The sequence below is a fragment of the Schistocerca piceifrons genome, chromosome 4 (assembly GCF_021461385.2).
Source record: "Schistocerca piceifrons isolate TAMUIC-IGC-003096 chromosome 4, iqSchPice1.1, whole genome shotgun sequence".
NCBI lineage: Eukaryota > Metazoa > Arthropoda > Insecta > Orthoptera > Acrididae > Schistocerca > Schistocerca piceifrons.
The window spans coordinates 617,825,378-617,969,556 of record NC_060141.1 but is presented as its reverse complement, the minus strand read 5'-3'; the positions used below and the strand labels follow the sequence as shown (position 1 = coordinate 617,969,556).

The following is a 144,179-nucleotide window of genomic DNA, read 5'->3' as shown; positions in this document are numbered from 1 at the left end:
GAATGAGCCGCTGGATAAAATGAAGTGCTTCACGCGCCGTAGCGTGTCCTACGTGCGGGAGATAGAAGGAAAAAATGTTGTGCCTGTCAGTATTGATAATTTTGGCCTTGAAGCGGTGCAGTTAGCACGAGGTACCGTAATAGCGAATCTGGAGATAATAGTTGAAGATGAACTGGATAAGGATTTCGCAGCAGATTACACAATGCTGGGAGTCTGTCAGCTGGTCCACACTGAGGGGTAAAGTAGCACATTTAGAAGGGCAAGACAGAGAAGTCATGGAGAACCTTTTGATGGAATATAAAGAGTTATTTAATTCTCATGGTCCACTGCCCGCCACACTGTTAGTTCAGCATTACATCCCCACTGAGATTGAAGCACCAGTATATAAACGTCCATATCGTGTTCCACAAAGTTTAAGCCTGTCATGGAAGAATTTATTAATCAACAGCTCAGGGATGGGATAATAGAAACCAGTAGTCCCTGGTCCGCACCTGTCGTAATAGTGGGTAAAAAATCTCCTGACGGGGGCAAGGCATATCGATTTTGTTGTGATTATCATTAAAAAATATAATTATAACATTGACATTTAGTGTAGCCTAGCAACAGTTTATTATTCTGTAACCTACCAATAATAATGTGACTAATCTCTCAATAAAATTGTGGCTCACTTATAACCTTTCAATAATTGACTGTCAATTTAAACTGGTAAATTTTAGACGTCAGCAGTGCTGCGTCATGGCCTTGAAAATTCATTCTGAATAAATAGAAAATTCTTATGTCAATAAGGTCGCCAGATAACGCGTATATATCTGCTCCTATAAGAAATTTTTCTAGCACAGCTCAGTGCAATGCTGGCCGATGGGTTGGTCATGTATAAAAAGAAATAACTGACTTTTCTTTACGATAATCGGGATGACCATGGATTGGAGAAATTAGTAAAATCTTTAAATTGAGATGAATGATTGTCAAAAGTTAATTTTTAAAAGAAAGACTATTATTAAGAAATTTATTTAAAACATTTACATGGGACTTGATATAACAATAGTATATATGCGCAAGGCAGCTTTTACCTCACACTAAAACGCTCAGGCTCCGCCATCGCTCCCCACGACCGGCCCAGCCTTCTCCACACACAAGACTGCTCGCTACTACTACTCCTACTGACACACAGTTCCTACTGCTGACAACACTGCTCTCTGCTCTGAGATTCTCTTATAGCTTACATATTGCAGGCAGCACATGAGCAATCCATCGAAATTACATCTGCTCGAGTGTGGTAGCAACAAATTCCTTAATCATGGACCTCTTACATAACTCTCCACTGGGGGGGCTAAAATTTGGCAGCGATGGTGAGTCAATTGGACTTGCCATGAGCAACAAATTTTTCTATAATCCATTTAGTTTACTAAGTCTACAGTCACAGAGTATATACATATATATATAAAATTATTGATAAATAATGTAAGTACAGAACATATTAAGAAATGAAATAGAGTGCACATACACTGAGTACAGAATATATTAAGAAATGAAATAGAGTGCACACGCACTGCGTACAGAACATATATTGAGAAATGACAAAGTGTATACCCAATGAGTACAAAATATACTAACAAGTGACATAAAGTGCACATGCACTGTATAAATCTTTACTATTTTACAAGAACTTTAACATATTGAAAAATGAAATAAAGTGCACATGCACTGTATAAGCCTTTACCATTTTATAAGAATTTAAATATATTAAGAAATGAAATAAAGTGCACACGCACTGTATAAGTCTTTAGCATATCTAGGAGAACTGATCATATTAACAAATGAAATGAAGTGCAGACGCACTGTATAAGTCTTTAGCATTTTTTTTACAAGAACTGAATACATTAAGAAATAAAGTGCACACACACTGTATCAGTCTTTTGCATATTTAGGAGAACTGATCATATTAACAAATGAAATGAAGTGCACACACACAGTAGAAGTCTTCAGCGTTTTTCAAGAACTAGGAAAGGAATGGGAAGGATAGCATCATGGTTGTAGCACAGTGGGTTGCACATAGCTGCACTGAAAGTCCATATCTTTCTACAGAAGCACAACACCAAATGAGACAATCTGAAGTTCTCTTCCCTGAAGTATTTATCAGTGTAGCCAGGACACTGAAATGTTGTATTAATATTGTATGTTATCATTTTGGTAGTACATTAGGTACACCAAACAGTAGGACCATAATAACATTTCCATCGTTCAAGGTGGTGGACAGCTTGATACGTCAACACCACATTCCAGTAGAATCCACACCCTTACATTAACGTAGAATTAGTGCAAAAACCAAATATAGTGCTCCATGATCATGAGGATGGACAGGACATATTGCAGTAATTGGTGGTAATTAGGTCAGAAGGTGAAGGACATTAAGTCTTGTGCTAGTCATCATTCAGAATTACATTAGTGTATCAACCGACTTGAATAATTATTGGTACTCATTGGCTACTTACTAAACATTTCCGTACTATGTATGGAGTATTACAGAACATTAATCATAAGTCATCTCGTTACAGTAATTATTGGCATAGCATTTATGCATAAGTCATCTCATTAAAGTAATTATTGGCATAGCATCTATGGAATGTAACAGAACATCATTAATAAGTCATCTCATTACAGTAATTATTGGCATAGCATTTATGCATAAGTCACCTCATTACAGTAACCATTGGCATAACATTTATGCATAAGTCATCTCATTACAGTAATCATTGGCATAATTACAAAACATCATTCAGTATTACTCACAAGTCATCATTCAAAACAAGAGTTATTGAATGTAGCATCAAGCTGTTAGTGTTTATATATGGTATCATGCAAGTGACATAAGACTTATTTAAAATGTAACATATTGTAACTATTACTCCAAGGTCTGTAGTCCAATAATACATAGACATAAGGGAATCAAAACATCAGAAAAATTTGCGTTATATTTCGGACTAGAAATATATCTTAAACTGGTAGCATTATTTAGTGTGTACTGGTAATAGTTGGGACTGGTAATGATTTTTTTTGTGCTAGCAGTGCATTGCGTTAGGATCAATAGTCAATTGCTGGGGCATGAAAATATTTGCTTTTGACTTATTGCTGGAAATAAGGATTAATAACGTCATTCGTCATGAGTCAGCTGTAGCAAGGTTATGAAACAAGGACAGTATATGTGATCACATTCATAAATGATAGACACAACTGGTAAAAAAATGCAAGTACTAGAAAAGGTTTAATACCTAACTGATGATAGCATATTAATTTCATGAAAAGCTTCTCCTGGATAAAATACAAAATGGATTATTGGCCTGAAAGAAAAATGTATATTATGCTGAAAAGTAGTAAACTTCAAATTAACAGGTAATGAAACGTGTACTTAATATGTATGTATTCTAGCTGTCTTTCCCAAAACATTCAGTCATTATACTATGTGACATAAGACATACTATCAAAAGGAACTGCAACAAATACTTAAATAACTACATAGCATCTCTTAACTAATAGAAAATATATAAACTTCATCATTATCCTCATCTGCAAAGAAAAACTCCATTATTCATATCACCATATACTTAATATAACTATTCATCATCATTTATTATCATCTGCAAAAAATAGACACTTCATTATTCATATTACCATTTACTTCATACAACTATTCATAGTATAGAGTTTCTTACTTCTAGCATATTTCATCACTAAAATTAACATGTGTAGTTGTCTGACAGCTTGCATCAATCGCCTCGTATTCTGAAAGAAAAATAATTAGTTAAGGCTGCTATTATACAGTGTGTATAGTATATGCTTGTTAATTCTGACCCATTATCTCTTCATGACAAGGTATTGCATTTTCTTCCTTTCATTCTGATGGTAAAATCTCTATTTCATAGTAAACCACCGTGGATTATTTAATTCACTTCTTTTGCACGCTATTTCTGTCTGAAAATGATGAATGTGGATTAATATCTTGCATTTAAATAATATACCCATTAAATGAAAACTTGTTTCTAGTGATATGACTAAGCATACAGCATAGCATGACAGAAAACGTATTAGGTCAAAAACATAGACAATTTTCAAGTGCAAAAAATGTACACACGGTACCATAACGTAGTAGCAAAAAATGTAGAATACTCAAGATGTTGAGACATCATAAGGCAGAATGTCAATGTCAACTGGTGTTACATCTGAAAGATTTCATAGTGCATACAGAGAAAAATTTTACTTTCGATAGGAAAACAATCATACATACACAAAAAATAGAAAATGTGCACGGTCTGATGTCTAACGACAAGAAAAGCGACCTGCTAACCTTACCTTGCCGGGCACTTGCCAAGAAAAAAATACGATCATTATCAGTAAGTAGTCACATAAATATAATAGCATAGGTGGTCATATAAGTATCACGAAATGGCATTACAGTGTGATAAATCATAAAGTATGTTCATTTAATAAAGGGTTTAATATTGGAGACATAGTGATTGCCTTTGCTTTTTCTGGTTCTCAAAGTTTCGACATGTACTACATTGGGGTGAGGAATGCTGCGAATTCTCTATGGACCTGCGTATAGAAGCTCAAATTTGCTGCACCTACTCTTTCCTCTGTTGGATAATTAGTGTGTGCGTACTAATATCTTCTGTCCAATGTGAAAGTCACTGCGTGTACTAACCTGCTTTTGCTGTCTTCTCTGACGCTCTGCGGCACGTTTGATGTTGTTCAGCGCAATGTCAATTATTTCATGGTGGCGTAGTGAACGAGATGTAGGAAAAGATACTAATTCTTTAATTTTGTTAGGTGGTTCAACATTTTTGAATACAACAGTCTGAGATAGCATAGGAGATTCATTTGGTATGGAGTTAATTACATCCTGGAATGAGAGTATGTGTGTATCCCAATCAATATGTTTTTTTTTTTTTTTAATGGCAGTATATTCTACATAGTTTACTAATTTCTTTCATTGGTCGTTCAGAAGGGTTCGAAGAAGCGTGATACCTGGATATATAGATCGGAGAAATGTTTATAGCTCGTAACATACGTGTCCATATCGCAGATCGAAATTGTGGTTCATTGTCGCAAATTACTTTCAATACATGCCCTACATGAAATTAAAAAAAATGTTTTATAAATGCATTCGAAATAGATTTAGCAGTAGCTTTGCGTAACGGAGTGAAGGTAACAAATTTCGAAGTGAGTTCAACAGCGACAAAGATGTAACAAAAACCTCTATTAGATCTGGGAATCGGACCAAAAATTTCTACAGCGGCCATGTGTCTCAATTTAACGGGTACAATATATGTAACGGGGGAATATGTGAAGACGTGTCTGATTTAGTTTTCTGGCAGATTTTACATGACGCTAAAACTCGTCGAATACGTTTCTCCATGTTGGCAAAATAACAGTTCTGTCTCAGTATAAGAAAACATTTTCTGGCTCCATAATGTGCGTAACTTAAATGAGTATACCAAATTAATTTGTTAACAAGTTCGTATTGCATACAGAGTAATGGTTTCTAATGGTAACATTATTCCTATCTTGCCAAAGGTGTTTAATTTCTTTCCATACATTGTCTTTGCTGTGCTCCTGTGATATGTCTCGTAATGATGAAATGAAATTTTCAAATGCAACTTGTTGAATATACATGACGCAAAAATTTGCTTGGCAGAAGTTGGTTGCAATGTATTGCTGATTGTTGCTGAGAGAACGGGATAGTGCGTCTGCTACAATATTTTGTGTGCCGGGAATGTGAACAACTGTAAAATTAAATTTCTGTACATAAAGTTTCCATCTGTTTAACCTGTCATATGTAAATTTAGCGGAAAGTAAAAACTGGATAGCTCTATGATCTGTGTAAACGGTAGTATGTCTTCCATAAAGATAATGCCTAAATATGGTAAATGATCATACAACACATAATGTTTCAAGTTCTGTGACAGAATAATTACGTTCAGCAGGTGACAGAATACGACTTGCAAAGGCGATGTTTCTAAGTACTGTAGTACCGTCATCTTCAATTTCCTGCAAAATGTGTACGCCTAAAGCGGTGTTAGAACTGTCGGTGGCAATGGAAAAATTTCTGGTAGGATCTGGGTGTGATAAAAGTGGTGCGTTCAACAAAGCTTGTTTCAGATCGACAAATTCAGACTGTGCTTGGCTATCCCAGGACCGTCAACTGGCATAATCTAGGGATGTCTAAGGCACAGTAATGAAAATATTTACGGAAAAAGTTAATTAATCCCAAAAAGCTGCATCGTTGTTTCTTCGACGTTGCAACAGTAGTGTCACGTAAAGCTTGAAGTTTTTCCGGGTCAGGGGCAATGCCTTCTGCTGAAATTACATGTCCAAGAAATTTTATGGAAGTTTTGCCAAAGTGCGATTTGCTAAGATGAACTGTGAGTCCTTGTGCACGAAATGTTTGCAACAGTTGTTCAAGAATCAGATTGTGTTCAGACCAGTTAGCTTCTGCGATAAGGATGTCCTCTATATGTGTTGTGATTCTGTCTTTCAGTTCTGTCGGAAGTATAGTATTCAATTCGTGAATAAATGCTGCTGAAGAAATTGTTAAACCGAACGGCAATTTGCAAAGTTGATAACAATCACCAAAACAGAGAAATTCTGTATACTTTCTGCAGTTCAGATGGAGCTGAATTTGCCAAAATCCCGATTTCAAATCTAATGTGGAATAAACAGCAGTACCATGAAATTTCTGTAGAAGTTCTTCTAGTGTCTGTGGGCGATCTGTTTCATTAATAATAATGTCGTTGACGTGACACGAATCAAGTACGAGGCGAAGTGGGCCATCCTTTTTCTTTACAATATGGAGCGGGTTTATGCACGGTCCTTGGTCAAGCATAGCTTGCAATTCTTTCTTAACTTGTTCTCTGTGAATATATGGGATGGGATAATGTTGGCTTTAATTGTGTCGTGCAGTTTAACTGGAAATTCATACATGAAACCGGACATAGTACCAGGGATGCTGTCAAAAACTGGAGCTTGCTGTAAAAGAATTTTGCTTAGTTGCGTACGTTCGTCGTCTGTATTTGCACTGATTTGTTTTACTTTCTCAGAAATCATTTGCATAATGTCATAGTCGGCTTCGTCTGGTGTATTGTAGTTGTGTACGTACGTATCTGTGAACAATGTGAATGACAGTCTATGTTACGCGATGTAGAAATGACTTCTGTCCCATTAATTGTTTGTTCTTCTGCAGATAAAGAGTGCTGAAATTCTAAAGCCAGTTGTACATTTTCATCCTTTAACATTAAATAGCAATTTTGAAAGTCAATAACTGCGTTGTGTTGTACCAAAAAACTCGTACCTAAAATAACGTCTGTTGTCAATAAGGGAACAATCCAAAAATTTGAGTGGAACGTATGACCTGCAATACAAAATTATAAGTACGTCTGTAATTTTACATCTACTCCTTTACCAGATACTACTCCTTTTACTTTAATTTTGCCTAATGGTAACGTAGGACAAGTGTTCTCTTTGTTACATCCGTTGAAAGTTTCGTCATTTATAACTGTCATAGGTGATCCATAATCCATTACTGCTGAAAATGTGGATGATCCAATCGTTACTTAAATGACACGGTGGGAAATGGTTTTTTGTATAACTGGTTTTTCTAATAAAAATGTGTCTGGGATGTCGTCAAAAGTAATGACATTATCGTGAACAAGATTCGGTGTGTCAAATGTATTGCTTACGTTGCTGGAAGATGCAACCTGTACTGTATCTAGTCAAATTCTTTCTGACGTGCTGTTATTTGCGTGAGGATGCTGTGGCATTTCGACTATTTGTACTGTTCTGTTACTTCGTCCTGACGTATTAGGTTCGGGATGATACCGACTGTCTGGTTCATTCACAATAATCTGTTGTTGTGGTTGACTCTGCTGCTGATAAGACCTACTGTTATTAAATGTACGCTCAAAACTGTGCTCATTAGTTTTACGTCTGTCATGATAGTGATTCCCATACGGCGAGTTGTGATAAGAGTTGAAATGATTAAAATGTGTTTCCTGTTGCTGCTAATTTTGACGATACTGACAATTAAAATTTTGTCTGTTATTAAAGTTCTGGTGGTTGTCATTCCTGGAGCGTCTATCACCTTCGCTATTAAAATAGCGTGGATGGTCGTAATTACTGTATGCTTGTTGGCCTTGGTTATGATGTGAAAAATTTTTGTTTATGAAAGAATAGTCTGATTGCTGAACTTCCAAAAGCTGTAGCAGAGCTCTAAAGGCCGAAATATTTTCTTTCTGCTGTCCTGTTAAAAGTGATAGTCTTAACGATCGTGGTAATTTAGAAATACATAACTGGATAAGTTCTGATTTACTGTATGGCTCGCATAAGTATTGGTTTTGTTGTACCATGTGTTCAAAAAATTGCGTGAGAATGGGAAAATTTGAGTTGTCATAATTCGGTAAGGTAATTAATTGATTCTTGATTCCGCGCAGTGTCGTCTTCGAGCAATACGCTTACAGAAAATCATTCTGAAATTCTTCTATGGAGTAGCATTGTCTCGCGATCGGTCTCATACGAGTTGCCGGTTCGTCTTCTAAAAACTGCAAATAAATTCAAGTTTATGTGTTACGGCCAAGTTGGTGGAAACGCAAAACTAAATTGTTGTGTCCAATCCAAAGGGTGAACCTGTGTTCTGCCATTTTTAAATACCTTAAATTTCCTAACGGATACAAAGTGCTTATAATTAAAATTATTGTCTCTGTATGTCTGAGCAGGTTCAGGATTGTATGATAATCTGTTTGTCTGTGACTGTTCGGAATCGAAGTCACGTACTCTCTGTAAATTACCTAAGTTACACTGGCTGTGTGAGTGTGACAAATGTTCGGAAAGTGGCGTATGCTGTGATGTGTTAAAAGATGAAATATTTTTCATCTCCGTCACTTCGTGCTGTAAAGATGACAATTTTCTACGTAATTTATTATTGGACGAACCTATCTCACTGATTGTCTGCTGTAAATTTTGGAATTCGGGTGTTTGATTAAACGAAACTGGTGACGTATCGTCTGATTTGGTGTCATTGTTATTTTCGATAACATCAATACGACTGGCCAATTCATCAAATTCTCCATTCAGTGCTTTTACCTGATCATCATTTTTAGTGTCACAAGCATTAATTTTTTTTTTGCACTTTACGTGTGGTTTTGTTCAATTTCTTAACGTCTGCTTTAATGGCATCAGGATCTTGTATTAATTCCAACTTTTCAAGTCTACTGGTCATTGTCTGAAAATCTACTGCCTGTGTGTTTTTGTTTAAGATCGGAGATTTCATCATGCATTTCAGTGTTCAACTGTTTGATTTCGCCTGATACTGTAGCAATGTTGTTGTCTACGTATATTTTTGCTTTCGTAAACAACTTTCTTTTATCTTCCTGTCTCTGTGCAGTAATTCTGTCCATGACTAATTTCGTTGTGGCTGCATGTGTATTACTTAATTCTTGTGCAACAGATCTAATTTCTTCACTACTGTTCCTAGCACATACCTTAATTTCCTCACGTAATTGTTCTTTAGTATCATGACATTACATGGCAACGGCTGTAATCTGTTCACTAAGGTGTTTGTATCTGGTGTCTTGTTTTTCATTAAGTTGTTTGAAATTGTTGTCCTGTTTTTCATTCGACTGTTTGAGAGTTTCATTAAGTTGTTTGTTCGATTCATTAAGTTGTTGTTTGAGATTTTCATTAAGTTGTAGCAATAATGCCATAACTTGATCCATGCCAAAATTAGCTGCTGTATTCTCTGTGCTGTGTGATGGTGTATCTGCATGTCACGTTTTGTGTAACCATTTGGTCATTCTCTGATTCTTGAAAAGTTTTGCCAATTGGATGTGCAATGTTGATCACTACACCGGAATCAAATAAATCTGACGTACTTTGAGTACATTGTTCACCTTCGTTAGAAACAATTATCTGTCCGCTACATAAATTTTGCAAATCAGGCATGTCAAACTGGACAGCGTTCATTTAACGGAAAGTGCCGCGTCATCAATTGTTACATTTACTGTGGACATAATTGAATTTGTTTGCTCATCATAAGGATTAAAATCATTACTACTGATCGGCTCGCACTGATTATCTGTGGTTAGAGGATTATCACTATTACACTGAGTGTCACTAGTATTATCGGTCATATTATTCGAGTCGGCTTTTTCACTCATTGCACATCGCGATGTACTGTTAGCAGTTTTTCGCGGCATTTTCACAAATCAAAGTTAAGCACAAAATCAAACAAAGACAAAGCAAAAATGGAACAAATACAATTACAACAAAGAGCAATAAATTGCCGATGATCTGTGAAAGAAAGAGTGGCAAGTTAGTAAAAGCGTCGCGCCACATGCAAACTACATTTAACATTAACTAAATAAGAGCAGAAATTCACAAAATACGATCCTCGCCGGATGTCGACAAGTGTAACCTTCCTACAAAAAGTGTAACTTCCCAACAGATAAAAATTCCGAAACCTCCCGACAGTAAAAATAATATTAATTATATATCATTCAGATGTAGTGTAACCTCCCAACATTAAAAAATATAACATTGACATTTAGTGTAACCTAGCAACAGTTTATTAATCCGTGACCTACCAATAATAACGTGACTAATCTCTCAATAAAATTGTGGCTCACTTATAACCTTTCAATAATTGACTGTCAATTTAAACTGGTAAATTTTAGACGTCAGCAGTGCTGCGTCATGGCCTTGAAAATTCATTCTGAATAAATAGAAAATTCTTACGTCAATAAGGACGCCGGATAACGCGTATATATCTGCTCCTATAAGAAATTTTTTATAGCACAGCTCAGTGCAGTGCTGGCCGATAGGTTGGTCATGTATAAAAAGAAATAACTGACTTTTCTTTACGATAATCGGGATGACCATGGATTGGAGAAATTAGTAAAATCTTTAAATTGAGATGAACGATTGTCAAATGTTAATTTTTAAAAGAAAGACTATTATTAAGAAATTTATTTAAAACATTTACATGGGACTTGATATAACAATAGTATATATGCGCGAGGCAGCTTTTACCTCATACTACAACGCTGAGGCTCTGCCATCGCTCCCCACGACCGGCCCAGCCTACTCCACACACAAGACTGCTCGCTACTACTACTCCTACTGACACACAGTTCCTACTGCTGACAACACTGCTCTCTGCTCTGAGATTCTCTTATAGCTTACATATTGCAGGCAGCGTATGAGCAATCCATCGAAATTACATCTGCTCGAGTGCGCTAGCAACAAATTCCTTAATCATGGACCTCTTACAGGATGCATACCGAATGCCTAATATCACTGAAACTCTGGATAATTTGGGTCAGAGTCGGTACTTCACGACCTTGGATCTTCAAAGCCTCGGAAGACCGACCGAAGACAGCTTTTTTAACACCTACATGTCATTTTCAGTATCGGCAAATGCCTTTCGGACTCAAAAATGCTCCAGCAACCTTCCAACGGTTACTGGATAGCGTGTTACGAGGGCTGAAACCTAATCAGTGTATCGTGTATTTCGACGATATAATTGTTTTCTCAAAGGACGTGCAAGAACATGGGCGCCGTTTGCGCGAAGTTTTCGATCGTCTGAAAGCAGCGTGGTTAACTCTTCATATGGGAAAATGTCATTTTTTATTGCAAGAAGTCCGTTATTTAGGTCATATTGTAGGGCAGGAGGGTGTCCGCACAGATCCAAAACTTGTAGAGGCGGTAATGAATTTTCCGTCACCTACAAAAGTAAAAGAGTTGCAGTCTTATTTAGGTCTCACCAATTTTTACAGGAGGTATATTCCAAAATTTGCGGAAATTGCAAGGCCCCTCACGCAGTTGTTGAAGGAGGGAGCGAAATTTCACTGGTTAGCAGAATGTGAAGAGGCTTTTCAAGAGTTACAAAATTTGTTGACATCTAGTCCGGTTTTAGCTTTTCCAGATTTTAGTAAACAGTTTATATTATTTTGCGACTCTAGCAATTTTGCTTTGGGTATTGTATTATCTCGGGAAATAGATGGGCAGGAACACCCAATAGCGTATGCTTCCAGACAGCTAAACATTGCAGAAAAAAAATTACTCAACAATCGAAAAGCAGTTATTGGCATTAATTTTCGGAATAACCTATTCCCAGTGTTATTTGTATGGACGACGTTTCCGGGTGATTACTGACCATGCAGCACTTAAGTGGTTGTTAGGGCTTAAAGACCCAACGAGTAGATAAACTAAGTGGGCTTTGTGTCTTAGTGAGTACGATTTTGAAGTGATTCATCGACCGGGTAAATTGCACGGAAACGCGGATAGTCTGAGTCGTACAGTATGCACCATGGAATGCACAGGAATAAATGAGAACGAATGGGAGGCACAAACCGCCGACACAGATTGTCAACGATTTACCTCACAGAGACAGTTCGTCGTGGAAGACGGGATATTGTACCGTAAAACTAGGAACGGTCCACGCATAGTCGTACCAGAAAAATTGCGAAGCGAAATTTTAAGGCAAGCACGTGATTCAATGTTTTCTGGTCATTCGGGTCGAAGAGCAACGGAAAGGAGGGTAGCACAGAGTTATTGGTGGCCAATGCGTAGGCAAGATGTCGATCAGTACGTAAAGAATTGCATTCTGTGTGCTCAACTGGCGGAATTGAGTCATCAGAAAATTGTGTTGCAATGACTACCGGAAGCAGATAGACCTCTCCATTTACTGGGCATAGACGTCTTGGGACCGTTTGTGCAAACACCAGCGGGTAATCGCTATGTTTTAACAATAATATATCATTTTTCGCGCTGTGTGTCTATGACAGCTATTCTGGACCAGCGAGCCAAAACAGTGGCTCACGCCATGGAATACCAATGGACACTGAAATTCGGAACACCTGAAACTATAATTACAGATCAAAGGTCAAATTTTATGTCTGATTTGATGAAACAGTTATGCAAGTTGTTGCATGTAAAGAAATTGAGAACGAGCGCGTTACACCCGCAGGCTAATGGTCAGACCAAGAGAGTTCATCGTACAGTAGCTAAGATGTTAAATTATTACGTAAATTCGCAACACAACAATTGGGATACCCTATTGGCGTTTGTAACCACCGCGTATAACTCAAAAGTGCATGAAAGTACAGGATTGTCTCCGTAAGAAGTATTGTTCGGTCGGAAGATGCCATCTCCGTTTGAATTGCTCAAGACCCCACCAGGAACCGATATTTCGGCTGTTAAGGATTTATCCACAAAGTTGAAAACAATCTGGCGGCAGGTGAAAAAAAAAGAACACCAAAGCGTTAGAGAGACAGGACAAAGTTCACAATAGAAAGGCGGCTTTACCCAAATATTATGTAGGACAATGAGTGACGATGACTAATCCGTATGTGCCGAAAGGCAACACGAAAAAATTTGTTTCCCGTTATCAAGGTCCTTTCCAGGTGATCGAGCTGACATCGCCGGTGAATGTCAAATTACAGCTTCCAACTCGCCCTACTATTGTGCATGTGAGCCGAATTAGGCCTTTCAAGCGGAATTTTGAGGAACTTCCTTCACTGTCTGCAGTAACTTCTAGTGGAGAGAAAGATGAATCTAAGAAAAAGAATAAGAAAGGGGTAGATAAACTAGAGAACCAAGTTAATTTTGGAAATGATCAGACATGCTATTATGCTCTTAGGCCACGTGTAAAAAGGAAGAGCTAATGTGAGTTGTTTTTCTTTTGTTTCTGAGAAAGCATGACGTTCTGGTAAGACCAGCAGTTCCAGCGTCATGGGTTGCGCTGAAGAGGGAAGGTGTGCACTATCTCTCAGCATAGTTATTCTGTTTGCCGTTGCAACTTAGCTGAAGCCTTGAAGGTAAATCCTATATCAAGTGGTGCTTTGTTTTCGCGACAAGCGGACGTAATTATGTCCGGACATCAATGGACCTTAAGGGTGGACTGTAATATTTGGGCGGTTGAAGACAAAATCCGTAAATTAGAGGATACATTTAATGAACTTCATTCCATGGTGGCTAATCAGTCAAGGTTTAATGACACACAGGGGAAATATCAGCTACTACGATCAGCTTTTGCACGCTTACAAGCTCAGTTGCGGCAAACTGCAGGGTTAATCCCGCACGACCGTAGGAAAAGAGGATGGTTAGACACATGTGGCCGTATCCTAAAAACTGTTTTTGGGACTGCTGACGCAGAAGATATTAAAAGTATTAATGAAACGCTACAGCAGGTACAGGATAATGTGAATAGCAACCAGGGAATGCTAGATCTTCACACGACCCAATTAGAGAATTTGGAGAAAGATATAGTTAATAATACGTGCCAATTGCGAGCTTTGGCCGCGACCTTGATGTCCCACATTAAGGCCACAGCTGAGACAACCAATCACGACTTGGGTATAATCAAGTACCAGTTGGATAACATCGATTCACAGCTGATAATCGATAAGTTGCTCCGTTTTCTTGCTGATAGTATTACGGAAGCACGCATAGAAGCCACGGAACTACAGGAGGCTTTGTTGCACGCAATGTGCGGGCACATAACCCCGGTACTGTTACCTTCGGAACAACTTCGGGAAGGATTACAGAAAGTTCAATCAAAACTGCCTGCATCCCTGGAGCTACTGACGACATTAACAGACGAACACTGATCTCTGAACTACAAAATGACCACTGTTACCAATATGAGGATGGGTATTGTGCTGAGATTTCATATCATAATACCATCAACATGTAACGATTGTAAATTTGAGTGTTACGCCTTGCATACGTATCCAGTGAAGTGGAAAATTTTGCAGAAATTCGTACAGGAAATACTGTTAGTGGCACGTAACAGACAAGCTCATGCGTTCCTTACTGCACAAGACTTGCTGTGTTGTCGAACAAGTCCAGTTACCATCTGCGCCGCGAAATTGTTACACAACGTTCCCAAATCTTGTGAGTATTCTCTATTCCGCTCTCAAGAAACAGTCGCAGAGTGCCCTAAGGAAATTTTAGCAGGCACGGTGCAGTTCTTTCAGCAAGTGGGTCCACATTGGGTATTTTCAGTAATGCAAAACATAGTCGTTATTTGCGTTTGTTACAAGCAGGCTAAGCAAGGGAGTATGCAAAGAATAGAACTGCAAGGGCAGGGACTGTTAATTAATGGCACACAATGTGACATTTCAGGGCCAACTTTCCGTTTACCAGCCGTGATTACTTGAGCTACAATCATGAACATAACACGTACATTGATCTATGTACCCGACCAACCGGTGCAATTCATCATGAAAGAAAATCTCACTCTTTTGAATAGCACATTAGATCCAACTTTGCTCGCCTGTTTGGACCGGATGCTAGCAGCTCAGAATGGAGGTATAACTATGGAATATCTTTTTCAACGAGTGCATGAGTACCATAATGAGCATAAGCAACACGTACTAGTTATTGGATCATCAACCACCGCCACCTGTATTTTTGTCTTTGTCATAGGGTTAATGTACTGTCGGCTCAAGAGGAAGGTAGCCCAAATCCCACCCCTTCCAACCTTTAACCTAAGGGTCTAGACAAAATCACTGAACAGTTGTGAGGCATGGCAGCAGAACACTGAGTAATGTTTATGAACAAAGATTAGACTGAGGATAGAAGTGAATGAACACAGTGTAAATAGCGAATCAATCGCATTTTATGGTGTTTGTGAAGTGAACTGTAGTTGTTTTGACTTTTGGTTGAATTCGGGGACGAATTCTTCTCGTACAAGGGAGGAATTGTAAAGGACAAGGGGTTATTTTTAGGAAATATGGTGCGAAATTGTGATTTAGTGTGTTTCAGTGCGCGATGCACCAGCCTCACGGCAGACGGCGGATGAAGGCTGGCCAGTGCGTTATGCAGGAGACACAATTTTGCAACGAGCGTTGGTATATGTGTGCATGCGCGGCAGCTATCAACAGCCAGAATGCAGCATTAGCAGAATAACGCAGATAAATATCGGCGCCGTGTAACCGGCGGATTCAGCAGCGGTCTGCAATATTTAAGGGCATCAGAGGTGGGCATCGGCATTCGGTTCGACCAATTGGGCATTCGGTCGCTGTTACGTCTTTGTCATCAGTGACGCTGTACCCGAGGACCGGCCAGAGGAGGGCATTGCCCGCTGCTGCACCGGCGACTCCCGGTGTCGTCACGAGCGACAGCGTCTGCAGGAGGCGTGCTGGGCCAGGCCTCATGCCGCTAACCCCCACCACGACACGAGCGGTGGGGCTGAGCTACCCGAAAATTTATTGGAAGAACCAACAACAAAGAGGAAGACTGCTAAAAACAGCCACCTTCTACCCAGCCACGCCCTACAACCCCGACCACGTCACCCGCTCCTGTCATCCTATTACAGTGCACTTTTCTTCATTAATCATTAACATCGACGACACTGGCCACGATCGAAAAGTGGATCTAGATGTACATTATAACACAAGATGTTTTCTACTTCATATGATCGCAGTCATGGACATTTGGCTTGGAATGTAATCTTGATAATGTTTTTTCTATAGGAGTGGCCGTGTGGTTCTAGGCGCTTCAGTCTGGAACTGCGTGACCGCTACAGTCGCAGGTTCGAATCCTGCCTCGGGCATGGATGTGTGTGATGTCCTTAGGTTAGTTAGGTTTAAGTAGTTCTAAGTTCTAGGGGACTGATGACCACAGATGTTAAGTCCCATAGTGCTCAGAGCCATTTGAACCATTTGAATCAAACTGCTGAAGTCATCGGTCCCTAAACTTACACACAACTTAATCTAACTTATGCTATGAACAACACGCACACCCATGCCCGAGGGAGGACTCGAACATCCGTCTGGAGCGGTCGCGCAATCCGTGACATGGCGCCTCAAACCTAGCGGCCACTCTGATCGGCTTGTAATTTGTAAAGTAGGTTTAATAAAAGTGAAGCATTTTTAAAGAATATTATTCAAATGAGATATATTAGGCGAAACATATTGCACCAAACATATTAAATGTATCAGTATAGAAAAATAAATTACAATTTGTCTGAACTTTCTAAAAGAATTGAAAGGAAAATAAAATCTACGTCTTATTGTACGTGCCAGCTCTTATTAAATTATTAGTGATGTTTGAATCATTAATAGGAAATAAAGGGAAAGGGGCTACAAAAATGTGTTGAAAAACCCATTACTTTTCAAGAATTGTGTTCTTAATATAATTTTTCTTTCCATTTCCTTGCTTTGAGCGCAGCAAACGCATTGATAATGTCATTGAAGTCAAAGTTAGCAGCTAATCATATTCCATAGAGAAGATAGCTGAATTTCACAGTCTGCTTCACCTACATGCGACCACAAGTAGTCTTTTTATCATCTTTAACTTGCTGAAAGGGCGTTATAATTGTCACAAATATCCTCAATGTTATTTCGATATTTGCATAAGCATCTCGTAACCCATGCACTGAAAACAAAAAATTCAAAATACCTGAATGGCATTCTGTGTTACAGCTCTTCATCAGCTTTCTTTCCTGGAATTTGAAAATAGCTGTTTCCTTAACCAGCTCTGCTGTATCGATTTTTCTGTTATATTTTGCAACAAAATCTGTTGTGTATGTCTCAAAAGAAGATACAAAGCTATCATTTAGCTGCTGGTCATATTCCTTAGAGAAGATTGATGAATTTCACGGCCTGCTTCACCTACATCCGGCCATAAGTAGTTTTTTTATCATCTTTAATTTGCTGAAAGTGCGTTGTAATTGTCATAAATATCCTCAATGTTATTTCGATATTTGCATAAGCATCTCGGAACCCATACACTGAAAACAAAAAATTCAAAATATTTAATATATGTTGGGTGCAATATGTTTCGCCTAATATACTGTAGTCATTTAAATAATATTCTTCAATAATGCTTCATTTTTATTAAAACTACTTTACAAATTGTAAAATGTCTTACATCTGTCTTGAAAATATTTGTAGAAATTTCCTGGCCGGAAATCAAATTGAGCTGAAATGATGTGTTATATATCAGATCCGTTTCCCATTTCACTTATTATTCTATCAAATATTTTGAAGCAGTGTAGCTTAAACAGTTTCACTCCACTCATTACTTGGCTGAAATCGGCAAAAATAGGAAACTTCTCGTTAAACAGCATGTTATTTGTCAGCCCCTTATGTTCTACAATACTGTAGTGAAGTACCAGCTGGCTGTTATAGGCAGCAGCTGTTGACCCAACGGAAGTGAGGCATGTTCGGTCCTGTACTCCAGTCCCTTCCTGCCTTTCATCAACGGGAATGTTGCAGACAGCAGACACGCCGATCTCTCAGTTGTGCTCCGTATCCTGGCACAGTGTCGCTGAAACTCGAATATTCTTACAGTACTTTTAAAATGGATAAAGTACGGGTAATTTGATTGCTAAAAATGCCCATTCATTTCTTAAGTAAGGAAAGGAAGCTAGAAATCAAGAGGTTAGGCTCACGTCAGCCAACTACAATATTACGCACAAAAAAAAGCCCATTTCCATATTCCCTTTTTATTAGCTACAGTATTTCTTGGATTAGGCGTATATTTACAAGTGTGTAGTTACCATATATACTAGTTTCCTAGAGTTTTTTTTTAACAGTAGGACATAAATGAAGGTCATATAACATAATTCGGAGCATTTCGACAGAATGTGGCACGATATTGCTCAGGAGGACATCCAACAACTCTATTAATCAATGCCAAGCGTAATACTGCTTTCGTAATGAACAGAGGTGGGCCAGTGCATTATTGACTTGCTCAATTTCTGAAGCTCTTCCTCTTGAATAAATCATCCAATTTTTTTCTGAAATTCTAATCTTTGTCTGTACACGTACATCACGTCTACCAATGACAATCCCATTTGGATAATAATTCCTTTGTGGTGCATGGGTTTTTTTCGTTTTAGATTTTATACATAAGCGTGGAGGGTAAAAATCGTAGAGGGAGACCAAGAGATGAATACACTAAACAGATTCAGAAGGATGTAGGTTGTAGTAGGTACTGGGAGATGAAGAAGCTTGCACAGGATAGAGTAGCATGGGGAGCTGCATCAAACCAGTCTCAGGACTGAACACAACAACAACAACATAAAGAAAATCGAACAGTGCCAATCCGTAACTTCCCCTTGTCAGATAAAAGCTGGTAGGGACTCCACTCAGAAAGTGCTCTGAATTATGTTGTGGTATTCCGTTCATTGATAAACCTTTTTATTGATCACTTAAGTACATTCTAATTACACTACAATTACACCAGTGTAGCAAACATGGAAGTCACTAGACAACAGAAAAAAAAAAAGATTCAAATAGATCTAAGCATTATGGGACTTAACATCTGAGGTCATCAGTCTCCTGGACTTACAACTGCTTAAACCTAACTAACCTAAGGACATCACACACATCCATGTCCGAGGCAGGATTCGAAGCTGCGATCGTAGCAGCAGTGTGGTTCCGGGTTGAAGTGCCTAGAACCAGTCGGTCACAAGGCTGGTACAGAACAAAAGACAAATATAAAATATAGCACACTTCACTAACCAACAAGGGTATTATTAGTTCAAGAACTGTAATCTCTTATGGGAAGAGTTTCCACACAACCTCCACCGCGTATACGGAGCACAAATGTGGATCTGCAGTTAGTTGAAGATGTAGTCGTTGATGTGAGTTGGTAATCAGTGGTGCACCCTAAATGGGATTGTAGGGCGTTTTCCTGTGGAGGGGATAGCGCAGCCGTTACAAGAGAAGAAGTATGGGGCGGCAGCAGTGGTGGTGTCGCCAGATGCCATGATGTGTTGGAATGTTGGTGTGCATTCGCAGGTGCGAGAGTGATGTGTGGGTCCTCGGAGTCGGTGGTGTCAGGTAGGATCCTGGCAGGTTTGAGGCATTGAGTAGCAGGTTTGTTGCAGAGCAATAAATCAGATGTGTTTGTACCTATCTGTAGGACTTTGTGGGGGCTGGAATATAGTGGCTGGAGAGCCCCCTGTACAGTGCTGTCACACAGCATTACTAACTTGCTGGTTGCAAGGGCCTTGTGAATGAAGATCTTGGGACTTTTGTGCAGCTGAGAAGACGCCATTCTAATACATAGGATGTGATGGTTCACACGGCTGATTGGGATTGGCAACTGATTAGTGTTTGGACGTACTTTAGGCTCGAGGAACTTCGCCAGTAGATTCAGAGGCTCTCCGTACAGACTCTCTTTCAATAATGCCTGCAGGTCCTCCTTCAAAGTTGAAGATATTCCCAGCAGTAGCCAATGTAGTTATTTCATCCACTTGCCCCCCATGGAATATCAATGCTGCCTTTAAGGCACCACTGCACCAAGCCATTGTTCTGCAGGTGGTACATGGTGTTGTGGTTGCATTTCACTTTACACATTTTGCACATTTCTGAGAGCAGGGCTGACTCAAACTGGCAGCCTTGGTTCTTGGTCATTGTGGCCAGACATCTGAAGCTTGAGATCGAAAGTTGAAAGAATGCCTTTGCTGTGGTCTCTGCTGTAATATCTCATACTGGTGCTGTTTCTACCCACCGTGTAATGCAGTCAATTGCAGAAAGCATGTATCTGTATCCTCCGGACTCCAGCAGCTTGCCAGTTAAGTGTAGGTACACATGTTGCAGTCTTCCTGTTGAATATCATATCATCATAGGTCTGGATTTGCATTGCTTGCCGTGTTTGCAAACATGTGTCCACATTTTACAGTGAAGTTTCATATGTGGCTGGACAAAACGGTCTGTGACTTGTTTGGTTGAAGGTTGAATTCCAGTGTGCAACAAAGATGGAGACTGTGGTGGAAGATGTGTGTCACATTGAAAGGAGAACCATTGGGTGAACTGTCTTTTGTAATGTATCACACTAGATTTGTTTATCAGACCTGAGAGGATAGCAACATTCAACTCTCAAGCCAGGGATTGGTCCTGCAGTAGTGTGCGGATTTGTGGGTCTTGTTCATCTACATCCATACTCTGTGAATCACTGTGAAGTGCATGGCAGAGGGTACATCCACTGTACCAGTCCTGAGTAAAACATAATTTCCTACTTCATAACTTTGTTTATTTTTGAGGTCTCTGTAATGTTGCAATTTTCTAAGATGCGCTTGACAAGTGAGAGCAGACACCATGAATCTTATGTTTTCCTTGTAAGATTCTGTTTGTCCTCGAAATTTCCTAAAGGAACAACCAATTCGTTGTTTTCTTTGAAGTTCAACCTCGAATCTGCAGGAGTATATTGTGTGTCGTAAATAGAAATATAGCTCACTACCTGCTCAAACAAATCAAGATATTGCACACAGAAAGTGTGTTGATTGTGTGTATAATTTTGTATGAGCCTGTTTAACTCATGGAACACCCATTCGCAGGTATTTGCTTGTGGGTTGAAATGTAGGATTAAAATTACCTGTATGTAATTTTTTCGCAAAACTCTCTCCATTTATAGCCATTGAAGTAAGATGCATTGTCCTTTGCAAGATCTTGGGTTTTCCTGCTGTGGGGATTTAACCACTCGAAATGTTTTCGATAATTACTGCATTTATAGCAGACTTAGCAGCATGTCGCTTCACAAACTTAGAAAAAATGCCATATAATACAGTGACATGTTTGAAACCGCCATAGATGATCGGTGTGGATCGGCAGCATCAACAGCTATGATTATATGTGGTTTTCTAGACAAAATAGAGTGCATGTTGATGGATGTTGCTTTCTGACAGATGAAATGAGGGCTTCATAATCAATGTACTTTTCATCGCATATAGGGAAAGTAGCAAAATAGGTTAAGCATTCTTACATATTTTGTGGTACTGTTGAGCCCCCAGGCATGACTTGTGTAACAAATCAGTTTAACTATGTTTTCAAACGGTATGAGTAATATACAACTGTCTTTTCCTTGTTCTAGTGATTCTGCATTTTCGGTCAGACCTTGTGGCAGTCTAGACAGTGCATCAGCTATGATGTTTTCTTTTCCTCTTACGTGAATTATTCCCAAATGAATATTCTTGTAAGAATAATGCTGATTGCACTAGGTGCAGATGTTATAATTTGCAGAAGATCAAAAAGATCAAAGCTTGGCGATCAGTATATACTAATGTTTCTACTACAGGGTGTCCCACTCAAACCTTCCTGATTTCAAAGATCCAGGAGAAATCCCACAACAGAAACAACGATGAAAGATGCACCACATTGTAGAGAATCTCAAACAATTTATTTATTTATCATCAATACACCTCTACTTATGAACCATTTGTAGCATGAAGAATATCGAGTCCATATTCAGTTTCTTGCCAATATCTTTGAAACAATTCCTCTGTTATTGTTGCAATCACATTAGTGATATGATGTCGCAACATAGGAATATCGTCCACTTTGGTCGCATACACGCGGTCCTTCACGAATCCTCACATGAAGAAATCAAGTGGCGTAATGTCGGGTGAACATGATGGACAGGCAATGGGTCCTCTGCGTCCGATCCAACGATTGGGAAATTTCCAACCCAGGAACTTGCAAACAGCCGTTGACCAATGCGGCGGAGCTCCATCTTATTGAAAAATGATGTTGGGTTGCAAGTCTCGTATCTGAGGGTACACAAACTGCTCCAACATGTCCAGATACACTGACCCACTGTTTGTTCAGCAAAGAAGAATGGTCCAACAATCCTGTGGTGCATTAGCCCACAGACGGGCTATCACAGACATGTCCAATGACAACATGCGGATTTTGCGAACCCCAGATCCGAACATTATGCCTATTAACCCTTCCTGATATATGAAATGTTGCATCATCTGAGAATAAACATCTTTCCAGGAAACTGGCATCATTATCAATACGCTGCAGCATATCCACAGCAAATTGTTGTCAGCGTGGTTTGTCATTTGGCGTCAGATGTTGCAGAATTTGGACTTTGTAAGCACATATACGAAGACGCTGGTGAACTGCACGATGCAATGTTGATCGAGGTACATCAGGTTGCCTAGACACTTGACGAATTTGACTTACGTGGGCTTCTGAGAAACGTTTGTCTGCTGTCCTCCACTCTATCTTCTGACACTCCGCAAAGTGCACCGCCAGAATGTTTCAGAGCACTTCCTGCTGCCAGAAACTTCCTATACATTTCCTTAATCATTTTCAAATCAGGTGGATCATATTCATACATACGATAATAATTTCTTTGCACAGTAATCGGCAATTTTGTATATGGAAACCACACTACTGCTTGCGCGTGCTGTTATGGAGTCTCCATTTCACTTCATGCGACCATACTTGGCACCTCTGTCGCAGGAATATCAATTCTTTGAGATGCTCTACAATGTGGTGCATTTTTCATTGTCGTATCCACTGTAGTTTTTCTCTCCTGGGTCCTTCAAATCAGGGAGGTTTGAGTGGAACACCCTGTATAATTAAGCTTTTTTAATGCCCACACAGTTGCTATTGTTTCTAATTCTGTCACTGAATAAGAACCTCACATTCATGAACTGTTCTACTTGCAAAACTAATAGTTTCTGCTTCATATTTACCTTGTTCTTGATCAATCTGAAACAGACAAGAGCGCAATCCTGTGTATGAGGCATCTGTAGCGACACAAAAATCTTTGCACGTATCAGGGTGACATAACGGATCGGTACCACTTCTAAATGTTGCGCCCCTCTCACAAAAGGTCTGTAAGGTGGAACTGGGAGTACAGTAATCACTGACATAAATATGTGGTATGGCATTATAATAAAATATTTGACCACATTTTCAATGAGAATTAGTTTAATATATCGGAAATTGTTCAGAGCTACAGAGAATGATGCTTAAATGACAAGATTGTGATGGTAAAAGACAAAAGTGATGAGCCAGGTGTCTCCTAGCAACCCTCAAAAAAACTGAAGACTGCACTCTCATTTCTTTGTACAGATAGTATAAATGTTGTCATATTGGCCTGAATGGTTACAAAAAAATATTTTTAGTAAAAGAGGTCTTATGAGATGTATATGTAAAAGTCCCACCACAGTTACATGATTCACAAACGTTTAGAAAACTCTAATACACTTTCACATTCAGACAGCTGGAGTACACACGATCTGTCCCGGGATGGCGGTAGAGAGAGCATGTGGTCACCATTTAAATTAACCATGCCAAATCCATAAAATAATCATGTTGATCCTGCGCACATGCAGGATAAAGGCACAATAAAAGAAGAAGACAGGAAACTTTAATCCCCGAGACCAGAAATTGAAACTAGGCACAAGACTATCTGGGCAAGACTCAGTATGATGGGTGAGCATGAACTTGTAATCAGCTGCTTCGATTGGTCACATGACTCATTTTGATGTATTACTGAAAACTTTAGAGGAAACATAAGTTCACTAGTAAGTTTCCCAATCATACTGTCATCACTGGAGGAGGCTTTAATCATCCAAAGAGTACAGTTTTATAGGTGGTGGACAGACAAGACACCCTGGGAATAATTATTAAATGCCTTCTCTGAGGATGACATACAACATCATGTTTGGAATCTCACTCACAATGGAAACATATTGGACCTAATAGCAACAAATAGACCTGATCTCTTTGTCCACATAGAAACTGGTGTCAGTTTCCATGATTGTTGTTGCATTGATTACCAAAGTACAAAGGGCAAGTAAAAGAAGTAGAAGGATTCAAATTTGCAGTAAACTAAATGAAGAAGCAGTAGTATTGTATCTCAATAAGGTGCTCAAAACATTTGGCTCAGGAGAGGAGCAAGTAGAACAACTGTGGCTCAGGTTTAGAATGATAGTTGACCATGCACTTGATAGGTACGTATCTAGCAGAACAGTTCATAATGGCAGGGATCCTCTATGGTCTACAGTCACGCATCTTTGCAGTGGTGTTAGAATTAAATTGGAGCAACAAATTTTATATGTAAAGCAAAATTTGAAAACAAGAGGTACATGTTTCTACCACTTTGCTACCCCCAGTTTCAGTCCATCTTGTCCATGTACAGCTGCTTGAATGTTCAGGCAGAACTTGATAATATTTCATGGTGCAAAGATTAGCAACTGGCTTTAAATGTTCAAAAACATAAAGTTGTTCATTTTACAAAAAATGTAGTATCCTGTGACTACAGTATCAACAAGTCACAGTTGGAATCAGTCAACCCACACAAACGTGTGGGTGTAAAATTTTGTACGTATATAAACAGGAATCATAACATAAGACTCAGCCATACGTACAGTAGGTGGCAGATTTCATTTTATTGGTAGAATAATAGTGAAATGATATCAATCGACAAAAGACATTGCTTACAAATCGTGTATGTGATCCATTCTAGAATATGGCACAAGTATGTGGTATCAGTCTCAAACAGGACTAGAAGGGAATACCGAATGTACACAGAGAAGAAAAGCACAAATGGTCATATGTTTGTTTGACCCTTGACAGAATGTCACAAAGAGGTTGAAGAAACTGCACTGGCAGACACTTGAACAATGCACTTCAACCCCCTACAAATTAAACACAGAAAGTTAGTGTGTTGGTGTATTCTGTGATCTTGCCAAACTCTTGGGTGTGACTGCATGCATCATAAAATTCTGCTTGGCTATCTTAAGTGTTATGACATTAATAGCATCCCTCTTACATGGATGGAATCTTATCTTCATAACAGAAAGCAAAGGGTCTCACTGACAGGCTGTATCTCAGACATGTAAATAACCTCAGAATAGGGGGACGTAAATTGCACAGTGCCATTAGGATAATCCTGGGCCCACTCTTGTCTCTAAGCTACATAAATGTTTTTCAAATGGCTTTCAAGGACAGTTCAAAAACGACAATATTTGCAGCTCACCCAAGCATGCTATTCAAGGAACTGACTCAACCCTAGCAGACACAGCTCAGATGATAGCTGAACTCACCTGCAACTGGTTCACAGCTAACAATTGTCAATCTCACGGAGACTCCTATTATACAGGGTGCATCAAAAAGAATCATCTGATTTGGCACATCTATATTTCTGAAAGTAATAAACATTACAATGAATTTTGTCTATTGATGACAGAGAAACTAAAACGGTTTTTTTCATACTGCTTCACAGGTGTTCAATATGCCCCCCCCCCTCCCCACCCTTGGGATGAACAGGATATGTCAATGCGGTATTCAAATTGTTCTCACACTGCAGCGAGCATGTCTTGAGTTACAACTTCCGGTGCTGCTGTTATGTGATGTCTCAGTTCATTCATTGTTGTTGATAATGGAGGCACATAAACATAAATCCCCACAAGAAATAATCACACATAGTCAGGTCTGGTGGCCTTGGAGGGCAGTAATGTAAGGCTGAATCATTTGATCGAGTGCAACCAATCCATTGTTCAATAACTCTCTGATTTAAAAATTCCTGCACTTCCAGATGCCAAAGTGACAGTGCCCCATTCTGTTGATAAATGAAGTCATTCAAATCAGTCTACAACTGTGGGTAACGAAAGTGCTCAAGCGTATCGAGATAGATGCTTCATGTAACAGTGTTCTTGGCAAAGAAAAATGGACCACACACCTTTTCCCATGAAACTGTACAAAATACATTAAATTTTGGAGAGTCACTCTCATGTTTACAACTTCATGTGGTTGTTCCATTCTCAAATTATGATGCTTCACCTTTCCATTTAAATGGAATGTTGCCTCGTCACTAAACACTTAGTGTAGAAGAAAACTGTATCCTCCATCTTACCAAGAATGAAATTACAGAACTCTACGCATTGTTGTTTGTTACCTTCACAAAGAGCTTGCAACAGCTGAATTCTGTATGGTTTCATGTCTAACATCGATGCAACACATGCCAGAGAGACACTGGGGGAATATTGTGCATCCAAGCTGCACAGAAAACGGATTTCTGTGGATTCCTTGTGAAACTATGGCCGATTTGTTTGACATCTGTGTCAGACACTCGGGGCCGACCCAGCGACTTGCCTTTACACAGACAACCTGTTTCTCAGAATTGTTCATGTCATCATCTAATGTTCTGTACTGTACGAGGATATACACCGTATCTAGTAAGAAAGTCACGCTGAACAGTTATTATAGATCTGCACTGCACAAAATCTAGAACAAAAGATGCTTTCTGCTGTCCCGACACCATTTTTACTAGAATTGAAGTGAACACACGCTGTTGCCACCTAGCAGGAACCATGTAAAACTCGAGAGTTTGCTCTTTCCAACACTATGTTGTCCAAGCAAATATCTCAAATAACATAACAGTTAATGATTTTTTAAATCAGATGATTCTTTTTGATACACCCTGTACAATTTCAAACCAGCAATAATGGCTTGTTAGCATCAGAAGTAGACATTAACAGTAGTACTCTAAATGAAATGTAAAAGTCCTTGGGGTCCAGCTGGATAAAAAGTAAAATTGGAGTCAGCATATGTGTAAACTAATTAAGAAACTCAGTTCATTAGAATCATCTCTCGTTGTGTTGACCTAAAGACAACAGTGACAGCTTATTTTAATTCCCTATGTATTTATATTTAGGGACAGTGTATCTAAAGTAAATAAAGAGTTTATTTAGCAGAAGTGAGCATTAAGAATGTTGTGTAAATACCATACATATTGCACAATTTAAAGATCATTGATGTCATACACTCACTTTCCAATACAATTACTCTTCAATGGCTTACATAGCTGATCAGTCTACAAGTACTTGGCAACAGTGTCACCAATGAAATATTCCAGTATTTCTTATTTATTTATTTAGCAATGATCGTATCACATTTATGATTCAGGGTTTGTCAGGATACGAGACCATATTAAATTTTACATACAAGTATCTACAAAATATAGGTACACTTAAGTTGTAATATTACAATTAGACATGTGGCCCTCTTAAAAAGTCAACATGTCTTGACTGATAACAATAAAATAAACACTATTCTACTTAATTAAGTGTAAGAAAATAGAGTTTTATGTACACACATGTAGGCATAAAAGACACACAGTTGAAAGTTATTGACACATCTTGATTGACTGTAATAAAGTAAGCAACATTCTAGTTAAATATGTATAAGAAAATAAGATTTCAATATAATAGAGGGAAACATTCCACGTGGGAAAAATATATCTAAAAACAAAGATGATGTAACTTACCAAATGAAAGCGTTGGTATGTTGATAGACACACTAACAAACACACACACAAAATTCAAGCTTTCGTATCCCACGGTTGCTTCATCAGGAAAGAAGGAAGGACAGGGAAAGACAAAAGGATGTGGGTTTTAAGGGAGAGGGTAAGGAGTCATTCCAATCCCGGGAGCGGAAAAAGGGACAGGTACAGGTACAGGTACACACACACACACACACACACACACACACACACACACACACACACACACACACACACAGTTAGTGTCTCTATCAACATACCAACGCTTTTATTTGGTAAGTTACATCATCTTTGTTTTTAGATATAAAATAAGATTTCATGTCCACATCTATAGCCACAAAAGAGATATGACTACACACTTTAATTAACAGAAGTACAATAGTAAAAGGTATTCAGTTTTATCTAGAAACACGTTGATAATTATAAAGTGCTGATTAGACATAATATGAGGTAGCACACACAGATTTTAACTACTTCCAAATATTTATTATTTCTTTTGATATTATCAGGCAAAGCACTGAAGAGAATTTTTGGTTTATATAATACACAGTTCTATGAAAATCATATAAGTGCAGCAAATACTGCAATAATAGAATTCAACATAAAGAAACAAACAGAAGCAATTTGAAACTGATTTTACTCTTGATAAGACTCCAGTGTATGTATGTTCCGATGTTAAATATTTTACAGAATATATATGTGAACAAAGGATTTGTAAATATTATTGAACTACATGGGATTAAAAAAAAAAAAAAAAAAAACCACACACACTCACATGCATTTTCATCGTATAATTTATTTACCTTTAAGTTCCATGGATCCTTGATGCAAATAAATTGCTAGGCTGTAGAACATGTCACATTATTACAGTAACTGTCTCTACTACATTCAAACAGGTAGGTGAAAAGCAGGGTCAAAGTGCTCAGATAATAACTCAGCACTGTCACGAATTTCTTGTACAGAACAGAAACACCTATCCAACAGATAATATTTTAGCTGCTTTTTGAATATAGTCAGATCCCCAATGACTGGATTGACATGAGCTGCAAGTTCACTGTATACATTTATATTTCATTAATGTCTTCCTTTTTATATTATGCTGAGATCTTTGTGAACATAATGTTTATTTCTTCTATCGTGATCATGATATGCACTGTGTATTTGGTAAATTGTACTATTCTTGTTGATGAAGCACACAAGGGAAAACACAGTGGTGATGATCTTCTGTGTTTGAACACATTTCTGCTAGAGCTTTTAGCCTGGACTCTACTCATACTTCTGATGATCTTCTTCTGTGCCATATAAACTTTATTTGCTTATGACTGGTTTCCAGAGAATATGATGCCTTGTGTCAAAAGTGAATGAAAATATCCAGCGAATGCAGTTTTGATTGGCTTCACGTCACAACAAATGCAATTGACTGAATGAAAAATGCTGCCAAATTTAGTCTTTTATAAAGGTTGAAATGTGAACTGACCAGTTTAGTCTGTTGTTAGGCTGTAATATGAGGAATTTTCAGGATTCATCTCATAATATTTACTTTGTCACCACAAATTATTTCAACATCTTCCCGTTTTTTTATGTTTTGTGGGAAACAGAATGAACTAAGTCATGGATAGAAATGTTTGGAGACTTTGTTGTGTATTTCCACAAATAACACTTGAGTGGATGTGTGTATAGTATTTAATTGGCACTGGCTGTTACACAATGATGATAAGACTCTGTGCGGAAGATATTCTGTTTGCAAGTATCTTTGTGTGTTCTAAACTCATCACCATCATCTTCTTCTTCTACACAAAAGGGTGAAGTAAGAGATAAAATATGCAGTTTTGAATCTAGAACTATGAAAATTTGTATTTGTTTTCTTGTTTTTATATATATATAAAAACAAAGATGAGGTGACTTACCGAACAAAAGCGCTGGCAGGTCGATAGACACACAAACAAACACACAAAATTCAAGATTTCGCAACAAACTGTTGCCTCATCAGGAAAGAGGGAAGGAGAGGGGAAGACGAAAGGAAGTGGGTTTTAAGGGAGAGGGTAAGGAGTCATTCCAATCCCGGGAGCGGAAACACTTACCTTAGGGGGAAAAAAGGACAGGTATACACTCGCACACACGCACATATCCATCCACACATACAGACACAAGCAGACATATTTAAAGACAAAGAGTTTGGGCAGAGATGTCAGTCGAGGCAGAAGTGTAGAGGCAAAGAAGTTGTTGAAAGACAGGTGAGGTATGAGTGGCGGCAACTTGAAATTAGCGGAGATTGAGGCCTGGCGGATGACGAGAAGAGAGGATATACTGAAGGGCAAGTTCCCATCTCTGGAGTTCGGATAGGTTGGTGTTGGTGGGAAGTATCCAGATAACCCGGACGGTGTGACACTGTGCCAAGATGGGCTGGCTGTGCACCAAGGCATGTTTAGCCACAGGGTGATCCTCATTACCAACAAACACTATCTGCCTGTGTCCATTCATGCGAATGGACAGTTTGTTGCTGGTCATTCCCACACAGAATGCATCACAGTGTAGGTAGGTCAGTTGGTAAATCACGTGGGTGCTTTCACACGTGGCTCTGCCTTTGATCGTGTACACCTTCCGGGTTACAGGACTGGAGTAGGTGGTGGTGGGAGGGTGCATGGGACAGGTTTTGCATCGGGGGCGGTTACAAGGATAGGAGCCAGAAGGTAGGGAAGGTGGTTTGGGGATTTCATAGGGATGAACTAACAGGTTACAAAGGTTAGGTGGACGGCAGAAAGACACTCTTGGCGGAGTGGGGAGGATTTCATGAAGGATGGATCTCATTTCAGGGCAGGATTTGAGGAAGTCGTATCCCTGCTGGAGAGCCACATTCAGAGTCTGGTCCAGTCCGGGAAACTATCCTGTCACAAGTGGGGCACTTTTGTGGTTCTTCTGTGGGGGATTCTGGGTTTGAGGGGATGAGGAAATGGCTCTGGTTATTTGCTTCTGTACCAGGTCGGGAGGGTAGTTGCGGGATGCGAAAGCTGTTGTCAGGTTGTTGGTGTAATGATTCAGGGATTCCGGGCTGGAGCAGATTCGTTTGCCACGAAGACCTAGGCTGTAGGGAAGGGACCGTTTGATGTGGAATGGGTGGCAGCTGTCATAATGGAGGTACTGTTGCTTGTTGGTGGGTTTGATGTGGACGGACGTGTGAAGTTGGCCATTGGACAGGTGGAGGTCAACGTCAAGGAAAGTGGCATGGGATTTGGAGTAGGACCAGGTGAATCTGATGGAACCAAAGGAGTTGAGGTTGGAGAGGAAATTCTGGAGTTCTTCTTCACTGTGAGTCCAGATCATGAAGATGTCATCAATAAATCTGTACCAAACTTTGGGTTGGCAGACTTGGGTAAACAAGAAGGCTTCCTCTAAGCGACCCATGAATAGGTTGGCGTACGAGGGGGCCATCCTGGTACCCATGGCTGTTCCCTTTATTTGTTGGTATGTCTGGCCTTCAAAAGTGAAGAAGTTGTGGGTCAGGATGAAGCTGGCTAAGGTAATGAGGAAAGAGGTTTTAGGTAGGGTGGCAGGTGATCGGCGTGAAAGGAAATGCTCCATCGCAGCGAGGCCCAGGTCGTGCGGAATATTTGTGTACAAGGACGTGGCATCAATGGTTACAAGGATGGTTTCCAGGGGTAACAGATTGGGTAAGGATTCCAAGCGTTCAAGGAAGTGGTTGGTGTCTTTGATGAAGGATGGGAGACTGCATGTAATGGGTTGAAGGTGTTGATCTACGTAGGCAGAGATACGTTCTGTGGGGGCTTGGTAACCAGCTACAATGGGGCGGCCGGGATGATTGGGTTTGTGGATTTTAGGAAGAAGGTAGAAGGTAGGGGTGCGGGGTGTCGGTGGGGTCAGGAGGTTGATGGAGTCAGGTGAAAGCTTTTGCAGGGGGCCTAAGGTTCTGAGGATTCCTTGAAGCTCCGCCTGGACATCAGGAATGGGGTTACCTTGGCAAACTTTGTATGTGGTGTTGTCTGAAAGCTGACACAGTCCCTCAGCCACATACTTCCGACGATCAAGTACCACGGTCGTGCAACCCTTGTCCGCCGGAAACCATCCTTGTAACCATTGATGCCACATCCTTATACACAAATATTCCGCACGTCCAGGGCCTCGCTGCGATGGAGCATTTCCTTTCACGCCGATCACCTGCTACCCTACCTAAAACCTCTTTCCTCATTACCTTAGCCAGCTTCATCCTGACCCACAACTTCTTCACTTTTGAAGGCCAGACATACCAACAATTAAAGGGAACAGCCATGGGTACCAGGATGGCCCCCTTGTACGCCAACCTATTCATGGGTCGCTTAGAGGAAGCCTTCTTGGTTACCCAAGTCTGCCAACCCAAAGTTTGGTACAGATTTATTGATGACATCTTCATGATCTGGACTCACAGTGAAGAAGAACTCCAGAATTTCCTCTCCAACCTCAACTCCTTTGGTTCCATCAGATTCACCTGGTCCTACTCCAAATCCCATGCCACTTTCCTTGACGTTGACCTCCACCTGTCCAATGGCCAACTTCACACGTCCGTCCACATCAAACCCACCAACAAGCAACAGTACCTCCATTATGACAGCTGCCACCCATTCCACATCAAACGGTCCCTTCCCTACAGCCTAGGTCTTCGTGGCAAACGAATCTGCTCCAGTCCGGAATCCCTGAATCATTACACCAACAACCTGACAACAGCTTTCGCATCCCGCAACTACCCTCCCGACCTGGTACAGAAGCAAATAACCAGAGCCATTTCCTCATCCCCTCGAACCCAGAATCCCCCACAGGAGAACCACAAAAGTGCCCCACTTGTGACAGGATAGTTTCCCGGACTGGACCAGACTCTGAATGTGGCTCTCAAATCCTGCCCTGAAATGAGATCCATCCTTCATGAAATCCTCCCCACTCCGCCAAGAGTGTCTTTCCGCCGTCCACCTAACCTTCGTAACCTGTTAGTTCATCCCTATGAAATCCCCAAACCACCTTCCCTACCCTCTGGCTCCTATCCTTGTAACCGCCCCTGATGCAAAACCTGTCCCATGCACCCTCCCACCACCACCTACTCCAGTCCTGTAACCCGGAAGGTGTACACGATCAAAGGCAGAGCCACGTGTGAAAGCACCCACGTGATTTACCAACTGACCTGCCTACACTGTGATGCATTCTATGTGGGAATGACCAGCAACAAGCAGTCCATTCGCATGAATGGACACAGGCAGACAGTGTTTGTTGGTAATGAGGATCACCCTATGGCTAAACCTGCCTTGGTGCACAGCCAGCCCATCTTGGCACAGTGTTACACCGTCCGGGTTATCTGGATACTTCCCACCAACACCAACCTATCCGAACTCCGGAGATGGGAACTTGCCCTTCAGTATATCCTCTCTTCTCGTCATCCGCCAGGCCTCAATCTCCGCTAATTTCAAGTTGCCGCCACTCATACCTCACCTGTCTTTCAACAACTTCTTTGCCTCTACACTTCTGCCTCGACTGACATCTCTGCCCAAACTCTTTGTCTTTAAATATGTCTGCTTGTGTCTGTATGTGTGGATGGATATGTGCGTGTGTGCGAGTGTATACCTGTCCTTTTTTCCCCCTAAGGTAAGTGTTTCCGCTCCCGGGATTGGAATGACTCCTTACCCTCTCCCTTAAAACCCACTTCCTTTCGTCTTCCCCTCTCCTTCCCTCATTCCTGATGAGGCAACAGTTTGTTGCGAAATCTTGAATTTTGTGTGTTTGTTTGTGTGTCTATCGACCTGTCAGCGCTTTCGTTCGGTAAGTCACCTCATCTTTGTTTTTATATATAATTTTTCCCACGTGGAATGTTTCCCTCTATTTTTATATATATATATATATATATATATATATATATATATATATATATATATATATATATATATATATATATATATATATATATATATATATATAGGTTTTTAAATATGTCCGCTTGTGTCTGTACATGTGTGGATGGATATATGTGTATGTGTGTGTGTGTGTGTGTGTGTGTGTGTGTGTGTGTGTGCGCGAGTGTATACCCGTCCTTTTTTCCCCCTAAGGTAAGTCTTTCCGCTCCCGGGATTGGAATGACTCCTTACCCTCTCTCTCCCTTAAAACCCACATCCTTTCGTCTTTCCCTCTCCTTCCTTCTTTCCTGATGAGGCAACAGTTTGTTGCGAAAGCTTGAATTTTGTTTGTTTGTTTGTGTGTCTGTCGACCTGCCAGCACTTTCATTTGGTAAGTCACATCATCTTTGTTTTTTATATATATATATATATATATATATATATATATATATATATATATATATAGTTATAATAGAGGGAAATATTCCACGTAGGAAAAATATATCTAAAAAATAAGATGATGTGACTTACCAAATGAAAGTGCTGGCAGGTCGACAGACACACAAACATACACACAAAATTCAAGCTTTCGCAACAAACTGTTGCCTCATCAGGAAAGAAGGAAGGAGAGGGAAAGACGAAAGGATGTGGGTTTTAAGGGAGAGAGAGGGTAAGGAGTCATTCCAATCCCGGGAGCGGAAAGACTTACCTTAGGGGGAAAAAAGGACGGGTATACACATGCACATATCCATCCACACATATACAGACACAAGCAGACATATTTATTGTATATGTGTGGATGGATATGTGTGTGTGTGCGAGTGTATACCCGTCCTTTTTTCCCCCTAAGGTAAGTCTTTCCGCTCCCGGGATTGGAATGACTCCTTACCCTCTCCCTTAAAACCCACATCCTTTCGTCTTTCCCTCTCCTTCCTTCTTTCCTGATGAGGCAACAGTTTGTTGCGAAAGCTTGAATTTTGTGTGTATATACACAAAATTCAAGCTTTCGTAACAAACTGTTGCCTCATCAGGGAAGAGGGAAGGAGAGGGAAAGACGAAAGGATGTGGGTTTTAAGGGAGAGGGTAAGGAGTCACTCCAATCCCGGGAGCGGAAAGACTTACCTTAGGGGGAAAAAAGGACGGGTATACACTCGCGCACACACACGTATCCATCCACACATATACAGACACACACACACATATATATATATATATATATATATATATATATATATATATATATATATATATATATATATATATATATATGGCAGGTTGATAGACACACAAACAAACACAAATATACACACGAAATTCAAGCTTTCGCAACAAACTGTTGCCTCATCAGGAAAGAGGGAAGGAGAGGGAAAGACGAAAGGATGTGGGTTTTAAGGGAGAGGGTAAGGAGTCATTCCAATCGTGGGAGCGGAAAGACTTATCTTAGGGGGAAAAAAGGACAGGTATATACTCGGGGGTGTGTGCGAGTGTATACCTGTCCTTTTTTCCCCCAAAGGTAAGTCTTTCCGCTCCCGGGATTGGAATGACTCCTTACCCTCTCCCTTAAAACCCACATCCTTTCGTCTTTCCCTCTTTCCTGATGAGGCAGCAGTTTGTTGCGAAAGCTTGAATTTCGTGTGTATGTTTGTGTGTCTATCGACCTGCCAGCACTTTCATTCGGTAAGTCACATCATCTGTGTTTATATATATATATATATATATATATATATATATATATATATATATATATATAATGCTCAGTGCTCAGCATTTTTGGGAATTCAACTATAAGGGGGTAAACTAGTGAGTGATAGTTTATTTTGAAAAGAAATCATTACTGAAGTACTACTAAAGCATTTGTACTTGAATTCCTGGTTATAAATATTTTTTAGAAAAAGAAAAAAAGAAGAAAAGGAAAAACAATTGTGCATTCCAGTGTTTTTGGGATATTCAACCCTTAAGGGGGTGAAATAAGAGATAAAATTTTTTTTGAAAGTATTTCATTATAGTGAAACATATTTAAAGCTAAATCGATGAAAACTGCTATTATACTTTTGAAGAAATATGTGTTAGGGGATGAGAGATTATATGGAAATATCACTACAAGAACTCAAAAGGCAAGACTAACAAAGACCACCCCAACCAGCATCACTTTTTGGTCAGAAATAAAGTTGGAAAATACCATAGTTTTACGGCCTTAATTAGCATGAAAAGTTTAGATGCTGTTACAATTTATGAACAACATAAAAGCTCAATTAAAGAAAAAAAAGAAAATCTGTGCAGATGCGAGCAAAGCAGTAGGAGCTAAGTTAATTACCCATATTTTCCACGTATATATGAGTAATGGAGGGATAATATGCCCAGTATAACATTTGTTTGTATTTCGGCGTCTCCTACCTGCCTATCAACATGCTTGCGGGCACGCACAGGTAGTGTAGGATACAAGTCAGGTGGCCCTATTTCATGTTATGCACATGTGCAAACCAATGGGCACACCTCCCTGTGTGCAATCAAAGAAGTATGATCGTGTACACTACAGCCGGGCTGCAAGACTGGCCGTGTCATTTGTTTGCCCACTCCTGCCTCTGCTGGCCCAGATGGTTCTGGGCATTTAAATTCTTCACCAGGTTACCATCCCTTACCTCCCTCCTGTCGAGGAGAGGATCAAAGACAAATCAGTACGAGCTAAGAAGTTTTAGTAGCCAAAACTAAATATCTGAATATATTATTGTGATGTCCTCCTTAACTGTGTTGGGGCGAATACAACAAATACAAGGCCACCTGACTTGAATCATTATTCTGATTATACTTGATGTTACGTGAATGTGTGTATTTTTAAAATCTTTCTCAAAAGAGAAAGGGTAGTAAAGTGTACTCCCCACAGATTTACTTACATTTAACTATACATCGCATGTACACAAAAGGTGCATGCAACCTGTTCCAGCTCAAAGACTGGGCTGGCAAACAGCTGACAGGTGGTAATCAGTTACTTGGATCCTAGTGGGCATGATCGTAAGGTCCTAGTTGGACCCTACAGACAGGGGCAGCCACATGACTTGCACATGCACAAACCCATGCAATATGGCTGCCTAGCGGGTAGCCTATACTACCTGTGTCTGTGCAAAGGCAAGTTGACATGTGCTTACACGTGCCTAAGCCTCTGGAGCAGTGTTGGGACAGTCTGATTGAAAGCTTCTACTTATAATGTATACAAGCATTAAAGGTTGCTGTTCAAAGCATGTATTGCATTTTAAATTCCTGTCACTCTTCCTTGTCTATCACTGTTTTAAAAAATGTTTAGAGTCATAATGGATTACTTTCAAGACCACAACATACTGATATTACAAAGATTGACACACCAATATTTATTGCGAAGAAGATAAAAGAGTTAATGGGGTTTGACGACCAATTCACAAGGTGTTATGAATATTTGTTAGGAATAGTAAATTTTATTTAAAAAATATACATTTAGATGATAAAACAAAAATACTGCAACATATACAAACACACCCTATTTAAATGTGTTACAGGCAGTATGTTTTGAAGATATTCTGTGAGTAACACAGCCACTTTTTTTCAGTTTTCGGTACAGAGAAATGTACTTTCCTGCTGTTGTAGTTTGAGGCACAATGTAACTTTCACAAAATCTTGTTCTACTGACAGCGGCTGCACTGAGGGCTCCATACCTCAGCTCTTGCAAAAATTTCAAAACAAAATTGTAACAGTTGAAATTTTCTTCATTGTACCTACCAGAAAAAAAAGAACAAAAATATTGTAGCACGCAAATTTAATAGTCTATGTGGTAAATGTTAGCTTATTTTGCAGCTATCTTTGTACACAAACTGTGTACAGTTTTAGATATGACAGACTACAGATTTATTTATTTATTTACATTTTCTTTGTGTGGGGCCATTGTAATGATGGCTTTTACAAATGTCAGACTTAATACTATGGTTATATTTATACTCATAAAATACACTATATTCTACAGCTGTTGCTTCTTATGTCTATTTTTTACATTTATCACATTACAACTGATATGCTAATGGCTCATGTTACAATCACAATCTTAAAATTCATTGAAAGAATAAAAACATTTTTCTATTAGAAAAGATTTTAATTTTGCTATAAAAACATTTCCCGCGTACGTTCTTAGAGTTTGGTAGCTTTTTATACCAAATCAAACCACTGATATATGGACTTTTATCAGTCATTTTTAACGTTGTTCTGTTACGGAAATAGTTATACTTTGTTCTAGTGTTGTGATCATGTACATCACTGCCCTTGATAGCTTCTGTTGGTTGACTTATAAAAAATACAACTATTTTGAAGATGTACAGAGAATATATTGTCAGATATTTGTGCTGCTCCAACACTTCACGATATGAATCACTATGTCCCATCGTATGTACATGTCATATTGTTCTTTTCTGTAGTAGTAGAAGTATTCTTTTTAAATGTACATCAGCTGCACAGCCCCATAGTTCAATTCCGTAATTGAGAAAGGGGTAAAGTGTTCCATAATATACTAATTTCAGCGCTTGGCTAGGAACGGAATAAAATTTTTACTTCCATTTCTTTATAGAATATCACTGTTGAGAATGGCACATAAGGCAACACTTCGAACAACTTCAGGTGAAGAAGAACTTTGAATTACTTTCCATGCTGTACTTCACCAAAAGCAGTAATCTCTGAAACTGGATGATGCACTTTCTCTGTGATTTGTTCTACACTCGATATATTTGTGAGATTATGTTTCTTTCTCTTGTGAGTAGCATTGAACAAAAACAATTTTTTTTCTCCAAACAGTGCTTCGCAGATTTTAAATGATTCAGGAAAGATATTTTACAACTGTCAAAAGCTGTTAACATTGAAAATTTTAATTATTTTTGGCAATTTCTTACAATATAGGTTGATTTGTTGTATATGTATGATATTTTATATGTTGCACTCTTGAGTTCTACCTGTTCTTTGGGTGTCTACCGCATTTCCTCTCATGTTGTGTTGATAAATATTATCAACAGCATTTTAGCATTATGATTTTAAATCACCATTATTTAAAATTGAAACAAGCCTAAAAATTATTAATGTAACAGCTTCTGGTGGTTTTAAGATTCTGAAACAAATAACTTTGTATTTTGAAAATTCATCACTTAAACAGCATTCAGAAAGAAGAAACTAGAATGGAGCATTCTGTATTCAGTACTCAAGTAACACTACTTTATTCTGAATTTTTTTATAAAGTAGTAATTAAACAGAGAAACATAAATCCATTTACTTTCTGGACATTGATTTTTATGTATGATGCTCTACAATTAGAATGAATTACAGAAAAGTAATATAAATGAAAGATACGCTAGTTAGAAAATTTTGTTTGGAAGCTCTGAATTAAGTTTTGCATTACGATTTTTTAAATACTTTCCAGTAGCTGATTTCAACATCGGGTAGGAAATCAAATCATTGTAATTTAACAGAATTACGCAGTTTATCCATTATTATAACCATTCATTTCAATTTTTCACCTTTTGAAACTGTTTAAATCTTGGGAGAAGTTCTGCAAGATTGCATCTTCATTAAGAAAAACAGTGTCCTAAGTTGGCCATATTCATTATTCCTTATATGAGCAAGATGGTGGCAGATGAATTAAAATTTTCTAGTACAAGCCTGAAACCAATGTTGTATATTATGGTGTTAAATATCAATCCACAAGAGTGATGTGTATCCCTACTTATTCTTGCCAATTAATTTTACTCACAAACGAAAACCAGAAAACAAGTTATATTAGCAGAGAGCATAAATATTGTGGAGCTTTGTTATTTTATTTGCACATGAAGAAACATGCCAAGGGATGACATTTGTCTTCAACATGGAATGGTGACTGCAACAACTTTGTGAGAGAAAGTACTGCCTGGATGCGAACATAGAAGCTCCAACAAGCAGTGTGAAGTTCTTACACACACACACACACACACACACACACACACACACAACAGTTATAATGTTTAATCAAATGAAACATTAATGAAATGTCATTCAGATTCAGTCTTACTTAGGATAGATTTCAATGTACATGCTTATGATTTGACAAGAAGTTTGATCTCATCCATTTGCAGAGTGGAAATGGAATATGTTCTAATATGACTTTTGTCTGGACTTTTCTGCCAGTATTGGTCCGCATGTGTTGGTTTTCAGTACATGTTGTGTCCCAGGTTTTCAGCAAACTGTCAAATTACCACCTGAGGAGGAAGAGGAGGAGGAGGGGGGAGGAGGAACAATGCAGTTGCTACACTGACTTCTCCAACATATTAATACATTCAGAGGTGCAATAGAGAGAAAGCTACACTGGTTCTCATTTGCCCACATTACCCTTTTACAATGAGCATTGCAACTGAATATCCTGTCCAGTGCAATTGAATGTTGTCTTCAATATTAAATCTGTCTTGTAAAGTAGTTTTTAATGGAAAAATTTTCAAAGCTGCTGACACTCGTCACGAAATCTCTGCTGTATATAAACTGAGAGTGACGAGTGAAGGTGTTGTACATTAATGGTATCACTTGCTTAAGAATTCATAACTGGCTGTCAAGAATTAATAACTGGCTGTCTGCAGCAAGCAACAAACTGGGAGAGAAAATCAATTTCAGAATTCATGAAACTAATAATTTCACAATGTCTAAACTGTTGGACAAGTTTCTGCAGACATCTCGGCATGTTCTGCTTGAGATTGTGACTAAAGAATCAGTGTGCTTTAAGTCGTGTGCTCATTTTTATGTAGCAAACTGTCTGCTAAAATGAGAATTGTTGCACCAGTACAAACAGGAAATTTATGAACAATTTCCCTGCAGTCCAGATTTGGTTTTAGGTGAGATCCACCCTCTTAATGCATATGAAAAATTGGCCTGACTCCCAATGCTCTGACTCTGAAAATGAATTCCAATATGTTTTCAATGACTGCCTGCAATCTCAGACAAATGAATTTTAAGCAGAGGGAGTTAGTCAACTCATTAAATGTTGTGAAACATCTTAAGTCTAATTTGTGATTATGTAGAGAAGTAACATAATGGTATAGTATTAAGATTTTAATAGACATGCTGAAACTATTCCGATATTTTATTTATAGCCTGACAGAGGTAACTGGCCACTTAATCTTTGTACAGGGTGCGCAATATAACTCTGACACAGAAAATATTTACAATCAGGAGTCGAACTGTTTTTGGATAGTTAAGGTTTTTTGTTCACTACAGAATCCATTTTGTACCACTCTGCCATTAAGTTTCACATTTCACACTTTGCTGGAGGTTTTGTCGAAACACTTCCAGTCTTAAACACGTGCACAAACAACTCTGCACACAAATTTTTTGGAACATAGTTTTTGCAAATGTCAGCAGTCATAAAATACTAACAAAAATATAACAAACAATATAACAAACAAGGAAAAATAAAAAATGTAACAAAACAGTGTAGACCATATAAAATATTTTACTTTTAAAGCAGAGACAGGTTTTGATCAGTGTTTAATTACCCTCACACCGTTACTCCTTTCTGACTGCTGGAGATGGTGCCATGGAGCACAAACTGCTCTAGGCTGGTGTGAAGAGCACTGCTATTGAACATGGGCTCTTTTTTATGAGTATTATTTTGTGTTGCATTCAACTGGTCACTAAACGCGTCTGCTCTTCTCACTCACTCGTACATAATGACAAAGTGAAGCACTCGGGACAGAACATGTGGAAGATGCGCATACAAAGGCATGTGATTAATAAGGGCCTGTTCTGTGACAGTCACAAATATTATCCAAGCCACTTTCATTTTGCCCACTCTGTACATCAGCAATTTTTTACAGTTTTATATTTTTGAAAGGATTCTGGCAAATAACTTCGTCATTCTCTACAAGTTAGCTTTTGATGCATCCCCTTTGTAATTTTGTATTTCGTCTGCCTTTGCTGCTGAGAGAACAACATGATGCGCTACTTTAAAAACATACCCTAAGTTTTATTGAAAGAATTAATTTGCACTGTACAGTATATAAGTATGTAACAGTCTGCAGCTGTAGGGCAAGTTGGAGATTAATAGCTTAGCAATAATGGTTTGGAGTTTCCATTATTGTTATAACTGCCTTTATCTGAACATGTTCAAACACACAGGGCAACTACAGCTACAGTGTAACAATTCCATACTAATGGATGTTTTCAAAGAGAAACAGATGCTTCCTAATAGATGTGTCATGTAGTATGGTGCAGTGTACAGTGCCTCAGTGCTTCTCAAGAGGAGACATAGGAGACAAGTGATAACATGTCAGGGAAGAATTTAATGACCTATCATCAATGTGCACAAAAGTTATCAGCAAAGCAGTTAATTGTAAAAGTTCATGAACTCAAGCCCCAAGTAGATATAACCAACACCCAAAAAGATATTGGTTTGCATGTAAGCGTATTCTGATTTCTTTTGAACTGTGAGATTATATATAAAGTTTTTGTTTCTTCTTCTTAATCATGACTCAGTGGTTATACAGGGGCACCAATGGGAGACTTTTATAGAATGCACAAACAACAAGTACAGTGACTACTTGCGGTAGATAAATTCTGTTCTTCAGTCTGCTCCTCTGTAATTAATGTCAAGTGTTTCTACTTTAAGCTTAAATGAGCCAAGTTACCTTTCAGAAGACCAGCAAGTCAGACTGGACACATGTCTTAAAGTATTATCCCATATTTCACTCCAAGACTCATCAGCACCATCTACTATTAAGCACTGTTTCCACAAGCTCGCTTTGTCATACTGCAACCCATTTTTGTCATATTCTACCACTAACCCCTTAGATGAAGTGACTCCTATATGAAGGTCTTTAGAATTCAAGTAATCGCTGAAAGATAGAAACACAACGCATTAGCACCAAGAATAGTTGAAAAAATACTCAACATCACATACTTTCAATACTAACTACAACATTATATACCAAACAATGGAAAATCCAGGATGGGACGTAACAGTATTATGAAAAGGAAAGTTGCCACTCACCATACAGTAGAGATGTTAAGTTGCAGATAGGCAAAACAAAACGACTGTCACGAATAAAGCTTTCAGTCAGTAAGGCCTTCGCCAGCAATAGATGAAACACACACACACACAAACACACACACACACACACACACACACGCAAATGCAACTCATACGCACAACTGCAGTCTCAGGCAATGTTTCAGTGAGAGAGAGAGAGAGAGAGAGAGAGAGAGAGTGTGTGTGTGTGTGTGTGTGTGTGTGTGTGTGTGATCTGTTGTTGACAAAGGCCTCACTGGCCAAAAGCTTTATTTTTGACAGTCTTTCTGTTGTGCCTACCTGCAACTCAGCATCTTTACTATACGGTGAGTAGCAACTTTCCCTTTCACAATATTGTTATAACATTATACAGTTATATGTAAAATCTTCATTCACAGAATAATACACATATTGGACAAAATCACCCTTTAAAGGGCATACTGGTTGCTTTGAAATGCCGTGGATGATGTAGAATTGGTACCAATGGCCATATCATACTACACCTCTTGGCAGTGTGTGTGTGTGTGTGTGTGTGTGTGTGTGTGTGTGCACATGTGTGTGTGCATGCGTGCACACGTTTTTATTTGTTTTGTTTTAGGGTGCATAAACAACTACGGTCATATGCGCCCACATCAAAACTGTAGAACAAGAATACAAAGAGAGGAGCTAAAAACGGCTATGCGTTAATCTCAATCGATTGAAGAGAAGACAGTTAAAAACAGGAACATGCAGAAAGATCTGTTAAATACACCATAAAGAAATGGAGATCCTGAAGTAAAGATTAAATGTCCTTCACCATATTGCTATGAACGATAAAAAGTAAAACACGGTTGACAGGCCGCGTGTTGTTTGGTAAAACAGCTGATAAGGCAGATGGCAAACACAAATGAGAACATAAGTGTTAAAAAAAAGGGCATTCCATCAGGAAATGGTGGAGCACCACCTAACAAATGGCGTTGGCTAAAATGACAGTGCTCGATACGCGGCCCAGCCAAAATGATTTCCTTCGCGATGAGAGAGCTGAGTGGAGGTCGTAGCCGGCCGGTGTGGCCAAGCAGTTCTAGGCGCTACAGTCTGGAACCGCGCGACAACTACGGTCACAGGTTCGAATCCTGCCTCAGGCATGGATGTGTGTGATGTCCTTAGGTTAGTTAGGTTTAAGTAGATCTAAGTTCTAGGGGACTGATGACCTCAGAAGTTAAGTCCCATAGTGCTCAGAGCCATTTGAACCATTTTTGGAGGTCATACAAGCTGCTAGGAGAGGCTTAGTAACCTGGAGCTTGTTCCCATGAAGGGACGACCAGTGGCGATGCCAAAGTAACACCACCTGCTGACAGACAGCAACAGAGATCATCGGAAGGAAGTGGAGGTCATACAACCCGCTGGGAGAGGCTTAATAGGCTGGAGCTTGTTCCCATGAAGGGAGGACCAGTGGCGATGCCAAAGTTACACCACCTGCTGGCAAACAGCAACACAGAGATCATCAGAAGGAATGCAAGAATTAGTGGGCTGAGATACAAGGACTGCAGCCTTGGCAGCAGCGTCAGTGGCCTTGTTTCCTGTCAGACCAACGTCACCAGGAACCCACATAAAATCAAAGTGGCTCCATCAAGAATGAGCAAGTGACAGCTTTCCTGGACCGGCTGCACTAAGTGACGAATGGTGTACAGCACACAGAGGCTTTGAAGGACGCAGAGAGAGAGAGAGAGAGAGAGAGAGAGAGAGAGAGAGAGGGAACAGATAGCAAAATTGAAAAGCCTATGTTGCAGGATGTACTGCATTGCCTGATACAGGGTAAAGAGCTCTACTGTAAATACTGAGCAGTGATCCAGAGGTCGATACCAAAATACATTGGTGCCAACGATGAAGGCACACACGACACCACGGTCAGTCTGAGAACCATCAGTGTAGACAAAAGTACTATCGTGAAGTTCCATCCAAATGTAGTGAAACTGAAAGCGATAGACAGAGGCTGGCGCAATGTCCTTAGGAGGTCAATGAAGGCCAAGGTGAACATAGGCCACCACATGAAGCCAAGGTGATGGAGGGTTCACACCCACCAGGAAAGTGGCAGGTAGTGTGAAGTCAAGCTGCTGGAGCATGAGCCAAAAGCGAACACCAGGAGGTAACAGAAAGAAGGAAGCACCCCATACTGGTGACTCTCAACCTGGCTAATGCAAAAGAAAAGGTGCCAGTGGCCAAATGGATGCCACGATGATGGCCAGTACTGAGATAGCATAAGAGGGACAAATGTGCAGCTGCATAAACAAAACACCCATAGTCAAGTTTTGAACAGACAAGGGACCAGTACTTCCAGGAAGTACCACTGAGGACACGTAGGACATTGAGGGACCGCACACAGTGGGACACCAGGTAAGAAAAGTGGGAGGACCTACAAAAGTTTCCCATCGAGCATGAGCCCAAGGAATTTCATGGTTTCAATGAATGGAGGAGCAACAGGCCCAAGATGTAAACATGGTAGAAGAATCCAATAGTGCCACTAGAAACGCATACAAACGGTTTTGTCAGTGGAAAAACAAAAGACACTGTCAATGCTTGATGAATAAAGAGAATCAAGACATTTCTGACAATGCCACTCAATGAGACAGGTCAGTGGAGAACTGCAATAAATGGCAAACTCTTCAACGCTTTTGGAGTGAGAGATGCCTGGTGGGAGACAGGCCATTATAAGGTAATGGCGGTAGAAAAGAGGATGACGCTCAGGATGGAAACCTGAGGCACACCGTTTTCCTGAATAAAGGTGTCCGCCAAGGCAGAACTCACACACGTACCTTGAAAACTCAGTCTTTTAAAAATTCCTGAAGGAAACAGGGCATGTGGCCACGGAAGCCCCACGTGTAGAGAGTACGGAGGATACCAGTGTTCTCCAGCAGGTGTCAAAGACTGTCTCCAAATGAACAAACATGGTCACAGTCTGAGATTTCCGCAGAAAACCATTCATGACATGGTGGACAAAGTGATGAGATGGTCAACTACAGAACAGAACACTTGAAATCCACAATGTTCCGTGGTTAGTAAACTGCGAGACTCGAGCCACCATACCAGCCGGGCATGAATCATACATTCCATCACCTTTCAAACACAGCTAATGAGAGAAATGGGGCGGTAACTAAAAGGAAGGAGTTTGTCCTTACCGAGCTTAGGTATGGGTATGACAGTGGCTTCACACCAGCATCTGGGAAACGGGCCCTCTGCCTAGGTGTGGTTATATGTGTTAAGCAGAAAGTGCTTGCCCACAAGAGATAGGTGCTGCAACATCCGAATGTGAATATCCTCTGGCCCTGGGGCGGAGGATCAAGATGAAGTGAGAGCGTGATCTAGTTCCCTCACAGTAAAAGTAGCATTGTAGTACTCACTATTTTGCGAAGGGAAGGATTTCGCCTAAGCCTCTCCCACTCGTTTTCAATGGAGGAAGGCAGGAGGACAGTGGAAGGAGCTCGAAATCTCTGCAAAATGGCAGTCCAAGGTGTTGGAGATAGCAATAGGTTCCATTACGATACCGTCTGCTACTGTCAGGCTGGAAACTGGGGGAATGAATCTTGATCCCTGAGAGCTGTCGGAGGTTGGCCCACATGATGAAAGAGGGAGTGGAACTATTAAAAGAACTAGTAAATGAAATCCAGCTAGCTTTTTTGCTATCCCGAAGAATGTGGCGACACTGTACGTACAACTGTTTATAATGAATGCAGTTTGCCATTGTAGGATGATGGTTAAAAACACAGAGTAGCACAGCTCTGCGCATGAATTGCATTGCGGCTTGCCTCAGTCCACCGAGGGGCTGGGACATGGGGCAGTAAAGAAGTACGAGGAATGGAACGTCCTGCAGCAGTAAGGATAACATGTGTAAGATATTCCACCTGGTCATCACAACTGGGGAAATGTTGTCGCCAGGGAGGCCTTAGAAAGCTGCTATTTGGGTCTGCAAATAGGTGCGGTAGGAGTCAGCAATCAGATGGCACACGGGACATGGTCGTTCGAGTATGTGTCAGAGAGAATGGGCAAGCTAGGCAGTGCAGAAGGAGAGGTCCAAATGGGAATAAGTGTGAGTGGAAGCTGAAAAGAATGTGGGTGCTTCCATATTAATGCAGACAGGGTTAAGGTGACTGAGAAGGTCAGCCAAGAGGACAACTCTCTGACAGGTTCTGGGCAAGCCCCAAGGGGGATGGTGCACATTAAAGTCACCAAGCAGCAGAAAGAGGTGAGAGAGTTGCCCAATGAGCTGGAGAAGGTCTGCCCGAGTGCCACTGAATGACGGAAAGATGTGAATGGTACAAAGTGAACAGGCCATGTGATGAAGAAAAATGTGGACAACAACAACTTGGAGCCAGGTAGTCAGGGAGATGGACTGACTATGAACATCATCCTGGATGGGCAGCACGACTCCCCCATGAGATGGAATGTCTTCCTAATGGTGAAGGTCAAAGCGGACCGGGAAGAAATGCGAGAGCTCAAAGCAGTTGTGAGGACGCAATTTTGTTTCCTGGAGGCACAGTACAAGCGGACGCTGTGGTTCTAAGAGCAGCTTGAAGTCCTCTTTGTTGGTTCAAAGGCCATGAACGTTCCACTGGAGAAGAGTCACGCCGAGGAAAAAATGAAGGGGTGTCACCTAGGTGGCTGCCAGCGCCAGCCTTCGAAGACTCGCTGGTACAGCACAGAGGTAGCAGGACCCTGCTCCAAGAGCTCTACAGAGGTGTCAGCATTCTCCTTCTGTCGGCCTGCGGAGTCCAGGGCAGAAAAACAGTTGATGGTGCACACCAGCGACACAGAGGTAGGCCAGGTGAGGGTGTCATGTGGCGACACCATTGAAGAGGAGAAGACAGTTTCCCTTTGTTTGACTTCTTGGAGCCTTTCTCGTTGGCAGACGAGATGTAGCAAGAACAGTACTGTAGGTGCCAGATGGTACAACACAGGGTTTCCGACTAGCCACCAACTTGCGAGCGACCAGGTAAGGCACTTTTTCCTTCACCTGTATCTTCTGGACGCCCTGCTCATCGAGATACTCAGGTGGTGGCGGTATGGTTGCCATTGCAATTGATACAGTGGAGAGAAAGAGGCAGACAATCAGACTCGTGAGCATCCCTATCATAGGTTACTCATTTGGTCAGGTGTCGATATGACTCTCGAATGTGGTTGTAACGGGTAGCAGCACATCGGATTCAGAATGTATGGTCCTACTGTGATAACTTTCTAACTTGTTTTGATCTTTGACAGAAGAACCACTCTATCAAAATTGAGAAAAAGAGTGTGTGGGGCACTAAGGATGCATATATTTTTTCATCACCCGATGGACTGCAATGACATCTTGATCAGAGAGCATGTTTGGATTTCTGTCTCAGTCAGAGACAATTCAACAAATGCCAGAAATACTGTTGTACTTAAACGATGTAGTTATTTTTATTTTTTCTAAGGGATAATGAATATCGAGCACCATCATTCAATAGTACCCATATCAAGAGGAAAAGTGATCTCAATAGTCATATATTTTTACAGCAAAACTTGTTATTTCAACCTTTGTTAAACCAAATTGCTTGCGTTTTGGTCCCTTGAAATTCAGTTGACTGAGGGTCTACTGTAGTACTACTGACAACACAAAAAGCACAAATGAGGAGAAAAATCTAACCTTTATCAACCATTCAAACACAGTATTTGATGTTACTGTTTGCAGATCCTTCATCTTTATTTATTTCACAAAATACTGATAAACACACCCACAATTGAAACAACAGATTTGAGAGAAAGGTACTGCAAAACAGTAAATGTGAGGGCAAGATAGCTTGGTCAGTAAGAGCACTGACCAAGAAATGTGAGGTGCTGGCTTCAAGTCAAGTCCATCAATAGTTTTAATATGTCTATTTTCATATATAGAATTTAATATATCATATCATAAAGGTCCCAGCAAAAGCAGACAAGCCTGAAGAAAACAAGCTATTATGAATGGACTCTGGGAATAGTACTGTTGTATGCAAACTGCCTTTACATCCATTGTTCATCTTGATTGTTGTTGCTAAACCCATAGCAGTCATCATACATCAAACATCTGTATACTTCATGCAACTCTCTCTCTCTCTCTCTCTCTCTCTCTCTCTCTCTCTCTCTCACCCCCCCCCCCCCCCTTTCCCATTTCTACGTAAAAATCATCTGCAGTTAATTTGAATTAATTTTTTCCAAATAATTTTCCCTTACCTTTCTTCCTTTCTTGAATTCTCTCTCTCTCTCTCTCTCTCTCTCTCTCTCTCTCTCTCTCATGTAAGCAATTCAGTGACAGCTAATCAGCTAATTTTGCCTCCCTTAGGATTTATTAAGCTACATCATACCAAAAATTATGTCCTTACAGCTAATAATGACCCTATGAGCACAGTGTGGGAAACACTAAAATGTGATGGTGTTCCTCATAAGAGTGAAGCCCAACCAAATTCATCACATTCCATAAAATCCCATCAAGAAGTAGAACCTTCAGTGACATGCAATCATGTCAAGGAATACACTAGCAAAACGTACAAGAAATCATGGAAATTAATCTATATACTGTATTAACAATAAACTTTTACAATATTGCTTAGTGCTATTAATGCTTATGCCAGTTAAATTTAAGTCAGCTAGAAAGAAAGTAACATTTGAAGCCATACATTCAGCCTCACATATCCACAGAACAAGCAGGTGTTGTTGAAGCAAAAGGAACTTGTGAATGGATGCTCAAAACATAACAAATAATCGAGAAATCGTGAGAGAGAGTTCTGTGTTCCTGTCTTCATCTGCTTCAATGACTGTAGGGCAGCCTTTGACTGTGTTTTGTGGGAAGAGTTGTGGCAGCTGATTGCTGAGTTCAATGTCCCACAACATTTGACAGCACTGATCAGAATTCTATACAATAATCACCTCACAGCTGTGAAGAGAAATGCTGGCACATCTGATTTCTTCAGTGTATCAAAAGGCATAAGATAGGGTTGTGATCTATCTTCCAGACTGTACAACATCTATGCGTAACATGACATTAGAAATGCTCTTGTTGTTTGGACTAGCCAGCCGATGTGGCCGAGCGGTTCTAGGCGCTTCAGTCTGGAACCGCGCGACCAGAACGGTCACAGGTTCGAATCCTGCCTCAGGCATGGATGTGTGTGATCTCCTTAGGTTAGTTAGGTTTAAGTAGTTCTAAGTTCTAGGGGACTGATGACCTCAGATGTTAAGTCCCATAGTGCTCAGAGCCATTTGAACCATTTGTTTGGACTTAAGTCATCTCAATTGGTGATAGAATTATTTACAACCTCTGATTTGTTAATGACACAATGCTTTTAGCCAGTGTTGAAGATGAACTTGCTGAGCTATTAACAAAAGTAATGGAAATTCGTCTATCATATGGACTGGACCTCAATCTCAATCTCAGTAAGTCCAAACTCATGATAGTTGATCGAGGAGTACAGTTTCAACTCACAGGTCAATTAAAGGAACTGGAAGTCATGCATTCTTTCGTCTATCTTGGGTCAACTATCTGTGACACGAGAAGCTGTGAAGATAAGATAAGAAGACAGATAACGCTAGGGTGAGTGGCTACGAAGAAGCTCACCAAGACCTGACAGAACAGAGCAATAATGAACACCACAAAGGTCTGGCTTGTTAAAACACCCAAGTTTTCTGTCTTCTTTTATTGTTGCAAGACATGGACCCTTAAAGGCAGAGACAAACAGTGCATCAATGTATTTGAGCTTTGGTGCTTGCGGAGGATGCTGCGCAGAAAATGGACTGAAAGACGAACAAATGAGTCCATTATTGAGCAATTCAATTTCTTGATGCACCTTTCTTTTTGTGTCAACCAAAAAATTCTCCAGTTCTTTGGCCATACTGTGAGAAGAGATGGAGAAAACCTGGAAAAAATAATCATGGAAGAGAAGATCGAGGGCAAGTGAATAAGAGGAAGAGCAGCGGAAAAGTGGACTGATGAAATCACGGTCTTGTGTCTACCTCTTCAGCAAGTTCTAAGAAAAGCTGGTAACCGTCCAGGATGCAGACGCTCGATTCTTGGGTCACAAAGCTCAGCAAAGAGCACAACAACTTCTGGTGGTGGTGATGACGATGATATTTGGAATTACCACTGATAATTAAGAAATCATGTATAATCATACAGGCGTGAATGTAAGTATTTCTGATTGTGGAGTTCTAAAACAAATGCGATTTTATGTAAAGCTAGTCCACCATTGTTACAAGGTACAAGTGTCTCAGCATCTCACATTTTCCCATGTCATGATGTGTTTGCAATGCATTCACATCTACTGAAATCCATTTCTACAGAAGAATGTAATGCATGAAATAAAGATTTTTAATTACAGATTATCATAAGCAAAATAGGCAGCAGAGAATGTGTTTGAAATTCTGTAGGTGTGTTTCCTAATACACGCACCAAAAAAAGTTTTGTATCACCTCAGTTTCGAGAGTTCTGGAACCTGTACAGAAAATTGGAATAGAGATCAATATAAACATCATTTCCACCCTTTTTACTGCTCATGAAAACAACACATTGCATGTTGTACCACCTCACAGCGAGACTTTCAGAGGTGATGGTCCATACTGCTGTACACGCCGGTACCTCTAATATCCAGTAGCACGTCCTCTTGCATTGACACATGCCTGTATTCGTCATGGCATACTCTCCACAAGTTCATCAAGGCACTGTTCGTCCAGACTGTCCCACTCCTCAACAGCGATTTGGCGTAGATCCCCCAGAGTGGTTGGTGAGTCACGTCGACCATAAACAGTCCTTTTCAATCTATCCCAGGCATGTTCCATAGGGTTCATGTCTGGAGAACATGCTGGCCACTCTAGTTGAGCAATGTCATTATCCTGAAGGAAATCATTCACAAGACGTGCACACAATGGGGGTGTGAATTGTCATCCATGAAGATGAATGCCTCACCAATACGCTGCCGATATTGTACAGCCGTTACTGTGCCTTCCATGACCACCAGCGGCGTACCTCAGTCCCACATAATGCCACCCCAAAACATCAGGGAACCTCCACCTTGCTGCACTTGCTGGACATTGTGTCTAAGGCATTCAGAGTGACCGGGTTACCTCCAAACACGTCTCCGACGACTGTCTGGTTGAAGGCATATGCGACACTTATTGGTGAAGAGAACGTGATGCCAATCCCGAGCGGTCCATTTGGCATGTTGTTGGGCCCATCTGTACCGCGCTGCATGGTGTCGTGGTCGCAAAGATGGACCTCGCTATGTATGCCGAGAGTGAAGTTGTGCATCAGGCAGCCTATTGCGCACAATCTGAGTCATAACACTATGTTCTGTGGCTGCACAAAAAGCACTGTTCAACATGGTGGCGTTGCTGTCAGGGTTCCTCCAAGCCATAATTGGTAGGTAGCGATCATCCACTGCAATAGTAGCTCTTGGGCAGCCTGAGTAAGACATGTCATCGACAGTTCCTGTCTCTCTGTATCTCCTCCATGTCCGAACAACATAACTTTGATTCACTCGGATACACCTGGACACTTCCCTTGTTGAGAGCCCTTTCTGGCACAAAGTAACATTGTGGACACAATCGAACCGCAGTATTGACCGTCTAGGTGTGGTTCAGCTACAGGCAACATGAGCTGTGTACCTCCTTCCTGATGGAATGACGAACTGATTATCTGTTGGACCCCCTCATCTAATAGGCACTGCTCATGCATAGTTATGACATCTTTGGGCAAGTTTAGTGACATCTCTGAACAGTGAAAGGGACTGTGTCTGAGATACAGTATCCACAGTCAACATCTATCTTCAGGAGTTTTGGGAACTAGAGAGACGCAAAACTTTTTTTGATGTGTGTATTACTCAAAACATTTAATACTGAAAACATAGATATGATTATCTTCCTGGATGATTATTTGAGAAAGACCTTCAAGTAGATATATTACAAATAACTGCATACACTATGAAGGTACTGAGAACAGAACTTTCCAGGAAAGGGACTGGTAGCCACAAAGTACACTATCATAACACACCTTGGGACAACAAACAGATGATTCAAAAAAGTTAGAATTATGCTTACCAAATACTTCAATAATGGATGCAGTGTGCCCTTCAATGAAAAAATATTCTGTAGAGCCGAATAAACTGTCATTATACTGCTTAGTGCTGTTCATCCTTATGCCAGTTAAATTTAAACAAATGAATTAGAAACACATCACTACTCTGAAAAAAAGTGCTGCCTCCCTAAAACATGGAAAATCTAGGGTCGAATAACAGTATCCTTTTACAATACTGCTGCCTCCTTAGGTTAAATAGCTGCTATTGATGTCCTGTTGATAGCCTGATATTTACTTGATTCCAACTGATTTTTTAAACAGTGATCTGCATCAGTAAATACTGAGATCTGTTGAAAACAAATTACTGCTTGTTGTGCAGCTTTTAACATTACTGAATAACTTTATACCAGAGTACACAATTCCAGTGTGAACACTAGACAAACCCCATTCTGAAGTAAATGTATTGGAAAATTAGTATAAAAATTCCAAGAAAGGCTCCTAAAAGACATACAGTTATCTACTTTGCACAATATTCTTACAGTTCACTCAAAATAAGCCAACACAACTGTCCTTAGGTCAACACAATGAGAAATGCTTCTAAGGGCAAACACACTGAATTAAGCTTCTTGATTGGTTTATCTACAAGTTGACTCCATTTAACATACTAACCAACTGGACCTGAAGTGATTTTGCAGTGTTTCATTTAGTGTGTGACCATTAATGTCTCCTTGTGACAACAGGTCATTCTTGTTTGAAGTCAAGTATTACAATTTCTTGTGAGATTAAGACTTAAACTAATGGCTGTGAACCACTTTTATGCCTGTTCAGCTATCATCTACAGCTAAATCTATATTCTGCAAATCACTGTGAACATCGAAGGGGATGCAACATCATACTGATAAGTGGACTCATACTAACAATTTCTTAGTACCAGTAATTTGACTAGATTTTGTACTCACTGAAATATCAACATATACTGTCTCAACAAGGGAAATTTCATTTCATTTCATCCTCCCCTTCAGGGTGCTTTGTGCTTCACTTTTTTTGTCAGCCAGTGTATATCTTGATCAGAGGTGGTTTACTTATCCTGTTTTATAGATGAGTGGCACTACAGCAGATTTAAGACTGTCTGGGAATAAGCCTTGTGTAACTGATTACAAAGTTCACTTAAGGTTAGTCCTATTACGTTAGCACAAGATTTTAAAACTATGCTAGAAACACCATTATAATCAGCTACTTTTTAGAGACCTGTAAAATTTTGGAATACCTGTAAGGGTTGTATCTCTGAAGTTAATGCCCATTCATGGTGCTGTATATCTGTATTTGGTTGTTTATTAGTGAGTGCAGTGTTTACTGTTGCATCACTGCACAACTATCACAAATGTTACTTCAGATATAAAATGAAAAATGTGCAACTTATCAGTGGATTTTGTCATCTCATAAACAGTTATCTGGCCTATTTTAATCTATTATGTATATTGGCATAGTTGCAAAGCTCACAAATGAGTTATACTTTTTTCATTTTTCATATGACATTCACTTCTGTCGTAATTATGTCTTTGACTGCTATGGCTGTGCTTAACTCTTATTAGAGACACCATTATGTTTCTCTCCCCACACTGCTGTGTCAATCATAACATGCTGTCAGCATCACATAATTAATGTGTGATGTGATATCATAATACCCAAGGGCTGAATTTAGCTAATCACAAATTATGATAGAAAGTGCTATTTAAAAAAATCCTACCATAGAAAAATTACTGTTTTGGAACAGCTTACACTACCATTCATTTACCAAAACATGGAGGGGGATACACAGTTAATGAAGAAACATGCCTTAGCTTTTTTCCAATAAATAGAGGCACAAATGCATGCAGCTAAAAAATCTTTTATTTTTCTTCAAACAGGAAGTTACTTACAACACAACACTATTTAAAAATAACAGCTTACTTGAGGAAATCTCCATTTGTAGGTTTCATAACTATGCAACATGAATGCTGTGATGCACGCACAAATGGGTATGGAATCCTGCACAGAAGGAAAAAGAAAAATTTTACATGAGAGATTAATAACAAGCACTGCTTTCAAATAAAGTTTTACTTTAGAAGTATGCTCTTAAGCACCTCAATAGCCTGAACATCCACAAAAATATTTCAACATGTTTTTCATTTCTCAAACAATACAGGTTTTCACAAGTGACTAATACTTCTTAGAGAAATACATGTTTGTTACTAAAATTTATGTTTTCAGATCTTTTCACGGCTGTGTCTTTGTGCATTACAAAACAATTGTAAACAAAGCAAGTCTTTGCAGAATTAAATGATTGCTGAGTAATTTGTTAAAATCATACCTTGACAATACTTCTTCACAAATAATTACGCTATCTACAAAAAAAGACAAACAGCTATTAACAAAATGGACAGTAATTAACATATAACACGATTAGTAGTTGTATCACACTTCATTGTAGCATGCTCAAAATCCCCCCCGTCTCTATATAGGAAAAATATCCATATTTCCATATACAAAAAAAAAAAAAAATCTGTGTTCTTCCAGTAAAGAACTCTGATAATCACCAGTGAAAGTAATATACATTCACTCCTTTTTCAACACTACTACCAAAGTGCTATTTCAATTTCCTTCTTCACGCAGCATTTGAAGAAAGAGTCCAGTGTTTCTAATTTCCTTTTGCTGCAGTTTATTCCGGTCACCATGTCATAAAAAAGAATAAGGAGACTTTCATGCCAAAGGAAGCTTTAAGATTTTTAGGCATTTGAAAGAAATCCTGTTACAATATTTGGAAGATTTTGTGTATGTCCTTTTGAAAATCACAGCAGTTTTAATATGGTAAAAGTTTTTGCAGTTCTCAGATATTATTCTAAATGATGGACCCATTTTCAAAACTTCATATTCATTGAAGTACAAATCCAAAATGAACAGGATTTATATCAACGAAAAGAGGAAATTTTAAAGTTTTTTTTCATAATGTTTGATGTCAATTTAATAAATTGTAATTAATTAGTTTTTAATAATTATTTAATAATTGGAAATGTGATAAATGTTATAAATGTTCAATGTGGCCTCTGTTGGCTGCATGTCAAACATCGACACGGTAGCCGAACTTGTCCCACACACGCAAAAGCATATCTACTGTTACTGTGTACACAGCAGCAGTGATTCGGTTCCGCAGATCATTCAGAGTGGTTAGTAGAGGCAGGACATACACAGATTCCGGCACATAACACCATAAGGAATAGTCGCAGGGTGTGAGATCAGGAGACCTCGGTGGCCGGAAGTGCAGAGCGAGGTCCTAAAGTCCCCTGCGACTGATCCAGCGCTGAGGAAGGGAGTCATTCAAAAAGCCTCGTACATCACAGTGCCAATGGGTGGGAGCTCCATCTTGCTGAAAAATGAAGTCCCAGGGAATCTTCCATAACTTGAGGCAACAGCCATTGTTCCAACATGTCCAGGTACTTGATCGGTGAGTCTCTTTCATGTTGCAATGGTGAATGTGTATTTTTCAAACACCACATGCGAACATTGAGTCTGTTGACGTTTCCACTAAGGTGAAATGTTGCTTTATCGCTAAAAATTACATGCTGTAGAAATGCGTCATCCTCCATCTTTGCTAGCACATAACCACAAAATGGGAGACGCTTCCCTTTGTCATTGGGGTTGAAAGCCTGCACAAGTTGTAATCGGTAGGGCTTGTACAGCAAACACCGTCTCAGAACTTTCCATACAGTTGGTTGGGGCATTCCAAGTTCTTGACTGGCTGTATTGGTAGACTTACTGCGACTGCACACAAAACTTTGTTGAATCCATCGATCATCATCCTCTGACACGACCTGTGCTTTTTCCTTTGCACACACTCCCAGTCTATTTAAATTGCTTAAACCAAAGGCTAATGCTTTTGCGAGTTGGTGGTTGAATACCAAATTTGGTACGAAATGCCTGCTGCACTGCAATTTGTGACTCATTTTTCACGAACCCAAAAATGCAGAAAATCTTGTGCTCCACAGTCACCATCTTACTCAAAACTGACAGTGAAACGGAATGATGGCCCTATTGCCACGAGAATTCTACCGGCCATTTCTGAAACCATCACCGCCTGCCCACCAAAAACTTTGAAACTTCCTCTTTTCATTGGTACAAGGCTTGTTCATTTTGGATTTGTACTTGAATACATACGAATTTCTGAAAATGGGTCCGTCATTTAGAATAACCCTGAATTATTTGAAGTGGTTTGCACACCACCACCATTTGCAGCAGCTTCCAGTCCTTCACCAGCATTCAAGATAGCATTGAACTGTACTTTTTTTTATAGCTGTTGATCCACTCTGCATCTAGAAACATCAGCTGCAAAGTGCACTTTATTCTAATCAATAATAAGATGGACACTGCCAAAATTTGGACTCCAATACAAGAATGGATTTGCCTGGCAGTCATCATAAGTAGAATTAGCTAGTCAATTTCAGTGCTCTACAAAGAAATATGGACAGCCATGGTGCACATGTAATGTTGTGGTATGGTCTCTGAAACACATATTTATCGTCTTGCAACATAGTAGTAAATAAATTGTAAGTTTTCAGAACTACTTGATACTTAATTTTGTTCAATATGATTACTTGTGTATAACTGAAAAACATCTCTCTGTATTTGTATTACTTTCTTGGTACAGTTAAGCTATTTGCTTGTTCCTTGGATCATAACTGTGAGCCTTCACTATGATGTGGAATCAGTCAGTTTTACAACATACATCAGGTTATTAACAATTCAGAAATTCTTCAACAGAGTAGAACAAGTTGTCAAGCAGATATGATTTCTATCTGTGTCTGAAGTTAATTTGATAACCTACTAAATGCTTTACATCTTTGGTCAAAGATATTTATGGGTTAGTTCCTCACTCTTTTCTACGCCGCTTTCCAGCTGAGTGATGAATTGACTTGCACTTAATGATTTGTGGGTTGGTGTAAACATGGAAGTTGAAAAGGTACACCTATTTACTTAAACTTCTCACATCTCAAATGACATTTGATGACATTCTGCACTGAGATTCAGTAAACAATTTCTATCACTGCTCAAGAGAGTGGGTTGTCTATCCCAAGGACAAAATATTGAAGTAATTCTTGTTGTTGTATACAAATTACTATTGTGTAAAATAATAACAACAACAATAATAATAAAAATAGTAATAATATACTATCCAATCTCAAATTCATGGATATCTTCTGCTGCAAAACTCATGTGTTATTAACATGTATGAAGAGTGCTGCAAGTAATATTGGTCTTTAATCTGCTTAGTGCTGTTCATTCTTATGCCAGGTAAATTTAAACAAATAAATTAGAAACACATTGCTATTCTGAAAAACTCCCAATGCTATCATCTGGTGTCCAATCTCTGTAACATCGTAGTGAATGTTAGAGTATATCAGTGAGCACAGTTTCATCCACATAGAACTATTCAAAAATTAATAGGTCTTCGTTAGACTATGGCCCAAAAACACATGCACTGAAATAAGATTCCACTGTTATGCCATAATCTCACCTGAGGAATGTATTCCTCTTAGTTCAAGCTAAAGTGTAACAGCTTCCACACACTGAGGGAATTTTGTGCTTTTCCAGTTAAAAAAAAAAAAACTGAATAATAAGCATTTTATTATGCTTTTAAAGGGACATAGGGACTGATTATTAGTGCAAAAGTTACTAAACAATAGAAAATATGCACAGGTTGCAGGAAATCTTTGAGTATCTATACAATTTATAGCCTCAGAAGCTAATACATATTTTTACAGAAGTAGTTCAAAGACACAAAATTACAGCAGCACAAGCACGTTAGATGATGTGAAAAATGTATACTCTTAGGTACAAATAAACACCTCATAAAACAATGAGTAATGTGTCAGGTTCAGACTTGCTCATTACAACAAGATTATGAGACAGAATGGTTGCCAACTACTTACCTTCAGAAGATGAAAATCTGAATATTTCTGATAAACACATCACAAATATAAAGCTGTCATTGACCTGAAGGTTTGTTTGTAAACCATATACCAGTAGCTATATTAGACACTGCCCTCACTGCCTTCCCCTGCCTTACAAATGACTTACGTAGCCTGTTATGGGGGACTCTGATGCCTGGGAACTTGGCCATTTATCACATCAACAAACATTGTCAAAATTGATAAGTAATTGGACAAAAATCCTAGGGCAGACTGGGGACTGAACCTGAGGCATTTGGGTCTATCATCTGGCATTTTACTACCACTGAGCGACCAAGCCAGGATAGATATACATAAATAGTTTTTAGTTTTTGTACTTCATATGCACACATGAAAGTACAAAAAACTATTCTGGTTTACAAAACTATCACATCCTTCCCATTGGCAGAAAAGAAGTAGACAGTGTAAAGGGTTTGAAAGGAAGGACAGACCACTCAGACCCCATAACGATAGAGATCAACCAGTATGAGAGAGTAGGATGTCAAGGATTGCACTTCAGTTACTGGCTACATTCCTGAGATATAATAATTGTGTATGGCACACCGGTTATTCAATCAGGGAAAGGGGAGTTGCAGTTCAGGGTGGACCCTGAACCACGCGTCATTCCTGGTGACTACCTCATCATTGAGAGGTGAAGACTAGATTACTGGCGGACAGAAAATTTTTTTGTGTTCCAGCTAGGATTCGATTCCACAACCTCTGCACTTTCCTGCTAGACCAACCTCTATACTTTCCTGCTAGACCACCAGGTCCAACAGTCCATGAGATGATAGAAGGATATTGTGACATGTACAGATTGATTAAGTGGTAGAGCAATAAGAAGTAAAATAACTAGTGCAATTAAGAATGAGAAGGAAAGCAGGACATGAGGTAGGGGGAAAACAAAGATAGACTGAGATAAAAAGTAAAAAGCTATTAAGAAAAGACTCAACACACAAAAAAAATACAACAATGTACCTACTGTGCAATCCTCCCATCCATCTACCGCCACCACATACCACCTCCCAGTTTACTGGTAAGTCCTGCAACCTGTGGAATGAGTAGGGCGGGCTGTTTGTGAGGTTGTCTGGAGTGCTCTTTTCAGTTGTTGGGTTATTGATTGTTCACTTTTGTAGGTTTATTTTATTTGTGATTGGAGATATCAGCAGTGGGAGGGAGGAAGAGGGATCTTATACCTTTCCGACTGAAAAACAGTCTCATATTTGTGCTGTGCATGTTGTTGCAATGGGTTATGCATAAATAATGGCCTGCACTTGCAGAAAGTGTAAGAGGAGCTAGATGCACACAAGGCAAAATCCTTGTGATTACTGGAGTCATAGGCTTGACAGAAATTAGAACAGAACACAACCATATATGTAACAGTATCCAAGAAAGCAAAAGTTTGTTTCATCAGAACATTAGGGTACTAAAAAGCAATGTAGATGAGCTTCTTGTATGCCTAGAAGATGTGGAGAATTCTGAGGCGACAGATTTTCTTTGTCTTTTTTAGCACTATGTACTCACAGGGATAGAGAACTTAAATACAAGGGATTACAGACTGCCATCATTTCCGTGCAGAGTGAATATAGAAAAACAAGGAGTTGCTATATATGTAATGAATACTTTTCTTGTAATTTTAAGGGTCAACAGATTCCCTTTACAAAACTTTAGCAACCTGTCAGACAAAAAGAAACAGTTAATAGTGCGTGGAGATTTAAATGCACATTTCTTAAAAAGATTCTGACAGGAAAAATGAACTGGAATCAATATTTGGCTGTTTCAATCTGATTTAAGTGGTAAATTTCCAAACTCGTGTAAAAAGATACCAGGACCCTTCAAATGCATTCTGAACGGCAGACTAATAAGCTTCCTTATGTCACAAAATATCGTAGGCAGAAGCCAACATAGATGCCAAAAAAATAAATCCACTACTTCACCAACACAAGAACTTGTGGACTATGTATTGCAAACACCTAACTGGGAAGAATCTGTTATTTGGGTATTTTACAACTTATCAGAAGTTTATGATTTAGTTGATCACAAGATTATTTTGAAAAAGCTAAAATTTTACGGGGTGTGTGGCACTGCATTCAATCCAATAAAATCCTTCTTACCAATATTTTGAGAAGAAAAGTTGCTACTCACCATATAGTGGAAATGCTCAGCATCTCCGCTATACGGCGAGTAGTAATTTTCCTTCTCATAATATTGTTACATTCCATCCTAGGTTTTCCATTGTTTGAAAATCTTACTTAAAAATTATGGTAACAGTAGATTACTACTCATTGTAAGGATGGCACATTGAGTTGCAGACTGGTACAATGAAAAGACTGTTACACAATAAGTTTTCAGCCAAGCCTTCATAAGAAAAGAAAAACACACATGGATTCACAAAAGTAAGCACATCTCACACACACATGACCGCTATCTGCAGACAATAAACACTGGTCTGAGAAGATTTATCAGAAAAAAAAATATATGTAGGCAAATTCAGTGAATTTTATCTGAAGAACTTTAAATAGTTCACATCCATGACCTGAAATTATTGGAACTCCATACAAGTGAAAATATTGAAAGTGATGAAAGAAAATTATTTTCTCATGTACTACTGAATGAAAGCTATCTGTGACTTAATAATTATAAAGTTTTGTTCTGCAAGTGAAAGTAATTACAGCTGTTCTCTACTCAAAATTCTCAACCGAACCTGTATATTTATGAGTAAAAATACTCCAAAGCTATGAGACAGCTAATATTTTTACAAACATAAACAAAAGTTATGGCATAGTAGTTTCAGATATGTGGTGTTTCACTGAAGTTCCGAGAAGTCCACTGCTGACAAATTTCTAAATGGGGCAAAAAGTGCCAATACTAATTTCAAGAGAAACATTGCAATATTTTTGTTACACTGGTTCTAGATGACAGGTGTGCACAGTCTCATGCCTGGACTAAGAGCCACAGAGGAACCAAAGTAAAAATTAAGAGCTAGTGATGCAAAGTGTAACCAGACTATCAGGAACCACTTGCTCTAAGATGAGCAAGCACAAGTGCCATCAGCCAGGCTTCTGCTCACATATGACCACCATGCACCTTCTCCAGCACTGTAGTGAGAGATGCCACTGAGACAAGAATCCCAGGCCTCTAAAGCAACAGCAAGCAGTATTAACACCAAACATGGTATGGTGTAGTAAGGCATAGTCTATGGTGACTACAAACCCATAATGTTTGTTGAGGCGAAACTGAACAGAGTAACATACATCCAACCCAGCCACAACATCGGTTAGTGTTGTTCCAGAAGGATAATGTTTAAAAACAAATTTCTTCTGTTACCTAATGGACCCCTCAAAGTGTTGATCTTATTAGCAGTACAATAAGCAGCCATCTTCCCTGTTAAGCAACATGGAATGTGATGAGATGGCAACTGATTCAGTCTCATTACCAGCAACGTCCATTATCTAGTGGTGCCAGCTGATGGATGTAGCAGAGAACATTATATGCCAAAATGACATCCACCATCTCTTAGACATCCTGTATACAAGACTGTAGGAGTGCATTCATATGAAAATTGTTGTCTTAAAGCAATTTTTCCATTGGCATAAAACCTATACAATTTGTACACGAAACTCAGTCCGTTTGGGACCACTAGTTAATGATATCCATTCTTCAATCTGCACTAGCATGTGAAGAAAACAAGAACCCATTTGGTACCCCAAAATACTGGATACTCTGTTTACAAAATATTTGCTTTATACTCTCATGTTATATGCTATACTTCCTTAACTCTGTGCATTAATCACTCTCGTAGCAAAAGATTGTCTCAGTTTGACATAATCTGTTCTTCTTCTAAATATTGCCACTACTTTCTTCTGTTGTGAAATTATAAATCTAAACACCTTATTTGTACACTTTAAGGTATCATGTAATTTCTATTTCTGTCTGTGGGTAAATACAACAGCTGAGAACTTTTCATTTTAATCAGTTTTGTTGTTTCACCACATAATTCTCTTGTAGTTTGCTTTCTTATAATGGATGTGAAATCCCCTGAAAACATAACAATTCACACAGGTCCACTTCGTGTACCACAAAAAGCCATAAAACAGAAAAGTGAAGATAAGCAGTAGGGCGGGCTGCAGCTAGACTGGCAGTAAAGCTGTTAGATAATGTGGGAGGTAACGAACCAGCAAAGGAATTACAAGGACCTTTCCATCCGGCAGATGTTAGTAGCAATGCATGTAGGGAATTGATATAAACAAAGATACTTATATCTTTGAGTGGATGTGATGTTGATATATGTGATATGACTTATCATAAACCCCTTGTAATGTAAGATTTATAATTGTAAATAAAGAGTTGCATTGTACTGGAATCATTCCTTAGTCAAGTTGCTATGGTTTATTTATCGAAAGTCATTCTTTATTTATAGTTCACTGTTGCTATTTCAGTTTATATATTGTTGTTTTGTTATTTGGAGATAGTGAGTGGAGCTGTGGATACTAGAAACCAGAGTGCCAAATGGAGAAATTGGAACATTTCCCATTTATTTTTCTGTTTACGTTTAGTAGTGTGGAGACAGCAGCAGAGGCAGTGAGAAATATTTGTGCCATGTATGGGGATAACGCCATTGGATAGAGCACAGCAAGAAAATGACTTTCTCGTTTTAAGGAGGATAGTTTTGACATTATTCAATCTCCGCATCCAGGAAGACATTTGAGATTTGATGAAGAGCATTTAAACACATTAATCCACAATGATCCACATCAAAGAACTGGCAAATGTGATGAACTGTGATCATTCCAACATTGTGTGACATTTGCATGCAATGGGAAAGGCTTAAAAATCGGGTGTCTGGGTACTGCATGCTCCAAGCCAAAATCACAAAAATTGCCAGGTGGTAATATATGCATCTCTGCTTGTTTGTCACCAATTGGCTTGTGAGCAACACCAACCATTTCTATCCTGTATCAATTACTGTTGACGAGAAATGGTATCTTTATGCTAACATTAGGGAAAGAGGAATGGTTGAGCCTGAGCAATCCAGCAACTCCCTGTACAAAGACTTGCGTGCATCTACAAAAGATAACATTATGTGATGGTATGGTGTACTACAAACTGCTTTTCCAAGGTATAACTACCACCGCTGGCATTTATTGTCAACAACTGAGAACAACAACCAGGAAGACTGTGTGAAGTGCTACTGCTCCTCGATAACATCTGCCTGCATCCTACTAGACTGACAAAAAACATTACAGAGGAGTCATTGAGTACCCATATTATTCGTCGCCAGATCCTGTGCCCTCAGATTTTCATTTTTTCTGCTATCTATCAAATAACCTTCAAGGAACTTCCTTTCCAGATGAAAAAGTGCTCTGGACATTGCTTGATGAGTTCTTCACGTCACAACTACGTGATTTCTGCAGTCGTGGGATCAAAAAGTTCACCAGCACTGGCAGACTGTTGTAAATAGTGAAGGAGAATATATTATTGATGATAAAGTCTCTGTTACGTGTATCTGTTGTGTCTAAAAAACTTATGGAAAAATGCTAAGAACTTACGCATCAACCTAGTATTTTGTTGATGATATCGCTGTGATCTCTGACCAATCTAAGAACTCTCACAAAATGCTTTGGTAATAAAAATAGAATCACGCAAGTTCACCTGGATTATTTGGACTCTATTGAACCAATACACTTTTCAAATTACTTAAGTCTACGTTTACCAATTGCAATCGCTGCATCCATCTTTTGTGCATACTCAGTGAAGACGTATACGCTAATGGGTGTGTAATAGCACCAAAAATTTTCAGAACTTTTCTGGCATTATAGGCCAATGCTGGCTTAAATACCAAGCAAACCAATCTTTCAGAATGGGATGTACTTCGGTTGATGGATTTCATAGGGGCAGAAACAGACACAGCACTTACTTTGCAGATGATCCACTTTGACAATAAAAGGTCGACTCACATTCTCATGACAGCAGCCCTACATATCCATGGTAATTAGAAACAAACATTAGCCAAAAGCAATAAAAATTATGTGCCATTTTGCGCCTTTTGTGAAGAATGTGGTCATTGGGTCCATAATGTAATAAAATTACTGACATCATTAAATGAAAACTGAAACTGAAAAGTACTATATCTAAACTCAGGACATAAAGCTTCAAAATGCGGAAAGAAAGGTAGAGCATTTAGAGCAACTGTAAAAAACCACATCGCAAGTCAAAATGCATCCAAGGCATGACATGTAAGATCTCTGAAGTACAGAGAAATGTCACTTCTGTTAGTAAAATAGATGCAACTAAGCTAGGCTTCACATTTTTGTAAACAGCTCCAATGTGAAATGTAGGACCATCAGGACCAAGTAAACTTTCTCAATTTGTGCTACTCAACTGAAGCAATGCACCCTTAATAGCAAAGCCATTAACAGAAGATCTGAAATTGCCTGCCTCCACTCAATGAGAACTTCGTGTTTACACCTTAGAAACACATATTCCCTCCTCATGACAGAGTAGACTTGTCAATTTCAAAACTAGAGAAGTGTGGAATAATGCGTATGACCACTGCTTCATTCTTCAGCTCAGAGTTCTACAAGATATTAAAAATATGCCACATGTCCACATACTGCAATTAGCTGACCCAAATGCATATTTCCAACAAGACATGCTCACTGAACTTTTAACTGGTAGTGATCATTATTGGAGGGCTATCACTGAAAGTCTACCGATCAGCATTTCTAAATATATTGATATATTTCCATTATATCTGGTTGGATCCTCAATGGAAGCAGATCTAACGTCTGTGCAAATTTAGCTATTGTTACCTTTGTACTTCCGACTCATGTACCCACAGACAATGAACTGAGGCCATTTTGGGACCTAGAGACAAATGGGATAATTGAGTATGCTGAAAAGATCAACAAAGATTCTGTCCTTCAGTTTCACACAACTTATCTTGTGAATGATCATCAAACAGTCATTCATCTACCTAAGTAACAAAATAAAACAATGGAAAATCCAGGATGGAATGTAACAATACCAGAGAAGGAAAGTTGCTACTCACCAGATAGCGGAGATGCTGCAACTTGTACACACGTCTGCAGTCTCAGAGACCCGAAGCGTTGTGTGTGTGTGTGTGTGTGTGTGTGTGTGTGTGTGTGTGTGTGTGTCTACTGCTGACAAAGGCCTTAATGGCCAAAAGCTATAATTGTGTGAATCTTTTTGTTGTTTGTTGTGCCTATTGCGACTCAGCATCTCCGCTGTATGGTAAGTAACAAAATATTATTCTACATTCTAATGACTGATTCCTTACATTTTGTAGTTTACATAAAAGACTTCTTAGCAACATCTTAAAGGGTACCTACCACCCTCTTATGTTAGACTACATTACAAAGAACGAACCATGTAAAACTCAATCGTCCTGAAGACCTCAGTAACATCATGTTCTATCTTCAGCATCAGGCAGTTATAAATGAGAAACTTGATAAACAAAATGGAGGATTGTTTTCAACTCATCTTCTCATGAGATCAATATGCCCTCTCTCAACAATGCATTAGAGGTGTGACCAAATCTTCTGTAGAAACACTTCCTGTTCTATTATGGTTCTGCTTACATTCCATGGCTGTTATTAGTGAGATACCCAAGCATTTCTGCAACCTGTATTGCACAAATATGACAGAATTTGACAAGATGTTTATGGCACGTTTTTCAAGACAGTCACGGAAACTACCATACAATGAACGACTTACTGTTTCACTAGATTTCCATTTGTCCTGAAATCTAGTCCATTCTTGTTTCCCATAACATAAAAGAATGTGTTTTTAGACATGAGACTGAATTTTCCATTGCTGCGCAGCTACTGGCCAACAATGTTTTCATTAATGATTTTTCATTTGGCACAGACAACAACAATGAAACTACTGCCATATATTATGAACTAATAGATCTCATACAATTTTTGAACTTTCAATTGACAAAATGGGTCAGTATTTTAGATACGTTGCAAGACATATGGAGAGCCAAAGGGTAAAGATTAATACAGAGACTCAAGTTTATACTGGAAAAAGGCAATGAACGGCTTCTACATCAACAAGGAAGATGTTACAGAAAATTTACATGGTGGACATACTACCAACCAGAAACTGTTACAGAGCACAGCTAAGTTTTATGACCAACTTGGGACTGATTTCTCCTGTCGCAGTCAAGGTGAAACTATTATTCTGAGAAATATGGTGTAGAGGGATGGACTGGAATGAACTGCTATTCACCAATCTGCCAAATCAATGGAATACTTGGAAGTCCACTTTACCTTCAATGTCTTGCATTTGTATCCCATGAGGGATATTAAATACTAACAATCACAATGTTCAGATTCACATATTTTGTTACACACACACACACACACACACACACACACACACACACACACACACACAATTGAGACACTGACATTGTCCTGGACATGATAACCCAGTAGATCACCTAACATGGGGCTTCTTGGCAATTGCATATAATCTGTGTATGTTTGGTGGAAAGAACCACCATGGCTTGCTCACCAAGAACGATAAGGAAACATAAAATATGTGATGACACTTACTATACCTCCATCCTCATAGAAATTTCCAAACTCAGTTCCTACTGGAGACTACTTCGACCAACCAGATGGATTCTTCATTTCATACATAGCATTTGTCACAAAGATAAACTCGCTGGAGAGTTAACAGGAGTTGAGCTTGCAAATGCACATACTTACCAGCTCAGAATAGCCTGACGCCAATGTTTCACACAGGAAATCCACACACTCTAGAATGGTAAACCCATCTCTTAGAAGACCCTAAAATTTGATGCTTTCACCCATCAATTGAAGATGGAATTCTTCAAGGGAGATAGATTACAGTTTGGAGACTTCACCAGTAAGCAATGACGTCCAGTATTCCTTTATCACTTTATGAGACTCTTCTTCTTTCTAACACATACTGATCTTTATTACCTTGATGTCCAAATCTCCAAATCGTGTTATCTGAACTTTGGAAAGGATTTTGGATGCTTACAGGTTTTCAAGCCACTAAAAAGGTCCTACATACATTTTTACCATGCAAGATCATGAAGACTCCAAAAATGGCAACAAACTGGAGCTCCTCCATTTGCAAATCACACGAGTCCATCCAGACCTTTTACTGCCACTAGCACACACCTCCACAGGCCATGTGATAGGAGCACAAGTTCTCAGTATTCCTTCACCGAATGGCTTTAGAAGATGCAAGTCAGTTCCAATTCGAGAGTTCGGCATCAATGTTCACCAGGCACAGTTTGTCAGAGTGCAGCACATGCCAGTTGGAACCAAGACACAGATAATGTATCAGATACGGACATTTCCTACGGCAGAGTTTCCTTACTGTGATGGACTGTCTACTCAACTGTACCTTCAAGAATAGTTATTGAATAACCCAGCTGTCATGAGACAGCATGATCTTTCAGTTGCATTTGTTCAGAAGCTATTCAGAACCTATTATCAGGGGGTAATTTGCTGTGTCAGTAATAAAGTTCTATTGTTCTTGCTTATCGGGACATGTCATTCTTCTTGTAGTGCGTATCACCCACATAATCAAGATAACAGAACTTGCGCAACAATATGCACAATACATTTACAAATTTACTCCAATATGAACATCAACATATTTTTGATGTCTTTAGAGATTTGTTAGTAAATATGGATTGCCGAGCATCATCAACACCGACAATGCAAATACCTTTCATGCCACCATCGTAGAATCGTCTGAACTATACAACTCACTGACCACCTCAGAGACCCATCACTTCCTCGCCAAAAATGGAATCACTTAGAAGTCCATCACCCCATGGGCACATTAGTGGGGCCACCAAGCAATGCTTATGAGAAGTGTTGGGGCAGCCAAGATTAACTTTACAACAATTCTACACCTCCTTGGTCTACACTGAAGCTGCAGTAAACTCAAGGCCTCCTCTCCTGAAGATGATGTACAACCTCTGACACCAGCACACTTTCTAGATGGTGAAGGGCTACTAAATGTGTCTGTCACACACAACCTGACCAAAAGAAAAGATGAACCAAGGAATACCTCATGAAGCTTAGCAACTGTCACAAAGTTATGGGCACGTCTGCAAGATCTATCAACTTTTTGTCTGGTGATCTGGCTTTTATTCAAGAGAGTATGGAAACCCACAACATGTCTTGAGGAACAGGAAGATACATCATAATTCACCCATATGCCGCTCCCAATCGCAACCCCTTGCCACAGGGATACCTGTACAAGACCCAGGTGCAAGACCTGCCCAATCCACCCACTCAGTTCTTGCTACTCCAATCCTATGAGAGGTTTAGCCTACCCCATCAGAGGCCGGGCCTTCTGTGAAAACAGCCATGTCATATACCAGCTCTGCTGCAATCATTGCACAGCTTTTTATATTGGCGTGACTTCCAACCAAATGTCCACCAGGAAGAACAGCCACTGCCAAACTGTGGTCAAGAGCAAAGTAGACCACCCTGTGGCACAAAATGCAGCTGAACATAACATGCTTGATTTCAATGGCTGGCTCACTACCCTCGCTATCTGGATCCTTCCCTCCACCACCACTTTTTCTAATTCCAGTCTGAGCAACTAGAGATGGTGGACAGGTGTACATGAGGTTGTGCTTGCTTGTGTGAATGAATGTGTGTGCACTTCCTTTTCTGAAGAAGGCTTTAGCTGAAAGCTAATGTGTAAATGCTTGCTTTTTCTTAGCACCTATCTGTATCTCAATGAGTCGTCTTTATGGTGAGTAGCAACATACCTTTTTTGCCTATTGCTAATAGTTTACTTGGCTGCAGTCTGGTTGAATCACACAGCTGCAACATCATTTGAATGCAGTTTCAGCAAATTAAGGATGATAAAAACCAATTTGAGGTTGACCGTGGGCGAAAGCAGGCTGTCAAATTTAGCTATCTTATCAACAGAATATAACAGAGCTGCTAAACTTGACTTCTTTGGCATAATCAATACTCAGAGTAAGGAAATGCAAAGTAAAATAATAATGAAAAACACAATTTCTAGAAAAGGATATCTTCTCAACTCTTAATTTATAGCCCTTTTTCTTTCATTTGTAATCAACAATTTGCGCACTGTTAATAAGTTATGAGGAGCAAATAAAATCTCTACTTTGCTCTACATCACATTGAGGCCAATGAACAGCAGCTGCCATAAAGAATAAGATACAGTTCTTGTTCCACCTTTAGGTTCTTTTTTAAGAAACGAGTTGTTTCATATTAAAGGGTATTATTTGTTCAGTACTATGACAACATAACATCTAATTCAACAATAAGTTACTACTAAATTCTTAATACTGCACATACTAAATTAAAGCATAAAAATAAATGTAAAATGCAGTTATGATACATGGTAATAAACCTTTGGGAAGTAAGTTTAAAAGTTTGTTTGCATTAGTGTTTCTTTACGGATTAGTAGGCTACAAGTTACAAAACTACTGTGGTCTTGTGCCAACTTATTCTCTGCTTTGGTGTTAGGTTTGTCTGTCAAACCATGTGTGACAAATGTGGTGGTTGCCGTAAAAATTTGAAAGAGGGGGTGTTCTGTGTAGACTGTAAGTTATGGTTTCATTGGGGCGAATGTAGTGGCGAGGAAACGAGGGTAGAAAATTAGGCTCTTCCGTGGCAGTGTAGATTATGTAGGAAGGACAGAAAAATCGCTGAACAGGAGGGGCAAAAATTTGTGCCCTTAAGGCTGAATTAGAAAACGTGAACCTGGAATTATGTAGGTTAAGGGAGGAAAAAGAGACTGGGACCTGGGAAAAGGTAGCAAGCAAAGGGCGAAAAAGGGAAACACTTGAAAAAACTCCAGAAATTCAATTAGTAAATCAGTTTGGCTTGCTATCTGAAGTGGAGGAAGGGCCTCATCCAGATGTAGTTGAAAGTAGGGTGAAGCAGAATATTAGCTTAAAGAAAAAAGACAGGTCGGGATCAAACCAGAATAGGAAAAGAAGAAGTCTGCTTATAGGCAGCAGTCATGGGAGGGGTATGAGCCAGCAGCTCAGGAGAAATTAGGTGCAGGGTACCAGGTCACTACTTTTGTGAAACCAAGTGCAAGCCCTTTGCCAGGTGACAGAAAACTTAGGTCAGCTATGCAGGGACTTTGAGAAGAAAGATCAGGTAATTATATTTGGGGAGCAGGAAACAGCCTGGCTATGAATCCAAGATACAGTATTAGGAGTGACCTGGATAAAATAGTAACAGAAACTGAGCACACAAATGTGGGGTTTGTGGAGGCCTTTCAGCGCCATGATCAGCCCTGGGTAAACACTGCTGCAAGGCATGCTAACACTGAGCTGAACAGGATGCTCCGGACATCGGCAAAATCTCACATAAGTGTTGTTCCAGTAAATGCTATTGGTAGGTGGGGATACACTACACATGGCCTGCACCTGAATAGGATGGGGAAAAATAAGTTAGCTTCTCTATTAGCAGAAACTGTAAGGGGGTCCACAGTCACACAAGGGGTGATCCCTGTGGTTAATGGGTCCAGGCAGGTGACAATCAAGATAAATGGAACAAAAGAAACTTCATGTACAGTAAATAGGGGTAAAGCTAAGGGCAGTATCAATTTAATTCATCAAAATATCAGGGGAATAAAAAATAAAGTAGATGAGCTATTAGTGTGTTTAGATGATCTCAAAAATAAGAATGAGATTGATATACTCTGTCTGTCTGAACACCATGTAACTGTGGGCATGTATAGTGCCAGTATAAGTGGGTATAATTTAGCATATTACACATGTGTAGATCTAGGATGGGTAAAGGAGTTGCCATTTCCATAAAACAAGGGTATAAATGCAAAATTGTAGAAGTAAGCAAATTTTGTGTTGATCAGCACTTTGAGGCTTGTGCATGTGAACTTAAGCTAGATAATGTAGTATTGACATCAGCAACAGTGTACAGGTCACCATTAGGAGACTGGGAGCTGTTCACATGAAAAAGTTTGACTCCCTATTATGTTGTCTGTCAGACAGAAAGAAGAAGTTATTTATCTGTGGTGGTTTCAATGCAAACTTTCTAAGTAATTCTGATAGGAAAAGTGAACTAGAAGTGTTATTAACAACATATAACTTAGAATCACTGATCAATTTCCCTACATGTATAGCTCAGGACAGTAGCACCCTAATAGATAATGTATTTGTACAGAAAGAGGATGTAAAACAAACACATGCTTTCCCTGTGGTAAATGGATTGTCAGACCATGATGCACAACTGATTAACTTACAAAACCTAACATGGAGTACAGTTTGGAAAACTTACTTAAGTGTGAGGTCGCTCAACCCGGTATCTATAAAGCACTTCAGAGAAAGCTTAAGAAATGTTAATTGGAGAGATTTATATAATGAGCCAAACGCTAATGATAAATGCAACATATTTCTTGATAAATTTATGAAGGTCTCAGATAGATTATATAATGGTAAGACAGAGATTCAGGAATCAGGTTTTAAATTGTAAGACATTTCCAGGGGCAGATGTGGACTCTGACCACAATCTATTGATAATGAACTGCAGATTAAAACTGAAGAAACTGCAAAAAGGTGGGAATTCGAGGAGATGGGACCTGGATAAACTGAAGAACCAGAGGTTGTAGAGAGCTTCAGGGAGAGCATTAGGGAATGATTGACAGGAATGGGGGAAAGAAATACAGTAGAAGAAGAATGGGTAGCTCTGAGGGATGAAGTACCTAGTGAAGGCAGCAGAGGATCAAGTAAGTAAAAAGATGAGGGCTAATAGAAATCCTTGGGTAACAGAAGAGATACTGAATTTAATTGATGAAAGGAGAAAATTCAAAAATGCAGTAAATGAAGCAGGCAAAAAGGAACACAAACATCCCAAAAATGAGATCGACAGGAAGTGCAAAATGGCTAAGCAGGGATGGCTAGAGGACAAATGTAATGATGTAGAGGCGCATATCGCTAGGGGTAAGATAGATACTGCCTCCAGGAAAATTAAAGAGACCTTAGGAGAAAAGAGAACCACTTGCATGAATATCAAGAACTCAGATAGAAACCCAGTTCTAAGCAAAGAAGAGAAAGCAGAAATGTGGAAGGAGTATATAGAGGGTCTGTACAAGGGTGATGTTATTGAGGACAATATTATAGAAATGGAAGAGAATGTAGATGAAGATGAAACAGAAGATATGATACAGCGTGAAGAGTTTGACAGAGCACTGGAAGACCTGAGTCGAAACAAGGCCCCGGGAGTAGACAACATTCCATATGAGACAGGCGAAATACCCTAAGACTTCATGAAGAATATAATAATTCCAATCCCCAAGAAAGCAGGTGTTGACAGATGTGAAAATTACCGAACTATCAGTTTAATAAGCCACGGTTGCAAAATACTAATGCAAATTCTTTACAGACGAATGGAAAACTTGTGAAAGCCGACCTCGGGGAAGATCAGTTTGGAGTCCGTAGAAGTGTTGGAACACGTGAGGCAATACTGACCCTATGACTTATCTTAGAAAATAGATTAAGGAAAGGCAAACCTACGTTTCTAGCATTTGTAGACTTGGAGAAAGCTTTTGACAATGTTGACTGGAATACTCTCTTTCAAATTCTAAAGGTGGCAGGGGTAAAATACACGGAGCGAAAGGCTATTTACAGTTTGTACAGAAACCAGATGGCAGTTATAAGAGTCGAGGGGCATGAAAGGGAAGCAGTGGTTGGGAAGGGAGTGAGACAGGGTTGTAGCCTCCTCCCTATGTTATTCAATCTGTATATTGAGCAAGCAGTAAAGGAAACAAAAGAAAAATTTGGAGTAGGAATTAAAATCCATGGAGAAGAAATAAAAACTTTGAGGTTCACCAATGACATTGTAATTCTGTCAGAGACAGCAAAGGACCTGGAAGAGCAGCTGAACAGAATGGACAGTAACTTGAAAGGAGGATATAAGATGAACATCAACAAAAGCAAAATGAGGATAATGGAATGTAGTTGAATTAAATCGGGTGATGCTGCGGGAATTAGAATAGGAAATGAGACACCTAAAGTAGTAAATGAGTTTTGCTATTTAGGGAGCAAAATAACTGATGATGGTCGAAGTAGAGAGGATATAAAATGTAGACTGGCAATGGCAAGGGAAGCTATTCTGAAGAAGAGAAATTTGTTAACATCGAGTATAGATTTACGTGTCAGGAAGTCATTTCTGAAAGTATTTGTATGGAGTGTAGCCATGTATGAAAGTGTGATGTAGACGATAAATAGTTTAGACAAGAAGAGAACTGAAGCTTTCGAAATGTGGTGCTCTAAAAGAATGCTGAAGATTAGATGGGTAAACCACATAACTAATTAGGAGGTATTGAATACAATTGGAGAGAAGAGAAATTTGTGGCACAACTTGACTAGAAGAAGGGATCGGTTGATAGGGCATATTCTGAGGCATCAAGGGATCACCAATTTAGTATTGGAGGGCAGCGTGGAGGGTAAAAATCGTAGAGGGAGACCAAGAGTTAAATACACTAAACACATTCTGTACTGGAGATGAAGAAGCTTGCACAGGAGAGAGTAGCATGGGGAGCTTCATCAAACCAGTCTCTGGTCTGAAGGCCACACCAACAACAACAAATTTATGTCCCTTTTTGAAAATTGTTTCCCAAAGAAAATTACTAAATGTAACGCCACACACTTTTCAAAGAAACCTCAGATTACTACAGGTATTAAAGTGCCCTCAGAAAAGAAAAGAAAACTGTATGAGACAGCAAGAGGTAGTAAAGATCCAGAAGTAGTTTTACACTATTAAAATTATTGTAACATACTGAAAAAATGTTGTAGGGAAATCGAAAAATATTTATGTTAGAGAAGAAATTAACAACTCCGGCAATAAAATCAAATCAATATGGAATGTTGTTAGGAGGGAGACAGGAAAAGTAAGCACTCGGGTAGGTACTATTCCTATTAAACAGAACGAGACCATACTAACCAACAGTACACAAGTAGCTAATGTATTTCACAATGATTACTTAAGTGTAGGAGAAAAAATTGGTGATAACAGTTCAAAAGAAAAAGGCAGGTAGTACATGGAAGAGTCTGTTTTGAAAAAATTTAGTCAAATTAACTTTCCCCTGAGAACCTGTTGTGAAATAAGTAAAATTATTAAATCTTTGAAAAATAAATGTTCTGTTGGAGAAGATGACATCTCTAATAAGATATTAAAACAATATGGAGCAATTAAAGCTGATGTTCTGAGTCACATACGTAATGCATCACTAACTCAAGGTATTTTCCCAGAGAAGTTAAAATATGCCATTGTCAGGCCTCTCTACAAAAAGGGGGACACCACAGATGTCAATAATTATCAGCCAGTATCCTTACTTACAGCATTTTCAAAAATCTTCGGGAGAGTAATGTACTCGAGAGTGGTTAGCCATCTCAACAGTAACGGGATACTTAGTAAACCACAGTTCGGATTTCAAAAATGCTGTTTCACTGAGACAGCAATATACAGTTTCACTGTCCACATAATAGGGTCTTTAAATAGTAAAATGTCACCAATAAGAATTTTCTGTGACTTGTCCAAAGCATTTGATTGTGTGAACCATGACATTATGTTACAGAAATTAGGATTCTATGGTATAAATGGAATAGCATATTAGTGGTTTAAGTCATACCTACAGAACAGGAACCAAAAAGTTTCCTTATATGGGTCAAGTGATTTAAATAAGTTTGCCGCTTCATCTAACTGGGGTGAAATTACGTTAGGTACTCCACAGGGTTCAATCATGGGTTCCCTTCCGTTCTTGACATATTTTAATGACCTCCCTTCCTATCTGAAACAGGAAGCTGAACTGACACTGTTTGCTGATGATACAATTATTAATCATTATTAATCCAGTAAAAGAAACTCCAATTGAATATGATACAAATAAGGTCTTTGGAAAAGTCTTTAATTGGTTTTCTGCAAATGGGCTTGCTCTAAACTCTGAAAAACACAGTACATTCAATTTTCTGCTGCAAAAAGTACAGTTCCTTCAATAAATATAACACATCAACAGAAGCCAGTCAACAGGGTAGAGCATACTAAATATAACACTTCAACAGAAATCAGTAGACAGGGTAGAACATACTAAGTTTTTGGATGTACATACAGATGAGAATCTTAATTGGGAAATTCATATTTTGGATCTTCTAAAGGAACTAGGTTCAGCAACTTTTGCAATCAGAATAATTGCCAATTTTGAGGATATAGAAATTAGTAAACTAACATACTTTCACTCTCTGATGTCATACGGAATAATATTTTGGGGTAACTCAACATTTAGACAAAAAGTATTCACTGCTGGAAAGAAAGTGGTTAGAATAATGTGTGGGGTTCATAGTCGCACATTTTGTAGGCATCTTTTTAAAAGATTGGGAATTCTTACAACAGCCTCACAGTACATTTACTCACTAATGAAATTTGTTCTCAACAACATGGACCAGTTTAAAAACAACAGTGAAATTCATGATTATAATACCAGAAAAAGAGACTTACACTATCCTTTATGCAACCTATTTTTAGCACAGAAAGCGGTAAAATATGCTGCTATAAAAATTTTCGACAAATTACCAGATGAAATAAAATGTCCAACAGACAGCAGTAATAGCTTCAAAAATAAATTGAAATCATATCTCCTTGACAACTCCTTCTATGCCATAGATAAATTCTTGAATAAAAATAAATAAATCTATAAATATAGTATATGCATTTTGTGCCATTTAAGGGAATGGCGTAAATAATAAAAATATTAATCTTTAACTCTGTATTGTAAACCAGATGGCATTGTCAATGCATGTGCGAACATTACGGAAGGCAAACTACTCGCTGTTGAGAGGAATGTCGTTACACTTATTGCCAAATGCATTGAGGTTGACGGACATCATTTTGAGCACTTATTACATTAATGCGGTATTTACAGATAATCATGCTGTAACAGAATGCGTTCTCAGAAATGATAAGCTCACAAAGGTACATGTATCACATTGGAACAACCGAAATAAAATGTTCAAACGTACCTACGTTCTGTATTTTAATTTAAAAAACCTATCTGTTACCAACTGTTCATCTAAAGCTGTGAGCCATATGTTTGTGACTATTACAGTGCCATCTATCACAAAGCGAAAAAAGTGGTCAAACTAAAACATTCATATTTCTTCACATAGTACACGAATATGTAATAAAAAAATGGGGGTTCCTATTTTAAAAAATGCAGTTGATATCCGTTTGACCTATGGCAGCGCCATCTAGCGGGCCAACCATAGCGCCATCTGGTTTCCTCCTTCAAGCCAGACGAGTTTCGTTCTTTGTAGTTTTTTCGTTTGATGCTTATTTCGTGAGATATTTGGCCCGGTCACTATCAATGGACCACCCTGTATATATATACATATACGTTCCACATCATAACGGCTACTGTACTGTGCAACTGATAAATGGAACACGCAACCAGCTAACTAACTAACCTGGTTAGGCACCCACTGGAATATTTAACACCCAAACTATAAAAGGTGTAATGCAATAATTCAAAAAAGAACTTTATGAAAACACTTAAAATGAACATACTACTTAAGTTGAACACTACTTAACAATAACTCTAGTTTTCATAGCGTTCATCATTGCAGTCAACACAAAGTAATACAAGGAACATTGTGCTATATTTTTCTTACATCATCAATGATTTCTTTTTTTTAAAGTAAATGTGCATTGTCATATACACTTCAGCATACAAATATCAACCTGTAAAACTTTACAATTGCCTGTAATATCTCTTTCCAATCTAAGGGGAAAAAAACTGCACAAAAATTAAGCTAATGAAATATTGCAGCCAGTGTTTATGTGCATAAACACTGGTTTACTTAACAGCATCCAAATTACATTAAATATGCAAAACATGTACACAGTTTAATATTAACACAAAAATATGTGCACATTAAAACTTGCAGTAAATCATGATTTCGCTGTTTAAACAGATGCCCTTCATAGAGTAAAGTGCTACATGTATCTGATTTATGTTAAATATAGCATGACAATGATAATTACATGTAAATGAAAAAGTTCAGATGGAAATGTGAACACATGTATTTTGTTTATCTGTCCACAAAATTGAATAGGTTGTTCTAGAATTTTTAGACATTGTCTTGGGTTTTTAATACATCCTACAAACTGATGCATGAACTGACACTTTAGGAGTGGCCCTAGAAAACTGACACACAATAATTTGTAATGTAATGTATAAAATTCGCCATTAGTTGGTAAATTAGAATAGTTCGTGCACTGACTGAAGTCATGTTTTCACTGTAACTATTTTTCCACTTCTTAGAGTCTGCTATTTCCTTTCCTGAATAATAATGCAGAATAAGTTGACAGTATCACAGTGCTTGAACTGAATGTGGTATCTTCTGACAGTGTCATCCACTAGATCTTCGGGTAGCGATATCCTTTATCTTCACTCAGTTATATAACTCACTAAATGTACACCATTATCCTGATTTTTAACATGTAGGCTTGAAAGATCTTTACATGAACCTCTTCATCATTTTGCTTAACATTTAACCTAATGTACCCACCTCTGGTACCACAATTGTGGATGCAAACTGTAAACTACATTAAAAAAACAACCAATAGAAGCTGAGTGTGTGTATAGTGGCTGTACGGTATACTATCTTCATTTTACTAAGATTTTTGGTAATTACTGGAGCCCCACAGGCATATTCAATGTAGCTACGTGCAATATGTCAGTATAGACATCGTCTCCTCCTCTCACCTGATGAATGAAAAGCATGTATGAGAGTGTACAACATAAATTTCAGTATCTAGATCTGTGGGACTAAAAGTAGCCTGCTTCTGTGTCAGAATAGCCAATCCTATAAAATACATACCAGGCAGCAAAGAGGTTTCTGTTGGCCTTGGATGAAGCTCTTGTACAGGTTGGCACCACTCAATTGGGAGCTCTCTGGGCACTTCCAGAGGAATGGGATGTGTGGGCTCCGAAAGAGTTTGCTCGGCAGTCTGGTCTGGGAGATGTGAGACAGGTGACACTGACTAAGTGTGAGTATGCCTATTCATAGTTAATTCATTATCTTATTTTTGTAGATTTCAGTTCCAGTCAAAATTAACATCTTGCTCTCATTGCTCACTGCTCGTTGAGTAGTATATGGAATTTTTCTGGTTGATTTTGACATTATAACCAGTTGCACTTGCTCAGGCGTGCAAGCCGCTGTTCTGCTCTACTTCTGTTCAAACATGTGAACTTGTGCTGTATTTTCTCAGTTCAGTCTGATTTAATTTGTAGGTGATCTCACAGGTCTAGGATAATAGAACAGATCGGTTCGGAATCTAGTTTCCACATGTCCTTGTTGTCTCAGCATGTGTTACGTACAGATCTGAGAGCTGTAAGTTAGCAGATCATGACTCATAGTAATGTATCCTGTCCAATTTGGTCAGCTATTCTGAATTTTACTACTCATTTAATGCACAATTTTTGTTTGTGACGATCACGTATCCACGAATTGTGAGAATCATTACATGTCACAGTTACTGATTCTCAGGGTAAAACTTCCAAATTAGCTTCAGAATTTCTTCTGTGGTGCAACTATTAACAGGTTATTCTTATCAATGCATTCTTCTTCACGTGCTTCGTGCACTCCAGACGAGGGAATGACCGTTTGCCAACCATGTGCTTACTGGCGAAGTTTTTCTATATTCTTATATTTGCCCTGAGTATCTATTATACGAGTATATGTGTGTGAATGTCGCCACTAAAAGATTTGTCTGACTCTTCCATAGTTAATGATAAATCGTGTTGGGATATCCAAGATGCAGCTGTAAATGTAATTTTGTAACAGACGAGAGTGTTGCGAAGAACAGCAAACATCACCCATTTATAAGTTGTTTAGCTTATTAGTCTGTTCAGCTGTTCTTCTTGAATAAACATGATATTTTTAACAGAGCACATGCTTACGTATTCCCTTGCAAACTTCCATTTTACGTCCTACTGCTATCCATTGTACAACAGATGCATATGTACCCAATTAAATTATTTTGTCAAAAACTGGTTGTTTTTGTTGATGTATTTGCCCATGTGGCCATCATTCCTTCTTATGTAAGCCTCTTGTCAGTCTTTGTTGTCGTCTGTCTTGTTTAAATTGTTGTCTGTTTTCTACCTTATATGCTAATCTGTTCGTTTATTTATCTATAACACCAAGATTAAACAACGCATTGCCCCTTATCTTTTCTAGTAGTGATTTCTGTGCTCATATATGGCTCTATTTTTATATACATATAACACAACTCCATTGTTATCTACGAATTTGGTTCATTACACTGTATTGCCTTCTACCGATCATCTTTCACCAATCTATTCACAAATTTGGCAGCTATTTTTTTTCTCATCATCCACTTATCTTGTTTATACATAATTCTTTCACGTTTTTGTGAAATTGTTTTTCAGCAAACTGCTCTGATTGACTTTTATTGCCGTCTATTAAGTCACTTTAATTGCCAAGCTAAGTAGTCTACATATTCTCCTATGACTTTTGCTTTCTGTTTACCCAGTTTTTAAAATTCTGTCTGTTTTCACGACTTTCTTCTTTTTTTCTTTTAATATAACATTTTTTTCATATCATATCATATAGACCTCCTACTCATTATGTCTTATTAATGTTTTTGTATGGATTTTCTTTCTGATTTTTCCAATTTTTTTCCTCATTTTTCTTCTGTTTTTCTATCTTTCCCACCCTCAGCTTTTATTTATTTATTTATTTATTGTCACTTCCATGATTTCTAACTCTTCAAACTATGATGAATCATATCTCATATTACATTTGTTCTTTTTGAAAACATGCTATCAAAACTAAGATCTCACATTCTGTTTCATGAAACCTGCTTGTCCCACGGAGTGACTCCGAAAGGCCTTACATTGATCGTCTCTGTTTCTGGATGTAATCCTACTCTACACCAGGCTCTTTTACAGCTTCAAATACAGCAATCTCTTGCTCTTACCAGCTAATCTGTGATCTATATGTCTCATCAGCCAATTTCGACTCCACCAGACTTCTCTCTTTCTACAAAATCCTGCAGTTACCTGCCCCTCATGTTTCCTCGGATGGTATCATCTGCCAAGCCAACTTCAAACTGCAACAGCATGCCAGACTTCACCTCAAAAAGCTATCCCACCTTCTCCTAAACACTTCACCTCAAAAAGCTATCCCACCTTCTCCTAAACTAACTGAACAGTGGTGTTTCCCTTCCTGTCCTTCTACAGTTCCCTAAACAGTCACACCATCAACCACTACTTCTTTCCTACAAACCGAGGTTGGCCAACCTCCTTAACATTCCACAGCCTTCACTGATGCCTCCCACATCAAGAATAACTCATAATCATAAGACCCAGTCACTACAGTCTCTCATCTAAAGCACTCTCCACTCCTGAATTATCTGTATTATCCGAGGGTCTCACTTTCATCCCTAAACCTACATTTGATCATGCTGCTTTGGTGAAGAACCTACTTTCTTTCACATGTAATACCAATTGGAAATATCACCTTGCAACGCAATCCCAAAACCTTTCCAACAGTACACCTGACACTGAACCCTGTCTTGAACAGTTCAGGCCACGATCCCAACTTGATCCACCTCAAAATCGTCCCCTATTAGCCTACCAAGAATTCCTCACATCCAGCATTGGTTCACAGCCTTTCGTCAGGTCCCTACAACATGACCCAAAACTGTCCTCTGCAGAACTCCAGGTTCTATATTCCCTAAAAACTGATGACTCCATCATTATCCTCCCAGCAGACAAAGGCTCTACCACTGTAGTATTTGACCGAAAGGAGTATGTTAGTGAAGATATACGCCCGCTGTCTGACACCTCTACATACAGCGTCTGCCATCAAGATCCCATCCCTGTGGTTCAAACTGACCTGCAGTCCCTCCTTTAAAACCTCAGGCCCCTCACAAGGACGAACACCTCGAGCCATTGAACTTTTCACCCCAAACCACACACCTCCACCTTTTACCATTTTTCTAAGATCCACAAACCCAAGCATCCTGGCCATCCTATAGTTGCTGTGTTAGTTAATCAGCACCTGCAACCCACAGTACAAAGACTCCTCTCTTGTATCAAAGATACCAAACCAACCATATCCTATACTGCCTGAAATCTGTGCCATCCCACTCCCACCACACACCTTGCTTGTCACCATTGATGATACCTCCTTCTACACCAACATCCCCCACGTATGTGGTCTGTCTGCTGCTGAACATTTCCTCGGTCAGCTCCCACCTGATTCCAGACCCATGGCATCCTTCCTTCTTACCTTAATCAACTTTATACTTACCAAAAACTACTTCATGTTTGAGGGGCAGACAAACAAACATATCAGGAGTATGGCCATGAGAACCAGGATGTCCCCTTCCTATGGCAATCTTTTCATGGTCACTTGGAGAGGGCTTTCCTGGGATCCATAAGTCTTCAGCCCCTGGTTTGGTTTAGATACACTGATGACATCTGTATCATATGAACTGATGCTGAGGCTGACCTGGAATCTCTGAATACTTTCTCCCAATTAAATTTCACATGGTCTTATTCTGAATCCCATGCCACTTTCCTCGACGTTGATCTCAGCCTCACCAAAGGCCAGCTAAACACTCCTGTCCACATTAAACCTACCAACAAAGAACAGTATTTACATTTTGACAGTTGCCAACATTTCCATGTCAAATACACTGCCTCACAAAGCCTCGGCAACTGAGGCAAACATATTTTTTCTGATGCAGACTCTTTACAGCAATATACCACCATTCCCACCTCAGCCTTCACTGTACATAGTTAACCCACCAAGTTCAAAATCAGATTTCCTGGGCCATCACATCCAATCCTGGTACTCCTGATCCCTCCAAAAAACAACTTTGGAGGACACCACTGGTGACTCAGTATTATCCTGGTCTGGAATCTATTAATCAGCTACTTCGACAGGGCCATGACTTCCTAAAATCATTCCCTGAATTGAGATTCATGCTGTCTGAGACTTTGCCCACCACACCTAGAACGGCTTTTCGCTGCCCTACCATCTACACAATATTCTTGTCAGACCCTATTCTCCTTCTGCACGCATCTCCCTACCCTATGGCTCTTACCCCTGTGACCATCTCCACTGCAAGACTTGCCCTTTGCATCCTCCTACCACCACCTATAGCAGTCCTGTAACTGGCAAAACATATACTATCAAAGGGAGAGCCACATATGAAGCGACACATGTCATATACCAGAATTTATGTAAACACTGTTCGGCCTTTTACATTGGCATGACTACCACCAAATTATCAATTAGGATGAATGGGCACAGGCAGAGGGTGTATACTGGCGAAACGCAATATACAGTTGCAGAGGATGCTCTACATCATGAAAGCTGTGATCTCAGTGCCTGTTTCACCACACGCGACATCTGGATTCTTCCCCCAGACACAAGTTTCTCAGAACTCTGCATGTGGGAACTAGCGCTACAACATGTCCTTGGTTCTCGCCACACACCTGGCCTTAATTTACGTTAATTTCTTCCGTCTCAGCATTTTTCCACAGTAACTACTCTTTTCTGCACTCCATTTTAGTTTTCTACATCTATCATTGTCTTAACTGTTTATTTTTCACCGCCCCCCTCCCACCTCCATTACGTACACTGAACCTAGCTTTTCACTCTCATTAACTCATGAATGATGTTTAAGCAGTAATCTCTGTCTTACATAAACACCAACTTTCAGCTTTAAGCTCTTAGGTTTTCAAATCTCGTCTGATGCAGTAAGTCTCCCCTCACCCGCTGTTCTGGGTGACTTCCCAATACCCACCCCTTTTCCTAGACTTCTCCAGTCCTTTTGCTTCACCACTCTTTCTTTCCCTTCAACCCCTCTGCCTGAAGAAGAAGCCACTAGCTCCAAAAGCTTGCCAATTACAACTGTCTTTTGCGTGTGTGTTCTGTCACCACTTAGCAAGTAGGTTTTTCATCTATCCAATTAAATTATCAAGTTATTTGTTTAATATTTATTCAGCTATCATAAATGTGCAGATTTGACAACTCAGTTCATTTAAATGTCAAAGGTTTTTCTTTCGTATATATCCAGATACCGTCTTCCCACCTTCCTCATTAATAGATACCTCATTTTTATGGAAGCCTTCATCACGAGCACCGATCCCCAATCAGATCCATCACAGACAGATACCCTCCACGCTGTTATCATCTGCCTTGGGCAAGATCAGTACTTGCATCTTAACATTTTCAATTTAAATCTCAAGTAATCTTAAATCTATCTGGTGCTCACCCTCATATATAAGAGAGGGTATCCAAAAAAAATCAGAACAACATTGCTGTAGGCAGAGCTTGTGTAGTACTCATTTCTGCCACAGCTCACTGTCAGTTTAGTGCTGCCTATGTTGCCAACCTACCTTGTTCTGTTCATCTGCAGTGATTGTTTTTGCTAGCACTGTTTTGTTCTTGTTTCGTTTCTTATGATGACAAGCTTAAGTGAACAATGCACAGCAGTGAAATGTTGTTTTCTACTTGGTAAAAATGCTCCCGAAACTGTTTTAACGTTGAAAAAGCTTATCAAGATCATGCTTTGGGAAAACCTCAGCTGTATGAGTAGTTTGCTTGATTTAAAAATTGTGACACGTCGCCTGATGACAAATCTCATTTTGGACATCCATCAACTATCTGAACCGACAAATATATTGCAAAAATTTGAGAGCTTATGCTCACAGAGCACCAATGGGCAATTGACCGACTGTCAGAGATTAGACTGCGCAACAGTGTTCTTCAAAAAGACGCAATTTGTGGTGGACTGGAGACTGGTTCTCCCAACCAATGCACCTGCGCGCACAGCCATCTATGTTAGGCACTTTTTGGCTAAAAATGACATGGTTCTGCTGCCCCACACACCTGACTTGCCTGACCTAGCTCAATGGGACTTTTTCTCATTTCAACATATGAAAATGGGCATAGAAGGTCACTGATTTGACAAAATTGAAGAAGTCAAGAAAAAAACTAGGGAGGAGCTGTCAACCATTTGTAAAGATGACCAAAAAATGTTTTGAACAGGGGAAGCACTGGTGGAATGCAGTTGTAATGCAGAGTATTTTGAAGTGGATAAAGTTGTTTTGAAAACAATTTGAAAATATAAGCTTTTAAAAAATAATTCCAGTTTTTTTTAGTAACCCCTTGTACTTGGTTTAATTGTTCACAGGTGACTGTTAAAATTGCTAGGATACCCCATGTGGACTGTGTTTGCACTCTACCCTTCATCTGATCTGGTAATTTTTCAACTGTCTGTTCTTACTACTTCAACAGATTAGAGACTCTAAGCTCAAAGATTATCTGAAGTGCAAAGAGTTTGTTAGACAGTTCTTGTTTTGTTGTCTACACTTCACATTTGATACAAGGAGGAATTCTTTCAGCAAAGCAACAGCTATAGTGGGCGCCAAATGCCTTGGATGCTAGATGCACAGTTATCTGGGGAAGCATGGGGAGAGCAGCAGTGGTGGTGGGCAAGGGGGAGGGGAGGGGGGCACTCAAGAGTACTGTAGGGGGAATGCCGTGTGCTGGAGTGGAGGTGCCATTCTAAACTGAAGCCTACGCTTACATCTTTTGTAAATATTAAGTGGGGCCCCTCCACGCCCATACTTGCATGGTGACCATTCAAAAAGATCTATTGTCACCTCTGCTTTCGTCAGTATCTAATAGGAATTCCTCTGAATATGCAGCAATTTATTTTCGTCTGGCTTGTTAACCAACTGTAACTTTCAGAGGAATGTCATGAATGGTGAATTTTGAGTAAAGTCTACACATTTCTAGGGCTGCTATGTCAAAATTTGCTTCTTTTGCCAAAATTTAGTGGAGTTCACACTGTCTCACCTCACTAACATATTGCGCAGACATAACTGCGAGAGAATTCTGAAAAAGCAGTTTATTAAGTGAGGAACTGAGAAAAAGTACTCAGTAGCTTATGAGAAAGCAAAAACATGTAATGCTTTCATATACACTACGTGATCAAAAGTATCCGGACACCTGGCTGAAAATGACTTACAAGTTCGTGGGCACTCCATCGGTAATGCTGGAATTCAATATCGCCTTGGCCCACCCTTAGCCTTGATGACAGCTTCCACTCTTGCAGGCATATGTCCAATCAGATGCTGGAAGGTTTCTTGGGGAATGGTAGCCAATTCTTCACAGAGTGCTGCATTGAGGAGTGATAATGATGTCAGTCGGTGAGGCCTGGCACAATGTCGGCATTCCAAAACATCCCAAAGGTATTCTATAGGATTCACGTCAGGACTCTGTGCAGGTCAGTCCATTACAGGGATGTTATTGTCGTGTAACCACTCCGCCACAGGTCGTACATTATGAACAGGTGCTCAATCGTGTTGAAAGATGTAATTGCCATCCCCGAATTGCTTTTCAACAGTGGGAAGCAAGACAGTACTTAAAATATCAATGTAGGCCTTTGCTGCGATAGTGCCATGCAAAACAACAAGGAGTGCAAGCGCCCTCCACAAAAAACACGGCCACACTGTAACACCACTGCCTCTGAATTTTACTGTTGGCACTACACATGCTGGTAGATGACATTCACCGGTCATTCGCCATACACACACCCGGCCATTGGACTGTCACATTGTGTACCACGATTTGGCACTGCACACAACGTTTTTCCACTGTTCAATTGTCTTAATGTTTACGCTCCTTACACCAAGCAAGGCATATTTTGACATTTACCGACATGATGTGTGGCTTATGAGCAGCCTCTCGACCATGAAATCTAAGTTTCCTGACTTTTTGCCTAACTGTCATAGTACTTGCAGTGGATCCTGATGCAGTTTGGAATTCCTGTGTGATGGTCTGGATAGATGTCTGCCTATTACACATTATGACCCTCTTCAACTGTTGGCGGTCTCTGTGAGTCAACAGACGATGTCGGCCTGTACGCTTTTGTGCTGTATGTGTCCCTTCACGTTTCCACTTCACTATCACATCTGAAACAGTGGACCTAGGGATATTCTCGGATACAGACGCATGACACAAGTGACACCCAATCACCTGACAATGTTCAAAGTCCGTGAGTTTCGCGGAGCGCCCCTTTCTGCTCTCTCACGATGTGTAATGACTACTGAGGTCGCTGATATGGAGTACCTGGCAGGAGGTGGCAGCACAATGCACCTAATATGAAAAACGTATGTTTTTGGGGGTGTCTGTATACTTTTGATTACATAGTAAATGTTGTTCCAAAACCAATAGCATTTCTTATTTCACCAGCTATCGATGGCCTTAAATAACTACATTCTTTCATCGAAAAAGTCTGTAGTGATTGGAATAACACAGCAGATAATGAAGTATTACATAATAATGATATGGTAAAATTCTCTCCTCTTTGAATGCTATCATTTTTCAAAATCTCATTTCGATATCTCAAACTGCTTATGAAATATGAGGAGTGTTGTGGATATTTCACTCTGTCTTTATCTCTGGCATGGTTTGACCACAAATGAGTGTGTTATATCAGACCAATTTTCTCAATGTTGGTGACAGATACATACTTCTACCCAAGTCTAAAGAAAAATTCAATATGTTAGCTAAAATTCATACGCAACAACAAATGCAAAATCATAGCAAACTCTATTTTTCACTTAACACTTTTCCAAATTTCGCGCATTGTCTTACTTTTCACGTAAATATCACAATAACTATGGTCATTAATGAAATGATGGGCACAGCAGCATGAACCTGATATATGTAGCTATAATAAATAAAGCGACATTGATTTTTTTACGTATAGTTTCAATAAAATCAATTGAGAAAGATTGCATGGTGTGCGCCTCAATTCTGTCATCGCTGACCAGCCGAAAGGTGGAAGATGCTTAGCCAAAAGGTGGAAGATGCTTATCGGCCTACCCTTCCAAACAAATGAATGAACTCGCCCAGCACTTTGGACAACAACTGGTCATTGCGCATCGGTCACCGTATCCTAAGTGAGCTATACCAATGATTTTTCTACATGGATAAACATTGTCCTGCAAAATGATGAGAATGTCACACACGAAATGTTGCCGCTTCTTTCTCTAAGCTGTTCATTTTTTGAACATAGCCTGCGATCAGTTTAGAGAAAGAAGAGACAAAACTTTCTGTAGGACTTGCCCATCATTTTGCAGGACAATGCTCAGATACACATGGCACGAGCTGTGACTTATTTGTTCGATTGATGGGGCTGGGAAGTATTGTATTACCCAGTACATTCCCTGGACTTCAATTTGTGTCCTAATATGACGGAAGCACTTGGTGTCATCCGCTTCAGAACTGTTGCAGAGATCTGTCTGCAACAGATTGCTCCTCTCAAACTATCAACACAACTGATGCTGCTAAGGGTATCCAACAACTTTTACATCAGTGGTAACAGGCTATACACAATGCCAGTAACGACTCTGAAGGACAGTAAAACTTTGAAGCTTGTATCTATTTTGTAAAAATTGTAAGTAGATAGTTGCCACTATTAAGGTTCCAACCCTCGTCATTAACATTCATATATGCCACTGGAAAATTGTTTGTATGTCCTATTGAAGACACCATAATTTCTAAAATATTTGCCACATGAAAAGAATGAAATTTGATAAGGCAAGACCACAACTACATGGAAAATTTCAAAGTTTAAAACAAAGAAGACAGAGGTGAATATTTATTTTCTGTATTAATGATGTTGCAGTCTAACACATTAGGTGTCTCAAGCTTACTAAATGGGTCAATACAGACAAAAATTAAGTAAAAGCAAGAAAATTATTTAATGTATGCTGATAATATCTCTTACCTGAATGGAGGAAGAGGAAGTACAGTATTTGTCATAGGACTTAGACACACAGGACATTTTTCTGGTAATTCGAAACAAAATACTTTAGAATCACAGTGTTGAAAACAAATAATACCAGGGTCAGTATCCATGAATCACAGACTTACAGTCACAACTTGTCCCTACCTGAAAAGAACAGCCATAGATATATCTCAAATGTGTATTACACAAGTTTGAAAATGCAAATAATCTTCACACATAAGAAATAATACACAGGGAGAGAGGACAGATTTTCTCTCTCTGTTTGTTAAAGACAGCAAAGGCACAGAACTACAGTGTCAATATTCTAATGGGTGTATGTAGCATTAAATTGTAGTTCAACACTAACATTACAACACAACAAAATGTACAGAGAAAATATGTGCACATTACCTGATTTTTATTACAATGTTATAGATATTCCGGCAAAAATGAAATAGAAATGCCTTTCTCAAACTAATCTGCTTTTTGAGGGATATTTGACATTCCCTGTACACTGAATTTGGTGCAAACAATTACACTAGTCTGCATTTTAAAACTTTTTGTCAGATGATTTGTAGAAAGTAGGTGTTCTTGAATCAATTTTTTATGCGGATTCTAGAAATGACGTCAATTTTTGTCTGTCACATCAGGTTTTTACGCAAATTAAGAGGTAATAGTTTGATGATTTTAACTTCTGAACCCCAAATATATTCAACACTATTTCACACAAGGTGATTTTTTAATCTCCACGACTATCTAGTATAAAAACAAGAAGTCAACAGTGTTCCATTAATTTTTAAACTTTCTTTTCTCGATCTTCCTTTCAGATCCTTGCATATGATGAGTGTCATTCTTCAACATCCAACAGTAGTCGGCCATCATAGTTGCATGCCAGTTCCCCTGGCACCTCAACTCCATCGCCGTAATTTCTTGGTGAAAATGTTTACCCTGCTCTTCACTATAATGTCCCAAATTTTCCAGAAAGTAGTCAATATGCGAGTGTAGAAAGCGAACTTTCACACTCATGTTACAACCCACCTTCTTGAAATTTTGCAACAGCTTTTCAGCAATGGCCTTGTATTTGTGACTATGTTATTCTTAAGAAAGTTCTTAGTAACAGATCGGAAGGTGATCCATGCGTCTTTTTCCCTCTTCATCATTGTCTTATCTAAATCATCAATTTCTTTATTTAAGGATCAACAAAAATTTCAGATTTCAACTTGTCTTGTGTGACAAAGGAAAATTTCTTGGAAAGGCACTAGATGCAGGGCCCATCCTGTAGTAGAGCCTTTAGAAATTGCTTTATCAAGCCCAGTTTTACGTGTAGTGGTGGAAACAAGGATCCCCCTCCCCCACAAGCAGCTCGTGCAGAATGTTTTTAGTTCCAAGCACAAAACTTCTCCACTCTGGCCAAACTCTCACACTCCAATGTCTTTGCCTTGCTCAACTATTCCCTTTGCATATGCAGCAAGGTACTTTTGTAAACTTGGCTCGCTGTGCTAACAGTATTCCAATAACTTTGAAGTCACTGCAGATAAGTCATTTGTGTTCCTCATGTTGGGTACTTGTTAAGAGTATCTTCACATTCTCATACATAGCTTTCACTTGAACTGAACGGGCCACAGGAATGGACATATACTCAATCCCATTATGCAGTAACACACTTTCAGCCTCCTGGTTGATGAATCTAGAAAAAGTCTCCATAGAGTAGGATCATGTTCAGCGTCACAGAACTGCATTAACTTATTTATATTATTGCAGTAACCCAAGGTCTGTATCTTGGGTAGTGCGTTCCTGGTTTTCCTGGTTCCAGAGAATTCTTACTTTTTAACCGGGAGCCACTTAGCTGTGCAGATTCCTTAGGCAAATTCAAATCTGATATGAGATGATAACAGGTGTGCAATAAACAATGTTTGAGTTGTGCAATGAAGTTGCATTCAGGCTGATAGATATCATTATCGTCTTTGGTAATGGCATCAACTTCAACTTCATTTTCATCATCTCCTCATGCATTCTCTAGAACAGATAGAGGAAGAGGAGCAATCAGTTCTTCTCCATGTGCAACTGGCCTAATGGTTAAATCAATGACTGGATGCACAATTTGTTTCTTATTTTTCAAATTGCACTCCTGAACATTAACTAAGCAGAAGTAATCACAAACAGCATTCATGTTTTCTTTCCTTTTGTCCACAATCTTAACCTGTCAGCACAACAGCGGCAAACTGTCAAACCCTTCTACTGGTTATCAAGTTTCATTTTAAAATAAGCATGGTAAGCTTTTTTCATGAAGTCTGTGATAACCATTCTCTGCACAGGAGCTGTATAATTTCCACAAGTGTTCACACACTTGTGTGTTGACACTGTAGTAACTACAAACAACAGGTGAACTGTTCTATTAATACTGTCTTAAATATGCAGTAGAATTGCAATATAGCAGTGGTAATGCAAGCCTGTGAGATAAACAACACTTTCAAGGTCACACAGTATCAGATAGCATTAATAAGTGCAACAGCCTACAGGTATACAGGGCCGCATTGAGGAACTTCCCTGCAACAATACATATAACCTACTGGCATACCAATACATTTTTGAAGTCAAATTGCAGCAATACTGTATGTGACACGAAAAAATTGAAAACAGATTTCAAATCAGCATAAAAAGTTGAGGCAGTATCACATATTAGTTTTGTTGTCTGATACAATGCAGACTAGTAGTATTCATGACTGACTAAATTAATTACATAAAGCTTCATGTGCAAAATCATACAAGCTTCAAAATATAATTACTTAAAGCTTGAAAAATCACATGAGCTGGAAACAAAATTACAAACAGATGGAGAAAGAATGCTCTTGCATACCAATGTATTTTGTTTCACTTAAATTTAATGTTTAGTTGTGTTCACCGTCATAACAAAATAGTTCATGAACTCTGCCAACCTGGAACAAATTAAGGAGCAAGGTTCCGCCTGTCACTTGCCATCACAGAGTAATAGTAATAGAGGAGAGACGCCACTTTAAATACCTTGGTTCACCAGGCTTTGAGTAGTAGTACCTTATGAGAATCCTTTGCCAGGGTTACAGTAACCCATCAACAGCAACAAAGGCAGATTTATAATATGGTGGTTACTACACTGGTGTGCACTAGTTTATAAAAAAAAAGTAACTTTTGCTTTACATGTTTCTGACAAGTAATATAGCTTGATGAAATTTGGACCACACATAGAAAGAACTGCTACAGTATAATACAGAAGGTAACTGACAGAAAAACATGATCTGAACAGAAATGACACTTTTATACAAAAACAATAATTACACTTAAGTAATTGTGATTTATGATGGTCCCCTCGACATTACAAAAAGCAAGGCATGCATAGTGTGTGTGTGTGTGTGTGTGTGTGTGTGTGTGTGTGTGTGTGTGTGCGCGCGCGCACTTCGCGGATGGCACTGTATGCTCTGCAATGTATTACCATGCTGGCCACAAGATTGGCATGGAGTTCTTGTGGTAGGGTATTCTATTATTCCACCAGTACAATTGACAACTGCTGCGTGATCCTACTGATAGGATGTGGCAGTCAATGGGCTGTGTGTCATGCATTGCTGGGAGGAACGTGACGGAAGCAGGAATGGTTGATACATGGGTGACTGCAGTGTGATAACAAGAAAGAGTGAGCTACATATGAGGCAGGATGTAACGTAAAACTGTCATGGTCAGTGCCTTGATCATGGATAAAATTTGTCAGGCTAAATAAAAGGTCTGCAACCAAAAATTAGACACATTAACTCACTGGTAACATTTTCTCCTTGAGCCGCTTGTATTCTGAACTTTTCAAGATTGCATGCTACAAGAAGAAATGAAGTAGTACATACATTCCTCAGATGTCTGATATAGCTGTACAATTTCTTTAGAGCAAGCCCATAAAAATGGAGAGCATTACTAAAACACACTGGAGGTCGATCTCCTCGCTGACTGTCTGAAACAGGATGGAGTGCAAGAACTGAGGCAGTGAAGCCTATAGCATAAAAACAAACAGAAGTAGCAGAAGCTTTACAATACACAAAAAGTCAATGTAGTTTGTCTCACGATTGGATAGTAGGAGTGAACAGACTTGTAGCGACGCTGCCGCACGCTAATTCAAGCTTGCCGGTGTGTGTGTGTGTGTGTGTGTGTGTGTGTGTGTGTGTGTGTGTGTGTGTGTGCTGTGCGCGTGTGTCAGTGCAGTGTTATGCGGTCATAATTACTGTACACGAGGTCAGTGTAGTTCTGCGCCCAGCCTCTAGAGGCGCTGTGTTTTCTAGCTTATATATATTTTTTTTAACTCCGTCTTCAGGTCACAAGTGGCCCACCGGGACCATCCGACCACCGTGTCATCCTTAGATGAGGATGCGGATAGGAGGGGCGTGTGGTCAGCACAGCGTTCTCCCGGTCGTTATGATGGTTTTCTTTGACCAGAGCCGCTACTATTCGGTCGAGTAGCTCCTCAATTGGCATCACGAGGCTGAGTGCACCCCGAAAAATGGCAACAGCGCATGGCGGCTGGATGGTCACCCATCCAAGCGCCGGCCATGCCCGACAGTGCCTCACTTCGGTGATCTCACGGGAACCGGTGTATCCACTGCGGCTAGGCCGTTGCCCAGCTTTTATATACGTTCTGTTTATATTATTATTATTCCTTGTTTTTTGAGTTAGGTTGTAGTTCCGTGCCTCCTGGCTTGTGTGGACGAGTACTGTTTCTCTCCTAACTACGGAAGTTTTCCGAGGATTAAGGATCCTTCTGTAAAGGCCGGAAGCAAAATTTTGTAACTCCGATCGGTCCATGCATGCCGGGCATCATCAGACACGCGCTCGCAATAAAGTTATTGTTGCTCATCTGAAGGTTTTCATTCTTCTGAATCATGTTAAGCAAAGGTCGGACAGCCACCAGTTTAGCTGAACCTGACAAGTGGTGACCCCGACGTGATTCAAGCAGAGACCGACGTGATTGAGAAGAAGCAGCCATGAGCTACGTAAGTAACGAGCACATAATGACCGAACAGCAGGCAGTCTCCAGGATTGCAGTCCGTTTGCCGCCGTTCTGACCCGACAACCCGGTACTCTGGTTCGCGCAGGCAGAGGCAAGTTTTAGCTGCGCTGGGATAACGGTCGAAGCAACTAAATTTGCGCTGATTGTGAGCCAACTCGAGCAACGTTATGCAGCCGAGGTGCAGGACATAATCACAGCACCGCCCGAGGCTGGAGGTTATGCCAGGCATCAGCGTTGATTCGACGGGTGGCCGCGTCACAAGAGGACCGGATACGTCCGGTTCTGACACAGGAAGAAATTGGCGACAGGAAGCCTTCTCAATACCTGAGACATCTATGCAGTAAAGTCGACACCGTTACTGTGCCAGACAGTCTGCTCAGAACGCTGTGGAGCAGTAGGTTGCCGCAGCAAATAAAAGCCATAATCGCCTCACAAACGGACATGCCGCTGGATGACGTGGCGCAGCTAGCAGACCGGATTCAGGACGCAATCACACCGGCTCAGGTCAGCCCAGTCGCGGCGTTGGACAAAAGTGCAAACAGTACCGCGTCTGTAGCACGGGCTGACCATGATTCACTCGCGGCCAAGGTTGAGGTCAGTGCGCTGCTGGCACGTGACGACGACAACAATAGAAGAAGCCGATACAGATGGCGGCGTTCGAGAAGCAGATCTTCCGGCGGTACTACCACTCTGCAAGGGGAGCTACCGTTGTGCTGGTACCACCGATGATTCGGCAATCAGGCAAGAAAGTGCACATTGCCATGCGCGCACCCAAACGCCACTGGCAGTCGACAATAGGCGCAACCGACTGCCAGTTATCCTCCAAGCGCCTGTTCGTTACCGATAGGAGTTCCGGCGTAAAGTTTTTAATTGACACTGGGTCGGACCTGAGTATCATACCACGAACAGCCATACATCGTTGCCGGCCGCCAACTGCCTTCCGTCTGACGCCTGCCAACAATTCTTCCATTGCAACATATGGCACACAGAGGATGGAGCTTTATCTCGGCCTACGTCGCACGTACGAGTGGAATTTTACACTGGCTGACGTCACGGAGGCGATCGTCGGGGCTGACCTCCTGGCGCACTACCACCTGCTGCCGGACGTCACGAACACACACTTGGTAGACAGCGTCACTGGCTTAGCAGTCACGGGATTCCGTCGCAACACCGCAACGCACAGTGCCAAGTTGGTCAATGCTATGGAGGGTGAGTACACTGAATTACTGCTTAACTATCCGAACTTGACCAGGCCGCCCGGCGCTCCCAGGTTCATACCACATGACACGGTGCATCACATTCAAATGACTGATGGTCCCCCAGTAGCATGCCGACCTAGGCGTCTCGCTCCGGACCGACTGAAGATACTGAATGCAGAATTCGACGCCATGATTCGTGAGGGCATAATGCGGCCATCTAAGAGCCCGTGGTCCTCCGCATTACATCTTGTTCCGAAGAAGGGTGGAGCTTGGCGCCCATGCGTTGACTACCGTGTGCTTAACGCGCGAACAGTGCCAGACAGATATCCTGTTCCGTTACTGAGGGATTATAATCACGCTTTACATGGTGCCACGGTGTTTACAGTTCTGGACTGCGCTAAAGCGTATACACAGATTCCGGTGGCCAATGACGACATTCCAAAGACTGCAATAATAACGCCTTTCGGTTTATTTGAAAGCAAATTTATGACTTTCGGTTTACGCAATGCCGCTCAGACCTGGCAAAGGTTTATGGACTCGGTTCTCCAGGGGCTGCCGTTCTGTTTGGCCTACCTGGATGATGTGTTAGTGTTCTCTGCTGACCATGAACAACACCGACAACATCTGCAAGAGATTTTCGAGCGATTGGAGCGTTACGGTGTCGTCTTGAACGTGGACAAGTGTGTTATTGGGCAGTCAGAGGTGACATTTCTTGGCCATAAGATTTCTGCTGAAGGCTCTCTTCCTCTGTCTGAGAAGGTGGACGCTATCTTGCAGCTACCCCGACCAACTACGATCAAAGAATTACGTCGTTTTTTGGGGATGCTCAATTTTTATCGACGACACCTTCCCCACGCTGCTGAGCTCCAAGAGCCTTCGACGGCGGCATTATCAGGCCCTAAAGTAAATAGCAAGTCTCTGATAAAGTGGACAGAGGACATGTGTTCTGCGTTCGAGGCAACAAAGAGGAGCATGGCCGACGCGGCGCTTCTCGCACACCCACGGCTCGACGCGCCGTTAGCAATTGTCGTAGACGCGAGCCAGACGGCGATTGGAGCCGCGTTACAACAATGGTCGGACAACGCATGGCAGCCACTGGCATATTATTCCCACAAGTTTTCGCCTGCACAGAGAAAATGGAGCACATATGACCGTGAGCTCCTGGCAGTATACCAAGCAGTGAAATATTTCCGCCCCCAAGTGGAAGTGCGAACTTTCACGATATATACAGACCACAAGCCACTCACGTTCACCTTCCGTCGGGATAGTGTCAACTGCTCCCCCCATCAATTTCATCACCTTGAGTTCGTGGCCCAGTTTACTACCGACATTAGATATATTTCTATGATCAACAACATTGTTGCGGATTGCCTATCACGGATCAGCTGTGTTTCCAGTACCATAGACTTTCCTGCACTGGCACAGGCACAGAAAGACGATGACCTCCTTGCCTATGTTAAAGATACGGCTTCCGCATTGCAACTAAAACTCGTTGACATTCCGCCTAGTATCGCAACGTTTCGTGTGGCCAGGCATGCAAAAAGACTGCCGCGAGTGGGTCCGATCTTGTCTTCAGTGCCAACGCTGCAAGATTAACCGCCATGTACGGGCACCGATCAGCGATTTTCCGGATACCACCGCCCACTTTGCCCACGTTCATTTGGATGTAGTCGGACCACTTCCACCTTCGAACGGGCAAAGATATCTGTTTACAATGATCAACCGTTTTACACATTGGCCGGAGGCAGTGCCGGTGGATAATATCACAGCAGACACATTAGCTTCCGCTTTTGCAATGTCTTGGTTGGCAAGATTTGGGTGCCCACTACATATTACCACTGACCGCGGACGGCAATTTGAATCAGAACTGTTCTTACAGCTGGCCAAGTTATGTGGTTACACTCACCATAAGACCACAAGTTATCACCCAGCAAGCAACGGAATGATCGAACGCTGCCACCGTTGTTTGAAGGCCGCACTGATGTGCCACGAAGAAACCTGGACAACTGCACTACCGGTGGTCTTGTTAGGCTTATGGACTACTTTCAAACCAGACCTGGGGTCGTCAGCGGCAGAACTGGTTTATGGAGAAACACTGCGCCTTCCTGGTGACTTTGTAGACGCTGACGCCACAGAGACAGTTGCTACTGGCCAGCCGGATTTCTTGCGACGCTTGAGGGACCACGTATCAAAGATTCGTCCTCTGAAGGCCACACGTCACGGCAAGCCGCCCACTTTCGTGCACCAGGACCTGGAACAATGTCGTCACGTCATGCTCTGCACTGAGGGCGTTAAACCGCCTCTACAAGCTCCTTATTCTGGTCCATATGAAGTGCTACGGCGCAGTGCCAACGCCATTGATATCCTAGTGAATGGCAAAACCACAACTGTTGCGTTGAATCGGGTTAAACCTGGGTATGTTTTTCCTGACACCCCACTAGCGGCACCTCGTTGTGGGCATCCACTTACTGCTGTTCCAGACTGACGCCACATCTCCGGCGCCGGCTCTTCAACATCCACCGCCCAACGCAGCACAACGTCCGCCTCCTGACGCTGTTCCTCCTCCTCCGACGAGGATGACCCGTTCTGGACGTCGGGTGCACTTTCCGGCGTGGTATCTCGACGCCGACGCTCCGCTTCCGCCCTGGGGGCTGATGTAGCGACGCTGCCGCGCGCTAATTAAAGCTCGCCAGTGTGTGTGTGTGTGTGTGTGTGTGTGTGTGTGTGTGTGTGTCAGTGCAGTGTTATGCGGTCGTAATTACTGTACACGACGTCAGTGTAGTTCCGCGCCCAGCCTCTAGAGGCGCTGTGTTTTCTAGCTTTTATATACGTTCTGTTTATTATTATTATTCCTTGTTTTTTTGAGTTAGTTAGTAGTTCGTGCCTCCTGGCTTGTGTGGACGAGTACTGTTTCTCTCCTAACTACAGAAGTTTTCCGAGGATTAAGGATCCTTCTGTAGAGGCCGGAAGCAAAATTTTGTAACTCCGATCGGTCCATACATGCCGGGCATCGTCAGATACGCGCTCGCAATAAAGTTATTGTTGCTCAACTGAAGGTCTTCATTCTTCTGAATCACGTTAAGCAAAGGCCGGACAGCCACCAGTTTAGCTGAACCCGACAGACTGATCTATTATTTCTCCAAGTTTGAAACACTGATTCTCTTGAATGTTTGGAGGAACATTTTAGACCATATAAATGTAAGAAGATTGATTCTGCAGTCAAACGGTATTTTCCTTAATACTGAAATGAAAAAAAATATTAGAGCTCTTATGGTTTTCATAGATAAGGATGTAAGAGCACTCTGGCCTGAAATCCTAAGGGACTAGTCTGTGAACCCGGCGGAAACTTTGAAAAAATTGTGTTTTCTAAACAACATATCTCAAAGAATAAGATTCATAAGCTCGTATAATGCTTACTATCTTTTAAGACATCTTTTGGGAACATTTTTATGAATGAACCACAGCTTCAGCTCTCACACTTGTTTTTTTGTTGCTAGTGAAATAAACCATGCTAATTGTTTATGTAAATCATAGGTACACATTACTCAAAATACAAAGTAACACGTTTATTTTTGTCCTTTAAGGACTTTACACTATTATCTTTAAAGCAGACTACTGAAAAGATGGTGCTGTCATAAATTGTGGTACAAAAAATTGTTAAGTATGATTATCAAAAATATTGGAAATGAATTCAGAGTTTTTCTTCATAAAAAGCATTTTAGTTTCAAATTTATGTCACAAGACTAGTCTACTCTTTAGTTAAGCATGTTTTAAGACAGTATACAAAATTTCAGCTCTCTATCTTTAACAGTTTTTGATCCAAAGTGTACAAGAACATGAAATAATTTAACTTCCGTGAAATTCAAGATAAAATTAAAACTTGCATGGCATTAATGCATCCCAGGTCCATATTCATCTTGTTTCCTGTGTTGTTCTTCCTCCCTTTTCTTTTTCACATTTCTTCTTCTTATTCTTGCTTCTTTGGTGGCTTACAACATTGATTTTGCTGCTTTGGATAGTCTCCTTTGGACAACGGCTATTAAAGCTCTCTGTGTACTTAGTTCACCAGGCACTCCTATAACTTCCACAACATTAGGCCTTGACACTGCAATATCATTGAAACATAGAACAGCATCTAGTACCCTATTTTCAAAGTATTTAATGCTACTAAAACAGTTTTTGTTATCCGTTCCCATATTCAATTGTTGAAACTTTCATTTGGATTTTTAGTCCTAATGTGTAAATGTTTCTCTAATAAACTTGTGTCACTAAAATCCATATATATAGGATTTATAACGTCCATTATAACAAATGGCAAAGAATGTTTATGGTTGTAGGTCACACCTTAAGTAACAGCCCTCTGGTAGCCACACCAAAAGTCACTGCCATGTGAGCAGAGTACATGACATGGGTTGTCATCTGTGGCGGACTTATGATAGAAGGTAGCCCATACTGCCTGTTTCATTCCCTCAAGGTGATTTTTATTTTGTCTTATGGCTTGTCTATAATAACACTGCAACTTGTCTATTTCTTCGTCTGTAAGCCAACCACGTCCAATAACACAGTTACCATCAGCTAATTTCTTTCCCTTCAAATTCATCTTTAAGTTCCTCAGCCTTGTACCAAACCTTTTCTGGACATGTCCAACACATTCCATTTTTTCAATTTTTGTGTCAGCATAAGGTTTGGATTCATAAACTTTTTGGTACCCTTTTGAGTCTCCATCTCCTAGGTAAGATACATATAGCACACCATATTTCTCCACTGACTTGTGAAATATCTTCACAACACCATCAGATTCCATCCCTCCACTATAGCCACTAAAATTAATCAAACATTTATGATTTTCATTTCCATTAGTACAGCCATGACAGTACTTGGTAATATACTCCACATCAATGACTTTATCACTGTCCAAGGAGGTAGCTGTCACAACACCATTTAGGGAACTATGATTTTTTGTTGCCAGGATGCAGCCAAGGCTGCAGACACACATGCGTTGCTGTCTTTCGTGTCTACACTTTCCTGAACAGCATTATTAAAACTATCATTTGCTACTTCTTCTGAAGTCCGTAGAATAATTTTATTATACCTGTCAAATCTTGTAGGGGGAGGTAAGCTTACATGAGCACAGAAAATTTGTGCACTTTTGTACCCTTTGCCTATACAACTCATAGCATAAGCAAGTTTGATGTTTGTGTTATACACTCTCTGTTTAGTTACACCACAAGTATAACCACACTCACAAAAATTACAAACAGATCTTAATTTCGATGCACAACCTATTCTAGCACGTATCTCCTCAAATACCTTTACACCACTATTGCCACATTCCTTAAACTGCAAAGCTTTATTTATTAGTTCAGATAGAGCAGAGTGTAACACAACCTGAACCAATAGTTGGCATGTCTATATTATCAGCATTAATACGGTCAAGCCCATTGTCCAAATATTTCAGTTTTAGCTTCAAAGCACTTGGAGTAGTTGAAGTAGATTCAAGTGTTGCATCACATTGCATTTCAGTATTAGCAGAGTTAATCTGTTAGGTGAACGTTAATCTGTTAGGTGAACTGGTCTCCATAAAATTTACATTGTTTAACACCGAAGTTCTTAATTCTTCCCATTGCTTTTAAGTGGAATATGAAACACACACACACAGTTACTTCGCTGTAAACAAAATATTCGCGCCAAAACAACAGCATACAATGACTAAACTCTCAGTATAAACGAAAGATAAGCAACTGTACAGCTTTCACAGGTTAACCAACTTAAGGGACTAAAAAGTCTAACAACAAAACAAATGAGAGCAAAACTTTATTTTTCACAGAGCTGACTGTGTGCCTTGGGGACATCGTGGTGGGTGCAACTACTTCTAAATTCCTTTAATTTTAGTACTTTTTGTGGTCCATTTTCCTGGAAGTAAATTCTTTCTCATTCAGAAAACTACAGAGAATTTTTTTGGATAAAAATTAAAAAATCAATTTTTTGACTGTTATTCACATACTAGTCCCTGTATACAGAGCTAAAAAAAAGGACAACTGAAATTGTGGCTGAGGCAGTGTTTTTTTTTTTTTAAAAAAAGAGGAAGATAAAGGAAAATTATCTTTGATGAATCTGATTGGAGTAGGAGTGAAGCATCTGGCACACTCCCAAATGAAATAGAAGAAAAACAGTCCCAAAAAGAGATTTTTGACATAATCATAGGCAACATTGTTTCTCAACTGGAGAAATCAGAAATATTTGTGCAACTTTTGAAGCTATTTTCAGAATAAATACTACTTTGAACGATACTGATACAATTAAGAAATTAATTAGAACCTATCCTGATGATGTGAATGATAATCTTATCAGAGAAATACAAATGTTTACATCAGTCAGTAAAGCTACTTTTCTGGATTTGAAAAACACAACAGAAAACAAAGGGCTTCCATTTCTTTTTGTAAATGAAATTGACAAGTTGAGGTTACAATCTTTGTTCTCTACAAGTGACTATTGCTTCACGTAAAAGAGGATTTAGTAAATTAGCATTAATCAAAAATCATTTAAGATCAACTTTAGGCCAAGAGAAACTAAATCATCTAGCACTGTTATCAATAGGGCACAAAATTGCTTTGAAATGAGCATACTATGTAGCAGATAACATCATCAGTTGCAAGAATAGGAGATTTAGTGTTTCATCTACAGTTGCCCAACATTGTTCAGCTGACACTGACAGTGTCAACCAGCTAAATATTAGGTCTGTTTCTTTTGGTAGCTGTTACTGTTGTTGTTATTTAACAATGGAAACTCCAGTTTGGAGCTTGGAATATCAACAATGTAGGAAAAGACAGATTGCTACTTACCATAAAGATGACACATTAACTTGCACACAGGCACAATTAAAAGCAATTTACACATAAGCTTAAGGCCATAGCCTCCTTGTTCTGACAAAGGCTGTGGCTGAAAGCTAATGTGAAAGTGTCTGTTATGTACCTTTCTGTAACTTAACATGTCATCTTTACAGTAAGTAGCAGTCTATCTTTTCCAACATTATTGCTGTTATTATTATTACTATTATTATTATTATTATTATTATTATTGTATGTACTAATATTTCTATCTGTTCAAATACAGTATATTCAGTTAATAAATTACTGACAGTTCACTGTCTAGGCAGCATTTATTTACTTCTCGTAAGTAAAATAAAAAACCAAAGAATCAATATTTGTGATAACTAAATCCTACAGCCTGAGAAGACTTGAGAAGTTTGTCTAGAAGCCCATGAAATCTACTGGTGGCCCTGCTTCCATAAACTTGAGAACCAGTTATTCAGCCACCGACAATTTAATTCAAAACTAGTGCTACCTATAATGAACATCACATTCCAAAATGAGTATCAATATAAAATGGATTATAATTTGTGGAGTTTGTACTTCCACCAGTTGACTACAATGATTCTGAAACTGATTACGAGTTGGCGCATAAAAAGAAAGCTTTAAAGATCATGTGCACGAATAAAGGATTTTTGTTTCTCACTTGTGAACAACAAATTCCACAGTCTCTGAGATATATGATAACAACAAGAAATTATTACTCAACTCTTAGGCAGCTGTTAAGTATACATTTTTTCAATTTATTACAACTCTGCTTGTGAAAATTCCTTCAGTAAGCTACATCAAGTAAGATTTTGGTGAAAATATTTACTCTAAATTGAGAATTGAGTAATAAAACATAATATTAGAAATAAAACAATCCTACAAATGAACAAGGTGCAGCCTACATCTTTACATACAGCAGATACAGACAGTAGTGCATGTAATGCAATCACTCCCTCATAGTGTTCAGAGAGGGTTTAGATTTACCACAATTTCCTCAACTGAGACTGCTGTTGACTGAAACAGAAAACGACAACTGACCCATACAGCCATTTAGCAGCTAGCTGAGATGTTTAATAAAATTTTCTTCACAAGCTTACAGTTTCAACTAAAAATTTCTACATAACCCACATATGCAAGATCCAGTCACAGATTTTTTAAAATAACAGCACATGGGGAATGTGGTAGCATCATCAGTCTATACAATGTTTTCACTCAACAAAACAAAACATAATCAGACAGGCACCAAGTTGCATACCCTACCTAATATTTTTCAGTTAAAACGTTATTGTTTGCAAACAGTATTTACCTGAAATTTGATTAAATCAACATTTTTGACTGTTCTATAAGTGTGAAGCATTATCAGATCCACACCTGAGTTAAGATAACAAATTACCACTGTCATAAACCCAAGTCTTGAATACATTTTTCATTCTAACAACAGCTGACTGGTGCTGTTTCGTCAACTTGGAATTGGGAGTAAATAAAGGAAGTGGAAGAGAATGCACCTTAAACTCAATAGTCAACTATAATATGGTGACAAAAATATGGTAGTATTATTTTGGAATGATTACATGTTTCCCTGGAATAATGGAAAATGTAACAATAACAGATAAGTAGTTATCAGATTTGAATACAGTTACTACAAAACGGTTACCTACTACTTACATATCTTGACTAAATAATGTAACATTTTAATTTCACAAGCTCCAATGGGACTAGTTATAAGCTTGACCGAGTTCCTTTAAGCAAAATTAAAAATACAGTCTCATCTATACCTTCAACCTGAATATAGCTTTATCTTTATTATTCCACAGGATCACCACCAGGGTTGTGCTGGCATGAAAATGCGTACACAGAACCCTTTCGTTAGTTTGTCTCCTACAGCAGACTAAAAATATGTTTCTAAAAACAGGGGAATGAGCAGCCATTTACCAACTGTGAGAAGTGGAATGCTGTGTATGACAGGTATATATTGAAGCAAAACTATATCTCTAGCAATTCATATTGGCAGATGTTTCTTCAGAGTTAAGGAAACGAGGAAACATTAGGAAATATTGTACATACCAATAATGAATGGAGAATACATAAAAATTGGCCACATGTGAATAGGACTTGCACTCTGAGTGTTTCGTACAAATTTAATTATGTATATAGATAATTCATCCATCCAGAATGTGCCTACCCACTCCTGAGAAAACAGTGTCTTAAGAGATGGACAGACTGAGAGCAAGATAACAAATTTGAACGAAAATTTTTTTTTTATCTGATATAATAACAAATTAACAATTTTTTATGTTTTCCTTTACTTTTATTGTGAAATCTTGCTTCCTGCCAAATTTCATGATTCTAGTTTAATCAGAAGTATCCCACAGGTTTTGATGAGTGACTCTGCGACTTTCAAAATATGTGACATAAAAAAATACCTAAATCTTTTAATTACCTGGTCTAAGAAACTTCGACTTTTTACACTGTCAAGGAACCATAGACTTTAATATGGGACATAAATTTCAACTTGATACGTCCACTCATTCCAGACAGAAAAAGTGGTCTTGTGACAGAAGGACAACAAAGTGATCCTATATGGGTTCTGTTTTTACCAACTGAGATAAGGAACCCTAAAAATGCAGCAATTGAGGGAGGCAAAACCGAATACAGTTGTCTCAAAACTGAACAGCGGAAAATCCAGGATGGAATGTAACAATATTACGAAAAAGAAAGTTGCTACTCACCATATAACGGAGATGTTGAGTTGCAGATAGGCACAACTTTGTTGGCTGAAAGCTTATACTGTGACAGTCTTTTTGTTGTGCCTATCTGCGGCTCAGCATCTCCGCTACATGGTGATTAGCAACTTTCCTTTTCATAATATTGTCTCAAAACCAAGACGGACAGAAAGCACGATAGAGCAGATCAGAAATAGTTAGAGGATAAATGCAAAGTTGTAGAAGTATGTATAACTTTGAGAAATATAGATGGTATCTATACGAATATTATAGGGGTCTTGGAGAAAGCTAATCATCTGTGTGAATATTAAAGAATTAAGGTTGGAAGGTGGAAGGAACTTATAGAAAGGCTCTACAAGAGAAATGAATTATTCAAGATAGCATTAAGAAGAAGAAAGAGGAAGTACATGATGAGATGGGAAATATATTACTGTGTGAAGAATCTGCACACCTATGTCAAAGAAAGACCCATGGAGAAGACAACATTACCTCAGAATTATTGGGTTCCTTGGGAGAACCAACCAGCATTGACAAAACTATTGCACCTGGAAAGCATAATACAGACATCAAAATAAATGTTGCACATTGCCAACACTTTAATACTGAACATTGTGATAAAGAGATACATTACAATATCAGTGCACTTGTTTGTTTATAATGTAATTCTATATGAAACGGTCCATATTTCTACTATAAGGTGCACTATGTGCAGTGTATGGCAAATGTGTCATCCGTATATGTTGCAGTACTTGTGCTGTGTGTTGTTATGAGAGTTTTGTTGCTTCAGGATGATTCTGTCAACAATAACATAGATCAGAGGTTTTGTATAATCTCTCTGATGAGCAGGGGATAAAACAGGTGGGTGTCACACAGAATGTCGCTCTAGAATTCGTAACAAGTTTTAGCGACAAGATCAGTTGAGGTTCGTCACAGAATAGGCAGGAAAACAACAGATGTGAAGCATCGATCTCTGCATACAACAGCAAGGAGAAACCCTCAACACAACGCCACATGTCTGTAGAAGCAGTTCCAAACAGCTACAGGATTGCAGCAGTCTAAACAAGCAAAATCAAACAGGCTCTGTGAGCAGGGGTTATATGCCAGAAGACCTCTTGAGGTTCCTTCTCTAAATGAAGTTCAGAGAAGGGCTTGTATCACACAAGCATGGAACCTTCTTTGTGAGCTAGGCAACAGTGGGACATAACATTCTTTTCTGATGAGATCCGTATTTGTCTCCACCCTGATAATACCAATATCCATGCGTGGAGGCAACGAGGGCAATGTTTAAACTGTATCCTATACTGCCGCCCTTATCAATGCAGTTCATTCATTTTTTGATATGGAATCGTGTATGGCCACAGGGCACCACTTGTGCCAATAAATGGGAGGATGACAGGTGTGAAGTATCGGAACAACATTCTTGCACACATTGTGGCTCCATTTAGTGAGCATACTGGAGCAGAATTCACACTGATGAGCAACGATGCACTCCACCAGTGCCACAATCTTGTAAACACCTTCCTAGTGGAGAACGGAACCAGTCAGATGGAATAGTCTCCATATTCTCCAGATCTTAGCTACATTCAGAATCCATAGGAGCTGAAACAAGCTGTTTGCAATCCATCATGCCCCACCAGAGATATTACAGGGCACCAGAGAGCCACGGTGGAGGGATGGGACAATATTCCACAGGCTTACAGTGAGTTTTGCTGTCTGAGCAGCAAAATAATTGATGAAATAATACAAAAATGATATAGAACACAGACTGGCAATGGCAAGAAAAGCATTTCTGAAACACAGGAATTTGACACCAATGAATATAAATTTAAATATTAGGGTGTCTTTTCTGAAGGGATTTGTCTAGATTGGTTGGTTGGTTTGTGGAAGGGGAAACAAACAGCGAGGTCATCATTCCCATCGGTTTAGGGAAGTATGCAGAAGGATGCTGGTCGTGTACTTCCAAAGGAACTGTCCCAGCATTTGCCTGAAGCGATTCAGAAGTTAACACTGGGGCCACAACAAATAAAGGAATCATTCATTTTTGCCAAAGGTAAGGAAATAATGTACCATAGTCTAATTTATGAAACAATTTAACAATAAGAGGGATTTTACAATGATTGCAATACACAGCACTAACAACAACTCCTGGTACAGTAAACCAACGTAGTAATCATTTTCAGTGTCAACTGAACCCATTCTGAAAGTTACTGACCATCTGTATGCTACTCTGTTCCATTCATTTCACGGTGATTCCACATCACTGCTTTCACTCATAACTTTTTTCGGTTGTAACACCTGGACATCCAAGTTATCATCAGCTCACTTCATTTTTCAGTATTTCTGCATTTCTTCACAAATATAAAGTCACTGTTGTAGCCACTTCTTGAAGCTGTAAGAGAAGAATGGAACCATGACCACAGTATTGCAAACAACAAAAGAACAATGGAATTTCTGTTACATGAAATAAGACAGTCAGACTATCCTGATTTAAGTATTTTTTGGTTCGCTCACACCGACATCATTTGAAGTGAATAGCAGAATTACTTTTTTTTCTATTAAGCAAGGGCATGACCAATTCTTTTTCCATCTGAAATATCAGTTACATCTCTTGACACAATAAACAAGAATTCTAACTTCCCTTTGATGTTTTCAAATTAGGAGAATATGGCAGCTCTTGACTAGTGATAGCAAGGCTGACATAATGATACATAAAAAAAAATATTTATTTGTAGTAGCTCCTGTAACAATCAAATCACAGCTACATGGCCAGGTGATAATTTACTACTACAGTATTCATGGGATATTGGTTAAAAAATAAAAAACCATAACATGTGACTTGTAGGTATATACTTAAGATTGACAGTCAAACAAAAAGGACTAAACTAGTGCAACGCGCAGTTACACTGAATGAGAAATGAGAGATCCATAGAAGTCTTTCATATTAAACTTTAAAATCTGTGATTTAACACTCACGTACTAAGTTCTCGGGTAGCCAGCAGACATAAGATTCCGAACAATGGTTAAGGATGTATTACCCAAATACAGATCACTTCCCTGTCTAGAGGTCAATGAGAGTATGTAGTTGTCTCTCATATACTTTATCTCTTCATCTTCTGCTTGTGCTGTTTGGATTTGTACCTGAATTACTATTGTCGGTGTTGGTTTGCTGTCAATACTGATGAGAACAACCTATCACTCAACTGTTCTTGAGAACAACCTATCACTCAACTGTTCACAGTAACCCACTCTCTGCCCTACTTCCTATTCATAATGAAATCTACTCTCATTATACCATTTCCTGCTGCTCCTGATATTACCCTATATTCGTCTGACCAGAAATCCTTGCCTTCTTTCCATTTCACTTCACTGGCCCCCAATATATCTAAATAGAGCTGTAGCAAACACCTTTTCAGATTTTCTACATCCCCTACCATGTTCACACTTCTGACATTCCACACCCCGACTCAGTGTGTTACCCTTTCGTTGGTTATTCAATCTTTTTCTCACGGTCAGCTCCCCCTCCCGGAGACATAAATGGGGGACCGGTAAGGAATCTTTTTCCAATAGAGATCGTCATGACACTTTTTCAATTACCAGCCACACGTCCCGTGGATACATATCACATGTCTTTAATGCAGTGATTTCCATAGTATTCTGCATTCTGTCATTGATCATTGCTGATTGTTCCATCTTTTAGGGGCAATTTCCCATACCAAGGCAAGAGTGTGCCCTGAGATTCCATCCACTCCTGCCGCGCTCTCTTTGACAAAGTTGTTGGCAGAACAAGAGCGACTTCTTATGCCGTAAGTCTTCGGCTGCCATTGCTGATGATTTTTATTCAAAATTTAAGTAGTAATGAGGTCTGAACCTGGGACCGGGACACATTTTGATTACTAGTCAAAGGTGCTACCCCTAAAGTATGGCAAACATTCTTTTTGTTTATGCTTATTATTAACATGCCACTTGGATTTATCTGCTTGAAATATTTCATTGGAATGGCTACAGTACTGAGTGGCGAGCTGTAGAGCACAATACCTGTTGAGATGTCCATGGTGCAACCAGCAGGAACGGCATGTTGGCAACACGCACAACGTAGAGGGTAGCCACAAAAATGAATTATAAGTAACTAAGGCCAGAGATGGTTTGTGGTTTTGAAGGCTAAGTGAAACTGCCAATCTGTGATTAATGTGTTCATGTTCATGAGTGCAGAAACACCAGATGAACAGTAGAGTATCAGTTTAAACAAAGGAGGAGCATGTAATGGATACTGACAAGTAGCAAGTGCACTCATAACCATTTGTCATGAAATCTCAAATCGCCTTTCATCGCAAAAATGAGATCTCCCCATCCCTGCCTACCTCTCGGCTAAGATCCTGCGAACGCTCTAGCCTTAAATTACACTATGTGATCAAAAGTATCTGGACACCTGGCTCAAAATGACTTACGAGTTCATGGCGCCCTCCATTAATAATGTTGGGATTCAATATGGTTAGCCTACCCTTAGCCTCGATGACAGCTTCCAATCTTGCAGGCATGTGTTTAATCATGCCCTGGAAGGTTTCCCGGGGAATGGCAGTCCATTCTTCACGGAGTGCTGCACTAAGGAGAAGTATCAATGTCTGTCGTTGAGTCCTGGCACCAAGTCAGGGTTCCAAAACATCCCAAAGGTGTTGTATAGGATTCATGTCAGGACTCTGTGCAGGCCAGTCCGTTAAAGTCATGTAAGCACCCCGCCACAGGCCGTGCATTATGAACAGGTGCTTGATCGTGTTGACAGATGCAATTGCCATCCCCGAATTGCTCTTCAACACTGGGAAGCAAGACTGTGCCTAAAACATCAATGTAGGTCTGTGCTGTGATAGTGCCATGCAAAACAACAAGGGGTGCATCCCCCTCCATGAAAAACACAACCACACCACAACACCACCGCCTCCGAATTTTACTGTTGGCACTAAACACGCTGGCAGATAATATTCACTGGGCATTCGCCATACCCACACCCTGCCATCGGATTGTGATTCGTCCCTCCACACAATGTTTTTCCACTGTTCAATTGTCCAATTTTTAAGCTCCTTACACCAAGCGAGGCTTTTTTGGCATTTACCAACGTGATGTGTGGCTTATGAGCAGCCTCTCGACCATGAAATCCGAGTTTTCTCACCTTCCGCCTAACTGTCATGGTATTTACAGTGGATCCTGATGCAGTTTGGAAGTCCTGTGTGATGGTCTGGATAGATGTCTGCCTATTACACATTAGGATCCTCTTCAACTGTCAGCGGTCTCTTTCAGTCATCAACGAGGTTGGTCCGTACGCTTTTGTGCTGTATGTGTCCCTTCACATTTCCACTTCACTATCACTCGGAAGCAGTGGAGGTAGGGATATTTAGAAGTGTGGAAATCTCGTGTACAGACATATGACACACGTGACAACAAATCATCTGACCATGTTCGAAGTCCATGAGTTCTACGGAGCTCCCCATTCTGCTCTCTCACAATGTCTAATGGTTACTGAGGTTGCTGATAGGGAGTACCTGGCAGTAGGTGGTAGCACAATGCACCTAATATGAAAAACGTATGTTTTTGGGGGTGTCCGGATACTTTTGATCACATAATGTATGTCTCAAAGTACATGTTTTTGGCAGTTAAATTTAATTCGCATGTTGCAAGAATGATCAAAATGCACCTGAAATAAAGAAAAGAAACTTGCATACAAAGAACTTGTTAGGAACTGAAAGTAACAAGAAACATTTCAGGCCCTTATTTCTCCTAATCGTTTATGAAACTCACGTTAGGTGATGACACTTACATTACTGTATCCTGGTGCACTCTGACAAGGCATTTACAAATTTAGTATGCTTCTAACATAATAGACAGAATTGCCAAAGATGCAAACAAATATCTTTAAAAATATCAAAAGATGAAAATCATATCTTGATTAATGGCATATCAAATGATAATAGGAAGATACAGAGAGCGAAGTTTCAGCCACTCTACTGATTCTCCTTCATTGTAAGCAGTGGAACATGAAAATCACATGGAGTGTGATACAATTTCCTTAGGCTCACGTACTTAAGCCCACAGAGCTATAGTCTGTAGAAGCCATGCCCCATAACCTCTGCTACATGAAGCTAACTGGCATTTTAAGGAGCAACCTTAAGTCTAGCAATTAACTATTGGAAAAACATCATACAATATCAACACTTCTAAAAAGTTTGACTATCATCATTCATATCTATGTGGAAAATTTTCTAAATGCTTGGTGATAATTTAAATTCTATAACATATTAGTGAAAAATCATTTTAATACTGCTCTTGGTATGGGCTTCCCTCAGAGCCTCTACCGACAAGTCACACATGAGGAATGCTGTGTCCCAATCAAATAGGAAATAATCTGTCATGACACTCTGTCACATGTCACTGTACTGAGATGTGAAGGATAGCTACCTCTACTCTTCAATGAGTAAATTTTGCCTCCTCCGTATTTGGAAGTTCATCTAACATAATTTCTTTATATCATTTTATTTTATTTGAGATGGTCTATTGGTTTGGAATAAGAAGCAATAATTGTGATTTGAAGTTTGTTCATGGAAGATAATGAAACTGGAAAATTACATCCACTCACTTTTTAAAAAAATTAACTTTCACTGCATATGATAGCCTAAAGGTTGATACATGGAAAAATTGTATGTATTTGAGTAATACTGTAGTGTCATGAATAATTGTTTCTGACACTAAGATATCTTTGACCTGAGAAGTGACAGGTAAATATCACCTCTAATTAATACATCATTATAACTGAAGTAAGATTTTATTAATACTGTATCACATTTCATGTAATTGACCCAATTACATTTTTCTTTCTCAATAGCGCACATGAACAACATGACAACAATATCTTCATAACTGTATGGACAAGGCAATCATGTTTAATATTTGTAACACAGCCCTTTCCACAAGGTCGGAGGATATCTCCACGTGCAGTATTCATCAGACCAGCAGTTCCTAACCTTTTTGAACTCATGAACCCCTTCTACAATGATCTGATTTGGCTGAACTGATGACTTTTAAAGATGCATACAGTTCACATGCATAAAATCTAATTACAAGTAATCTTAAATTAACTTAATCCTTAACGGTTAAAACCAAAAGTTACTCACGTTATGACTGAAAAGTTACACAACGTGTAGGCCCAATTGCAATAATAAACAAAAGTTTTCATTATAACTACTCATCCCTTCCTTGGAGTTTAGTGAAAAGGTGGTGCATCCTTTCAGTGGCACAGAGCTTAGAAGTAAGGAGCCACAGAAGTTCAATAAAGTTTCAAATCACTTTCAGCACAAAGTCTTCTTCTGTATTTATTTTTTAAATAGGGTTATGAAGAAAATGACTTTTCATACAAGTATGTGGATGAAAAGGTAATAAAGCCGTTATGGCTTTATTCACTAACATTGGGAACTCCTTTAAACTTAACCAATTTATAACTTTTCTATAACTGAAAACCAGTGGAAATTTCAAGAAGCTGCTCTTTTTAAATTATGCTTAATGTGGATTCTAAGATTGTAGGCTCTCAGAAGAGATTCCGAATCCAATTGTTATTATTGGAAATAGCAAGGAAATATTCTCTGAAAGTTTTTCCAAGACCCTTCCAATATTTTTTCACCATGTACTTGACATTTTCGTCCAAAGTAAGATGATTTCCCACCAGGAAGTCATGAAGCGTATCAAAGCACTCAGTTTGATTCCTATTAAAACACATTTCTCAAACATTAAGTTTTTTAATGAACGATTTGACGTAATCTTGCACAATATAAATGTTTATATTTGACCCCTAGAGAGATAAGTTTAAACTTTTAATTTTTGAGAAAATGTCTGCCAAATAATCTGTAGTCTGTAACCAGATTTCATCTTCCATGCACTTTGGCGAGTGAAAAAAAATATAAAGTTCATCTTTCAGCTCATGCAGTCTGAAAATAGTTCTACCTCAAGATAAACACTCAATTTCAGTATGAGACAATAAACACTCACAAATGCTTCCCATTTCCTCACAAAGCACTGTGAAGATGTAGTAATTTATTGGGCAAGCCTTAAAATTAGTTACTTGCACTGCATGCTTGTGTTTAGAAACACGAGCCTGCCCATGAATGCAGCAAAGTGTCCAAAAAGTGTTCAGCACTACTGATTTCACTTTGGCAACAAACCCAGCATAACACCCTGTTGTAGGTTTTGCACCATTCTCTCTTTTAAGGGTCTGCACAATAATAGTCTCTTTCTACAGATTCCCCATTAATATAATGGACGAAAAGTAACAAAAGGGCTAAATGGCAACATCAGTTGATTCGCAAAAGAGAGGACTAGCACGAACTGTTTCCAAAATTTCACTTTAAAACATAATTTGACATGTCTTTAATCCAGCATTTGATTGTATTGTCGGACAAATACCGTATTGACATTTTTTGTGGGAGATTCTCCAAGCACGCATTGTACTACATCGTTCATTCATGGCTAACTGTATTGATGGACAATGGTACCATACTGATTTTTTTTGGTGAAAGATTCTCCAAGAATGCATTGTACTACAGCATTTATACATGGCTGCACTAAATCTTCAGCTATTAAATAAGGTTTTGCAGTTTTAGCAGTTCTGTAGCTAATGCAATACAATGCATCAAGGGCATTCTTATTTTCACTTTTTGCAGCAGATACAAAAGTAGTTAAATCATTTTTCCACTTGTTATCTTTTAGTCTTTATGCGACTGGGTGTTTAGTTTCTAAATGAAATTTAAGTAGGGAAGGCTTCAGACCACTGTTAGCAAAAATGTCACCTATTTATGAAAATCCAAACCTAGCGCAATTATCATCATACTTTCTTTTCTTCACACACAGTTCACATTTGTCAGATTAACACACATCAGTAAAAGCTGAATAACCTGTTGACACAACACTATCTTGCGGTTTTGTTAAACTGTATTTCCCTTTCAAACTTCCACTTTTCAACGACTTATTCATTTTAATGTGAATGAGAATGATTCTGATACACTATAGACAACTTTCTCCATTCAACACAAGGAAAGATCACGTAGGCTATTGAAAATCAAAGGCCTGAGAGCCACATAACCATTCTCCAGTGCTGTCGTGTACTGTTGTTAGTATTGTTAGAACACAAAGAAGTTGGCAGACCGAATTTCCATTGTAGTGAAATCAAATGAATTCCTAACATTGATACAAAACTTTAAATCATAAATTCATGAGAAATACTAATTTATTGTGGAAATATCAGGATAAATTCCAGTTTATGAAAATGCCACAGAAACTGAGGGAACAGTAACAGGCCTAACCTCAAAACCAGCCATTATGGAAAAAGAGTTTATGTAAACCCCTTGAAATATTTTGCAAACTCCCTGGGGATTCGTGAACCACAGGTTGGGAAACAATACATTATACAATAAATTACAGGCTACTGGTAATTTTGTGATCTGTCAAAAACATTTGACTGTGTACATCACAACACCGTTTTAAATAAATCAGAATATTACGATGTAAAAAGAAATACTGCATAAGGGTACAAATCCTATATCTCTGCAAGGAAACAAAGTGTGTGAGGAAAGAGACATGTATGAAGCAAACAGGCATCATCCTGCCGGGAAGTAATTACATGTGGTGTCCCATAAGGTTACGTCTCAGGGCTCTTACATTTTCTTGTGCATATCAATTACCTTCTATTTGTAACATTACCTGGTGGCAACTTTGTTTTGTTAGCAGATGACTCAAACATTAGAATAATTAGCAAATAAAGTATAGCCTTAGAAAGATTGGTTAATGAAATTTTCATGGATATTAATAAATTTTCCCTAGACAATTCTTAGTCACTGAACTTTGAAAAAACACACTACATGCAGTTTAGAACTTGTAAAAGTATTCCCACCTACATCTGCCTTTAATATGGTGACAAGACAGCTTCACAATGAGTTAAACCATAACAAAAATGCTGACTTTGTGGGGTGTGTAAAGAGATATAAGAATACATTTAAAAAAGTCGTACAGGCAGCAAAAAATTTGGCTAACAACATGTATATTAGTAAACATGAAAATAAATCAAAGGCAATTTTGGGTGTCGTCAAATCTGAATTGGGAGTAAAGAAAAAGTGCCAAGAAAGTGTCCAAATTAAAATTAAAAATGATATAATTATAGATCCTTTTCAAATGTCAAACTGTTTCGACGATTTTTTCATAAATGTGGCAAAATCAGAATTAGATATCACAGCTCATCAGAGCAAGGTAGACGTCAACTTCATAAATATAACACAAAATGCAAGCCTTAAATCATTCAAAAGTCTTATGCCAAAAGATGTAGAAGATGCTATAACATCTTAAAAAATCAGTTGGGCATGATGAAATTCCAACCACTGTAGTCAAGGCTGTTTATAACATCAATTCTCAACCATTGGCTAAAATTATTAATCAGTCATTTGAGGAAGGATATTTGCCGGATGTATTAAAATATGCTGAAATATGACCATTGTTCAAGAAAGGCTCACCAGATGACATGGGAAATTACTGCTTTCTTTCCCTGCTGCCCGTTTTTGCTAAGGTGTTAGAAAGGACTGTTGCAAAACCTCTTGAAAACTTTCTTGCAGAAAATGATATTATAATTAAAAATCAATTTGGATTTCAAAAGGGCAAAAATACAATAAATCCTATCAGGGAATTCACTGGAAAGATAAGCTCTGCTTTAGACAAAGGTAAAAAGGTCAAAGGCATTTTTTGTGATTTGACCAAAGCTTTTGACAAAGTCAAGCATATGGGATCGTGGACAGGGCATTACAGTGGTTCAAATCTTATTTATCTGAAAGGAAATAATGTTATTCTAAATTCAAATGAAAAAAAAAAAATCATTCTTGGACTGGAAAAAGATTTGTACAGGGGTCCTGCAGGGCTCAATTTTAGGGCCTTATCTTTTTCTACTGCACACAAATGATTTACCTTTAAGCATTGATGTTCACTCTGGTTTATTCGCAGATGACACCTCGGTTTTAATTGAAAATGACAATTTAGAACAAATTCATGATACTGTGGCAAATATGATGGGAAACCTAGAATTATGATTTCAGCAAAATTGGATTAATACCCAGTGTCACAAAAACACAATTTATGCAGTTCAGTGCTAAAATATCATCAGCATCTCCAATAAAAACAGTTTACAGCGATCAGGAAATGACTGAAGCAAGTTATGTAAAATTTCTAGGTCCAAATCTAGACAAAAATTTAAACTGGAAGACACAAGAAAACTTCTTAGCAAGCAAAATGCAATGAATGTCTTATCTGGTTCCACCCTTATGGACACCAGGAAAATAGTCTACCATAGCTACATTGAAACTATAATTCGATACGGAATAATTTTCTACGAACAGCCCAAGATTACCTACACTCTAAAAGAGAATCATAAGAAACGTGTTTAGTCCAAAAAAAAAAAAAAAACATTATGTCACCCATTATTTAAAAAATTAAAAATACTAACCACTCCTTCTCTGTACATCTACAGAATTTTTATTTTCATATATAAAAATCAAAACTCACTTCACAATTTTCATTTCAACGCTAATAACAGTACTCGTCACAGAGTCAGTTTCAAACTTCCCTCTCATAATTTAAAACTTTACGCTCAAACACCACTGTACACGGGATTAAAAATTTACAATAAATTAAATAACACAAATCTGTTAAACATGGAGTTTGACCCACTAAAAAGATTGGTATTTAATACACTAGTGGAAAAATGTTACTATCCAATTGAAGGATTCATGCAGGACAGTTTGGCAATTTGAAAAGGAAAGAAACAACGAAGGTTATGTATTCTATAATAAATTATTAATATATTGTATAATTTGTATTGCAAGCTGCAAAATGACCATAAGTGTTATATATTTTGTTGTTAAATTGTTCATGTGAGGCACACAGTTCCAAAATCCACCTTATACTTTTTTGCAAATTTTTCAGGAAATGAAAAAAAACATTTCTTGCTCACCTTCAATAAAATAAATGTATTTATTCATGCTTATTGTACTGAGGTAGTTACATATATTGATATATCTGAAAGCTGCATACAATTCGTGACATGTAATGAAGATATTTACAAATTAAGATTGGATAAGACATGTTTTGGAACTCAACATTGGATAAGGAGGGTTTTGAAACTGTCATCATGGATAAGGATGGGTTTTGCAAACATAGATAAAACTTAATAATATCATTTTCATCATTAATTGGAATTATTATTGACATTATTTTATTATTTATGTTATTTGAAATCACAAAATATTTCAGACATTGTTGTATATAAAAATATGAAATGCCAATAATTAAACTCAACATCAATCACAATGTAACAAAATTTTCCAAAAATGACAAGTCAATGTTGCACAATACACATTACTTTCCTACATATTTTTAAAAGTGTAATAATGTGTATCCATAAAATAATCTAAGTTCTGATTTAACAGCAAGTCATTAATATTCTGAAGTCAGTGTCATATTCATTTTTCCCTTCATCTAGCTGTTCAGCAAAATGTTCATTCTCTGCATGTTCCTTTTTCATCAGGCTGCAATACAAGATGAGGTCCTCATTACTTTGCCAAATCATTTCGAGAACATTTTATCGATATCCTTTAATTTTTTGGGTTTTAGTTGCACACCTTTTGGTAGAGCACTTACAGTAATATTGTCAATTTTCTGATGTTTCCTCAAGAGAGGGCGGAAAACACCAATGTCACATCTATAACAAGGCTCACCTCTAACCAAAACTACAGACTTGCCTTTCTTGAAAATAATAATTTTACACTGGTGAAGTCAGAAATGCCATCGACTAGGAGGTTTATTTATTTGAGATACGCCATGTTTCCAGTTTTGTATGGGGAAATCACTTCCCAGCCTTAGAACAGCACCTCTTTCCTCAGACAGTTCAATATATTCTGCAGGATCCACAATGAAATTTATTTTCCGCACCTTCTTCTCTATTCCTCCAACTACACAGTCTGGAGGCAGGAAAGAATGTCCAACAACAGGAAATGTTGGAGGTACTTCCTGAATGTTTTGGAGATTCAAGCTGCAACCAATAATACAGCATTCCAACCATTGCAGAGTTCTTATTTCGGCCAGGGCATCCGTCTGCATACAGTTCAACAGTTGTAACCTCCCATAGATTAGGATGGTTCATGTGGTAAAGTGGAAACAATTTCATTGCATCCTTTGGGGCATTCATGTTCGAGCCAGTTAGAAATATTAACCATTTCTTTGTTCTGAGCAGATTTTGAGCCACCTCTGCAGATTGTCAGGTTATATGAATATAACAGCCTGGAGTAATATGCCGCTTGAGCTGTTAGCTTGGGTGAGACCATATTCTTCTGACGGTTGAAAGAAAATCTGATCACTGCTGACTCTTCTTTCTGTAACAGGGCTTTAAAAGCAGCTGCTTTGAGCTTATGCACACAAAATTGTGCAATTGCACATAACTGTTCTTTTGGTGGTAGATGGACTGACTTCATTTGCAGGGTGAGAAATTGACATTCAGAACATACATCAGTAACTGGTTGTCTTGAAACTAATATCATAATCAGTCAGAAGAAAAACAGTCAGAAATATATTCTTCAACTGACCTCAGAAACACCCATTTAGTCCCTCTCCCACCACCATGAAAACAACATCAACACACCGAACACTATAAACAACATGATGCTCCCCACTCTCAAGCTTCACATTACCAAACCGATATGCACTGATTTCTCAACACACACCCAGCCGCTCCCCCATGATGCTCTATACTTAACAAAATTCACTGTACACTTCATGCCAAAACAAATACCAATCCAACACACACCTACCACTCACACTAGTCTCATGCGTACACGACCAAAGTGGACAATAACAGCACCAACAGTAAGTCACCAACACAACATAACGTAAGGCCAACCTGGATTCCTCGAGCCAGGAACCTCTTCTAACATACCTCCAAATGTTATCTGGGTGCCACCTCCACATATAGAGGTTCCTGGTCCGAGAGAGTGGGACTCTAGGCTACTTCATAAACTCCCCAACACATTCAGTGAGCAAAACAAGTAAGTGTAGAAATTTTATATGTCCCCCTATGGCAGTACCATCTAAAGACCAAGTACTAATTATTACTGTGGGATCCATACCAACAAACAAAGGAAAAACACACGAAATTCAATTTAACAAATGAATAAATTGAAAATGATGAACTAATTGCTCAAAAACCAAAAAGATCGATAGCCCATAACTTCTGAAATTGAAATTTACTTACTAGAAAGTCAACAACTATCTCCAAAAAAGCACCGTACAACAATGAAAAACTCTAATGCAACACACTCAAAAACACTTCCAATAAAATCAGAATACCAATAGCACAACACACTTCATCAAAACAATCCAATGCCACTGTACCGTTACTATTAAACAAATTAGAAAAATAAACATCCAAAACTAGAGAGTGCCACTGTTTACTACAACACAACCTCTACAGTCCATTTGGTGGTAGTGGTAGCGGGGTGGTGGTGCTGGTTGGTAGTACTGGTGGTAGCAGTAATCATAATAGTAGCGGTGGTGGTGGTAGTAGTGGTAGTAGTAGTAGTAGTAGTAGTATTCATCCATAGACATATCTTGATATTCCAATTTAAGAATAACAAAAGCAAAAATAAAGTAATTCATATCTACAGACATTTGCAGTCTCTCTGGTCTAGCAAAACAAGAGAAAACCTAAATCAGGATGGCTTGATGAAGATTGGAGCCTCCACTCTCCCAAATACAAGGCCACTCTATTTAAAACAGTGTTAGCTCATTCAGTTTACCGCTAGTGTACACTACTGCTTTACAAATAACTTACTTAACAATGGACTTCTTGTTTCAACGATGGTACACACACTATCAGTTGAGTCAATAAAATCTCTCCCAATAGCCTGAGCCCATACCCTACTAAGTGTGTACTCTCCGTCTCTGTTAAAATATTCCTTCCATACTGTGTAGCAACTACAGGCACCATAGGGGAGCTGAAGAGACAAGAACTAAGACCAGTGTTCCGACCCACCTCCAAGATAAGAGATATGTTACACCCCGTTAAAGACAACATGGGTCTTCGAGTTCATGGCATGTATGGTGTCCTCTGTAAATGTGGGAGTATTCGTATAGATCAAACCATTCGCAATGTCACTGAGTGTTGTGCAGAGCATTTACATAACATCAAAGAAAGGGAACATTAGAAGTCAGCCGTGGTATAATATTATTAGAAAAAACAAAGAATTTTGGGTCAAACATCAACTCTGTTATCAAAGAAGTGGCCGAAATTAGAATAAACATCAACAATTTTCACAGAGACCAGGGGTGTATACTTAGTGGGGCATGAGGGCAGACTTTGCACATACTGGCTGCAATGACCATTCCATGCTGAATACACCTGTTCTTGTCTCATTACCGAAGTTAAGCAGATGAACAAAAGCAGGCATAGGCTTGAAGCTTGTGGCAAAAAGTTTTTGGTGCCAGCCGCTCGTGCCATGTGACATCACACAGTCCCATTGTGGGGCGGAGCCGTTGCTCGACTTGCCTTCTGCCCATGCATAAGTCCGGCCCTCTCTGGAGGGTTCCAGTTGCTGCCATAACATCTATATAAGCATAACACTGTCAGCCCCAGCAGTCAGTGATTTCAACTCCTAATGACGATGGTGAAGACAGCCGTTGAAAGCTTGAGTGTTTTACTCAAAATGATACGGCTTGTAAATTGAGAAGACTTTATTGAAGCACACCACCTCAAAAGACTCCCACAACACAATTATTTGATCTCAGGACAATTTGCATCACAACTTCCCATTTGCTTTGATAAACTGAATCAACATTCATCCATAATGAGTGAGCTGTTGAGATCGGGAGGGTAAGGTGTTAGTATTACAGACTACATAGCTTTGGGAGTATGTTTTTCCAGAAAAGGAAAAAAAAAATATAGCGTAAAATGTTATATGGAATGCTACATTTTTTATTATTTATTTGTGTTACATTTTTTTTACCAAACCCCTACTCTTGTGTTATTTAGGTTATCCTTCAATGTATACAATGTAGTTTTGTAAAATTTTTTGTTTATTTATAGACGCAATCACATGTTCATGACACAGTCATAACCGGTTTCGGCCATACAATGACCATCTTCAGATTCTAAAGGCAGCATACACTGAACACAGGTTTGTATTTTTTAGATTGACAATGCATGAACCTGTGTTCAGTGTATGCCGCCTTTAGAATCTGAAGATGGTTACTATGTGGCCGAAACAGAATCAATCACGCACTCCACAGACAAAATGTCATTTTCTCCAAAATGTATTGTTTAAAAGGAATGTTTTACTGCCTTTTCAAATAAGTTTGTGTTAACAATTTCTTTAATCTCATTTGGAAATTTATTGTACAGTTTTATTCTCCATAGTAAATGCTGTTTTGGCTTTTATGCTTATCCTTTCTTGGTAAACGGAAGTTCATTCTAGAGCTTGCTCCATGGCCATTGATAGAACTGTTTGCATAGTAATGAACAGTGTTATTTTTCACATGCACAACTGATTGGTAAATGCACTCACATGGTACAGTTAAAATCCCCACCAGTGTTTTGAACAGATTTTTACAATGCACACATCTACATTACTTTTGGTTATTATTCTTAAGGCCCTTTTCTAAAGTTTGAAAATCACATTCATGTTTTGTGCATTTCTTCCCTAGAAAAGGGTGCCACAGCTAAGAAGTAATATTGTCGCAGAAGAAACTGAGTAGCACCATGGTGTAGTGGTTATGATACCAAGCTGTTGCATGGAGGGTTGTAAGTTCAAAACTTACCTGGATTGTACAATTTTAATTTCTGTATTCGGTTCGAATACATTCTAGAAGTATTCACAAATGTCAAGAAGCATTGTACTGGAATGTTCTGTAGCTGTATACATACTGAATGTTTTCTGGCCAGAGGCAGTTCGCTCCGCACTCTTGTATGTGCAAGTGCTGAATAAACCTTCGTTAAGTGAAGTTAAGTAAAATCAAATAAGGGTAATGCAGGAGTAGGTTTAATAATGAATAAAAAAATAAGAGTGCGGATAAGCTACTACCAACAGCATAGTGAACGCATTATTGTGGCCGAGATAGACACGAAGCCCATGCCTACTACAGTAGTACAAGTTTATATGCCAACTAGCTCTGCAGATGATGAAGAAATTGATGAAATGTATGATGAGATAAACGAAATTATTCAGGTAGTGAAGGGAGACGAAAATTTAATAGTCATGGATGACTGGAATTCGAGAGTAGGGAAAGGGAGAGAAGGAAACATAGTGGGTGAATATGGATTGGGGGAGAGAAATTAAAGAGGAGGCCATCTGGTAGAATTTTGCATGAGCATAACTTAATCATAGCTAACACTTTGTTCAAGAATCACAAAAGAAGGTTGTATACATGAAAGAATCCTGGGGATACTAGAAGGTATCAGGTAGATTATATAATGGTAAGACAGAGAATTAGGAACCAGCTTTTAAATTGTAAGACATTTCCAGGGGCAGATGTGGACCCTGACCACAATCTATTGGTGATGAACTGTAGATTAAAACTGAAGAAACTGCAAAAAGGTGGGAATTTAAGGAGATGGGACCTGGATAAACTGACTAAACCAGAGGTTGTACAGAGTTTCAGGGAGAGCATAAGGGAACAATTGACAGGAATGGGGGAAAGAAATACAGTAGAAGAAGAATGGGTAGCTCTGAGGGATGAAGTAGTGAAGGCAGCAGACGATCAAGTAGGTAAAAAGATGAGGGCTAATAGTAATCCTTGGGTGACAGAAGAAATATTGAATTTAATTGACGAAAGGAGAAAATATAAAAATGTAGTAAATGAAGTAGGCAAAAAGGAATACAAACATCTCAAAAATGTGATCGACAGGAAGTGCAAAATGGCTAAGCAGGCATGGCTAGAGGACATATAAGGATGTAGAGGCTTATCTCTCTAGGGGTAAGATAGATACTGCCTACAGGAAAATTAAAGAGACCTTTGGAGAAAGGAGAACCACTTGCATGAATATCAAGAGCTCAGATAGGAAAGCAGAAAGGTGGAAGGAGTATATAGAGGGTCTATACAAGGGCGATGTACTTGACGACAGTATTATGGAAATGGAAGAGGATGTAGATGAAGATGAAATGGGAGATATGATACTGCGTGAAGAGTTTGACAGAGCACTGAAAGACCTGAGTCGAAACAAGGCCCCGGGAGTAGACAACATTCTATTAGAACTACTGACAGCCTTGGGAGGGCCAGTCCTGACAAAACTCTACCATCTGGTGAGCAAAATGTATGAGACAGGCGAAATACCCTCAGACTTCAAGAAGAATATAATAATTCCAATCCCAAAGAAAGCAGGCATTGACAGATGTGAAAATTACCGAACTATCAGTTTAATAAGTCACGGCTGCAAAATACTAACGCAAATTCTTTACAGACGAATGGAAAAACTGGTAGAAGCTGACCTTGGGGAAGATCAGTTTGGATTCTGTAGAAATATGGGAACACGTGAGGCAATACTGACCCTAAGACTTATTTTAGAAGCTAGATTAAGAAAAGGCAAACCTACGGTTCTAGCATTTGAGGACTTAGAGAAAGCTTTTGACAATGTTGACTGGAATACTCTCTTTCAAATTCTGAAGGTGGCAGGAGTAAAATACAGGGAGCGAAAGGCTATTTACAGTTTGTACAGAAACCAGATGGCAGTTGTAAGAGTCGAGGGACATGAAAGGGAAGCAGTGGTCGGGAAGGGAGTGAGACAGGGTTGTAGCCTCTCCCTGATGATGTTCAATCTGTATATTGAGCAACCAGTAAAGGAAACAAAGGAAAAATTCGGAGTAGGTATTAAAATCCATGGAGAAGAAATAAAAACTTTATGGTTCGCTGATGACACTGTAATCCTGTCAGACAGTAAAGGACTTTGAAGACCAGTTGAATGGAATGGACAGTGTCTTAAAAGGAGGATATAAGATGAACATCAACAAAACCAAAACGAGGATAATGGAATGTAGTCGAGTTAACTTAGGTGATGCTGAGGGAATTAGATTAGGAAATGAGACACTTGAAGTAGTAAAGGAGTTTTGCTATTTGGGGAGCAAAATAACTGATGATGGTCGAATTAGAGAGGATATAAAATGTAGACTGGCAATGGCAAGGAAAGCGTTTCTGAAGAAGAGATATTTGTTAAAATCGAGTATAGATTTAAGTGTCAGGAAGTCGTTTCTGAAAGTATTCGTATGGAGTGTATCCATGTATGGAAGTGAAACATGGACGATAAATAGTTTGGACAAGAAGAGAATAGAAGCTTTCAAAATGTGGTGCTACAGAAGAATGCTGAAGATTAGATGGGTAGATCACATAACTAATGAGAAGGTATTGAACAGAATTGGGGAGAAGAGGAGTTTGTGGCACAACTTGACAAGAAGAAGGGACCGGTTGGTAGGACATGTTCTGAGGCATCAAGGGGTCACAAATTTAGCATTGGAGGGCAGCGTGGAAGGTAAAAATCGTAGAGGGAGACCAAGAGATGAATACACTAAGCAGATTCAGAAGGATGTAGGTTGCAGTAAGTACTGGGAGATGAAGAAGCTTTCACAGGATAGAGTAGCATGGAGAGCTGAATCAAACCAGTCTCAGGACTGAAGATGACAACAACAACAAGTGAAGTTAGTGTTTGTCATTCATCTAATTACACCTTCTTCTACATGACATTATTATGGTGGAGGAGCTGGGTATTGGAACCTGTGATAGCACACATTATCAATGACAGTGGCTCCCATCAGGCCATTACAGGGCCGCCATTTACGTGGCGAGAAACCCGAGTTCGAGCCATATTCAACAGATCGCAATCTATCGAAAACAGAAGAAGAGGACGTTATGATGGCAGCAACATGAGACATCATACCAGGTTCTCTGGTGATGATGGTCAAGATCCAAACAAGTGGCTGAAGGTAGGAGCGTGCAGCCAAATTTAACAAATGGGATGACACTGTGTGTTTGGCTAACATATTTTTCTACTTGGATGGCACTGCCAAGCAATGATACGAGAACGAGGAGAAGTTCACAAGTTGGGAAGTATTCCAGGTGGAACTGCGCAAGTATTTCGGTGACACACAACAACAGAAGTCCAAGGCTGAAGATAAATTGAAGTGCAGGGCACAGCGTCCAGAAGAAACATCAGCATCCTACATTCAAGACGTCTTGGAGCTGTGTAAAATAGTGGGTCCTAGAATGAAGGGGAAGATAAGGTTACACATCTCATGAAGGGTGTTGCTGAGGACATGTATCAAGCCCTACTCCTGAAGGAGGTTCCAACAGCAGACTTCATAAAATGGTGCCAGTATATCGAGACAGTGCATAAAAAAAAAAAAAAAATTTACACGCAAGAAGTTTGAACGGCTTCCAAACGTATCATGTCTGTGATGGAGGAAGCAACTGATTTCACAAGAGTTCTTCGCCAGATAGTGACAGAGGAAGTTCAGAAGGCACTTGGACTGCACGGCGAGCAAAAAAAGAAGATGGTTCAAGAGGTCATAAGGGAAGAAGTGGAACAGACATAGAACCCAATCTCTCATGCTTCATTTCCCTTCAAAACGGTGAAAAAGTCGAGACCCAGGTGGAGTTATGTTCCTACAATGCCGCATGAGGAACCGGTTGACAATTGGAGGACCCACGTTAACCAACCAGTATGTTTCCACTATGGACGACCGGGACATATGGTGCGCTATTGTCGAGAAAGGTGATGGATATTTTATGATGCCTGCGCCAGAAGACAACAGATGGATCTTAGCCGACGCCAACTCCGGGACGACGAATCTGAACAAAACGATGTGGGTGCAGAATGATGTAGGTCACCATCGCCACAAGCTAGCCGCTGGAGAGAACACTCCACAACACGCCGAACAAGGTCTCCGTCGCCGTTTAGAAGCTCCAGTCAATCACCTAGTCGCCATAACCTGGAAAACTAACGGGTGCGACCTTCCCTGGATGTGAGTCCACCGAAGAGAAAAATCCTCCGTTGTCAATCACTACACAAATGATAGGAAACTATGTCGATATCCTCATGGATGGCCGGCCAGCCCAAGCTCTTGTGGACTCTGGCGCATCATATTCAGTAATTTTGGAGAAATACCGTCGTCAGTTGCATAAAACCATATTTGTCGACAACAAAACATCTCTGCTGAAGGTGGCTAACGGGAAATATGTAAAACCTACAGGAAGCTGGGCCATTCGTGTGGGTATAAGTGGCCATACACAGCCTTTAGAATTCATCATCTTACAAGAGTGTAGTCATGACGTCATTCTCGGATGGGACTTTTTGAAAGCTTCTCAGGCAATTGCAGATTGTGGTCACTCAAAGATTATGCTAGACGAGATGAGATACTGTGGACAGGAAGATGCACATCCGAGTGTGCAGAGACTGTGTGGTGGTGGTGGTTAGTGTTTAACGTCCCGTCGACAACGAGGTCATTAGGGATGGAGCGCAAGCTCGGGTTAGGGAAGGATTGGAAAAGAAATCGTCCGTGCCCTTTCAAAGGAACCATCCCGGCATTTGCCTGAAACGATTTAGGGAAATCACGGAAAACCTAAATCAGGATGGCCGCAGACGGGATTGAACCACCGTCCAGTGTGCTAACCACTGCGCCACCGCAGAGACTGTGTGCTGGATGAAGTTATCATTCCTGCAGTCAGCACAAGAAGGGTACTGTCATGGGTCATGCCGTGCATCAACCCATGGATCTTATAGTGGAATGTAAGAGAAGCATACCACTAAGGAATAACTTGGTCAACCCAGCCTCTGTTGTCTCGTTTAAGAACGGATTCGGTGAATTGTGAATAGTTAACTGTAGCCGAGAACCGCAGATCCTTCTGAGATGCATGTGCGTAGCAAACGCTGAGCCGTTAATACCTGAACAGCTGAGCGTCATAGAAACATCCCATGCCGAGTCTGTGGGCGAGATTTGCGCTACCACCACGAGACAAGATCTTCTAGCTCGACTATCACCAGATCTCACTAAGGAACAACAGAAGAAGCTACTTGTCATTCTTTGAGAGTTCTCTAAATGCTTCAATCCACAGGTGAAGAGCAAATTAGGCAAATCGACGATGAAGCACCAGATTAGCACTGGAGACCATGAACCAATAAGGCGGAGAGCATAACGCGTGTCGGCAACAGAACGTCGAATAATTCGCAATGAAATAGAGAAAATGATGAGGAATGACATCATTCAGCCTTTGCAAAGCCCATGGTCATCATCAGTGGTCCTCGTCAGGAAGAAGGCTGGCTGTTGGCGCTTTTGTGTTAATCAAAAGCTTACAAGGTAACTAGAAAGGATGTTTACCCTCTTCCACGAATTGATGATATATTAGATTGTCTGAAGGTGGCCAAGTTTTTCTCAACCATGGACATGTACTGGGGATGCTGGCGAATCGAAGTAGATGAGGCTGACTGTGAGAAAACTGCATTCATCACCCCTGAGGGCCTGTATGAGTTTAAGGTAATGCCGTTTGGTTTGTGTAAGGCACCAGCAAATTTTAAATGGGTGATGGATAATCTTCTAAGACATATGAAGTGGACGATGTGTCTTTGTTATTAAGATGAGATTATAGTGTTCTCAGAGACATTTGATGAACATATACAAAGACTGAGGGCCATGCTTAAGCGTCTCCAACAAGGTGATCTGAAACTTAATCCAAGAAAGTGTCTCTTTGGGGAAAAAGAAATCAAAATACTTGGACACCTTGTGTCAAATGAAGGTGTCTGGCCACACCCAGAAAAGGTGAGATCTATAATGGAATTTCCTATTCTTTAACGTATTAGAGAAGTGAGAAGCTTCCTCGGATTATGTTCTTATTACGGTCGTTTTATCAAAGACTTTTGTATCAAAGTCAGGCCACTCTAAGAGTTGTTAAAAGCTGATACTAAATTTATCTGGGGAGGTGCTCAACAAGATTCTTTCAATGTGCTGTGAAAAGCTCTGACGACTAACCCTGTACTTGGTCTGTATGATGAGAGAACACCTACGGAACTACACACAGATGGCAGCGGGTATGGGGTTGGTGCTGTTCTGGTGCAAATTTCGGATGGAAAAGAGAAAGTTATAGCCTATGCTTCTAGGACACTTACAAAAGCTGAGAGAAACTACTCAGCTACAGAAAGAGAATGTCTTGCTGTGATCTGGGCCATGTGCAAATTTCGACAGATCTCTATGGAAGGCCATTTACAGTTGTTACAGATCATCATTCACTTTGTTGGTTGACAGGACTCGAGGATCCAACAGGACGACTCGCCAGGTGGGCACTACGTCTTCAGGAGTATGACATTACCATAGTGTACAAAAGTGGAAGAAAACACCAGGATGCCAACTGTCTCTCAAGAAACCCTGTGCAAGACCATCAAGACTTTGATGAAGATAGTGACTGTCTCACTAAACTCCAGAATCTCTCTGCTGAGCAGAAGAAGGACGCCAAGATATCTCAAATTATTCTTGCCTTAAATTGGTCAGAGGATGTGAAGGACAATTTAAGGTAGTTAATAGATTATTCTGCAAGAAAAACTTTGATCCGTTTGGAAAGAGGTGGCTACCAGTGATTCCTAAACACATGCGCTTAGATGTTATACAGAAATTCCATGACACACCTGAGGCCGGACATTTAGGATTTATTAAGACATACAATAGAATCTGCAAGAGATTTTTCTGGCCAGGTTTACTTAGGAGTGTCCGTCACTATGCGTTCCACTGTCGAGAGTGCCAGAGGAGAAAGGCAGTTCCTCAGAATCCATCTGGCCGACTCAGGTCAATTCCACCAGCCGAAACGCCTTTCCAGCGTGTTGGGATTGACCTCCTTGGACGATTTCCAAGTCTGCTAGTGGCAATAGATGGATTATTGTTGGCACTAATTATATGACAAGCTATGCCATTACAAAAGCCTTGAAACAGCCAAAGCATCCGAGGTAGCCAAATTCATCGTGAAAGACATTGTATTAAAACATGGTGCCCCAAGGTCGTTAATTATGGATCGAAGGCAAGTTTATCAATCGAATCTTGTGACATAGATAAACCGCCGGTGCAACATTACTTATCACATGACGACTGCCTACCATCCGCTAACTAACGGGCTTACTGAACGTCTTAATAAGACCTTGGCCAACATGGTATCCATGTTCATCAATGTTGAGCAGAGCAACTGGGAAGAGGTGCTACCTTTCGTGAAGTTTGCCTACAACACCGCCAAACAAGACACCACAGGATTTACACAATTTTTCCTGGTGCATGGGCGTGAGACGACTACGGCGATGGACACTGTGTTTCCGTTACATCCTGATGACGTGGACGACTACATTGACCAGGTGTTAACCAGAGCTGAGGAAGCTCGGCAGTTCGCTAGACTCCGCACGCTGCAGGCTCAAGAAAACGATCGTCGAAGGTATGATGTGAGCCACTGCCCTGTTGTCTACCAACCTGGTGACCTCATCTGTATCTTCACTCCTGTTTGGAAGGTTTGCCTCTCTGAGAAGCTCCTCAGGCGCTACTTTGGACCTTATAAGGTTGTAAGACAGTTGTCTGATGTTACTTATGAAGTTGAAGATTTCGAACCCCAAACAAGACGACGAAAGATCAGAGAAACGGTCCACGTCCATCAAATGAAGCCCTATAAGGATCCTGCAACCCAGAGTAAATTCGAAGCTCTAGTGACAGGCAACAAGTGGAAAGGTGACAAAGAGCGTAGTGGCAAAAGAAGTTCTAAGGATATCATCGCCAGGGTGAGAATCAGTCACCAGAAGTCGGAGTATGCAGGACCAATGACTCGTTCCCAGACTAGGACGATGTAATACCGAGACGCTGTTCTCTTAAGGAGGGAGCAATGTCGCAGATGAAGCTGAGTAGCACTGTGGTGTAGCGGTTATGATACTAAACTGTTGCATGGAGGGTCGTGAGTTCAAACCTTACCTGGACTGTACAATATTAATTTCTGTATTCAGTTTGAATACATTCTAGAAGTATCCACAAATGTCAAGAAGCATAGTAATGGAATGTTCTGTAGCTGTACATACACTGTATGTGTTCTGGTCAGAGGCAGTTCCCTGAATGAACCTTTGTTAAGTGAAGTTAGTGTTCGTCATTCATCTAATTACACCTACATGACAATATATAACTAACAGACACTGGCTGTTACAAACTGATGAGAAGACACTAAGGACCTAACATGCTGATGACATTTGGTCTTGTTGATGGTGTTGAGACAGCAACCAGCCACAAATGTATTTTAAGTTCCTTTATTGAAAGGGTACCGTTACCGGTTTCAAATCTTTACAATTCACCATCAGATGGCTTTCATGCTTTCATTAGAACATGTGGTACATTTTTTACTGATTAGCTGTCCTAAAATATAAATAATACATAATTATAAGCATGTCACACAGATCGTTGCATTACAGGCTTGTATTGGGATGCGACTCATGTAAAATGCCGGTTTGGAGTACATGTTTCCATAGTTTCCCATCCAGCAGGCGGCGTTCGTAGTTTTCGCCATTTTCCCATTATTGCACACATAAACTTGTATAATTAAGCACTTCAGATCGGTCACTGAATACATTTCCACCAATTCCTACCGTTGCACATTTTGTCTGCAAGTATCTTTGTGTGTTTACACTGCTTCAACAGATAATTAGTACTGATTCTTAAGAATTTTGTGTGTTACACAATCCATAGAGATTTCACATATAAATATAATTTAACAGTGTCATTTTCCCGCTTGATATTGAAGTACAGGGCATTGCTTTCTTTATGCCTGATGTCACTTTATTGCTTACACTAACCAATTGTACAGTTCCTTGAGGGTCTCATTTGCTTTCTCTGCAAGGAGTTTTCTTGTTTTCTCAGTGACTGTGACAGTGCTGTCATCAGCAAAGAGAATTTTTTTCTGTGACAAACACTATTGGGAAAGTCACTGATGTACATCAGTAACAGTATTGGTCCTAATATGCTACTTTGAGGAACTCCTACATTAAGTGCTTTACTAAGGGTTTAGACTTATCTCAGGTATGTGTTATCTCATCTGCTACATATGTCATGAGCCACTGCTCTTATTCCCAACGCATTTAGCTTACGCATCAGTATTCAAACATGCCACAACTCCATGACATCACACAACACCCTTACCACACATGCTAAAGCTGACAAGTGGAATTGCAACGATCAGCAGACTCAATTTTTTTAGTACATGAGAAAGAGGAACATCAAAAAGCCTAGCAACAAATTGAAAATTACCAGATTAGACAGGCACTGCATTGGTGATACTGAATACTAGTAAATGAACGAAACCACTTACCAGCAGCACTCAGACACAGGTCATGCCACATGTGATCTGACAGTGATGGGCAATGCACTATTCACTGTGATGTATGAACACCTCACTGTCCTGCAACAGATTCCCAGTTCTGCATTAATGTTTCAACAAAATACCACATCCACGGATTTTCATACAACTCAAAGAATACTGAATTGTCACACTGACATGAGAAGCATCTGACAGCTTAAATATAGGTAGGACATTATGAGGTCCAAACAGTTGCCTACCTCGTAAAACAATTGTACCCTGTATGATCATCTTTACCAAGAAATATTTACAAGTGACATCATAAAGCCATCAATTTTATGTTCTGTTACAACGTGCTACATGGGTATAGAAAGGACTGGCATTGTTGGTGCCTAATACAACCAGCCACAAATTTGTGGCTGATTGCGTTTCTCACCAACAATCATTAAGGCGGAGTTGAAATGATTTAGCACAGAACAGGGTCGCCATGTGTAGCGTTGTTACTTTTTTTGCGGTCGTGATGAAGGTAAATCTGTCAGTGTGACCTACAGACCTTTCCAGAAGGTACTGGAGAAATATATCGAGCTTTGCCCTAAACTCTGATTTTAACTTTTTGGCTAATTGTCCAGGGAAAATAATGTTACGGCATCTACTTCAGTCACCGTACCTCAGTATTCTGGAGCATCTCATGAAACACATACAAAAAATAAACTGTCGAACAATGCATCTACTTCTATCAATACCAAAACACGAACATGGAAACGATTGAATGAGGTTTCTTTCCAATTTCTCTTTTCTCCATTTTCTGCACAAAACAATTCCTCTAAAAATCCCAAGTATATATGATTCCTATCTCAGTCTTCATGCTGAATTTGTAACTGTCATGATTATCCGACTACGTCAAACCAATTGTTAATATTTGACATTAAATTAATCATATTTGTGTCACGAAAAAAGAGGCGAAACAGACATTACCAATCAATCAACAATTCTCGTGAATAAGACTCCTGCAATTAGACAACAAAAGGTGAAACGTAACATGTTTAAACACTACCTACTCAGAAGTATATCAATAATAATAATACTTCCTCACTTACGTTTGTTTTCAAACGTGCAACATGTCAAATGGTCACCCTCTAAAGTGTCTATCGATTACTGCAATGGAAATCGACTAATCGATATATCCACTAGAAAATCCATCTTACCTCCATGAGAAAATCAATCTATAGAGCAAACTTGTCTATCAAATGCGCCCTTGTCTAGCCGCATATTTGTCAAACCAGCCAGTACACGTAGAAACAATTTTTCAGCTTAACCTCACTTTCAAGCAGACGCTGTTCGCGTTCGTGACAGTAGTGACTAGTGAGAATGGCCACAAGAAAAACGCATACAAAGCATTGACTTGGCACTGAGTTTAAAGGCAAAGAAGAATGGCTTGAAATGAGGGAGAGATTTATGGTTCAAATGGCTCTAAGCACTATGGGACTTAACATCTGAGGTCATTAGTCCCCTAGACTTAGAACTGCTTAAACCTAACTAACCAGCCAGTACACGTAGAAACAATTTTTCAGCTTAAACTCACTTTCAAGCAGACGCTGTTCGCGTTCGTGACAGTAGTGAGAATGGCCACAAGAAAAACGCATACAAAGCATTGACTTGGCACTGAGTTTAAAGGCAAAGAAGAATGGCTTGAAATGAGGGAGAGATTTATGGTTCAAATGGCTCTAAGCACTATGGGACTTAACATCTGAGGTCATTAGTCCCCTAGACTTAGAACTGCTTAAACCTAACTAACCTAAGGACATAACACACATCCATGCCCGAGGCAGGATTCGAACCTGCGATCGCAGCAGCCGCGTGGTTACGGACGGAAGCGCCTAGAACCGCTCGGCCACCTCTAGATTAATCCATGAAAAATCTACTAAAGAATTATTGCTCTCAGAGCCCGATGATTACTTCTACCTTCTTCGAATGAAAGATGAAATATTTAAAACACACTTAAAATGTTGTTAAGACACTAGTAAAAGAGCAAACTTGTCTGTCAAATTCGCTCTTATGTAGCCACGGATGTGATTAACAAGCTCTTGCAAGTAGCAATAAAGCTTCTCAGTTTTGAAGCAGGCGCTTTTCGTGTATGGTATGCTCTATTTTGACACTAGTGGGAACGGCTTCAAATGCACATAAAACATTTCCAACATTGATCCTGGCACAGTGTGTAAAGGAGAAGAAGAAAACTAGACACTGGTCCAGGGACAGCTTTAACATAAAAGAGAAATATACAGATGAAAACCTGTTAAAGGAAGTGTTTCACTGAGAACCTCATGAGCACATCAAATTTTTGCGGATGGACAGTGGAACTTCCATTCATTTAGTGGTGTTCGTGTATAAATAAAAGATAATTCTGATGTTTGTTCCCTGCATGTTAAATTATTAAATTGCAAGCTCGTTACACACGGGACGCATTAAACCGTATTTGCAACGGGGTATTTATCGCCGTTTCCTGTGGCTGCCATCAATAAAGTCGTAGTCTGGTTTCATCGTCCTAAGTACACGCAGGTTCTGATGGTCGAACGATAGTCTGCACAGCTTGTACCGACAAAGTGGTGACCACGACGTGATTTACCTGCGTAATATCATTTGGTTAACTAACGCTTACGGAAGAGATTTACAAAATGACTGACACGAATCCCGCCGTGTCACTATTGCCTGTAACATCACCACCTTCCTGACCACACAATCCAGTTTTGTGGTTTGCGCTGTGGAGGCCAGTTTCTTTCCGTTCTGGAATTTCGGCGAACGGTATTAAGTTTGCGCTGGTAGTATCTCAATTAGACCACCAGTACGCCGCGGAAGTTTATGATACAATTACTTCGTCACCAGAGCCGAATTGATCCGGCGAGTGTTGCATCAGTAGGGAACTACAGAAAATTCCTAACGCATTTTCTAATGCATCTTTTCTCAAATGTCATTCCCATAAAAGGGATCATTAAACTAGGCCTGGCATGTACTTAAACAACAAGGGAAAGCGATTATGTGTCGTCAAATTAGAGAACATATTAGTAACATCCCTAAAGGAAACAAGTCACAGACTGCCCTGGAAATGGGAATACAAGGACGTCCAGGTGCTGAAAATGTAAAGGAGAAAAATAACTTGTCAGTCGGCGTACAAATCCAAACGCAAGGTCCATCTTGCGATTTCACCTGCAAGATTAACGTCATTTGAAGAAGAAAAAGATGTAACATCTACAAGAAAAACGGAAATTCCACATGCAGCAAATGGGAAGAAATCTTCATCAAGCAATCCAAATAAAACGTTGTTGGGCAGAAAAAAATGCTGACCCTCCTTTACGTCACGATTTTTTATGTGTAGGCCTGAAGTAAAAGAAGGGACAACGGTAGGTAGTGGCAAGTGTTTTCTCCCTCCTGTCTCAAGGTAGACTCCAGTGGATTCTCAGTCAGGACAGCACTAATAGAATAGAAAAGCAAGAGGAAGGATTCTCTTTCTTTCATCAAAAGCATAAGAGGCCTCTCAAGCAAAACAGACCACCGTCTTATTAACATTAATGAAAACGATTGTATAAATAAGGCTCAGTTTTTTTGCTTAACTGAGCACCATGTAGGGTAAGTAAAGACAAAGGTGGAGTAGCAATTTATGTTAAGGATAGTGTAGTATACAAAGCTATAGATATTAAGAAATATTGTGTGGAACAATAATTTGAGGCATGTCCTAATGAATAATAACCAATTTCTACACAATAACAGTGCTAGCTGTCTACACGGCACCTTCAGGAGACATAAAAACTTTTCTGTTTATAATAGAACTCCTGCTGTCAGTGTTACATGCAAAGCAAAGGACATTGTAGTTTTAGGTGATTTCAGTATAAAGAATAAAAATAAAATTGGCTTTGAGATTGTGATGACCTTATATAATCTGATATCGGTAATAAACCTCCCAACAGGAATTAGATCTGAGTCCCGAGCTATGATAGACAACATTTTTTTTAGATGTAAGCAGACATCAGAATTATACTGTCAGACAGGTTATAAGTGGGCTGTCAGATAATGATGGACAAATTCTCACTCTTTATGATCTTAATCTGTTCAGAAAACAATTTCCTAAATGGAAGTTCATAAGAGTAATGAACAAAAAGGCAAAAGAAACTTTCAACCATAGGTTGCAGCAAACGGAGTGGTCTTCAGTATGTAGTCTTGGTGATATGGATACTAAATGTAACTGTTTTATAAATGAATTCTGTGCTCTTTTTGAAGAAATATCTACAAAGAAATAGGTCAGAAACAATGCTTCCAATTCTGTAAGTAAGCCTTGGATTACAAAAGGTATAAAACAGTCATGTAACACCAAAAGATTACCTAAAGATGTAAAAAACGGGAACACTACAGATTATACTGTAAAATTTTAAAGAAACTAATGCAGAAACCAAAACCACTTTATTATGAGAAGAAAATAGATATTCTAATAATAAAAGAAAAAAAACAATTTGGAGTATTGTAAAAAAAATGAAACAGAAAGAGATACAACAAGCAAAGAAGATGTAAATAAAATCAGATAAGAAGGTACCCAAGTAGATAATCCCAAAAGTTTGGCTGAGATTTTTAATAAACACTTCCTATCAGTAACTCAACAGATTGTTGATGAAAGCGTAACTCTGCCAAGCTGTATATTCAAACACAATCCCGGAAATGCACCTTAATCCTGTTACTGAAGATGAAACTCAAATAATCATCATGTCTCTAAAAAGTAAAAACTCTGCAGGGGCTGATAATATTTCTAGTAATTTACTGAAATATTCTTCTTTGTGATTAATGGACATTCTCTGTCATATTTTCAATGCTTCACTTCACAAAGGTGTTGTTCACAGTAGATTTAAGTATGCCATTGTGAAGCTCCTGTACAAAAAGGGTGATAAAACTAAATTAAGTAACTATTGGCCTATCTCTTTGCTGACAGCTTTCTTTAAAATTCTAGATAAGCTAATAAATGTAAGAATTACTGATCATCTCATGAAGAATGGAGTTCTCAGCAAGAGCCAATTTGGCTTTCAAAAGGGTTGTTCAACAGAAGACGCAATGTATGCAGTAGCAAATGAAGTATTAGAAATCCTTAATGAGAAAATGCTAGCACTTGCTGTCTACTCGTAATTGTCTAAAGTGTCTGAATGTGTCAATTGCCAGATTTTCTTGCATAAAGCATAATTAATAGGAATAAGTGGTGTTGCAGGCAATTGGCTACAGTTTTATCTCCAAGACAGAAAACAAAAAGTTGCCTTGAATAGCTCAGGTGGAGTATGTGATGTTTCCTCACATTCTGAATGGAGTTCCATTACATGTGGAGTGTCGCAGGGCTCAATTCTTGGGCCACTATTATTCCTGATTTTTATAAATGATCTATCAACATGTACAAGCCTGCTGTGTAAATTTACATTATTTGCTGATGATACCAAAATTTTTATGAGCAGTAGAACATATAGTAATCGTGGGGAATCTATTACTTACATACTCTCAGATGTGGTTAATTGGTTCAAGGTGAATGGTCTCTCATTAAATTCCAGTAAGACCAGCTTTATTTAGTTCTGTACAAAAACAGAAAGAGAGAGAAGTGTGACATTTGGTAATCAGCCAATAGAAAGAATGGAAACAACAAAATTTCTTGGCGTATGCACTGACAAGAAAATGAACTGGTATTCGCATATTATAGATCTCTGTAAGAGGCTTAGCTCTGCTACGTATGCTTTAAGGGTTGTCACTACATGTGTTGAACCTGACATTGCAAAATAGGCATGCTATGTCTATTTTCACTCACTCATTGAATACAGCATTATTTTTTTGGGCAACCAGCCATTACCAAGGAAAGTGTTCACTGCTCAGAAGCAATCTTTAAGAGTTATATGTGGATTATGCCTAAGAGACTCATGTAGAAATAGCCTTCGAAAACTTAAAATACACACAACTATGTGCCAATATGTTTTTCTCTCATGTGTTTTGTCTGTAAAAATATAGAAATATTTCAACCAAATAGTAATTATCATGAGACTAACACATGAAGGAAGAATAACATGCACAGCAAGCATAGAAATTTGAGCTTGGCGCAAAAGGGTGTCGACTACACTGGAACAAAATTCTTCAATGCTCTTCCTCCTGAAATAAAGACAGAGATTCACAACAAGAGTATGTTTAAGAAAGCATTAAAAATATTTCTGCTAGCAAAAGCTTTTTACACTCTAGATGAATTTTTAAATAAATAAATTGTAAAATTTTAATATTATATGATACAACTTGACATAATGCCACTAAGAATGTTATTTAATTTGAGCTCTGTATCCGTTTGTGCTCTGTATCTATTTTTCTGTAGTGCTCTAATAATTATAAGAAAATATGTATCGTCTTTTTTCTGTATTGCTGTTCAAAGTATTTACTATATAAATTTTTATATAATTATGTACTCAAATGTCTGGATATTCTATAAGATTATTATATTATATTTGTAAAAAACTGACTCGTTCCACGTCCTTGTGAGCCCAACGGAGCTGGACCTATTGAACACCAAATCAAATCAAATCAATCAAATCAAATCAAATCGTCAGGTTGTCACCCAGGAAGATATTGGAGACAGAAAGCCTTCGCAGTACTTATGGCACCTCAGAAGCAAAGTAGACGTGGGCACCATTCCAGACAGCTTACTATGCACAATATAGAGCAGTTGTTTGTCATTGCCTGTCAAAGCAATTATAACTTCACAGTCTAAAACACCCGTGGATGTAGTAGTGGAGTTGATAGATAAAATCCAGGATGTGATGACACCGGCTCCTATCAGCGCAATCACTGCACGGTGTGCTAGCACAATGCTAACTGTTTTGTGTGCAGATTACGGCGCCTTGGTGGCCAAGATAGATCTATTGCCCCACGCGATCTGAGCAATGTCAGAAGCCGGGATCGATACCCTCGACGCTCGTGCAGCAGATAATCAACGATATCTCCCACAGCTGAGCCTGAGCTGCTACGTATCTGCTGGTATATCCGGAAATTAGTGGAGCAAGCACGCAGATTACCTCCCCCCCCCTCCCCCTCCCCCCCCCCCCCCTGCCAGACTTGTATCTCCTCACCTGTTTGTTATCGTTGGTCTGGCTGAAAATATTTAATAGACACTGGATCCAATTTGTCCATTTGCATACAGACTATGTTGCAATGCAAGCAACCACCCACATTATTCTGTCTGAACGCTGCAAACAACTCATAGCAATGTATGGTACTCTGCACTTGGAACTAACTGTATCTGGCCTAATGACAAGCCTCCGCATGGGATTTTACCATTGCAGACATCGCCGAACCTATCATCAGAGTGGACTTCCCCACTGATTACAGTCTACTGTAGAACATAAAGTACTCACACCTAGGTGACAACACCACAGGCTTAACAGTGTCCAGATTTCGGCGAGATGAAGCCATTCATACTTCCAAAATAATTCGGATGGAAGACTGCAACAAGGATGCAAAGCTGCTGCATCAGTCTTTGGGTCAACTACATAGACATAGACATGACCGACAGTCCTCCCCCCCCCCCCCCCCTCCCCACGTCTTGCAAACCATGATATTTGCTCCAGATCGCCTTAAAGCGGTGAAAGCAGAGCTCGCGTAGGACTAGTGAAGGTGTAATGTACCTTTCCAACAGTCCCTGGTCCTCACCGCTACATTTGGTCCCAAAAAAGAGTAATGCATGGTGGCCTTGTGGTGATTATAGGGCCCTGAATGCCAGAACAGTACCTGTCAGATATCCAGTACCGTTGTTACGTGACTATCATTATGCATTGAGTGGCGCAGTTATCTTTTGCATCCTCGACTGCGCAGAAGTTTAGACATAGATCCCCGTGGCTGCCACGATACATTCCCAAGGCAGGGATCATCGTTCCTTTTGGACTATTTGAAGCAAATTTATGTCTTTTACTAATAACACCAAGGCAATGTCCTAAACATTGGTAAATGTGTTTTTGGCCAGCCCCAGGAGGATTTACTACGGCGTAGGATAAAAGCAGCAGGATCTCTCCCACTGTCACAAAGGTAGAAGCCATCATATGGATTTCACACCCAAATACAACCAAGCAATAGTGCTGATTCCTTGGTATGGCAGGAACATGTTATTATCGCCGTCACTTGTCATAATCTGCTGAGTTACAGGAGCCAGTCAGTTTCAGCGCTCACTGGCCCAAAGAACAAGGGTAACTCCCCTGTAACATGGACTGATAGCATGTGTGTGACATTTGAAGCAGCCAAATAGAGCATTGCAGACACCACACTACTGGCGCATCTTGAGCTTACTGCACATCTGGCACTATAGTTGATGCTAGCCAGATGGCGATCGGCACAGGGTTGCAACAATGGTTGGAGACACATCGCAACCACTTGTGTTTTTCTTGTGCAAGCTATCGTCCTCACAAAAGCTGTGAACTATCTACGATAGAGAATTTCTGGCCATTTATGAGTCCATCAAATGCTTCTGGCCTCACCTGGAAGCTACAGACTTTATCATCTACACCGACCACAAACCATTAACTTATGCCTTTCACCAGAACAATACGAATGTTCATCTAGGCAACAAAATCAGCTAATGTTCCTCTCACAATTCAGCATGGACATCTGGCTTATCTCCGGCACCAACATTGTGATGGCTTTACTAGCACGATCGATTACGCGAAACTTGTCGCCGCTCAACAATCAGATCAAGAACTACAAGGTCTTTTATCAAAAGGAACATCAGCATTGAATCTCCAATTTATTCAAATTCCTCTGTCAGACACAAAGAATCGTCCTGGAGTCAAATGCTAACTAGTACCACTGGATTGCTACTGCTTATGTAAGGCCAGGATGTGCCTTTAGTTAAAACACATTAACCTGTTCTCTTACAGGACGTGAAAATGTACATGGAAGAGAGCTGTTAACGTCACAGTGTGGAATTTCAAGCTCCACTAGACTATAAAATATGAAATGAAGAATCTTGAATGTCAGATTTGTACCTCGTAGTGACAAACTTAGTCCATGAGATGCAGCTTCAGTTTTCATCACAAGAAGAACATATGAGGCCCACAAGAAAGACAGGCTGTGGCATGTACATCACAGCATGTGATACTGCATCACAGCACATGACACTGCAGGTCTTATGAGTGCCAGCAGACATCTCCAGCTGAGAGTGAGTATCTATTTCAGACAAATTTAATAATTCTTGATGACATGTTGAAACGCATGCAGGTTCTCAATAACACATGACAAAATTAAGACTTTTAGTCCGTACCTTTTCAATTAAATATTGATTTCCCTGGCCCCTTCATAGAGCTGAGCATTTGGGAGATGTGCCAGACAAGCCAACTACTGTGTCATCACAATTTCGTTGCAGGGCCTATATATCTCTTTGGTGCCACAGAACATAGGAGTCACCATATTGTTTGGAAATAAACACTGATTTTTTAAAAAAAATAAATTATAGACTACATGGTATTGATATAGTCTTTCAAAGCATAAGCACATTGAGGATCTCTCAGAAACACATCATTTTAGGTACGATTTGTTATAATAAAATGAAAGGAAACTGCATATTGGTAGTACTGTTGTCTGCTGTGGATTCTGTCTCCTCTGTGGGAACAATGGCATCTGTCATTATTCACCCACTCATATCACCCATCCTAGAATACTGCTCAAGTGTGTGTCACCCACACCTAATAGACTTACGAGGGGATACTGAACATACACAGAAAAGGGCAGCATGAATGGTCATGTCTGTTTGATCCATTGGCGAGTGTGAAAGATATTCTGAGGAAACTGAATTGCCAGACTCTTGAAGATAGATGTAAACAATCCTGAAAAAGTCTGCTTATAAAGTTTCAAGCAGTGACATTAAAGGATGACTGTAGGAATATACTGCTACCTCCTACTTATCACTCCCACAGGGATCACAAGGACAAGGTTACATTAATTACAGCTCTCACAGAGGCGTTTAAATGATCATTCTTCCCACATTTCATACATAAATGGAATGGGGAAAAAACCCTAACGACTGGTAAAGTGGGGTGTATTTTCTGTCATACACTTCACAGTGGTTTTCAGAGTATAGGTATAGATGTAGATGTAATTAAAGGCTTCCCATATTTGAGGCTTTTAGCATTATAACTTATGTGCTTTGAAATTATACCATTTCAGTGCTACGGCATGATGATGATCTATCAAAACCATGTCATTGTTAGTACAATTTGTCATATTTAAATATAAAATGTATATATGTTTATATATTTCTATATTATTTATTTATATATTAAAATATAAAATAACATTTGTAGAGACAACTGTTACAGTGCATATCACATAACTGAGGTACTGCAATCGTGTTGAAGCCGTAGCATAGTTAGTAGTATTTATTGCTTATGTATATATTTAAATATAAAATAATAAATTTGTAGATACAGCTGTTACAATGCATATCACATAACTGAGGTGCTACAGTCTTGTTGAAGCAGTAGCATAGTTAGTAGCATCGTGAACTTTGAAGAGCAAGGTAATAAGTTCACATCTAGCTATTTATGATTTTTTTACCTTTTGTTTTAAAACATTTTGCGTCTTTTTTTTATTAATATAAGTATTTTCTGCAGCAGATGATTTTATTTACTATAAGTTAGGTAGTTGCTGCAATTCTCTTTGCATAGGTCACGACTGGGATGTTTCCCCAGTGGTCAGAAATCTTGATGTGTCTGCTGGTATATATCAGAAAGTAAACAGAAGTTGCACACTGGAAGTGTTTGATAGACACACACAAGGATCTGATATCCTGAGGCATTGAGGTGTCAGATATTCTACCAGATATCAGTGTCATTCATGCACAATACTCCAATAACTTGAAATGTTATCTTTGTCAGGTGCTACCTGTGACTGTTCGTCGAATGTAACAGGTTCAGTATTTACACCCAAAGTCCTTCCCCTCCACGGTCAGTTCCAAGAGTTCTGTCTGAATTCTGCTCCTGTGAGGACCAGCCTTAGGCATTCCTTCTTCAGTCAAGGGCATGTGTCTGGGTACTGGTCCGGTCTTCATTCCAGTGTGCCTTGTGTTCTGTTTTGTGTTCATTCCCCATATCCACACAATCAGTTCCCCTTTTTTTAGAGTTCTGCTGCTGCCTCCATTGTGTTTCCACTAGATCCAGTACACAATCCCAGACTTCAGAGTTGGTTCCCAGTGTCACGATTCATGGGGTTTTTTGTCACCTTTATGTGGTTTTCTGTCATCTTTGTCTCTATAGACCCTCTTATAATACAGTCCCAATGTCTGGGGGGTCTGTGCCGGAACACTCATTTCATCATAGTACAAGGAGTGATGGGTTTCAGACAGTGCTCAGCAATGACAAATCTGGTAGCCTGCCTTAGTCAGACATGACACTAATATTTTTTTTCTTCATCTGATTCCATTGTCCCAGTTATTTGGTCACTGAATGGCATGCTTCTTTGGCAAGGTATATTATAAATTCCTGCTTTTCCTAGTCCCAGCTCATCTTTCACATTCCCAGCAGCCCTCTCCCATATTTTGATAGGCGGACAAAACTCACTTCATGTTATGCTTCCTGAGAATCCTGCAGATTTTGGCAGAAACAGATTCTGCATAGGGCAGATATGCCACAATTTTTGTTTCATCTTGTTCTCAGGGGTGGCTTGTTATAAATGGCCATTAGTGCCCAGCCCCACCAAAAATTTTGTGATATATTTTTTTCAGTGTTGTAGCAAACAGTTCGAGTGTGACGTGATTATGGCGTAATATGATTGACAGAAATCCGACGTAAGGAGGCCCAGTTCTCTCTGTTGCAGACAACGCAAAGCATATCATACTGCATTCCCCATCTGATTCATCCAAAGCTGAGGGCGAGCAGATTGTGGCCCATAGTCCCCTACTTCATCCACCCCAAGCCCCTTGCCAGAGCAGAGCTGTGGGCCAGCAAGTATGGGCCCCGGTGGCGGGGTCACTACACATGTGCAGTACTTCTCTTCCTCTGCAATCCATCCATGGGATGCGGCCAGCAACAGACGGTTCTTACTCTCTCCACACCCCCAGTTACTTAAACTGCAATTGCAATGATGAGACCAAGCTGTACTTGTTCCCCAACTTCAGCCCTCACTCTAGTTCTACATTGGGACAGCTTTTGTGGGCACTGTGGATGAATCACTTCACCCATACCCCTGTTTCCCTGCAACCCAGCGAATCCCGCTATTCCTGCCACTTTCCCACTCTCTTCCCCTTGCCTACCTGTTCACAGGTCTTCACAATTTTTGGGGCCAGCCACCTTGAGGCCACAGTATCTAACTGTAGCTCCTGTCACCTGCCTTACTGAATTCTTCCTCGCTTCTACTGCCATTCATCAATGGGAAATGTTGAAATCAGCAAACAAGGCCACCTCCTGGTAGTGTCCCATATTTGGGAGCTGTGTGGTTGAAACACGAGTGTTCACACAGTGATTTTAAAATAAATAAACTAGATTGCTTAAAATGCCCTTTCATTTATTAAGTATGGAAAAGAAGCTGGAAATCAAGCACTTAGGCGCACAGCAACCAAAAGATTTCTTGATGTCTAAACTCTGAGGAAAGAAGAAGAGAACTTTCTGAAACAGATGGCTGTGTAAAAAGTCTTGGTTAACAGTGAGTGAAGAGAAACAAAAATTATTTTTCTGTTGCATGTTATTTGGTGATGAAGGCTTGTGGACAACAGTCAGCTGTAAGGATCTAAAGCCTGTAAGTGAATGAATTCAGAAACATGAAGAAAGTGGACTACATCAGAGAATGCTTACATGTACAAAATGTTTGGAAGAATTAACATTGTCACCCAGATTGATTCAGTGTACAAAATGTCAATTCAGAAACACATGAATTAGTTACTAAGAATAGACACATATTAAACAGAATACAAGAGTGCCTGATGTTTCGTCAAACACATGAGTTAGCACTAAGGGCTCAGAAAGAAAAACTGGAGTCACCAACCTGGAGCCATTTCTTAGATTTTTTAGTTCTTCTAGGAAACCTTGACAGCATGTTAGATGATCACTTAAGGGGAGTTGGAACGCCCTATCATGACAATG

General features: G+C 39.5%; 1 protein-coding gene across 8 annotated transcripts; it reads right to left on the bottom strand.

The window, feature by feature from the left end:
* Positions 1 to 37,380: 37,380 nt before the first annotated feature.
* On the bottom strand, positions 37,381 to 132,420 carry LOC124795677 (MKRN2 opposite strand protein). Of its 8 annotated transcripts, none has more exons than XM_047259751.1 (8): positions 132,165 to 132,218; positions 131,080 to 131,169; positions 106,883 to 107,059; positions 96,997 to 97,341; positions 88,872 to 89,036; positions 54,968 to 55,045; positions 42,605 to 42,811; positions 37,381 to 37,699 (listed from the first exon to the last, which is right to left on the bottom strand). In XM_047259751.1, exons 5-8 carry the CDS (start codon positions 89,000 to 89,002, stop codon positions 37,465 to 37,467), a joined length of 651 nt encoding a protein of 216 aa, XP_047115707.1. In that variant the 5' UTR covers positions 89,003 to 89,036; positions 96,997 to 97,341; positions 106,883 to 107,059; positions 131,080 to 131,169; positions 132,165 to 132,218; the 3' UTR covers positions 37,381 to 37,464. The 8 variants fall into 8 exon arrangements, with proteins under 8 accessions (XP_047115707.1, XP_047115708.1, XP_047115710.1 ...); XM_047259752.1 differs by having other exon boundaries at positions 97,147 to 97,341; XM_047259754.1 differs by lacking the exons at positions 96,997 to 97,341; positions 132,165 to 132,218 and adding an exon at positions 132,273 to 132,420.
* Between the last annotated feature and the right edge of the window lie 11,759 nt (positions 132,421 to 144,179).

What these genes read in the sequence shown, in the direction of transcription:
- LOC124795677 (XM_047259754.1), bottom strand. Translation starts at nt 89,002, where the DNA reads ATGGATACTGACCCTGGTATTATTTGTTTTCAACACTGTGATTCTAAA. An exon ending in ACAAATGGAGATTTCCTCAA is followed by an intron (nt 42,812 to 54,967) that starts GTAAGCTGTTAT and finishes TCTATCTTTCAG; the next exon opens with CGATTACTTGAATTCTAAAG. An exon ending in ACTTGCTGGTCTTCTGAAAG is followed by an intron (nt 37,700 to 42,604) that starts GTAACTTGGCTC and finishes TTTTTCTGGTAG; the next exon opens with GTACAATGAAGAAAATTTCA.